Source organism: Sorghum bicolor, chromosome 2 (genome assembly GCF_000003195.3).
Source record: "Sorghum bicolor cultivar BTx623 chromosome 2, Sorghum_bicolor_NCBIv3, whole genome shotgun sequence".
Classification (NCBI taxonomy): Eukaryota; Viridiplantae; Streptophyta; class Magnoliopsida; order Poales; family Poaceae; genus Sorghum; species Sorghum bicolor.
In genome coordinates this window covers 59,890,227-60,032,665 of record NC_012871.2, presented here as the reverse complement: position 1 = coordinate 60,032,665, position 142,439 = coordinate 59,890,227, and the positions used below count along the sequence as shown (strand labels likewise).

Below are 142,439 nucleotides of genomic sequence, written 5' to 3'. Positions count from 1 at the left end.
TTTTTTTGCTTATTTTTTGTTTGGTGTGACCTTTCATTTTTTTATTTTCTATTTTCTCTTTCGTCTTTAGGTTTTCTTCATATCTTTTTTTTGTGATTTTATCTTAGTTAATTATGTTTTATATTAAATTTTTCTATTTTCTATGCTCATATAGTATAGATGTGATATTCTACTATGTTTTTTGTGATTTCCACATGATTATAATATTATGTTCTGTGATATTTTTTGTGATGTTCATGTAGTATACATGTGATGTTCTACGATATTTTATGTGATACTCATGTGTTACATCTTCTATTATATTTTGTTTATATTCATGTGGTATAGATGTGATGTTTTATGATGTTTTTTGTGATGAGTACACATGTGATGTTCACATAATATATAATAATGTTCTATATAATGTATTCTGTGATGTTCATGTAGTATTGATGCATTGTTCTATTGTGTTTCTTGTGATGTTCTATATTATATTGAGTGATGTTCACTTAGTTCGCATGTAATGTCCTATAATATATTTTAGAATGTTTGAAAAGTATCCGTATGGTATTCTTTTAAATATTCTCTACTACGTATTTTTATTATTTTCCTTATGCTTTGCTCTGGATTTCATTGATCTCTATTTGTATTATGTATTTATTTTTTATTTATTTTTACGTATATTATAATACTAATTTTATGAACCTAAACTGAGAACATTCTTCTTACAAAGACGGAACATTATTTTACAAAGACGGAACATTATTTTTTGAACCTAGAACATTGTCTACTGTTTGAAAAAATATTATTTTTCTAAACCGAGAATATTTTTCATACGAAGACGGAATGTTCCTTAAATCTAGAACATTGTCTCTACTCAATAAAAAATGTTCTATCTTCATAAGAGAAATGCTCGTTAATAATTTTTTGTCTAAATATATTCATGTGGGATCTTGTTTCGAAGGATTTATTTTAAGGAATCTGATGGTGAAATCGAAATTTAATTTGGATATTTAGTTTTGGAGTTATGACTTTTTTTAGTTTGTTGGAAGTATACGTGCATGCGTGAGCTAAGCTTTTGAGTGAGGTGGATTGTGCGTCAGGTGTCAGCAGTGAGCTAGGCTGTTGATTGAGGTGGATTGTGCGTCAGGTGTCAGCATCAACTCTCCACACGCGCGAAAAGTTGAAGAACAGTCCTGGCGGGCCCAGCTCAATTCAGAGTGGACGACAGCATGCGGCTCGGCGGGAAACAGTCTCCAAACTCGGCGGGAAAATTGCCGGACTGAGAATACGGTCTGAACGGCCGGACCCCAAGAGCCCCCGCCAATGGGTTGCCATGGGACTAATTGCTAACTAGCTAATTATTAATTAAAATAAAATTAGCTCTAGTGCATTCAACATGAGGATTAATAGGTAGGCTAATTTTTTTAGATAAGTCTTCAGCTACTGTTGTGAGCCTATCATAATTAATTTGAGTTAATTTTTAGCCCTAACTAATAACTAGTCATGCGTATTAAAACAACCCCTAAGAGTATATGTTTGGCTCTCTTCTCTACGTTACACCTGGCCATACAAGCTCCCGCTGACTAGGCATGCAACCATTGTCTGTTTGGTTCGCATGACCTACAACGCCTGGTTGCACACAGCCGACGTTTGGTTGGCAGGACCCGTGCTCCCATACTCGCCTGCATACGCTATCCCCGCCCGCGTGAGCTAGGCCGCGACAAAACGGATTCTAAACCGTTTTTTGGGAGGCAGGCTCCGGCGCCTTGGGCCTCGTTTAGTTCCGAAAAAATTTCGGATTTCGGCACGGTAGTATTTTCGTTTGTTTGTGATAAATATTATTTAATTATAGACTAATTAGGATCAAAAGATTTGTTTCGTGATTTACACCTAAACTGTGTAATTAGTTTTTGTTTTCGTCTATATTTAATGCTTCATGCAAGTGCTACAAGATTCGATGTGACGGAGAATCTTAAAAACTTTTTGGTTTTCAGAGTGAACTAAACAAGGCCTTAGCTGCATGCCCAGGGCCAGGCCCAACGACGAGTGCAGGGAACAAAACACCTCAAGGCCTTGTTTAGTTCACCCTAAAATTAAAAAACTTTTCAAGATTCCTTATCACATCGAATTTTATGGCACATGCATGAAGCACTAAATATAGACGAAAATAAAAACTAATTACACGGTTTATCTGTAAATCACGAGATAAATTTTTTAAGCCTAGTTAGTCCATGATTGGATAATGTTTGTCAAATAAAAACGAAAATACTACAGTACCGAAATCCGAAATATTTTCCCAACTAAACAAGACCCAAGTGTATATATTCGGTTCAGGCTTTTTTAGAGGTTATACCTTGACCTTGTTTAGTTCTAAAATTTTTTACAAAATGAGTTTCATTTGTATTTGATAAATATTATCCAATTATAGTCTAACTAGACTTAAGATTCATATCACAAATAACAGTTAAACTGTGCAATTAGTTATTACTAGTATAGTGCCCGTGCGTTGCTACGGTTTTATTTAAGGGATATACTTAAAACAATAAACAAGAACCATCCATCTCTTTATCTCTACCAAGAAAAGATACTTTTGTAATTAATTATTATTAAAAAATTGCAGTAAAAAAATGCTCCTTGTGACAAAAATAACCGTTTAGGTAATCAAGTTATTGAGCTCGTGACTAAATTCAAGATATATCAAATAATATGATCTTATCATTAAATAGACAATGACAAGACTTGGTACAACAAAATAAACTATGTAGCACAGTAATTCTTTCAGTTGTCACAGGTTTAGCTCCTTAAAGAGATAGGTTTAAACAAGATACAATAGTAAGATACAATAGTATAGTGTTTTAAAAAATATATACAACAGTATAGTTTAAAGAGATTAAACATGCAAAAACTTGCTTATATATAATATTTCTGTTTAGGACAAAACTTAATACCTAAAGATGTTTGCTAGTATAGAGGTAGCTCTGTACTTTACACTCATTATCAACTCAAGCCAATTGTTTGCGCACTCTAAAATAGAACCATCCAAGTTTTGGACGTTACATATGTCATCCTAGAGCTTTGTTCCTTATAGAAAATACAACACAGATTCATGTCACCAGTTTTTGCTAATTAGAAAAAAGAACATCATGGATGTGCAGGTGCAGCAGTGCCTAGAACCAAGTGGCAGGATAAATTCTGTGACAGCCATTTTATCCTGCCGCACATTGAAGCACCTGTAGTTCAGCATAAGATCACTGCAAAAATGTTGCTTGGAGTGGCCTAACCTATCATTAAGAGGATTCTGTCCTGGCATCCATGCAGCATATCTACAGCAAGCATCTACGTACACTGCTATTTTTATAAGTTTCTCTAGATTAAAATTCTATTCACTGGCTAATAGGTCAGTACTAAAATGAGAAGGCCAAAATTCAGCTCACATTGAAATAAGAGAAAAACATAAACTCACCAATGCAAAAAAAAATCTGCTCAAGATACTACTTGGTGATTTACAACATCCTCACATGCTCTTTTAACTGACAAAATGCTCTCACTATGCAGCGAGTTATTGTGTACTCGAGCTAACTGAAAGCCCAAATTTGGTTTTGGTAATTAATGACACCAAGTTGCTAATGCCTTGTGTTTAAGTGATTTGAGTTAGGCATAGCAACACATGTGATGAAGGTGCATTGTGGCATGAAAAGGTGGGCACATAATCACAAAGGGATGAAGCATAAAGTGAAGATCATGGTGATAGACGAGGAGCAAAGTTATCCAGGCAAAGGTATAAACATAGGGTTTTACTTTTACCGGTCTAAGATGAGTAGAGAAGTGATTGACCGGGTTTAGGATAGATAGCCGACTATCAAGAGGAGAAATCACGGTCATCTCTCGAATCAAGTGCTGACTAGGTCTACATCTTGAGCATATGCATTAGGATCTAGTAAAGTGCTAACTTAACTCCTTTGGTGAAATTGTTTGTGAAAAGCTAACACACATGCACTTTGATGGTGGACACTTGTTAGTGTTAGCACATTTACAAAGGAAGTGGAGTTCCTAGGGTTGAGAGAGGTTTGGGTTCCTCTCTCCCTCCCGCCTCGCAAGCTCGGCGGGATTCGGCGCTTTTGAGAAAGTTAAGTGTATATTTTCTATTGCGCCGATGGGAATTTTGGAGAAGTTGCGGGAGTGTTTTCTCTCTGAGAAACAATCACCGGACACTGAGTGTGGAGGCACCGGACGCTAGCCTCAGAGTCCGGTGTGCGTGACCCTGCTAGGGTTGAGCACCGGACGCGCTCTGAGTGCGTCCGGTGGTGTGCGTTCGGTGTGAGGAGGTTTTGCAACCCTCTCTGCGCTTTAGTCCGGTGAGCACCGGTGGTGCTTAGCATCCGGTGACCCTGCAGGTTTGCGGAACTCTCTGCGCATGAGTCCGGTGTGCACCGGACGCGTCCGGTGTGGACCTGTAGAGCGTCCGGTGTGTTGCAGGTAGCCGTTAGAAACTGACACGCGGGGTTCAAGAAGGACACGTGGCCAACCCTTGAGCACCGAACGCTGGGGGTCGATGAAAGCCCAAGTTTGGTTTTGGTAATTAATGACACCAAGTTGCTAATGCCTTGTGTTTGAGTGATGTGAGTTAGGCATAGCAACACATGTGATGAAGGTGCATGGTGGCATGGAAAGGTGGCCACATGATCACAAAGGGATGAAGCATAAAGTGAAGATCATGGTGATAAACGAGGAGCAAAGTTATCAAGGCAAAGGTATAAACATAGGGTTTTACTTTTGCCGGTCTAAGATGAGTAGAGAAGTGATTGACCGGGTTTAGGATAGATAGCCGACTATCAAGAGGGGAAATCACGGTCATCTCTCGAATCAAGTGCTACTAGGTCCACTTCTTGAGCATATGCATTAGGATCTAGTAAAGTGCTAACTTAACTCCTTTGGTGAAAATGTTTGTAAAAAGCTAACACACTTGCACTTTGGTGGTGGACACTTGTTGGTGTTAGCACTTTTGCAAAGGAGGTGGAGTTCCTAGGGTTGAGAGGGGTGTGGGTTCCTCTCTCCCTCCCGCCGAGCTTGCGAGGCGGGATTCGGCGCTTTTGAGAAAAATAAGTGTATATTTTCTATTGCGCCGGTGGGAAATTTTAAGAAGTCGCGGGAGTGTTTTCTCACTGAGAAACACTCACCGAACGCTGAGTGCGGAGGCACCGGACGCTGGCCTCAGCGTCCGGTGTGCTTGACCTTGCTAGGGTTGAGCACCGGACGCACTCTGAGAGCGTCCGGTGGTTAGTGTCCGGTGTGAGGAGTTTTTGCAACCCTCTCTGCGCACGAGTCCGGTGAGCACCGGACCGTCCGGTGCCCAGCGTCCGGTGAGGTCGCGAGTTTGACACCCTCTCTGCGCACGAGTCCGGTGAGCACCGGACCGTCCGGTGTGGACTTGCAGAGCGTCCGGTGTGTTGCAGGTAGCCGTTAGGATCTGACACGCGAGATTCAAAGAGGACACGTGGCCAACTCCAGTGCACCGGACGCAGGGAGTCGAGCGTCCGGTGCTCACTTAGTAGCGTCCGGTGCCCCCGTTTTCAGCCCAGTGAAAAACAGCCAACGGCTAGTTTCTTTGAGGGGCGTATAAATAGTTGGTGGCCGGCTTTGGGGGGTTCGCTCTTGCACTTTTGAATACTTGAGGCATACTTTGAGCTAGAGAACACGCCCTCCACTCATCTCCTTGCTTGATTGCTAATCCTAGTGAGATTGAGTGAGATTCAAGTGCATTGCTTTGAGAGTTGCATTTAGTGGCACTTGATTCTTGAGTTCGCTGCAGATTTCTTGTTACTCTTGGGTGTTTCCCGACGCCCTAGACGGCTTGGAGCAGCGGTGGTGTTGAGCTCGTGATTGGAGATTGTTTCGAGCCTCACCAAGTGACTTGTGAGGGGTTCTTGAGCCTTCCCCGCGGGAGATCGCAATTGGCTACTCTAGTGGATTGCTCGTGGCTTGGAGGATCCCCATCTTGTGAGTGGATGTGCGGCACCCGCTGAGGGTTTGGCTTTGGATTGCCAATTAGCTCGTGATCCATCAAGTGGGTGTATCGCCACAACGAGGACTAGCTTGCCGGGAAGCAAGTGAACCTCGGTAAAAAATCTTGTGTCATCTCTTACCGAGGACTCTCTTGTGATTGTGAGTGATTGGTTGGATATATCTCTACTCTACAACGTTGGTATAACAATCACTATCCACTCCTTTACTTACTTGTATATCTTGCTAGTTTTTTAGCTTGTTTAGTTTAGTCTTCTTGTTTAGGAGTGTAGCAAGTTTGTAGTTGTGCTTTCTTGTTGTAACTTGTGTTTAGCTTTCTTGCTAGACTTGTGTAGGTGGCTTGCATATCTTAGTTGTGCTAGTGCTAGAATAGCTTCGCCTTTTGTTTTAATAATCAACTTGTCTAGTTGAAGTTTGTAGAAATTTTAAATAGGCTATTCACCCCCCTCTAGCCATTTGGACCTTTCACTAACTCTTGATAAAAAAACACAGTAAGCTAAATAAGTGCTTTATGGAATGTCACAGTTGCAAGACACATGAACTGCAACACATAGATGAAATTATTTTAACCTGGAGAGCATAGAATGATCTACCTGGCTACAGAATAATTCAGATTTCAGAAACTTTGATGTTCCATCTATACTTTAAGAATCCATCTTTGAACACTGACATATAGCTAAAATCAAGTAGCCATTAGAACTGGAAATTGTTAATACAAGTGAGCAGTCCATCTGCACATGTTGTAGAGACAAAAAATGAGGGATTTGAGATTTGAGAACTTAATTGTGAGACCGCTTAAGAGAGCTAAATAACAAGAAGGTGAAAATCAAAATTTGGTTCATACTTCACTACTAAAACAGTAAAACATCTTTGTGGACTACTGGAAAACAGATGGTTGTTGTTTTTGTTTCCATTTCAAGATCAGCAGGTACCAGCAAGAACCTCCCCATGTGAACCCCACCAAACTTGATTTGGTATCTTCTTTTAGAAGACACCCTAATAAGCGTTTTGTGCAGCATGGGCTGTGAGTAGCCATCAGCGGTGGCGAGTGTTGTGAGCAGCCATCGTATATTTTCAAAAACAAATAGTAGTTAATTTCTTTCATCATAGAACTACCAGCACTACCAATCAGCCATCTCATATTTTCAAAGAGATACACATTCTTTCTAATCTCATATAAAAATTAGCTAAATCTTGAAAATAGACTGCTTGCACCTTAAATTCAAACAAACTGATGAGAGCATTGTCTTGTGATGAGAGCATTGCGATTTTGACTAAAGCAGTGCAAATTATAAAATAGGATTCTGGGCTCCCAATATATTTTGCATTCCGAACTCACAATATATTTTGCAGAAACTTGAGAGAGAACTCATACCTGAAAAAACTATTGTAGATCGAGATGAATCTCCAGCCATTCAGAAAAAGTTTCCTCAAGACTTAGAAGTGTCCACCCACAACAAGCACAACCCACAGCTTATAAATAATTCAAGCCCTCCAAGTCTCAGGCTCTATAGATAATATATACAGATATATAATGACTTTAGCCTACAAATACTTATCATCAAAGTCGTGCCAAGCCAAGGTGCTCAGTTGAAAAGTGCAGTGATGATAGACATGAAAAATGGTGCTCTATCTTTTTACGCTAAAAGGAGCTACAAAATTGTTCTACTATCATCTCACTCCAAGACATGTCAATGGATTTGTAAGAGCAGTGAAGCTAGTATTAATAGATTTGTAAGAGCAGTCAAGCAGTGCATTACCTCTACCAATAGTAGTTACCTTTGCTGGAGCAACAACAACTTTTTTCCTTTCTTAGGATATCAAGTGAACTGTACACGACATATCTGAACGTGCAGTTGGAGGCTCAGTGCAAATGCCCAATTGAGACCTGCAACAAAGACCAATTGTCACATAACTTGCACAACTTTGATTTGAGTAAGTTTGATGCTTCCAAGGAAAGGAAAACGTTTACCAAAAGCAAGAAATAAAATAGAAATAGACCTAGGGGAGCTGGATTGCCTACAGTCATCTAGAAATAAACTCAAGAAAGTTTAGAATCAGTACCAAGGTATCCATCACAGTCTCAACAAATGTTTACAGTTATACACAGGGAAACAAATTTAAGAGAAATAAGTAACAAGAAATAAGGTATTTAAGCACAAAAACAGAGAACATCACATAGGAGAGGTAGAAGGTAAACTAAAATACAATCATGTCTCTTTTGTTTCTATGTAGAGGCCTGGACTTAACTTTTTGGACTGTTAATGGTTGACAAACTTATCTAGCAGCAGAAAGTAGAGCTTGCTTACCCGCATATACTATTGACTGGTAATTAATTAATTGTTGGTACTTCAGCATGCCAGTTAGGAAACAAAATTATTGCAAAGTATTTTTTACATATTTGCAAGAACAATCAAACCAGTACAATGGTTGAACTTGAAGACAAATATTCAAGGCCTTGGTTACTGATAGCATTCGCAGACTCTCCATTGCAGGAGAATGAAATGATTTTTCAGCATAAAGAGAACAATAAACATAGTTCTATGTAAAATTTCAAAAACAAAACACTCTAGCATGAACTGGGAAGCCAAGTTAAGTGTTTCAGTTGTACCAGAAAAAGGAGAAAATGCTTGTACTTCCTTGGTACACACAATTCAGTACCCAAATTTTATGAGGAATAAACACAATTCAGTACATGTATAGTCAAAAGACAGAGAAACTGATCATGAATGATAGCAACGAGCATACCTCATCCGATGATGTTTGATATGTCGCCAAATGCAGCGCAAGTTGGTCTTTTATCCCCCATGACAGATCACTTAATACTCTATGTAAATAATTATTATTCATAATGGAACACCACTTGAGAAACTGTGATACAGACACAAGGTAAAATTCATGTTAGGGACTCATGCTTCTTTCAGATCAACGGGTTCTATAGCAACCTCTTTATTAAGTTCCTTGTCAAACCTAAAAAAATAACACATGATATAAGTACAGCTAATGGAAAAAAATTAAGTGAAGCAATCTGGCAAATAAAGAAATCAGGCATCTTCATTTTTTTTTTGCAAACTTGATGTAAGCAATAAAGAAATCTATAGTACCATCATCAGGCTGCGTGAAAGAAAAATTATTCTGTTATCTAGGAGTGCTGTTAAAACCAAAATTCCCCTTTGTAAATGCTACTCATCTATCCACTGATTCCATCAACACATGCAAGAATCTAATCTAAAAATAGTATAAAGTCCAGAGGAATCAGATTACTGCTTTCGATTTCTACCGTGAGAGAAACACATGCAAGAATCTGAAAATAGATAGCCTAAAAGTAGATAGAATCAGCGTGTCATAAAGTGGATTCTATCCTAGCATCAAGGCAACGCACATCCACAGCAAGAGCTTACAAAACTGAAAATCAGACATTAATCAATTCCATCTAAAGCACAAAGCAAGCAAGAATTCAGGGGCTAATATATAGTTCATCATTGGCTAATAGGTTATTAGTACTAAAATGAGAAGGCCAAGATTTAGCTCACACTGAAATGAGAGAAACATAAACTCATCAATGTAAAAAAAATTCTGCTCAAGATACTACTTCAAACATTTTTTGAGGGCAGAACCAGCGCGATGGCAGTCGGGCGTGGAGTCAGGCGGTCGGCATGGAGGCGGCCGTGAGCCCCGGCCGCGCGCCCTCCGTCCTGGCCAGCGTGGAGGCGGACGCGCGCCCTTGGCTGCGCGCCTCGCGAGCCCTGGCCGCGCGCCCTCCGTCCTGGCCAGCGTGGAGGCGGACGCATGCCCCTGGCTGCGCCCCGCGAGCCTTGGCCGCGCGCCCCGGCAGCGAGCCCTCCTAGCAGGGCGTGGATTTCTGGCGGCGCCTATGCATAGCTCCGGCCGCGCGCGCCACAAGCCCCACGGCTGGATGCGGCCGCCGCCACCCTGCGAAACCCTAGCCCCATGGCTGGGCGCCGCCGCTGCCGCAGCACGAGCCCCGCTGGGGGCACCCACCATGCCCGACCACATCAGGAGGGAGGGAGAGATGTGCGCGCCGTAGGGGGAGGCCGTGCCACCACATCGGGAGAGAGGGGAGGGAGGGAGAGACGCATGCGCGGCTAGGGAGAGGAGTTGTCCCGCGATCCCGATTGTGCTGGAGAGAGGGCGTCGGGGAGAGGGAGGGTCGCGCATGGGGTTTGTGCATGAGTGCGGGACGGGATGACAGATGAGTGATGAGCTTTGATCCGAGGAATCTGGTCCATCAGATTTGAGTGAGTAAGAGAAAGAAGATGTGAGAGTGGATCTCGTCCTTTCATTTCAAAGATCGGTAGGTTTTAAGTGTATCTTTTTGGGTGTACTTAAGAAAGTTAATGACTGTGGTGGACATACTTTGGTGTGGCTTTAGGAAAGTTTACATCTGGTGGATTATATAGTAGTGGAGATTTTTATCTATATTTAATGCTCTATGCATACACCGTAATATTCGATGTGACGAGAAATCTGAAAAAAATTATAAAACTTTTTAGGAACTAAACAAGGCCCTATTCTACGTCCAGTGTATGTGGCTATATTGTATTCTGTGCTGTATCCAATCAAAGGCCCTCTGCCGCATCTTATATATTTGAGGGTGTAGGGTTGTATATAAGATCAAAGGCCCTCTGCCGCATCTTATATATTTTTGGGAACTCTTAAATTTATAACTTCATGTCCTTTCTTGAGGTGTTAGTCACTTAATCTTCTGAATCCATCCTTGCATCCATGGAACTAAATATACCTTGTATACTAGCAAACGTCGTTGGTCCAAATAATTGTGTTGTCGTATATAGTCACCAAAATCATATATGACTCTAGCTAGATGCTATTTTTCTTACACAAGACATGATATATATTTAAGAGATCAGGCCTTTAGGGCATGGATGACACCCAAGACAGATTCAGAGACCTTGAGAATCTAGATGACACTTGCAGACCAGATAATGGATTGTTCATATTGTTTTGCTGTTTTTTAATAAGGCATCCATAACTTCCATTAACCAAGTGACAAAGCCAAATCGCTGGTCACCGTAAACAGAATACAATCGGGAGTTCGATTGTTCTTTTGGCAGATAAGCTATGGCAGTGTTGGCTGATTTATTGTAAAGAAAAACTGCTAAATAACTGGCAGATTCGGCTGATAAGCTCAAAGAAACAGGCTAGCTTGGTTAGTACGACCAAGCACAGCCATCTTGTTTGGTACGATTACACTCCCTTGCGATATAATTGACGGAGGCAGAAACGAATGCATCATGAAGCAACTCCTTCAGTTCGAAGACAAGTCGCCCCCATGACTGAAAGCCCATGTCTGAATTCAGCAACGCGTTTGTCACTAGCATAGTAGCATGCCAACTGTCTCAAAAATGATACGACCAATCCCTCTTGCTTCTGCTGCTCACTCCTTGCAGATATGCTAGGATTTCAGCAGAGCATGGTCCATATTTTGACTCAAAATATAAACCTGCATCTGCATGCTTATTTCATTTCCTTTACCTTCTCACCAATCTTTGTCTCGGAATTGCCTTACCGCAACAAGAGAGAGTAATTGAATTAAGAATGGACAGATGATGCTGCAGGCGCCGGACTTCTTCTCCCAAGGTGAAATTGCAATACGTACATACTACTAAATATTACCAAGTGCTAGTTGAGGAAGACATAATCCCGCTGAGCCAATCAACATACGCCATTAATTTAACTTTGCTCAGTCAAGTCAACTGTCACACTTACCAACATAAAGAGCTAGTGTTGAGTAGAAGCAACTGACTTTGAGAAGGCAAATCGACAGTGAGACCCAGCCCAAATGTCAACTACTGCATGTGATCAACTACCAATAATTAGTTAATTCGTAAAAGCATATAAACAAATACACAGTCCAGAAACAACTTGCAACCAAAAAATAAAAGTTAATAGGTTGTCAATTAGAGGACGACAAAGCTTTCAGTATTTAGGTCTTCATCATTGTTTGTTGTATTATTCAAGTGATTGCTAAGCTCGAAGCAACACTGTATTCCAACAAACTAAACAGGCTCATTGCAGAAACACTTTGGAAAAGGGGCTACCGAAACACTATATATAACTAACAGGCATGAGAGTGCAATTCAAGTAGATTCCACAAACCTGACAGCTCCTGAAATGGAAATAGCTAACAGAATCATTCTGCTCCTCTTGTTATTACCTGGAATTGCTGTTGCACAAAATGCTTCTGGAGGAAGAACACAGGAGGTCCATGTGGGGGTCATCCTTGATTTGGGGTCCTTGGTCGGCAAAATAGCAATCACCAGCATTTCATTGGCTCTAGAGGACTTCTATGCTGCCCACCAAAACTATAGCACAAAGCTTGTTCTCCACATCAGGGATTCCAAGAGTGATGATGTCCAGGCTGCATCTCAAGGTAGATGTCTGAAACCATGCTGTGTCTCCATTGCATTTACTTGCTATTTTTGTGCTGCTGAATGATAGGTTGCACACACTATTGCTCAATTATACACAGATGTCTGAAACATAACTTGAGCATATTCATTCAGCACGGCTAAGTAGCAACAGAAGAGCAAACATGCAAAGGACAATGAGGCACTAACAGTGTTTGCATAACAATCAAAACTTGATGTAAAAGGAACAATACACATAAAGAAAAACAAAACATGGTGAATCTTGGCCATTACATTTGGAGAGAAGCAATCTTCATTAGGGACAATGTGCACTTCTCAACAAATAGATCAGGAAGCAATTTGCATCATATAAGAACAGAAAATGGCCATGTCATACCTAGTTGTTCCTGATAAGATGTGACAGGACAAATTTCCTACAGGCTCTTTACCATTGGGATAATGAGATTGCATCAGGACAAATTTCCTACAAGCTCTTCACCTGGCCGAGGAGAAAGGTTCTGTAATCCAGACTTTGGATCAGTCAATATGGAGCAAGAATTTTTTTTTTTTTAAAAAAATGGCAGGAGCTCTGCCTTTCAATTAAGAGGGAAAAGCGAGTTGAAAAAGTACAGCCAAGAACCAGGGTATAAACACGCCTGGGGGCAGGAGAAGGAAAAGCACCCTCTAAACACTAAAACCTCTCTAGGCAAAAGCTCTCCTTCTTTGCTCAATGTCTTCTTTGATCCTTGCTGCCACTTGCATCACTGATTCAGAGTTGCTGTTGAAAATGCACCTGTTTCTCTCTTTCCATAGGTTCATAAACTACCCTATCTTTGAAACGGTAAAAACAGTGGCAACTGATGAGTAAACCTTAATTACTTATTTGTATCTTCTGAAGTTTGCTTGAAGTGACCTTTTTTTCTGCAAACATACTATTCCGACACTGCAAGTGCATCAGTAACTTTCAACATGTTACAGTTCAGGAACTTCTGTCTTATGATTTTGTTTCACTTGTGCCATCCTTGCAACAAGAATTATCTTCAACTGAAAGTATTTGAGGGGGTCTTTTGTGCAGATACTATATTTTCATTTATAAATATGATCTTCTACAAAGTACGTCTTTGTATGCTGTTCTGCAGCTCTTGACCTGTTGGAGAATTACAATGTAGAAACTATCATTGGTCCTGAGAAATCTTCACAAGCTATATTTATCTCGGAACTTGGAACTAAAAGTCATGTTCCAGTCATCTCCTTCACTGCAACAAGCCCAACTCTATCCACTAGCAGTCTTCCATATTTTGTCAGAGCAACACTAAATGACTCAGCACAAGTGAGCTGCATTGCCTCAATAATTAAGGCCTATGGATGGAGAAAGGTCATCTCAATCTATGAAGACTCTGAATACGGTAGAGGTATCATATCTTACCTTGTCGATGTCCTCCAAGAAGTTAATGTGCAGGTTCCCTACCGCAGTGTGATTCCTCCATCAGCAACTAGTGAACAAATTACCAAAGAATTATATAAGCTGATGACAATGCAAACAAGGGTCTACATTGTGCACATGTCCTCGATGTTGGCCTCCACCCTCTTCTTAAAAGCTAAAGAAATAGGAATGATGGAAAAAGGGCATGTATGGATCATAACTGGTGGAGTAACCAATCTCATAGATTCTTTGCATCCTTCTGTCGTGGAATCAATGAATGGTGCCTTGGGTGTCCACTTTTATGTTCCCAAATCAACAGAACTGGATAACTTCACTACAAGGTGGAATATGAGGTACCGAATTGACAACCCGACTGACCCACCCTCAAAATTAAGCATCTTTGGACTGTGGAGCTATGATACAATCTGGGCAGTAGCACAAGCTGCAGAAAAGGTTGGACTTGCCAATGCCACATTTCGGAAACCAATATCCAAACAAAAAACAACAGACTTGGAAACCTTGGAAACATCTAGTAATGGTCCAGAACTCTTGAAGGAAATCATGCAGAGTAAATTTATAGGTTTGAGTGGCAGGTTTGACCTTTCAGACAGGCAGCTGGTTGTTTCAGCATTTCAAATAATAAATATATTTGGAAGAGGGTGGAGAGAAATAGGATATTGGAGTGCACAAAATGGACTTTCAAGAAAATTAAATCAATCACAACCAACAACATATTCAACCTCAATGCCAGATCTGAACCCTGTGATCTGGCCAGGAGAAACCACAGACATACCTAAAGGCTTTGAGGTTCCTGCAAGTGGGAAGAAGCTTCAAGTTGGTGTACGCCCAAGTGGATATCAACAATTTATAAAGGTTGAGAAGGATCAAATCACAGGTGCAACTAAAGCAACTGGCCTTTCAGTTGATGTGTTTGAAGAGGCAGTAAAGATACTTCCATATGCAGTTCCTTTTGAGTATATATTATTTGGCTCTCCGGAGGATACAAGTAGCAGAAGCTATGATGATTTTGTCTACCAAGTTCATCTTAAGGTACAAATAAGTTTATGACCTGTATATTTCCTACTTTACTTTCTTTAGTAAGTAGTAATTGGAGCCTCAAAGCACCAGCCAAACTTGCATATGGTTTACGACAAACCAATGTAGGTAACTCTAAATTCCTAATATCCTTCAGCATAGTACAGTACGAACACTTATCATAACAGAGAATATTAACATGATATGTAGTTCTCCAGGCTTAAATTACATTAGTTGCATAACATCAGTTGCATGATAGTAAACTGTACAAGTGTAGAACCTAATGGAAAAGCCTGATTTCATAGAACATGTGCCGCAAATATCTACTGAGCGGTAATCACGATTATCCATTCATATTATTATTTTACAATTGTCAGTTAAAAGCCATTATACTAAGGTTAACATTTATTATTTTTTCATTCCATACAGATATACGATATAGTGATTGGAGATATAACAATAAGATATAACAGAACTTTCTACGCTGACTTTACTGTGCCATACACGGAATCAGGGATAGCAATGGTGGTTCCTGTCAGGGACAGCATAAACAAGAACACATGGATTTTCTTGAAGCCACTAACACCTGGCATGTGGCTTGGGAGCATTGCATTCTTTATCTACACTGGTGTAGTGGTGTTCTCATTGGAGTTTCTAGGCAACAATCAGAATGTTCGTCGGCCAATTCCCAGACAGCTCGGGATTCTAATCTTTTTCTCCCTATTCGAAGAGAGTTGAGTACACTCATCACATTGGTTTTACCGTCCAAAACGCATAAAATACAGCATTTAGTATAGAGCTCAGAAATCTACATGGGAATAAGAATTTATATATTGCAATCATATAAGAGAAAGGCTATATGAAAGCAGATCTCTTGTATGTTGTTAAACATGACACAATGCTAATCAGTCTCTTCTAACTCTATATGAAAGCAGATCTCTTGTATGTTGTTAAACATGACACGATGCTAATCAGTCTCTTCTAACTGCAATATTACTACTAAGTTTTTCACAATGATGCTAAAAAAGAATACTTTAGCTAAAATCATCAGTGCAATACCCACATGACTCGCAAACATTATTCTCTACTCACCTTGTTATACTGCAGTAGCAAGATCACCGCATATTTTCAGCTTATCTTGTTCCACCTTGCTATGTTTTAAATATGGATCTAACTGTAGTAAAATGAAATTTCACAACATAGAACTCTCTCTAAGCTATTAGTGAGACCTGGATCCAGGGGTAAGGAAGCATGTAGCTAGGTGACTTACTATGAAGTTAGAGACTCAGGGTACACATTATCCTTAGTAATTAACCTAGCCATATAAGTAATAATATAGCTATTATTTTTCTTAACCTTTAGTAAAGAAAATATATGTTCCAATTTCTAATTTGCTAAATGGCCCTGCAGTACATACTGTAAGTTTATAAGTCATCATGTCACAGCAAAGTATAATTAGAAACTAACAGCAGACAGCACTTTTTTTGCTACAATTACCAAATAATTGACATATATTATCTGATTTATCATAAAGGCAATAAATTCAACATTATTCATATTGATGAGCATACAAAATGGCTCCCACAAAAAGAAATAGGATGGCTAATAAATGCAGTAACTTTGTCCTTTCTGTAGTAAAATAAAATCCAGTAAGCCAAAATAAAAAAGGGTAGAGGATGCAAAATTGTTATCCTACACTGTACCAAGTAATATTTATGCAAGTGAACATTTCTGTAACTAAAAAAGTTAACAAAAAAATTTCTGTGATGTGTAAATTACAACTATCAAGTTGGATTTGAGATGTCTAAAACATTAACTCAGTTATCATAGTTTTTGCAGAAGAGATTGTGGAACGCTTTTTATCTCGGATAGTGCTGATTGTGTGGCTGTGTTTTCTTCTGGTAGTTACATCAAGTTACACTGCAAACTTGTCATCAATGTTGACTGTACAACAGCTTCATCCTACTGTGAATGATATCCAAGAACTCCTAAAAAGTGGAGAAAATGTAGGATACCATCGTGGTTCATATGTCAAGGGACTTTTGGAAGAACTTGGTTTTGAAAGATCCAAGATCAAGCCCTATGATACACCAGACGATTTTCACAATGCACTTTCAACAGGAAGCAGTAATGGTGGTATTGCAGCTCTCGTGCATGAAGTTCCTTACATTAAACTGTTCCTTGCAAACCACTGCAAAGGTTACACTATGGTCGGACCAATTTATAAGGCTGCAGGTTTTGGATATGTAAGTTGAATTGCATCTAATCTGGTTCTTCTGCACTACTTACATTCCTAGAGATAAAATGAATGAGTTCATCAGTTTGTTTGTTAGTATGAGAAAAAAGGAATCTCAGATAGCATTCACGTGAAAGACAGCATCCTATAGTTATTTTCGCCTTATATGGCCAATTCAATAGTCGTGCCTTGTAGAAATGTCGAGAGTCTGGGCGTCAGAAAATTTGAAGTATTTATTAACCACCATGACATATAAGAAAATTTGAAGTACTAATTAACCATCATTGCATATGAGACAAAAAAATGAATCACTATTGCCATTGTTACTTATGAATCATCAAATCGGCTATGCTGTTTGTCCAGGCACTTGCAAAGGGAAATCCCCTACTCAGCGACATCTCAAAGGCAATCCTAAATGTAACAGGGGGAGATACCATACTTCAAATCGAGAAAAAATGGATAGGGTATCAAAATGACTGCCAAAATGTGGGTCCCATCACAGGTTCAAGCAGCCTCACCTTTGACAACTTCAGGGAACTGTTCATCCTAACTGGAGCTGCTTCAACTTCTTCTCTTTTGATAGCATTGGTAATTTATGCCTACAAAAAGCAGCACAGATCAACAGAAGTCATAGAAGTTGATAGAACGCAGGTAGAAGAAAACAGAGCAAATGAAGATAAGAATGAGCCTCAAGAAGGAAACCAAGGAGTGGCACCTGAGGACCATGTCCAGTTTAGACGAGACAGGGAAGAAAACGACCAGCTGCATGAGCAAACTGGTTCAGAAAGGGTGGGTGACAGAAATCCTCACACAAGCACAGATGCGTGCAATGGTTCAGTTGCCTCTCACAGGGGCGAACCAATCACTGTTCTCCAAGCAGAATCCATCAGAAGTTGAGCTTTTTTGTTCCCCCTATTAGCTTATAGTGATCTCAGTCCCACAAGTCAATGAGCTCACCAAAGCCTACAAATCGAGAGGCTCTTGTTACCCTTAAACTTGCAAGTGAATAAACCTGCATTATGCAGGAGTATATTTTGACACTTGAACCACCTGATAGCAATTTGAAAAATGCCAATGCAGAAACTTAATTACGGAATCCTCCGTTGAGGCATTCCATCGAGCATCTGCGCTGCATCAACTACAGACGAGTGCATCATGCTCTAAGCGCACCAATCCATGGACACCATGGGTAGGGTAGTTGCCGCTTCAGTCGTACACGAAGTGCCGGATCGTGAGCACCCTGGACCAGGATACGGCTGCCAGCGCCACGGGCGTTTCAGGCTGATTAGCAGGGGGCGCATGCGCGTCCACCAGTAGTGCGAGGTCTACCTCCGCTTACTCTCCGCTCCGCATTCTGCTTGGTTATGACTTATGACTGCCCACTGCCTTTAGGTTCCGGCTGTTGCTGCGGCGCGCTGATTGTAGAGTCGGGTCCGGGGCGATTGAGAGGAAGACGATGGATGATGAGAATGAGACGAACAAGAACAGCACAAGCCAACGCATGTTCCTGGGCTCCTGTCCATTTGGCCCATCTCCACGTTACCACCAGGGCCTGAGGCCGTGTTTAGTTCCAAAAAATTTTACAAAATAGGAATAGTACCACTTTCGTTTGTATTTGACAAATATTATCCAATCATGTACTAACTAGACTCAAAAGATTCGTCTCATCAATTTCGACCAAACTGTGCAATTAGTTTTTATTTTCGTATATATTTAATACTTCATGCATGCGTCTAAAGATTTGATGTGACGGGGAATCTGAAAAATTTTGTAAAATTTTTTGGAACTAAACAAGGCCTAAAGCAAAAAATGTAACATGGGACATGCATGGCCTTGTTTAGTTCCAAAAAAAATTTAAATTTTTTTAAAAATTTCTCGTCACATCAAATTTTGTGGCATATCTATAAAGCATTAAATATAGATAAAAAATTTAACTAATTATACGGTTTAATTATAATTTGCGAGATTAATCTTTTGATCCTAATTAATCTATGATTAGATAATATTTATTAAATACAAACGAAAATACTACAATATTCGTTTTGTAAAAAAAAATAGAAGTAAACAAGACTCAGGGCAAAATAGACGCACTCCGCGCGCAGCATTCGTCCCTGCAACAGGCTCACAGCTACGGCACCGCGCCCATGGCTCAGGCTCCTGCAAGCATGATGGGCTGACGGACGATCGACGAGTAACTTCGGATCGGTAATGCATGTCAATTGTCACCTCGACATATATGTTAGAGTAGATTAATGTTGAATTCAATTTAACCTTTACTTAAGTTCACGTGAATTGAGATAAATATGAGTACATTCAAAGCTCTATGTCTAAAAAAAATTCTCAAAACTTAGTAGTAGAAGTTAACTATAGATACATTTTCATCCTGGGTCAGACACGTTACACCTCACTCCGTGATAGGATAGACATAGTAAATAGGTCTTATTTAGATCCACCTAACTAAAAATTATTAGCTAGCTGAAATTTCAAGGCTAAACTTTAAATAGCTAAAAGTTCTCTGGCTAAACTTTAGCTGGGGTGTTTGAATCCTCCAGCTAATTTTCTAAGTTTATCTGGGTTGAAACATAGATCCCTAACAAAAAAAATTTAGCCGGCTAAAGTTTAGTTAGTGGATCCAAACATGCCCACCATAATCAGCTAGAAAACATCGATGTATATGTTATGGACCTACGGTGCATCACTTAACAAATTTAGTGACCTAAAAATGCATTTTTAAGGTTCATAAATGTAAGGTCTTGTTTAGATGCGAAAAGATTTTGGATTTCGCTATTGTAGCACTTTCGTTTGTTTGTGGCAAATATTATCTAATTATGAACTAGAATCAAAAGATTCGTCTCGTGATTTACAGGTAAACTGTGCAATTAGTTTTTATTTTCGTCTATATTTAATATTTCATGCATCTGCCGAAAGATTCGATGTGACGAGAAATCTTGAAAACATTTTGGTTTTCGGAGTGAACTAAACAAGGCCTTAGGTTTGTCGCTGGTGCATTCGGCTCTAAATTAAACTTTACTTAGAGCATCTCCAACCATTATGCAAATGGACTTGGCATTTACCAAAATGCATAAAACTCCAAAAGAAACCCCTCCAATCGTTATGCATTTGGACTTTGCATTTTACATAGCTATGCATTTGGAGGGGGAAACTTGGCATATATGCCAAAGGAGTCCGGCTATGCAAATAGAGATCATGGGATTCTCGGTTCCACCTCGCGGGTTTTTTCTTCCCTTCGCGCGGTTTCCCTTCGCGCCGCCACCACTTCGCGCGATAGGAGAAGCATCGCGCGTCCTCCTTCGCCAGCTTCGCACGCGCGTTTGGACGAAGCAGCGCACAATAGGACGACGCAGCGCGCGATAGGACGACTCTACTGATGGCGGCGACCTGCCTTGACGACGAACTGATGGCGGCGACCGGAAACTGATGGGGAACAGGACCTGATGGAGATCGGTACTGGAGCCAAGGGGCGAACCTGTACGACGACGAACTGATGGCCAACATACGACGAACTGGTACGGTGAACGGGAACTAACGGAACGGGAGATCGGTACTGCGAACGGGAACGACGAACTACGCAGCTCACGATCGGTACTGCGCGGCTGTTTGGCGCGAGAATTGGTGAACGGGAGACGATGGCGGGCTGTTTGGCGCGGGATCGATTGTCCGCACGGGAAGGAGTGCCGCGAAACAAAATTTCCGAGAAAAAAAAGATGATAGACTTGGCATTTTGCATAACGGTTGGAGATCATCCGATTTTAGCCTTGCCATTTTCATTTGGAGGTTTACAATTTACCTAAAATGCATAACTTCAAATGCATAATGGTTGGAGATGCTCTTAAGCCAGCGACATTGCGGACGGCCACGCAGTCCCCGCACGCAGATGGCAAGCAACCATGGCACCCAACATATGGCGTGCCCGTTGTCGTGAAATGGAGGGCGGCACCCGGCGTTCTTCACCGGCTACTGCCGCCGGCCTGCTGAAGCCTGAAGCCCGCTCTCACGGCATCGGCTCCGCTCTCCTCACTTGCACAGCTCCGCTCCTCGTCGTCGGCCGTCCCGGTATTGGACAAGCGATCCTGCTTACTTTGCCAAGGCTTGGCCGCTTGGCACGGGTTCCCGGTCTTCCAGAGTGGCTGACAAAAGGCTCCTGCGCTCGAGTGGCACATCGGGGAAATCAGAGCAAGTTTGTTTACAACTCCTGTGCAAAACAGGGGGGGAAACATTCTACGTTCCAAATCCAATTCAGATACAACAAACTGAAAAATTCAGATACACCGCCACATTCAAACTCATCGGCATCACTACTGATGACATCCTACACCACACTGCACTCCTGCAAACGAAAACAAAACGCAGCGAGCTCGAGTGGCCATGGCCATGCTACAAAACGCTGCTGCCAAGTTTATCCCTCCACGCCAAATAACCATGCCGTTTCTGGACGACATCCGGAAGAAGGGCGGCGTCCTCGACGACAATGTTGGAGCCCTGATCGATTCTGTACGATACATCGATGCCTTCAAGATGTAGGTGGTAAACCACACCGCAGTGACCTGCGTCGCTATGGTCATCATCAGTGCCTTCGCCACAGTGGCCGTTGGCATCAGCTTCCATGCTCACTTGATGGGGACGGGTCCGCTGTGAGATCGATCTGATGTCCCAGGAAAGGACCTGCTTGATCAGATCCTGAAACTCGTCTGCTGAAGCATAGAGTGACTGCTTCTGCTGAAACAAATAAACAGATTTTGAAATGTACACCCAAATTCTTATTTACAGTTGGCCTAGTGTGATCCCTTCTCATATGAAAAAAAAACTAACTGCAGTTTAATCGCTATTCAGCATATACGATTTCTTTTTAACAGCAATGCCACTTACTACATGCATCCAGCAGGTGGGAAGCGCAGAAATGAAGTGTTCGGAAAAATGGACAGACTCCACAGCTAATGCACCATCAACCTGCTTCAACAAAATTCTCAAACATTACTAGGTGATGAACAATGAAGGTACTCGATTGTAGCATTGGCATAAAATACAGCAATATGAGATCTTGCATGCGAGCTGTGAATCAACAGTTCCTGAATGGAACATAAACATTTCTTTCAATATCCAAATCTTACTCTCAAGTATCATTCAAAACCCCCATATTACAGAAGAAAAGATTTACCAAAAGTCTGAACTATCTAAAAATTTAAACTAAAGCATGAGCTACACATCTTTTCAGTAAGACAAGGTCAGTGCACTTGTATGAAGATGTATAGAGGTAATAACTAATTAGCATGTACAGGGGAGGAGGCTCATGGAAGAGAAACTGAGCCCCCCCCCCCCCCTCCCCTCCTTCCTCTGTGACAGCATAAATTTAGGTAGTGTATAATCCTAGTTTTGGTAGCCTATAAAACATAGATAGCTTTTGCAGTTAGGTAATACAACATTAGTTCTTGCAACCAGCCCCTCCTTGCTTTTGATACACCCTCCGCCGCTGAGCATGTATATGCAGACACCATCAAGCATCAAATGCTGTCCAGCGTTCACTACTGTGCAGAATGATGATTGATCCAGAAAAATGAACACACTTATTTCGAACTGATGAGAGAGAAATGAATTCTCAAGTCTGGAGAAATGCATGAACTGAGATGCAATATTGTACATACCTCTAACCAATTGGGAACAGCTGCACCTTTAACACTGTCAGAATATGGCAGGTATGGTTTAATATCAAGCACAGGCTGTTTATAGGTGATCAATGTATTAGGAAGAGTTCACAGCTGACAAGCTTAATTATATCAATCCTTTGCATAATGCTGGACCATATAAACGCTTAAATTGGTACCGTGCCATCAACCAAATCTACTCCAGAAAGCAAAAGAGCGTGCCCATCCACTGCCTCCACCTGTAAAACATTGAAATGAAGGGGAGAAAACGTCAAACCGCTATAGCATGCTTAACAAGATAAATCAAAGCAGGCAACAGCTCAAAGTGAATAAGAAATGTTCACATCCTAGCATACACAGTAGCCCTAGCATGCTTAACAAGGTCAATCAAACTAGGCAATAGCCCAAAGCAAATAAGAAATGTTCACACCCTAGAATTAATCAGAATCAATATATTAGTTGGATTTCTTATAATTTAAGTGACACAGTAGGATGTTTTGGTCAAAAAAACTTTCTGAAGAGAATCCCTGTGGTGAAATCTGTGTGAAAAAACATCCTTCAGACTTAGAGAGCAAGCAGCATTATAGATAGCAATCATCACTATGATTATTGTCTACCTAGAAGTTTACAATTCCTCAATCCTAATATTGATTTCCTCAATGTGTTCCAGAAAACAATAATTGAAGACAAACACTGAACATTTCAGGTGACACTTCAACCATTGCACTGCAGAGATCACAGAGGACAATAAGAGGAAGGCTAGTTGAGTTGTACAATTAGTACCTTTGCTACGCTGAGTCCGATTGGATTAGGCCGATGTGGTGATCTAGTTGCCAAAACCCCCATCTTGCCCCCTTTCAATCTCGGTACCCTTACCTTCCATGAGATATCAGAAGATTCCATTAGTTCAACCTAATATCCACTACAACATTCAGAAGAATATTCATTCATATCAGAAAAAGGAGCCACCAAAGGGCTAAGAACAAAACGATACCTTAGCTTTTAGCTTAGACCTAGCAGGATCTTTCCACAGTTTATCAAGATCAGTGTTAAGGTGAAAAACATAAAGAATCCAGCAATGTGAGTAACTAGCTAGTCCCTCCAGGGCTGCTGCGGGGACTCGGGCTGGATCAAGCGCCACAGTTGCCCTGGCCAGCGTAACTACCAAAGGCTGCCTTGGTGTACCATTCCTGTGATTGTAGGGTCAATAAGGCAATATACGTTTAGGTCCATAGGCCATAGTTCGGATTAATGATAATTTGCCCCTCTTTAAGAGTGGACCTTAGCTCTGAATATCTCCAAGCATTCACTCCAGTAACTATTCAACACAAATTGACTGATGAATACTACAAAGCGTGAGAAATGGGAACAAAATCGATGGCAAGCAGCACCTGGTGGAGAAGCAGGACTGGACAGTGCCAATCGGTGCCAGCGGGTAAGATGCTGGGGCGGTGGCCTTGGCCGGCCTCGCCTCGTCGGAGCGAGGCTCCTGCTGACTCAGAGCCCTTCTCAGCGACTGCAAGCAAGGAAACGAAATAGAGATTCGGCAGCACGAGCCTGATGATATGGCCCAACTCGAAGAGAAGTGCACGTTGGAACACGAGAAAACTTGCAGCGCCGGACGGCGGCGACCTCACCTGCTGGGCCCGCACTCTGCCACGGCGCTCGGCAGCGACCTTCTCTGCAGCGGCTACCAGTGAGGCCTCCACCTCGCGGACCCGCGCGGCCAGACGAGCGCATTTGCGCCTGTAGAACAAGCCTGTGAGATGGCCACATCGGTGAGGCAGGAGAGGTTGATGTTGGGAACTTGGAGCTAGAAACGATGAGGTGAGGTAAGAGCAAGAGATTACATGAGAGGACGATGGCTGCGGCGGCGGCAGCTATGGCGGCGCCGGCGAGGCTTCGCGGCGGCGCCATGGTGGAGGGCGTCGAGTCGACGGCACCGAGGCCGTGGCTAAGACATGGGCTTCGGTGAAACTGGGCTGCGCTTCGGGTTGAAGAACATGGGCCGACTAACTAAGGGCCGTGGCTAAGACATAGGCTTTGGAACGATTGTAATATAAAATGTCAAAATTCTCAGGATTAAATTTAGTTTCATCCAAATCTCGCACAAAAAAGTTTAGTTCTATCTAAAATACCGAATTGATTATCTTTATTATAGTCTCTTGAGGGTTTTTTGGGTTTTTTTTGACCTTTTGAGGTCAAAATCCAAAATGGAGAATAATAACTATTTTGCTAAAAATTTTGTATGATGTTTAGTTTTATTATGAAAAATGATGGATCAAAACCAAGAACTTTTGGGATGAAAGGGGAAATAAACACTCCTAAGGGCATGCGTTAATTCCACATGGAATGGAAAATACAAAATGTCAACTACTTTGAAATGATAAAATGTAAAATACCAAAATTTTCACGGTTCTGTTTAGTTCTATCTAAAATGTAGAATTTGTTGTCCTCATTATGGCCTCTTGAGGCTCTTTTGGGATTTTTTTTGGCTCTTGATGCTAAAATCCAAAATGGAGAATTGTCATCTTTTTGCTAAAACTTTTATATGATGTTTAATTCCATTATGCAAAATAATAAATCAAAATCTAGAATTTTTTTGATGAAAGTAGAACTAAACACCCTTAAGAGAGATTTCATACTTTTTTTTCAAATTTTCTTTGGACATACTCCGTACTGGCCTACGGGGAACTCTGCTGATCTTGTTTGCCTCACCTGGCCATCTTCGTTCAGCAAAGCATAGATAACCTTGCTCATGCGGCGAGCTGATTTAGCTCTCTTGGCAAGGAAAATATTATGAATTTTCTAAGATTAAACCAGATTTTAGAATTATAATTGCATTATTTTTCATATATAAATATTTGATAGTTTTTTTAAAAAATTATGGTATTTTATGTATTTTTAAAATATATATTTTTAGTTTGATTTACCTCTCGTGGCTAATATGTAGCTAGATTGGCATGGCACCACATCAGCAAAAACTATCATCAAAACTGTCTAGGGTGCAAAAACAAGTGGTTTAAGGGAGTGGGGCAGGATAAAGAGACATTTTATAAATGAGGCAGGAAATCAAACGACCTCAAAAATTGAGGGGGTCAAAAAGACTTTTTCTTAATTATATGGGACTCTATTCACATGCCTTATTATATTTGGGACTTAATTCACGAGTCTAGAATTTAGTACCAAACTTGTGAATTCATTTGGTTGAGGGTTCCTATCTGTTTTCTCCTCTCTTTTTTCTTTACTAGCGATTTTGTATGTGTTTCAATATAATTTACATATTTGACTATCTGTTCTAATACATTTTAGAATCAACAGGATCATAGTTGGATATGCGCTATTCTAACTCATATAAACATGGGTAAGTTAAGGTCACGGATAGAACAATAAACTAATTAGAACTCTAATATTTAATTCATCATTTACTATTCTTAGTAAAAATGGAATTTTATGCTCTGGAGAATGGACGCGTATACGAACAGGCAAAGAGTGCGATGAGCAAAATTTAGAGGAAGAAATTTTTGTTGTTTATCCCTTGTTAAACTTTAGTTAGCTAAAAATATTTTATTTATTCTTAGATGACTAGTAGGACTAATCTATGTTAGCTCCTTTTTAGTTAATATGTTTGGAAGTTTAGCTACTAAAGTCACTAAAGTTTAGCTAGCTAAAATTTAGCAAGAACTAAACAGAATATAAATATAGATTTAACAACATCATTCTTTCAGTGGTAGGTGACATGTTTGTCGATAACAAGACACCTGTGATAACTTTGTCAATCTCAAGATTTGCCTGTCCAACTCAGTTCCTCAGAGGTGCTCATAAACATAGAGTGTGCGTAAGTACGTTCATAGGAGTGAGTGTGTGCTCGTATTATGAGTGTCTATATCTGTAACTAGGTCTCGCAAAAAAACATACGGCATCCAAATATGGCATTAGGATATGGCCATATGGGAGTAGAAAAATGAACTAGTTTTCCTTTAGTGGGAGTTTGTTTCAAACAAAGGCTTAACTGCTTAAAGCCAATTTTAATGGAGTTTCATAACGTTGTTTACAAGACTATCATGTCATAGCAAATAAAATAAAACTCGGATGAAACACACACTCTCAATAGAGAGTTTCATTTTATAGCTTCATAGGCATTTAATTTTATGACACATAGGGAGTTGGTCGTGCCATAAGGGTTATATCTCTCTTCTTAAATACAATGTCATGTTATCATAAATGCCTATGTGACAACCTATTTATGTAAATGAAACTTCCATTGAGACTGATTTAAGACAAAATAATATTGTGGTCATTCCCAGTCGTAGTATCCACCGACATCCATCAAAAGCTACAAGAGAAGTTCATTGCACTTGCACCAATAACAAATACACCCTCCGTCTCAAAATAACTGTCGTTTTACGTTTTCATATCACAAGTTTGACTAGATTTATAGAAAATACGTGTAATATTTATATCTCCAAATAAATTTGTTAAAAAACTAGGTTTAAAGATCTTTCTGATGATACTAATTATGTACTATAAGTATTAATATTTTTAATAGATATTTAGTCAAAGTTGTTTCTTGGTAAGTAAGAACGACGGTTATTTTGGGACGAAGGGAGTAAGTTGTAGGAAAATGCTTCAACTTAGAGGCATCCTATTTCAACGCGACGTGGCACACAGTTCAATGAGGCGAAAAGGAAATAAAATGACATCCGACTGTAACCTCCCAGGCAATGAGGCCTTCGAAAAGTAGCAGCAGTAACTAAGAAACCACCAGGAATCCTGAAAGAAAAGGGAAGGGCAGAAAACACCAACTGGGTGAGCAGACAGCCGCTGCTTTCGACGGGAACAGAGAGAGACAGGTTTTAATAGAAGTCGCGTAGTCAAAGAAAGACCTGACAAAGTGCAGTTCAAATTTACACGAGACATGGCAACATCATCTGGTCCCTCTTCCGTAGAAACCAGAGACATTAACAGGGTGTTTGGTTTGAGGAATCAGACCATTCTAGAATATTTGATTTGAAAAGCCTATTTCAAATAAGGTAATACATCATAATGACTCTTACGCAAATTTGGCAGAATGGCTCCGTTCCTCAAACTAGTACTAATTATAAGCTTGTGAGAAATAAGGTAATGATGTATCAACTCATTCCATTTCGCAAACCAAATAAGAAAGTGAGACATGAGAAGATAGACTAACCTATTCCTCAAACCAAACACTTTGTAAGGAAACTCATACATCTCCACAAATAATGCACCAGCTCAGAAAGGTTTTTCCTGCAAACCTCATATATAGCCACAGCAGTTAGGATCACAATGATCATGGTCTTGGCATTCAGCACTGCAGTGCAGAATGCTCATGAACCGTCACGGCCCAAGGTTGGCTGCTGTTCGGTAAGGGACTGAGGGATGCTCGTCATTGTGAGACAACCAAAAAGTATCCAGACCGTAGCTGAAAAATGAAATACAGCATCCCCTCGAAGCACACAGATACAGAAATTCAGCATATCCTTTATTTCGAAAGCTCCATCCACGTAAATATCTTTACTCATGCGGTCATCACATTAGTTCAATGATACTGACTTTCTCTGACAGTTACCACCTCTAAGAAAACATTCAAGTACAGCATTCCCTCGAAGCAAACAGACACAGAAATTCAGTGTATCCTTTATTTTGAAAGCTCTCTCCAGGTAGATCACATACTCATACGGTCATCACATTAGTCTAATGATACTTTCTCTGACAGCTACCACCTCCAAGGAGAAAATTCACTCTCCCAGTTCCAATCCTAGTACTATAATATCACCAACGAAATGTCAAATTCATGAGGACTTGCAGCCATGGAACATTGTGGTGAGACCATGCTTCAACTTGCTGGAACGTAGGTTCCGCAACAAGGGGAGGAAGATCGGTCATCAGCTTACTACTCCAACATACTAAAATGTCAGTGAGGGGGAACCAACAAATAAGGCACCATCAGACTGTACAACCTCATAGGCAGTGATAGTGAGCCTTTGAAAAGTAAGAAGAGAGCCAAGCCAGAATTGATGAGCATGGTGGAAAAAGATAGGGAAGAAAACCTCAGCTGGGAAAGCATCCGCAAAAGTTCTCGGACAGGACCCACAAAGAAGAGATAGATTTTGATCAAGTCGAAGTCAAGCAATCTTACGGAAACTTGAGAGCGAAATTCAGTTCAACTGACATTAAAAGCAGGGAGCTTCCTTATTTATTTGTATTAGTTTTAATTAGACCAGACAAATTCCATCTATAAATAGTGCACCAGATTTATTTACAAACAGCATGCCACAAGAGATGGCAGCAGCAGTTAGGATCACAATGCTCCTGTTCTTAGCATTCAGCTATGATGTTGTGCTGGGGGTTACAGAAAATAAAGTAGAAAAATTCCATGTGGGAGTGGTACTTGATTTGGGGACACCAGTGGGGAAGGTAGCACGCACAAGCATTTCAATTGCTGTGGAAGATTTCTATGCTGTCCATCCGAACTACACCACTCGGCTTGTCCTCCATGTCAGGGATTCCATGACTGATGATGTGCAGGCTGCAGCTGCAGGTAAATTACATGCTTGGCTATGGACTGACGTTCTATTGTTTTTGCATTTAGTATTTCAGAAGTTTGATCTTTTGGACACAAAGTAAATCTGGAATAGTCCATAAAGATGCCATGTTCCATTTGTGTTGTTGCACTAATTAAACAGATATCCTTATATGAAAATGAGAAGGCAGAAGGGTCTTTCAACCTATAACCAAATAATTAACCAATTTGATGACTACTTATGTTGTAATATGGGGATAAATACTAGACAATTATATATGAACTTTCAACAATACCACTGCTGAATTTTAGCATTTACCTAAGGGATCTACCTGTAGTGGTTTTGATGCAGAAAACAAGAAGCATCGATGCATTAGATGAGCATATGTTTTTTTTCTGAAATAGCACAGTTTTATGACACTGGCAACCATGTGTTGAAAAATCACTTATGCAATGGCACATAAATTTTGAAATACTGTATAGGCTGATTTCCCCACAGTTCCTTCATTGATGGTAATGCATGTTCAAATTGAAATGAATTTAATGGTAGCTTCATATGTTCATATGACACCAAAACATGTTTTGAGATATGAGATTTGGGAGATAATCGAGAAATAAAGGAAGAAGGGGGGCAGGGGGCGTAAGTGTTGAACTAAATGCTTGAAAAGATCTGACCAACAGAACCACCCAATTCATTGCTATTACATCTGAACAGTACAGTGAATGAATTCTAGTAAGCAATCCATCTCTCACAAAACCTACGTTGAAATAGTAGAGCTATTCCATGTTATCCCATTCTGCGTACAGAGTTTGTGAATAGAAGACATTTGCTTTGCACTAAAAAGCTACAGCCTATCTCTACATCCAATTTTACAGTCATTGACTTGCTGGAGAACTACAATGTCCAAGCTATCATTGGACCACAGAATTCTTCTCAAGCTGTGTTTGTATCAGCTCTTGGAAATAAGTGTCAAGTCCCAGTTATATCGTTCACAGCAAGAAGCACATATTTATCTTCACATTACCTTCCGTATTTTGTTCGAGCAACAGTGAATGACTCTGTACAAGTGAGTAGCATCACCTCCATAATCAAAACTTATGGATGGAGAGAGGTGGTGCCTATCTACATGGACAACGATGACGGTAAAGGTATTATTGCAGACCTTGTCGATGTCCTCGAAGGAAAAGATGTCCATGTTCCCTACCGGAGTGTGCTAGATGAATCAGCAACAGGTGAACAAATTGTCCAAGAACTCTACAAGTTGATGACAATGCAAACAAGGGTCTTTGTGGTGCACATGTCCCCATCTTTGGGCTCCCTATTCTTCACAAAAGCAAAGGAAATTGGGATGATGAGCGAGGGGTTTGTATGGATTATAACAGATCGACTAGCAAATCTCATTGATTTACTAAATCCTTCAGTCGTGGAAGCAATGAATGGTGCCTTGGGGGTCGAGTCCTATGTTCCTAAATCAAAAGAACTTGATAGCTTCACCATGAGATGGTATATGAGGTCACGAAATGATCATCCAAATGACCCAACATTGAAATTAAACATCTTTGGACTATGGAGCTATGATACGATCTGGGGGTTAGCTCAAGCAGCAGAAAAGGCCAAGGTTACTAAAGCAAAAATTCTGAGACAAGCAAAATTTCTGAGACCACCTGCACTGAAAAACTCTACAAGTTTGGGAGCCTTGAAAAAATCAAGAAATGGTCCAGCAATCCTAAAGGCAATCTTGCAAAATAAATTTGAAGGTTTAAGTGGTGACTTTGACCTTTCAGATGGGCAGCTGCAAGTTTCCAAGTTTCAAATAATAAATGTAGTTGGAAAAGCACAGAGAGTGATTGGGTTTTGGACTGCACAAAATGGACTGTCACAGCAATTAGACCAGAGGTCAAACATAAAATACCGGAACACCACACATGATCTGAAAATTGTGATTTGGCCAGGCGAATCTACTAAGATCCCAAGGGGCTGGGAGATTCCAACAAATGGGAAGAAGCTTCAAGTTGGTGTAGTCACAGGAAATAAATATCAAAAATACATAGATGTTGTTGAAAATTCCATCACAGGTGTGATTAAAGCAAGTGGCATTGCAATTGATGTTTTTGAGGAGGCAGTAAAGAGACTACCTTATGCACTCCCTTATGAATATGTAGTATTTAACATCACGAAGAATTCAAGTTCAAGCTACGATGATTTTGTCAATCAAGTTTATCTTAAGGTAAGAAATATATTGGTTTTATTTTCAAGTTGAAACTATAATTGCACACATTATGCTTTTCAAGATCTAGTATTTCCAATATCATGCTGTTATTTCAAATAAATTTACATTTAAGATAAGAAATATATTGGGTTTTTTTTTTCAAGTTGAAACTATAACTGCACACATTATGCTTTTCAACATCTGATATTTCCAATACCATGCTGTTATTTCAAATAAATATAAATTTCTGACAGTTATACCATAATAGAAGACAAGCTATAAGCCCTTTGTCATTCTTATTGTAGATGAAATGAAAACAACGGATGCCGACCTTCAAAAAAACAACGGATGCCATGTACTGGCATAACACACAATTCCATTTTTCCGTATTTTGTCATGTATTAATCATGACTGTCATAAATATGTTTCTATATTGCTGAGGTAAATTATTTTGTTTTACTATTAATCCATAAATGCTCAACCTTGCACATTAAACATCAGAATTTAGTTTTCACAAAATAGTCCTACCAATCTGATTACATAGAGGTCATAACTTTTCTTGTTTAATTTGTTCCTCTTTACAGCTCTTAGTTAAACTTTTTTTTGCACCCTGACAGAAATATGATATAGCAGTTGGAGACATAACAATTAGGTACAACAGAAGTTTGTATGTCGACTTCACTCAGCCATACACAATCAGGGATAGCAATGGTTGTTCCTGTCAGGGAAAGCATAAGCAAGAATACATGGATTTTCCTGAAGCCACTCACACCTGGCATGTGGATTGGGACCATAATACTCTTTATCTACACAGGCATTGTGATATGGTTTTTAGAGCTTCTAGGCAACAACAAGAACATTCATGGTCCAGTTCCCCGACAGCTAGCTACGATGATATATTTTTCCCTGTTTGAAGAGAGTGAGTGCCTTAGTGTAACTCTTTTTCTAGTAAATTTTTGGATAGATATAGCATAATGATCAAGTTGATACACCTTTTTCATACCTAGTTAATGCCATGCACAAGCTTTCACAACTCAGAAAAATAATGTGTAATGTTATATGGTTTCCACCAAATGCACAGAGTCCATAAGACATGTCTGATGTCTTACAGCACAGATGTGATCAAACAGGGACAAATATTGTGCAGTTGTGCTGAGAACTATCAAGCCAATACAAAATTTTACAGATGCAAGAAGGAATATATTGGCATTATATCACCGTATGCATGTAAAGATTAGCAAATCTGGACATTATGAACTATGTACTTTTTAACTTTGATTTATACTATCTGAAAAGTATGTTAACTCTCTGCAGAAGAGAAGGTGAAACGCCTTATCTCTCGGATCGTGTTGGTCATATGGCTGTTTTTCCTTCTGGTACTCAAGTCAAGCTACACTGCAAGCTTGACATCCATGCTAACTGTTCAACAGCTCTACCCAACTGTAACAAATGTCGAAGAACTTCTCAAAGCTGGAGAATGTGTTGGGTATCCTCATGGTTCCTACATCAAGGATCTTTTGGAAGAAATAGGCTTTGAGGTATCAAAGATCAAGCCCTATGAAAGCCCTGAAGAGTTTCATGATGAGCTTTCCAGAGGATGCAAGAATGGTGGTGTTGCTGCCCTTGTGGATGAAATCCCATACCTCAAATTATTCCTTGCGGAGCATTGCAAGGGATACACCATGGTTGGACCAATATATAAGAATGCAGGTTTTGGATATGTAAGTTTAGCTATGTTTATTAAAATTACTTTGGCATAACCAAGTTCAGATTCATCTTTATTCTAGTTTCCACAATGATGCATAATAGTCTTAGTTGGGTCATGTTTTTTACACGGGCACCTTCTTCCACAGGCACTTCAGAAGGGATCGCCAATAATAGGTGACATCTCACAAGCAATCCTCAACATAACAGGGGGAGACACTATAACTCGGATTGAGAAGAAATGGATAGGAGATCAAAACAACTGCCAAAATGTGGGCACCATCTCTGGTTCAGGTACACTCACCTTTGACAGTTTCGCAGGACCGACTATTGCCACTGGAGTTGCCTCAACCACCTCTCTTGTGGTCGCCTTAACAATTTATTTCTGCAAAAGCAAACAAGTAGAACATGAAAATGGTGATTCAGATAATATCTTGCCACAAGGAGAAATTAAAGATGGTGGTGATTCAGATGACATCTTGCCTCAAGGAGAAATTAAAGATGGTGGACATGCAGAAGGCCAGAGACAAGAAGCCGGAGCAATAGAGATGCATGAACAAACAAACAAGCTTATGTACAGTGGGTCACTTGTCATTTACAGATGTGAAAGGATCTCTAGCCCTCGAGCAGTGCGAGTATCAAGTTCGGCTCAATTTTAGCTCAGTTGAATTTGTAATTTAAGCTTGTTAATTAGAGCCGAATTGTTTTTCGCCAAGATCTAGCATGTTATCCATACAATTTTGCTAAAGTGATTCTTACTCGATTTTTAAGCGTGAAACATTTCAGGTGACACTCCAAGACCGATTGGATTAGGCAGATCAGCAGATGTGTGATCTAGTTGGCACGGCACAACACCCGTCTTACCTGCTTTCGGTCTTGGTACTCTCACCCTCCGTTACAATCCCCAAAATCAGCCGAGCCCCCAACAGTGGCTGGCGATCTCTGCCTGGACATCAGGCTGCAGGCAGCGCGAAGCACTAGCAGCGCGAGATACCTGGCCGACATCCAATATTTGCCATGACCATGGCCAGCCAGCACGGCAGCCACGACCATGGCGGCATGGCAGCAAGGCATCAGTTTATTAAAAAAAAATAAGCTGGACAAGGCAACACACAGGCCAGGAAGCTATGATGTTTTTTTTTCTGTAATGGAGACTACCATAACAGTTTAATGACTGAAGGATAAAAGGGTCATTTTAGGAACAAATACATGTATTTAGATAAAAAAAGAAATGAAAAAGACACAAAATGTCATTACAGCTTATTATCAACGTTTAGAGTCCTATTTCAGATAAACAAACGTTAAGAATCCTATTTCGAAGAAGCCGCACGATTAGAGTCCTATAATAGCTATTTTCTCCAAAGCCACAGCAACATTCAGAGGAACGTTTTTGTCTCCTGAGAGAAAAAAAATAAACCTTTGCCTGCGAGCACCTCAGGCGGAAAGGATCCCACGAAAGCAATAATGTCTACTCAGAATCAGGCAGATTGAAGAATAGAGTGACGAATGTTGGCAAAATAAAACAGAGTAAGGGGTCCCGTGGGTTGGCTAGTTACCTTATTGCTCGCTCAAAGCCAGAGCCAGAGCCAGTGCTAGCAGGATGCAAAATCCAGCATCCTGAAACGAGGGAACCGCAGGTAGGAAGCGCCTACCTGGTGGCAAGAAACTTGTTAGGCTGCGAAGCTCAGTAGGGCTACCCCGTCCCCGCGGACGCAGAGGTGGGACTGTGGGAGTGCAGCGGAACGCCGGGACCGGGACCGGCCGCCGGCGGCGGAGTTGCCGCGGAAGTTGTTGTGCCTCTCGTAGGCCCACGTTATGGATCCAAAGCTGCCAGTAGCTAAACTCCTTCTGGGCCACGAGTGGGCCAAAAATCGATGCGCTCCAAGGACAACTTCTTAGCGGGCTTTGCTTGGTTCAACAAATTTTGGTTTGGATATTATAGCACTTTTGTTTTTATTTGATAATTATTTGTTTAATTATAGACAATTGGAACTGGGCTTAAAATTTTTATCTCGTGATTTACAGTTAAACTATATAATTAGTTTTGGTTTTTGACTACATTTAATGCTCCATGCATGTGTCGCAAGATTCGATGTGGCAGGAAATCTTGAAAAGTTTTTGGTTTTTGGAATTAACTAAATAAGGCCTAAAGCAAAATCAAAAGAAATTTTTTTTATTTGATATATAAAATGTACGTATAGGTTTTGAAAGGTCAGCACCACATATTCAATAGGGTTCCGCTGGAGAGTGGAGACGTTTCCTTGGTGGTTCATGCATGGAGTGCATCGCTAGCGAGAATCAGTTCCACCGGGTTCATCATGTAGCGTTGGTTGTCTCGGGAATTCTAAAGTTTCGATGCGTCAACGTGTCCTTCCGGAACGCCAATTTGATCCTTCGTCAACACTCGCCCATTTACAAAACTTTTCAAGATTTTCTATCACATCAAATCTTTAGACGTATGCATGAAGCATTAAATCTATATCTATATCTATACCTAATACTAAAGAGGTAAAATTTCAGCCAAAATTTTGGTCTGGATTTTCGTCTGACTATTTATATTGGCTCAACTGTTAACGTATTCAATCGAGAATCTTAGATCGAGACAAAAAGAAGTACAATACCAAATCAAGACCATCCTGATTTAGATCAAGACCAAGTCCTTGTTTAGATAAAAAAAATTTGGATTTTAACACTGTAGCACTTTCGTTTTTATTTGACAAACATTATCCAGTCATGGAGTAACTAGGTTTAAAAGATTCGTCTCGCGATTTACAGACAAACTGTACAATTAATTTTTATTTTCATCTATATTTAGGCCTTGTTTAGATCCAAAAACTTTTTGAATTTTGACACTGTAGCACTTTCATTTTTATTTGATAAACATTGTCTAATCATAGAGTAACTAGACTTAAAAGATTCGTATCGTGATTTACAGGTAAACTGTGCAATTAGTTATCTTTTTTTATCTATATTTAATGTTTCATGCAAGTGTCGTAAAATTTGATGTGATGAGGAATCTTGTAAAGTTTTAGGTTTTTTTGCATCTAAACAAGCCCTAAACTCGTAAAAGCACGTGACATGGTAACACTTTTCGTGGGCACACCGTTGGTGCCTTGTGTGGCACACATCGCGCTTTCTGTGTTCTCTACCAAGCTCAAGGCCTCGTTTAGTTCACCCAAAAACCAAAATCTTTTCAACATTCCCCGTCACATCGAATCTTGCGGCACATGCATGGAGCATTAAATATAGACAAAAATAAAAACTAATTGCACAGTTTACCTGTAAATCACGAGATGAATCTTTTAAACCTAGTTACTCCATGATCAAATAATATTTGTCAAATAAAAACGAAAGTGCTACAGTTCCGAAAACTTTTCAGTTTTCGGAACTAAACAAGGCCCAAGTACGAGTATTGAACAAGCAAAGCAAGCAGGGTATGCATGCCTGGGCCTTGTTTAGTTAAAAAAAAAAATTCGGATTTCGTTACTGTAGCACTTTCATTTTTATTTTACAAATATTGTCTAATTATGAATTAACTAGGAATAAAAGATTCGTCTCGTGATTTACAGACAAACTATATAATTAGTTTTTATTTTCGTCTATATTTAATGCTTCATGTATGTGCCGCAAAATTCGATATGACGGAGAATATTGAAAACTTTTTGAATTTCGGAGTGAACTAAACAAGGCCCTAGTCATCCAATCGAGTAGAACGACCAGCCGCGAGTGGCCGGCGAGTGCTTTTTTGACTCACGGATGACGGGGTGTGGTGTGGCTGCCGAATGTGAGAGTGCTGAGGCCTTGTTTAGATGTGAAAAAATTTTAGATTTCGCTATTGCAGTACTTGTTTATTTGTGGTAAATATTGTCTAATTATAGACTAACTAGGGTTAAAAGATTTGTCTCGCGATTTTATAGTCAAACTGTGTGATTAGTTTTTGTTTTCGTCTACATTTAATGCTTCATGCATGTGCCACAAGATTCGATGTGACAGGGAATCTTGAAAACTTTTTGAATTTCGGGGTGAACTAAACAAGGCTGAAGAAGAGCAAAAGCAGCGCAGGCTGGCTATGCCTCGGATCACTCCAGCACATTCCATATAAGCAGGAGTACTTTTGTTTCTTTTTCTATGGCTTAAAAGCAGGGGCCCAAAAGTGGCTTTTAGGGGAAACCGGCATGGATGCCGGAATGCAGGGTTTGTGGAGAGCACGAGAGAGGAATCGGTCCTGGGAATCAATCGGACGCAAGGTGGTCGCCGGGCACGGGCAGGCCGGCAAACACGAGCCCCGGTCTAGCATAGGGACCCTCCTGTCCTGTCTACGACGGGCTTGGGCGATGGCGCAGGCAGAAACCATTCTTGAGATGTGCTGAAGGTTCACGCAGTCCCAACCCTGACCGGCCGGATATGATGGCCCAGCGGCCACAGTCCACACAGCATAAAAGAAGGTGGAGGAATAACGAATAATCTTTGTTTGTAAGCGCACCGTCGTCGGCGACCATGTGGCGCCGCCGTGGTGTGGTGCCTATGGCCATGGACCACCCCACTAGTGCTCTAAGTCAGTGCCGTCTTCAAATTAATCCGAGCAACGGCGCCACACAACGCAATAAGCTCCTCTGATGCCGCGAGGTTGAAGACCACCGCGGCAACCAAGTAATACTATTACGCACGCAATACAAGACGGCGAGAGCGACCTACTGCCATTGGCGGACCCAAGGGGGGGCCTGGGGGGCTGCAGCCTCCCTCTTGGACTCAAAAATTTTTTAACAAGTTTTTTTTAAAAAAATATTTTATATATTTGGTATTTTTCTATGTTTATTTTACGAATCTTTGCCTTTGAACACTTTGAATCAATATTGAATTATCAATCTTAGCTATATCTATTAGTGTACTGCATTGAGCAAGCAAAAAAAAATTTAACCTATGTTATTTAGCCCCCCTCTTGGTCCGTTTCTGGGTCCGCCACTGGACTACTGCCACATGCCTGTCCGTCACTAGCTCGCTCATGCCCAAGGGAAACGGAACGGAGCGTGTGTAGGCGGCCGCCGCATGCGTCGACTGACCCAAGTAAGAGCAAGTTTAATAATACAGCCCACTTGTTGGCTGTAAGGTTTTTTGTAGCCTTCTTCAGCCCACTCATACAATAGTTAGTTATTCACTATTAATACATGACCCACTTGTCTCTCTCACAAAGTTTCTTGGTTCCTGTGTCTAGGCTGGCTGTAAGCTTACAGCCCGCTTCTCCTCTCTCTCCTTCCTTCTCTCCTCCACCTCAGCATTTAGCCAGCTTACAGCCCACTATAATACTTACTCTAATGCCCGTGCCGCTAGGGAGTAGGGACGGAGGTGGAGGCAAGAGCAGGGCCTTGTTTAGATTCGAAATTTTTTTAAATTTCGATATTTTAGTATTTTTGTTTTTATTTGACAAACATTGTCTAATCATAGAATAACTAGATTTAAGAGATTCGTCTCGCGATTTAAAGGCAAACTGTGCAATTAGTTTTTGTTTTCATCTATATTTAATACTCTATACATATACCATAACATTCGATGTAATGAAAAATCTTAAAAAAAATTTGATTTTCAAGGAGAACTAACAAGGCACACGAAGAAGAAGAATGGTACCAGGGCCTTGTTTAGTTCACCCTGAAAACCAAAAAGTTTTCAAGATTCCCCGTCACATCGAATCTTGTGACACATGCATAACACATTAAATATAGACGAAAACAAAAACTAATTACACAGTTTAGCAGTAAATCACGAGACGAATCTTTTGATCCTAGTTAGTCCATGATTAGATAATATTTGTCACAAACAAACGAAAGTGCTACAGTACCGAAAAGTTTTCACTTTTCGGAACTAAACAAGGCCCAGGTCTGTTGGGACGTCCGCGTCAAGGTCAAGGAGGCTTCAGCCGTCAGGTCGGTCACTTGGGTTCGGGCCAGGAGACGCGCCAAGCCAAGCGTCGCCCACACATGCATACCACACGTATGTACACTGGACACTGGTCTGTACACGATGAACTCACCCACCCAGCTGCCACACGTACGCGCGCCGTGTTCTCAGTTCTCACGCGGCGCGGGTGCTCGGCGGTTGGGCTGTCCGCTTCACCCTGCACGCGAGGATGAAGCATGCCTAGAGCCTTGGACGTAGGTTAGACCGTCTCCAACAATACAACTCATATCTAAAATGCGTCATGTATTGTGTTTTTACCTACTAAAAACAGCTTCCAACAGATAATCTAATACATGACCCATTTTACCTACCTGCCAAAATAAAACCTAAGAATGTCTTCTCTCTCAAGGACAACGCAAATGGGAACCGTCGCTTCTGCCACCTCTGCCTCCACCCACCTTTTCCCCTTCTCCTCCACCTCCGATTAGAGCAGCACGACCGCAGCTGCTTGGAGTCGTGGAGGCCGAGGGCATAATAATAAGGCCCTGTTTAGTTTCTCATCTAAAAAATTTTCATCCATCCCATCGAATCTTTGAACATATGCATAGAACATTAAATGTAGATAAAAAAATAAACTAATTACACAGTTTAGTTGAAAATTGCGAGACGAATATTTTAAGCCTAGCTACTCTATGATTAGCCTTAAGTGCTACAGTAACCCACATGTGTTAATGACAGATTAATTATGCTTAATAGATTTGTCTTGCAGTTTCCTGACGAGCTATGTAATTTATTTTTTTATTAGTTTCTAAAAACTCCTCCCATCCTTCCGACACATCCGATATGACACCCAAAAAATTTTCATCTCCAATCTAAACATGGCCTAAGGTCAATCCAAAAAGTTTTTGGATTTGTAGCACTTTCGTTTTTATTTGACAAATATTGTCCAATCATAAAGTAACTGGCTTAAAAAATTCGTTACGTAATTTACAAGCAAATTGTGCAATTAGTTTTTATTTTTCATCTATATTTAATGCTCCATGTATGTGCCACATGATTCGATATGACGAGAAATCTTGAAAAAAAATTTGTTTTTGGGTGAACTAAATAAGGCCTAATAAAAAAAGAAGATTCGGCAAGAGAATTGCTAAGTTAATTTGTTACACACTAAATAAAGAGTAATACGAAAAAACACTGGAAACAAACGACAAAAGGGAGGGGGTGGGGGTGGGGGGGGGCATATTTCATGTTTGTATGTAGTTTTAAGTTTTACACTATGACGCCTTCTGTGTTTGATATGAACAGATAACTCTCTGAAAATGGGCTGGTGCTTGCAGTGTTGTTGTGATAAGGATTCAGGATCCGTCGTGTGATTATTTGTCTTAACATCATGCTTCACTATTGCTCTCTGCACAAGCCTACACACGTACAAATTAATCTATTAATAGAAATTAATCTCTGCACAAGCTTGTTCCATAATCTTGACCCATTTCGAGAGATGCTACAAACCTATCAATAGAAAAGTAAGCTCCATATCTTTCAAAGTTAATTTACATCTTCTTCATCGAGACATCTTTTCTTTTTAAAAAGCAAAAGATACTACTGGTAGAGGATAAATGTCGTTTCACTGCCTGCTTGCAAAGAACATTCCATTTGTTTAGACAGTTGAGCCAACAGCGGGGTCAATTAGATCCTTAAATAAGGGGGAGTTTCCAACTTCCTCCACAGGTCTGTACGCGTCTTCTAGAACTTCGATTAAAAAAAACAGAGATCCAGAATTTTTTTTTACCACCCACCTGCTCCGATCCACATCCACCAATGATCTTGGCAGCACCGTCGTTGTTATCTTGGGGCCTCACTCGCCTCGGAACATGTTTGGCTGATAAGCCATGACAAAAAATACTATTGGCTGATTTGTTGTGAGAAAAAAACACCGCTGAATTGCTGATAGTTTCGGCTGATAAACCTAAACGAACAAGGTGATTGTGTGCTACGGGAAAATGGTCCATCCTTGATCCTCCCTCCACAGTCAGGAACACACGGTTGTACTTGTACCACCAGGGCACCAGGTCCAGTTGTTTGGGTCGTCGGTCTAATCCTCAAGAGAACTTGCATCGCCATCATGCCTAAGGATGAAAACAGTCAGAAACGGTCGAAAAACTCCTAAATTGTTTTCTACCTTTACATTTGAAATACGAAAACGAAAACGGTAAAGTCGGACACGAAAATGAACACGAACTTACGAAATATCGAGAATTTTGAAAACGAACCAATTCGATCGGATTTATGTCGAACACGGTCGATATACGAAAACTCAATACGAAATACCGATATATAGTACCAAGTGTATGACTAAGTATATACAGGATCAAGTTCAAGTGCATATAATAATTAAAAAGTGCATGATCCTTGGTCTTAGGTATTTAATACAATAGCCCACACATAAATACAAGTCTAGAATAAGCAATTAATAGCTAACATGAACGCAACTAGCCTCTAGTAGAAAGAACGCAGATGCATGGTGAGTAGTCTGTAATTGGGCTGTGTGACCCTACAGTTGACTAAATTCGGTTTAAACCAAATTTTAGATTCGTAATATTTCAAATTAAAAGTAGAAAAGTAGAAAACTGACGAAAAATGTCAAAACCGTTTTCTACTTTTATATTTGAAATACGAAACATCTAAAATTCAGACAAAAAATACGAATTCGATCGGATCAAATATAGAAAGCGGTTCTTCGGTTTGGGATCCTTAATCATGCCAGCGCCCAGGCCATACGCCATGGCCGCTCTTCCTCTACGAACATGACATATGATGCCACCGGCACGCCAAAAGCGGCGATTTTCGTAGCCTTCCCGTGAGGCATGAGCACCATGACATATGCCGCCATCAGAGCGTGAGCGTCAGACTCGAACCAAACGGTATGGGGAGGGAAAACAACAGACAACGGACCAGCTGACCAACAAGCAAGCAAGCGCGCACAGCACTGCTCCTCCAGGAGACCACGACTGGCAACTCGGGTCCTTCGCCTCGCCGAAAGCTCCGAAACTCTTCCTCTGTCCGCTTCTCGCTCTCCTCTGCCCTCTCTGGTCCGCGCCGTTTCGTTTGCCACTTTGCCGTGACGAGGATACTCTCTGCCAAAAGCCACCAGGCAAGTTTCCCTGTAACCAGTCACCGCTAATCCTCTATATAGCTTTGTTTTTCAGAGAAGAAAAAACTCTACCCTTTCTTCTCGCCCGAGTTCCTTGTTCTTGTTTGTTTGCCGCTCTTCTGTTCTTGGGACCAGCAAAGTGCGCGGAAGTAGATAGATTAGCGTAAATAACCTCTGAGCTCCGGGAAAGGACGTGAGCGAGAGAGTGCGAGGGTGTGTCGTGTGCGTGGGAGAGAGAGAGAGAGAAAGAGAAGGGGAGGGGAGGACCGGACCGGAGGAGGAAGAGGAGAGATAAAAGAAGAGGACGTGTGTTGCCCCCCATTAAAAAGCACACACGCCGCTGAAGCTCTCTCCTATCACAACTGCTCCCTCCGCCGCCCTTCTCTCTTGGTCTTGGGCAGTGGAAGATTAGGAGTTGAGCTCACGGCGAGCGAGAATCCATCTGATTCCCACCCGCATTCCGCGTTCCCTGGCGGCGGGCGGGAGGCGGGTCTTGATGCCAGAGATGCTCGCTCCGCGTCGCTCTCGGCGGCAGCGGCGGCGGGTAGGCGGAGGCAGAGAGCGCCGTGGTGACTGGTGAGAAGAAAACAAAGCCCTGCTTGCTTCAGAGTGTCGGTGGTGTTGGTGTCCCCTTTCCTCCGCACAATTGTTGTTCTAGCCCTCCAGTTCTCGGCGGCGGCAATGGTGCCGGGTCTGGGCCTGGCCTACTCGTGGGGGAGGGATGCCCGGCGGGGCACGCCGGTGGTGGTGACCATGGAGAACCCCAACTACTCGGTGGTGGAGATTGACGGGCCCGAGGCGGAGGCGCTCCAGGCCGGCGTGCCTGTGCCTCCTCCCACGGACAAAGGCCGGGGCCGGAGCGCCAAGCAGTTCACCTGGGTGTTGCTCCTCCGCGCGCACCGTGCCGCTGGGTGCCTCGCGTCGCTCGCAGCCGTCACCTGGGCGCTGCCGTCTGCCGTCGCCAAGCGCTTCCGGCGGGCCGCCGCCGCCGAGGGCCTCGGCCACGGCCGGGGTTGGCTGCTCTACAGGTTCATCAAGGCCCTCTTGGCGCTCTCTATGCTCGCCCTCACCGTCGAGCTGGCGGCCTACTGGAACGGGTGGCACTTTCAGAGGCCGAATTTGACCGTGCCGGAATTGCATGTGCTGGAGGTGGAGGACATTCAGGGGTGGCTGCACACGGCCTACCTCGCGTGGATGTCATTCCGAGCAGACTACATCCGACGGCCGATCGAGTTCTTGTCCAAAGTCTGCATCTTGCTGTTTGTTGTCCAGTCGTTGGATCGCCTCGCCTTGTGCATCGGTTGCTTCTGGATTAAGCTCAGGAAAATCAAGCCGAGGATTGAAGGGGACCCATTCCGGGAGGGTTCAGGGTATCTGCACCCAATGGTGCTTGTTCAGATTCCTATGTGCAATGAGAAGGAGGTAAGGAGCTGAATTTCCTTATGCAGCTTGTGATGTGCTGGTTCATTGGGTTGTGGATGACAGGATCATTCTTGCAACAGGTATATGAGCAGTCGATTTCAGCCGTCTGCCAGCTAGATTGGCCTAGGGATAAATTTCTAATCCAGGTGCTTGATGATTCGAGCGACGAGAGCATTCAAATGTTGATCAAAGCAGAAGTTTCTAAGTGGAACCAGCTGGGTGTGAACATTATCTATCGGCATCGGGTGCTGAGGACTGGGTATAAAGCTGGGAACCTCAATTCTGCAATGAGCTATGACTATGTCAAGAATTTTGAATTCGTTGCCATTTTTGACGCGGACTTCCAACCAAGCCCTGATTTTCTCAAGAAAACAATTCCACATTTTGAGGTAAGAATTGTGTATTCAATTCTACCATATCAGCTACTGTGTGTCTACTTCATACTAAGACTAGTGCAAATCTTTGGGTGATTCAGGGGAACCCTGAGGTTGGACTAGTTCAAGCCCGATGGAGCTTTGTGAACAAGGATGAGAACCTCTTGACCCGCCTTCAGAATATCAACCTTTGCTTCCACTTTGAAGTGGAGCAGCAGGTCAATGGGGTCTTCTTGAACTTCTTTGGGTTCAATGGAACTGCTGGAGTTTGGAGGATCCAAGCTTTGGAAGAATCAGGAGGCTGGCTTGAGCGGACAACCGTGGAGGATATGGATATTGCTGTTCGCGCACACCTGAATGGATGGAAGTTCATCTTCCTGAATGATGTAAAGGTACATTTGCATAACCATATCATTTCACATAACAATCGGTGTCATGTCCTGATGTGCATGTGGAAACTAATTTTTCTTGGCATCATCATCATCAAGGTCTTGTGTGAAGTTCCAGAATCTTATGAAGCATATCGGAAACAGCAACACCGGTGGCATTCTGGCCCAATGCACCTTTTCCGGCTGTGCCTTCCGGACATAATTACTGCCAAGGTATGCAATCCCGATAGCTCGAAGGTTGAACTTGTGCTGGGGATCAAAGTTCCATTTCTGGGGGTATGGATCAATATTTTTATTTTGACGAAAATTTGCTACTTTGATTGCAGATCTCCTCATGGAAGAAGGCAAATTTAATACTATTGTTCTTTCTTTTGAGGAAGTTGATACTTCCTTTCTATTCTTTCACATTATTTTGTGTCATTCTTCCACTAACCATGTTCGTTCCCGAGGCCGAGTTGCCTGTGTGGGTCATCTGTTATGTGCCGGTTTTCATGTCCTTCTTGAATATTCTGCCATCCCCAAGATCATTTCCCTTCATTGTACCATACCTCCTCTTCGAGAACACCATGTCAGTGACCAAGTTCAACGCAATGGTGTCTGGGTTGTTCAAACTTGGGAGCTCTTACGAATGGGTTGTCACTAAGAAATCTGGTCGATCATCTGAATTGGATCTCTTGACATCGTCAGAAAAGAATAGGAAGTGCATCACACTTCCTCAGCTCCAGAAGCAATTGCCTGAAAAGAATGAATTGATCGAGATCAACGTGCCTAAGGAACAGCATGAGAAGGTGCCACATGATGCCAAAAAGGCTAACAAAATCTACAAGAAGGAGCTTGCTCTTTCTCTGCTCCTACTGACTGCTGCGACTCGGAGCCTCTTGTCTGCTCAAGGGATTCATTTCTACTTCCTTCTGTTCCAGGGGGTGTCATTCCTTGTCGTTGGCCTTGATCTAATTGGTGAACAGATAAGTTGATTTCTTGCATGCTATTGTTCAGACAGCATGGAAATCACACATATGTTCATACATACAGTGATATTCAAAGTTCTAAACTTCTCGTTCTTGGTTAGAATTTTGCTTCAGAATTGCAACCCTGCTCAGCAACAAAGGGGAGTGGAATTGGTTCAGCAGTTCAGTTTAGATTCAGGGTACAAACCCGGAAAGCCCAACAGTACGTAATAAACTGAATAGTAGATAGCTCTTGTTCATCTGTACACTGTCAGTAATTTTTTCCCCGATTCTGTCAGTAAGTGTAACATCAGTGTTCATATGTAGAGTTCCATTCTGCCGTTGTTCTTTGAATTCATAAACACTGAAAACGTGCACCGTGTTCATTTGTAAATCGTGATACGCGAAATTGGTTCCAGAGAAGATAAACTGTGAACATGCACAAATTCTGTTTGATATTTGTCGCCATCCTTTTTTGGTGAATGGCATTGCATCTACTCCTATCTTGTTATCTGTCGGTGGATCTGCTTTTAGAGTAGCCAACAGGCAGGCAGTTGGATCAACTATTGGTGCAGTGTTTTGACCTTTGTTCTCATGCACCATCATAGCTTCATAACTCATAAGGGCATCTAGCATTTTGATTGTGGCGTACCGGCGTCACAATTGTCCCCTCATTTTCGTTGAAGATGCTATTACAGGGTTCCAGCTACCTCTTGTCCTGATTACTAGCGATGACTGGTACGTGCCAGCAAGTTGCTACTTACAACTGCTAAGATCTCTGATCCAAGAAGTAAACACAGTTCAGATGTGCAAAACTGCGAGATTTCTAATTCTGTCTTGTAATTCTGAAGATGGGATTTTACTTCCTGTCATCTGAGAGTTTCTGAACCGTGCAAAAAATATGGTAAACTTACCTTGATTGCTTGACAGGTCAACACAAGCAGCCAAATTTCTGTTCAAGTTTCATTCAATACGTGAAACGCTGGCCATTTCTGTTGTGCCAACGTTTTATGAGTCCAAAATTTGTTGATTTACCATTTCAAATAAAAAAAATTCTGATTACCTCGCAGTGCCAACCAGTACTACTTTCTTTCCCTCTAAAGTGCCCCAGTGCAATACTACAAAGGAAACGATGGTGCTGAACTTTTTTTATGATTGAGATGCTACTGAGCTGCATTGAGATGGTAGAAGTACAACAGTCCTTAAAAGGCTCTTTTACTCATCTGACAAAGCCATTAAACTTCCTTTTAAGCCTTGTTTAGTTGTGAAAATTTTTTAGATTTTGATACTGTAGCACTTTCGTTTGTATTTGACAATTATTGTTTAACTATTGACTAACTAGGCTCAAAAGATTCGTCTCATAAATTACAGACAAACTATGCAATTAGTTTTTGTTTTCGTCTATATTTAGAGATCCATGCATATGCCACAAGATTTGATGTGACGAGGAATCTTGAAAAGTTTTTGAATTTCGGGGTGAACTAAACAAGGCTGTACTCCATTGCTGATCTATGCTTCCAGGCACCATGCTGCCATTAGTGCAGCTCATGCGATCTGATCTGATCTCGCCATGCCATCAAAGGAGAGAGTAAACGCAACTTTGCTTGCCGTTGCCGATCAGCAACCACTCGCTAGTAACGAATCACTGATCAGTAGAACAGCAGTAGTACAACTGTTGCCTGTGATTGCACATGAACATGAGCACACAGGTACCATGAGCACTTGTCGCAAAAACAAAAAAAGGTACAATACAACTCCAAGATGAAGCTGATGAACCATCGGTGTTTCTGATTGCACAACGTACGTCAGCACGAAACACATGTTTTTCGCAGATCGTTCCCATGATGTGTCGGTGGGGTGACAGGAGGACTGTTGGGAAATGGGAAGGATGAGAGCACGAGAACCTCTCTGCCACTGCAACCAATGGCACAGCGGCAGCGGAGCCCGCGGGCTGCTCTCCGCGGATCCGTATCGATCGCGGGCTCACGGCCGCCTTTCTTCAGTGGCACAGCCATGTGTGTAGGACCTCGACGGCCCCTACAGGCGGCCCCCCTGGCGCGATGGGAGTGAAGGGAATGGCACATTTTTGGCAAGACATAAGGCCCTGTTAGAGCAACTCCAGCCCAGCATGCAAATTGGGCCTCTATTTTTTTCATTTGCATGCTGGGCTGCATACAATAGGAGCCTAAAATTGAGTCCAACTCCAGCCGATGACCGCAAGCTACCAGACGCCCGACGCTGCCTGGGGCTTCCTCCGCCGCTGCTTCGGCGCCGCCGCTGCGTCCCCCTCGGCGCCCTCTCGGCCACGCAGGTGCTTGTCCGCCGCCAACATCAAGTCGTCCAACCTGCTGCTCCGGCCGGACCCCGACGCGGCCGTGCTGTCCGACTACTGCCTGCACCAGCTCTTCCCGCCGGCGCCCGCGCGCTCCGGCAGTGGGGCCGGCGTCGGTGGCGGGTACCGCGCGCTGGAGCTGGCGGACGCGCGCCGCCCGACGTTGGCGTCCGACGTGTACGCGCTCGGCGTGCTGCTCCTGGAGATCCTGACGGGCAGGTCCCCTGCGCACCACGCGTCGTCCGGGTCCGGCCTGCTAGACGGCGGCGGCAGCGGAGCGCTGGACCTCCCGCGGTGGGTGCAGTCGGTGGTGCGTGAGGAGTGGACGGCCGAGGTGCTCGACGCGGAGCTGGTGCGGGCGGGCAGCAGCACCGCGGAGGAGGAGATGGTGGCGCTGCTGCAGGTGGCCAAAACCCAAACAAACCCCCCCGCTCCGTCGCCCGGACCCCGCCGTCGCCGCGGCATTTAACCGAACACCCCGCGCGCGCGCGTCGCGCACCTCGCCGCCTTCCGACCGCGATGGCCGACGCCGAAGCGGACGCGGAGGCCGTCCGCGCCGCGGCCACGGAGGTGCTGCTCCTCGACCACCACGGCCACAACCACGAGGCGCTGGCCCGCGCCCGCGACCTCATGCTCGCGCACCAGGACGTGGCGGTCACGCACCGCCTCCTGGGCGAGCTCCACTACTCCGCCGCCGTCCGCGCGGCCCGCGCCGAGGGCACCGCGGAGGCCAGGAAGGCCGCGGCGGCGCCGCACCTCCGCGTCGCTCGCGACGCGCTCGCCGCGGCGCGCCGCCTCGCCCCGGACTGCGTCGACATCGCGGCCGCGCTGGGAGACGCCTTCGCGGCCTCCCGGATGTTCAAGGAGGCCGAGGAAGAGTACCGCCGCGCGAGCCGCATCCCGCGGCCTTCCGACCCGGCCCTCCACAACGCGTCCTACGGCATGTTCGAGGGCTACGAGCACGAGCGCGACCCGGACTTCGCGAGCGAGAGGGCGGGCGAGGCCAGAGACCGCGCCCGCGCCTCCTACGCCCGCATGACGGTCGAGGAGCTCGTCCCGAGGCGGGCGCACGACCACGGAGGAGAGCGACGGCACCAGGGGCACGTCGGAGGAGGAACGGTCCAGAGGCCCCACGCCATGACGACGATGACGCCGCCGCCGCCGCCCGAGCAACGCGACGCGCATACGTACATGGCAAGCGCGCCGGCGGTTCGTGGCTGCGTCGGGGCGCGATGGCAGCGGCTGCGTCGGGGCGCGGTGCCGCGTCGGGGGCGTCGGGGGAGAGGGAGAGGATAGGGGTCCTATTCTTGGGGGCCTGAAACTAGAATTTGAGAGGCCTGCTAAAATGAGAGCCCAGATAGGAGGCCCACTGGAGCTGTTTTTTTCACTCAAACTCTCAAAATTTAGGATGGGGGCCTGTTTAGGAGGCCCATTGGAGTTGCTCTTAGTTTCCTACCCAAAAATTTTTCATCCATCCCATCAAATCTTTAGACACATATGAAATATTAAATGTAGATAAAAAAATAAACTAATTACACAGTTTGGTTGAAAATCGTGAGACGAATCTTTAAAGCCTAGTTACTCCATGATTAGCCTTAAGTGCTACACTAACCCACATGTGCTAATGACATAGTAATTATACTTAATAGATTTGTCTTGCAGTTTTCTGACGAGCTATGTAATTTGTTTTTTATTAGTTTCTAAAAATCCCTCCCGACATCCTTCCGACACATCCGATGTGACACCCAAAAAATTTTCATCTCCAATCTAAACAGGGCCAGGCTCTGTTTAGTTTCCCACCCAAAAATTTTTCATCCATCCCATCGAATCTTTGGACACATGCATGGAACATTAAATATACATAAAAAAATAAACTAATTACACAGTTTGGTTGAAAATCGCGAGACGAATCTTTTAAGTCTAGTTACTCCATGATTAGCCTTAAGTGCTACAGTAACCCACATGTGCTAATGACAGATTAATTATACTTAATAGATTTGTCTTGCAGTTTTCTGACGAGCTATATAATTTATTTTTTTATTAGTTTTCTAAAAACCTCTCCCGACATCTTTCCAACATATCCGATGTGACATTCAAAAAATTTTCATCTCCAATCTGCAGCGTTGATTTGACAGGCGACAACCATGGACAAATGGAGGTCGGCCGATGCGGGCGACGCCGACACGACGGCGAGGGGCCGGCCTCGTGCTGTCGTGCATGCGAGTGGTTCGGGGCGCAGCTCCGCGGTGTCAGACAGTTCGCGGAAATTTTTGGGTTCACTCTTGTAGCATTTTTTGGCTTTATTTGATAATTATTATTTAATTATAGATTAACTAGACTTAAAAGATTTGTCTCGTAAATTTCAAGTAAACTGTGCAATTAGTTATCTTTTTTATCTATATTTAATGCTTTATGTATGTGACGCAAGATTCGATGTGACGCGGAATCTTGAAAAAATTTGGAAAACTAAAGGAGGCCTCAGTACCGTTTACCGTTTTAGTGAGGCCTTGTTTAGTTTCTAAATATTTTTTGGTTTGGAGCACTGTAACACTTTCGTTTGTTTGTAGTAAATATTTTTCAATTATGGAGTAGGCTCAAAATATTCATCTCGCGATTTACAGGCAAACTGTGTAATTAGACGAAAACCCAAAACCCAAAATTTTTCAAGGTTCTCTGTCACATCGAATCTTTAGACACATTCATGAAGCATTAAATATAGACGAAAACAAAAATTACTTACAAAGTTTACCTATAATTTATGAGATAAATCTTTTGAGCTTAGTTAGTCTATGATTGGATAATATTTATCACATACAAACAAAAGTGCTAGAGTGCTCATCTCCAAAAAAATTTAGACCGTTTGAGATTCATATGCTTTAATTTATTTTTCTATTTGTCTTTGATGTAAATTCATTGTTGATGGCACCAATATCAATCTCATCTAATAATTTCTTCTTAATGCATAATATGACCAATTGAGACATTGTAAATCTCAAATGGTTCTTTAACAATTTACATTTAGAAGGTTTCTTCAGCTGATGCTACAGTTACAGACATAAAAAATAAGATGCGATAAAAAATGGAAATATTATGATAACAATCCACTTCAGTGAGATGAAGAGAACCTACAAATGTGATTCAGTGGAGAGCCTTGGCATGGGCGGTAGTAGATACTCGTAAGCCTGTTCGCTTGGCTAATAAGCCATGCCTAAAAGTACTATTTGCTGAATTATTAGAGAAAAACTCTGCTGAATGATAGACAAATTCAGCAGATAATGTCAAGGAAACAAGCTTAGGGTGGCACAGCGTCAGCGGCGTCCGCCCTAACGGACTAATGAATGTCAACGACATGATGTGTTACAAGCAAATCGTCGAAAAGGACGTAGGACAGCCTCCTTTCAGCCTCCTAGGCTGGGCTCAGCCTAAAGCCTAGTCAATCTATCAGCGCATTAGTATAAATAGTTAGCCAGTTTACAGTCTATTTAATTGTCTCACATGATTTATTAGTTTTTGTGTATAAGCTGGCTATAACTATAAACTTATAATTTGCTTCTCTTCTCTCTCATCCATGTTAGCACTTACCTGACCTCACTTAGAGTCTCTTATTATACTTGCTCGTGTTTGTTTTATCTTCAGCAAGATCACAAATAATCTGAGTATACTGATACTCCCTATGTATAGGATTTAGAAGTTGTTTAAGACAGTGACACGGTCTCCTAAACACAACTTTGATTTCTAATTTTTATAAAAAAATTTTAGGAAAAATGATATATGTATACTTTTATGAAAATATTTTTTAAGACAAATCTATTCATATAATTTTCATATTTGTAAACTCAATAATTTAAAAGTTATTAATAATTTATAATCTCATTGACTCAAACCTTATCCAAAATAACTTTTAAATCATATATGGAGAGAGTACATATATTCTATACTACTACGTGCATATCCTAGGGGTTCCGGTGGCATTGGGGCTTGGAGAGGCCATCGGGCCATCTCGTTTGCAGTTCGAGCAACTCAAACAGCTATGTTATCTACGCTATTTTTATATTTTTAAAGTAAAAATTAAAGTCAAACAGGTGTGCTATCTGATTTGCTAAAATAACAAGTTTGCTATTTCTAAACTTTTGCTTGTCATATATAGTATGTCGTCCTCACTAGCTATCCTACACAAAGATGTTGTAGAACTTGCTTTGGTCGAGTTTTTTATTTTACACAATGGTTAAATTTTATAGTTTAAAATATAAGTTTACCTAGTCTCTTGTAGATACTCTTAGGCGACCACTGGACTCAGCTATTTAGGGAACGACTGCTTGGCTAGAATTTAGCGATCAATTCCATCAGCCTTGTGACTTTTCTTTTCTTAGAGAAAATATGCTTGTAATTTTTTTTCTGAAAAGTCACAAAATTAAAACACAAGTTTTACATATAATATAACTTTTTACGGAAAACTTATCACCATATTTTTAAGAAAGTTGCAAAGTTATGCACATATATTTTACGTGTAATATTCTGTGAAACATAACTTATCAGCATAATTTCATAGAAAGTTGCAAAAATATATGTATAACTTTTATATATAACATTGTGTGGATAATATTTGTCACCAAAATTTTTATAATTATTTTTTCATATAGTTTTTTATAAAATAAATTTCACAAATAACACAACTATACGCATAAGTTTTTATTATCAGATACTTTTTACTAACTTATTCTAGACAAACTTCTAAATCTAAAAAAAATAAGTTTATAGTATACAAAAAATTGATAGAGTACTATAAAAAATAAAAAAACAAATAATAAAAAATAGAAATGCAAAAAAACTATATAATATACACTGACACCATACTAAAATGATAAAATAAAGGGAAACTGAGCCCTACAAAACTTATACTATGTATTAGTAATTTTCCAACATAACTTTTGCAACACAGCTTTACATAATAAAATTAGACAAAATAACATAACTTATATATGCAAGTTATTATTGTCCGACATTTTTAAAAAAAAATCAGATACAACTTATTCAGCACAATTTTTTATGTACTTTGTTTAGAGTAAATTTCTCAGCATAGCATGTAGAGAAAAATAGATAGATTAAAAAAATAAAAAAAAAGGAAAAATGAAAGAAGAAGAATAAAAGTGAGAAATAAAAAGCGAGAGAGAAAAGAAAGCAACAACGACCATGATCGACAATACAGCTAGGAGAGAGACAAGAAATAGGGCACCAGCATTGCCCAAGTCTATGCGGCGAGCCGGCGACAGATCGTTCCTAAACTAAACTGGAATTGGGTGGGCCGTAGCCAGTCTCCTGGACTCCTGGTGATTTTGTGAGCCGCGCAGCGTCACCCCTTCGCGGTGTTTCCCCCTTCTTTAAGCCCAGTAGGCCGGTAGGCCCAACTAGCAATTTTCTTATACCCTCCGGTTTGTGTTACCAAAATTTTGCTTCCCACGATAATATTTGCCATATGGAAAGTCAAACGTGAAATGTTGGCAAACTTTGGTAGCAAATCAAATAGCTACTAAAAACTTGGCTTGTGCTGAATGCTGCCACATATAGAGAAAAACGTTAAGGATGTAGTTGCTTGTGGTTTGCATGTTGCACAGCATCTCCAACAGTTTGCTAAAATTGTTTGTCATATTTTGAGTTTTGGCAACTTACTAAAAGATTTGGCAAGTGAAAAAAAAGACCATCTCCAATAATTTGTCACTTGGACTTGCCAAATTAAAAAAAGCCCACACTTCAACTACCCATACATCAAACCAACTCCATGCATGAAGGCTTGGCGCCGTGCGTCATTTTATTTTGGAATTTATTTGTTGTCATTTTATTTTAGAACCATCTTCTGTGAAACATATTTTGTTTGATCATGAAGTATATTTGCTTGAATTTATTTGCTTCAATACTACTGTCATTTGTTGTCATTTTATTGAACAAACAAGCACTAAATCATTTGTTGTACCAAGCACGGCAGCACAGCAGCAGATGGGCAGCAGCTGTCTCTATTAGCAGCAGCACGGCAGCACAGCAGCAGCTCGGCAGCAGCTATCGCTATCAGCAGCAGCACGACAGCAGCTGTGTACCACGGCAGCATCAAGGCCGATGCGCGAAGGAGTACGCGCGTGTACAAATACGCGCGCGGCAGCCGACGATGGCAAGTGGAGATTTTTGGCAAACATGTTTAGCAAACTGTTGGAGAGGATTTTTTTTTATTGATTTGCCAAAAAGTATGGAATGGCAAGTGATTTAGTAAATTGTTGGAGATGCTTTTGAGCATATGTAGAATGCAGGAGTTTTATTTAAAAAATGTACAGAAATTTTATAAGAATCAGTTTATTGTTTCAAAAAAGTACAGGAAATAGAAAAATTTCCCACAATCTATAGAGGGTCTAAAACTGAAAAATATAGAGGCTGCCTCACCTTTGTTGTGACAGTGTGAGCGATAAGGAGCTTGCCTGGGCGAAGCCAAGTCTTGTCATCGCTTGCCATAAGTCTTGTCCTCGCTTGCCCTCGCTCGCCATCGCTCGGCAAAGCAATGGTGCCGACTGCCGCGCAAAGCAACGAATAGTACCGTAGTGAGAGCTTTCGTGCATTACAGTTGCAGGCTGCAGATAGTACTAGATGCTATTACACGTCGGAATTTAGGCTCGGTTTAGTTTGCGAAAAATTTTGGTTTTTGCTACGATAGTATTTTCATTTGTACTTTACAAATATTGTCCAACCATAGACTTAGACTTAATGGATTTATCTTGCAAATTATAGACAAAATGTGCAATTAATTATTTTTTATCTATAGTTAATACTTCATGTATGTGCCGTAAGATTCAATGTGATGAGAAATCTTAAAAAGTTTTTAGATCTTTGGGTGAACTAAACAAGGCCTTAGAGCAACTCCAACAGCTTGGCTATTCTTATTGTGGAGGCTATTTTAGAATTTGCATAATAAAAGGTAGACTCCAACAGATGTGTTATCTAGTTTTGTAAAATAGAAAGTTGGCTATTCCTTGATTTTCGCTGGACATATATAGCCAACCACTGACACAAGCTATATGATTTTGTAAAATAGTAAGACTGTTGTGGATCTCTTCTTTTTTAAGAAGTTTTCTACTTTACAAAATGACTAAATATTAGAATTTGACTACTAATTTTAGTCAGACTCTTGGAGTTGCTCTTAACCCCCTGAAAAGTCAACTCCACATCCCTACAAATTTGCAAATATCACCCGACATCACCCCATCAACATTTGCAGGAAAGAAAAAAAAAGAAACAACAAATTATTTCCTTGGTCCTAAAAAAAACTGGCTCTTAGTTTCTGGGCCCTTCTACCAATTCATCAATTTGTTTTGTGAAGACGCAGTACTAGTGCCCCTAGAAAGACCGACATACTCTTTCCCTATCGGTGCCTTACCCCTTCGAGTCGCACCGGTGAAACAGAGGAGGGTGCAACATCGTTCGAATCAAAAAAAGAGCGGCGTTGGGTGGGAACCCTAGCCGCCGCCGCGCCGCGCCGGCCATGTATGTAGAAGGCCGCTCTGGCCAAGGCCCGTCGACGGGATCCATCTCTCACGTGCCCTAGGCGTCCTGGGCTTTTGGCTGATCTCTGGGCTGGCCCATTCGCTGCAGTGCAACGGGGCTAGATGAGCAGGGCGCAACAGTGTTGGTCGAGCAGGGAGCCAAGGCGCAGGGCAAGGGGCACGGCGTGGCGGGCATGGCCGAGCAGGATGCCGCGAGGCGCAGGGAGTCCTCCACACGATGCTGTTGTTGGTTCTGTCAAGAAGTCTAGGGTGCGTTTGCGAGGGTGGCTGAGGGCAGCTCGGTCTGCCCCTAGGCCCAAGCCAGGGAAGCCCAGTCCCAGGTGTTGCAAGTGCTCATGTTTGTGGCAAGGCATCGATTGAGCCAGTTCCAACTGTGGTGGTGTTTGTGGGTGCGTTAGCAGCCTGGTTGGCAAGCCAACTAACTCCAACTACCAAACTCATACTATGTTTGTTTCTCCAAAGCTGAGCCAGGCTGAACATGAGATGAAGCAATACAAGCAGCATCAGCAATAAAAAAAAACTCCAACTACCAAACATCAATGGCCATTTGAAATAAACATGATCCACACATAATTGTGCCCAGTTACAACATCAAATTTGGGCCTCAGTTACAACATCATTGGCCATTGAAATTCATGAAGTTCAGCAAACAATACTTAATCTGAAAGCTAGAAAAATAGCATCAGCTTCCTTCCTGGTTTTGAAACCCTGATAAGTTATTCTCCCCTCCAGCAAGAGCCAGACACAGTTGTTTCTAGTTAGAGTAGACATCTAGGTGCCTACCTCGGTATACAACATACCAGGTCATCATGGAACAACTGCAAGACCTACTAATTTTCATGACAAGTGCAACAAGATTTAGGTACATACAATAGCATGGCCAGCAAAAGCACAAATACAAACAAAGCAATAGGAAGGAAGATGTTCATCCTTGCAACAGCTTGCTTGGGCTCAATGATGCCTTGTGGATTTAGAAACACTTTGCTTTCCATGGCATCTTCATCACAGCTCATGTACTCCAAGAAAGAGGCTAGTGCCTCTTCCTTTGATGGAAACCCCTAGTAGCTGTTCTTCTTAAAACCAGCAACCTGGGCATTGCAGTCAGTCCGGTTTTTATACACTCCAGGCTTGTAGCCTTTGTACACAACATACAAATTCATGTTCCTTCAAAAAAGTAAAGGACCAAACATTTAGTATCGATAGGCAAACCCAAACATCAATTTAGATTTCAATTATGCCTGTGTTTGATACGACAGTCACATAGCCTCAGTCATAAACAAAAAATTTGAAACAACTATGAATGCGGCATTGAAGAGCTCGAGTTTGGTTTTAACCAAATGGAAGGTCTTCCATGCCGCAACCATAGGTTGCTTCAGTAGTACTCCATCAGACATCATTGGCAACAAATTAACCACATAACAGGGGCCTTAGATCATAATATTTTTGCACAAATTTTACTAAAGACAATCATCTCTGGTGGCAACTTTCATGATCCCAAAGAAATGTTTCATGAGTATCATGGGGTCATGAGACACGCCATCCTCAGCCATCAGGTGGTAAGTCTAAGACCTGTTGCATTGGGGATGGACGTATCTCATTGCCTGATGATACCCACGAATGAATGATAGCCATACAAAACAACAACAAATAAACATGTAAAGCCACCTCAGATTGTTATGTATGTCATCATAGGCCTAATGTATGTCATAAAATACCAAACTTCTAAAGCAGACAACAAAAATAATGTACACAGATTTGGAAGATTGCATCTGATGGCCTCAGACTTTGGTTGTCATGGTTTGTGTATAGATAAGGTAGTAATCATTGGTAGCTCTAATTGAAAATCCAAAGAATTGTGGCATCCATGGCATCTGTAGGACCATAAACTTCTTGCCATCACCTTGAGTCATGGACCCAATTGTTGCTAAGTAAAGTTTATGGTTCCTTCATATGTGAGTCTTCAGTCTTGTACCTGTGAAAGGGTTTATTGTAAAGGATACGAAATCTATTCTTGAGTGCACCTATGGCCCTTTCGATAGTGACTCTAAGTGATGAATGCCTGAGGTTGAATAGCTCCCTACATTGGTAGGTTGGTTTGTGCCCCCAAACTCAGTCAAATGGTACCTGACCCCCTGTAGGGGGGTAGGAAGCGATGCGGTATGCATATCCAACATCCACCAAATAAAATTTACCTACAATGTGATACCTACTGTGAGCTAGTGTGATAATGGCATATGTCTTCAATTGAGTGATGTCCTAGTGCAAATACCTTGTGGCACAGTGAACCCATCCTCCCTTTCAATGGCATCAAAAAGAATGTGAGCATCATGTGCAGAACCCTCCCAACCAGCTAACACATATGTGAACTTGAGATCAAAGTCCACAACAACCATAACATTTTGTGTTGGATCCTTTTTTCTACCCCTGAAAGCTTGCTGCATGTGCCTAGGCACCCTTGCCAACACATGTGTGCCATCAATAGCACCAATACAATCTTAAAAACCATAAGTGAGTGATAGATAAGAGTGATTATGAACAATTCATGAAACGTAGATGAACAATTACCTTCAAGTATGGATTCCACCTATGACTTCCAAGAATCTTAGGGTGGGTGCCACTGCTAGGTGCCTTGTGATTTCATCCCTAAGCTCACCAACAACATACAACACTTGATGAAAGTGCTTGTGGATAGTTTGAATAGATCTCCTAAAAGGATGGTGTACAACTCTAAACCTTTGGTTGTGCCCAACCACATGGAGAAACATGGCAACTTGCTCCTCCACTGAGACACCCTCCCTGTCAGTCACCAGCTGCCTGTCTCTAAAAGTAGTGCACAATGCAAAAAAAGGTGCTCTACTCATCCTAAGCATAGAAATGCACTCTACATCAGTGGGATGGTAAATGAGGCTCAAAGTCCCCTAATAATAGGTGCTAGAGGGTCAGGCTGTGTTTCAGGTTCAGACATCTTTCTTTTGAGCCTGGTGGCTACAAATGGCACCATCACTACTGTCAAGGCATCAGCTTGCCTACGCATCATGTCACGGCTCATAGAGGGATCCATCTACATTTAGATGAAATAAAATAAAGAGTTCAGCTAAAAAAGCCCTGCCAGGCATAAACAAGCTTGCAGATTGAATCATTTATTAAAAAAAAGCACGGCTGCATCATCGAAATGTTGCCTCCAGATGTACAGATTGGAGTACATCATCGACCATCGTAACAAAAATACGAACTTAACCAGCACACAATCATAAACCGCAACAAGTAAACCAAGGATAACAAAGCATAACAACCTAGACAAAAAAACATGAATGATAAACAACAGTATACTCAGAATCAAAGCATGTATCCCACCAAACCCTAACTCAATCAGCACCCAAGAAACAACACCAACAGTTCGATTTCACCTTGGGCTCGGGGTCGGCGAAATAGAGAGGAAGCAGATCTGGAGGTAGGGGAAGCAAATCCGATGGGAGTCGACGAAGACGGGTCGGAGAGGAGGAAGAACAGACCACCACCTCGGAGTCCTAGCAAAAGCAGCACCGGGGCGGCGCCGAGGTACCAATGCCAGGGAACGGAGACAAAGCCAAAGCTTGGAGCTACAGATCTTGAGTAGTGGGGCCATCCATGGCCTGCAACTAATAAGTCATGTCGTTCTTCTATCTGTATCTTGGGAGACAACCATCCATGGTTGCGGTCAAGCCTAGCCATTCTTCTTGTATGGATCTGGGGTGGCGACCATCCATGGCTTGCGAGCAGGGTTCAAAATTTGGGCAAAATTTCGCTGAAATTTCGTGAATTTTGGTAATTTCGGTGTCGAACGAAAGAAAAATCTGAAATTTCATTATATACTAATACATGTGCTATATAACTTTAGACTCATATTTTCTATTGTTTATATTACATATTCTTCTATTCAATAGATGTGTAATTATAAATCATACTGGTACTTGTTTAGATCTATTTTTTTTAAAAAAGAGAAACATACTTCATGTGTTAGTCTCTACAAAAATTTCAATGAAATTTCAGTCGAATTTCGTAAAATTCAGTAATTTCGGTGGTGGCCAAAATTTTTGCGATATCAAAATTAAAAACCTTGCTTGCGAGCAATCAAGCTTTTCGATGACCTCCACACCTTCGTTTGCGGCCAAGTCTTGGCATGGTAATCCATCTTTTCGCCCCAAGCCCTCCATCACCTACACTTCTCTCCTCACGCACCACAACCGTAACAACAATTGGTAGCTAATAAGTGCGTGTGTTCTTCTTTTTTAAGAAAATATTGTGTCCGTTCTTTTTTTTGGAAAGGGTGTCCATTCTCATTCTCCCTATTTTATAATCCAAACAAAAAATTGGGTCGCCTCTATACTCTGAGACAAACAAGTTAATGGGCCTGTCTCAAAAAAAAAATTAGGATCAACCATTCCATTTTCTAGTTTCTCAAAATCATGCACATGCTAAGCGGGCTGCCTGTTGCATCAGGTCGACATAGGTGTATGGCCTATGTTTAATTTATTTTATCATCAAACACATGTAAAAAGAATGGACGGCTACACCAATTGATGAACTGAGTGGCGTGATCTTAACCGTCGGTGAACTCCATCTTTGCATAATGGATGATCAATCAATCAAGCATCACTAGATCGTCAGCACATGCGTTGTTGAGCGAACGCGGTTGCTCCACGTCGCCCTTGTAGCTCCTCTGAAACTCTGAAGAGCCGTCGGCTGGGTCCTGGCTCGAAAGGCTACATCGAATCTACCACCCATCCGCCCTCACTGACCTTAGCTTTTGCATGCATACATATCCATATCCTGCAAGATTTGATCGATCAGCACGCGAATTGTCATTCACACGCCGCAGCTGTCTGCCCTAAATCCTAATTCATTATTGCATACATGCATGTTCTGCCCATGCATGCAGCAGCTGCGCAGCGTGTGTGTAGTAGGTTAAATGCCGACGTAGATCTACCCGGCCGGCCGCGCGCATGCAGTGTGTAGTAAGTTAAAACCGAAAGTGATGCGGAGACAGGTTGTTGCTAATCGCGCTGTTTAATTACTTCTTTCATCATCTTCAAACTGCAGCTTGAGAAACAGAAAAAGGTGTCAAGAACGAGCTGTTCCATCTCGTGCCTGCTCAGATCGGGAGCCCTTCACTGTTCATTACACAGTGGCTATCTAGCTAGCATTGTACTTTGCAATCCCTGATTGCTTGGAAGAACAGTAGTGGTGTGCCTATGGGAACACTTATCAGTGAGGCTTTGTTTGGATGTAGTCGGATTCGCATCAATCCACATGTGTTGGAGTGAATTAGAATGAAATTTGAACTAAATTTCACGCCAATCCACTTCAACACATGTGGATTAAGGTAAATCCGACGACATCCAAACAAAGCCTGAAGCATCGCCTGCAATATGATGGAAAAACCGGTCCCGCATTGGGCCAAAAGTACCAGGATTTTGACTTCATCGTATATACATATAATATTAACTAGATATTGATGGCAAATTGTCTTTTATTTTATACTCCATCGAAAGTAAATAACGAACTGCTATAATACAATCGATCGTTATAGAATGCAAATTAAAATGGCTAACTGAAAAGATTATGTCCGAATTGAAAAGATTATCTCCGAACTGAAATTTGATTGGGAAAAAAAATTTTCAAATGATCGGCATCTCAGAGCTGGCACGTGCATGCGGTAGCTACACGTACGCTCCACGTAGTTTCTCGGTGTTTTTACAAAATGCAGAGTCATTTGCGCGCTTCTGTTGTCCCTGTGTTATGCAAGCAGTGCTTGTGTGCAACAAGCCCATGTTCCTATCTAGCAACAGAGCATATATCAGTGGTGAGTGGTGAGATGTAAGGGTCACATGTAGTGTCGCCGACGGCCAGATCAATCGATCAATCTTTCATTTCCATTTTATATATGGCCCCAAAGTCTCAAACCAAGAGGCCTGACAATGGCTTGTGAATTTTCTTCAGTAAAATCGACGCAAGGAGTTACGTTGATCAGTTGGATATGTCAACATGCCAAAATACGACAACAAAGTGACATATACAATTGGAGAGTGTTTGCTCACTTATAAGATACACTCATTCTCTATCGATGTGTCCAAGGCCCTGTCCTCCTGATTCCTAAAAAAAAATGTGTCCAAGGCCCAAGCTGGTCACACCGACGGATTATATATCATCCAGTTGCAGATTCTTTCAGTTTACATATGCGGCAAGTTGGCAAAGATCACATGGGAATTCCTCCAATCATTGCAAATAATGCTAACAGCTTGATGATGATTATGATTAGGAGAAGAAGATTTGTCTTAAGTTCGCCTACGTGCATTGCAGCCTTGCAGGTGAGGAAGAACAGAGGGTGCACTCTGTTATTCGTCAGAGTAAATTATGATAGCTCAGCAGCAGGAACACATGTTTTCGCAACTTTGGTGTCTAAGCTGAAGCGATTAAAAATTTAAACTGAATGGACAAAAGATGGATTGAAAATTGCTAATCGTTTGAAATCTGGAATACACTTTTTGATTAAAAAAACTGTAATGATTTGATAAAAGCATGGACGCACGTACACACCAGAAGTTTCACTGATCTATCCATGCATGTCAGACAAGCACAGTAACAAGCCATGCCTTGTGAGAGCTATGCTTGCAGGCTGACAGCTCATTCTACTGATTAGAATTAGAACCAAGGTCCAGGTCCTCCCATATGGACAAGTGAAATATCCTTCGCCTCTCTGGCCTATAAATGTCTCCTTGCCGAGTCATACATACACACCACACATCCTGAAGATCTAGCTACACATCTCGATCTTAATTCTTAACTAGTCTGTTCTCCGGGGGGGGGGGGGGGGATATGAGAAGGAAAGCCATGTTCACGGTGGGGAAGAAGAGGAACAAAGGCGTGGCGTCGCAGACTAGCAGGAGGCCTTTCCAGCATATGGCTCTGAGGAGGCTCAGGAAGCTGAAGAAGATCGTCCCTGACGCCCACGACGCCGATGTGGACGTGTTGCTCCGGCAGACGGCCGACTACATCTGCATCCTCGAGCTCAAGCTGACTGTCTTGCGGAGGGTCTCAGCCATCTACGGGGTGTGATTTGGTAGGATCACCTTCGTTGTTGCCGCGCTGGCACCTTCGTCGTACGTGCTCCACTGCGACGTCCACGCAGGATTTGAGGTTTTGAGCTCAAAATCTGTTGCGGTTGTACATTCACCAAGGGGAGGAGGGGAGAATATTTCTTGCCGGCTCATGTCTTGATGATTGTGCCCCTCATCAGTAGTATGTTTGTGGCTCCTATGTGAATGGTACATATGGGAGTTAGTTTGGATCCAATATGTGTGGTGCATATGGCAGTTAGTTTGCAGGTGAACCCAAGCCATTGTCATGGTCAGTGGTGTTTACCCTGTTGGCTTGAAAAACAAGGATCCCCACTGGATTTTGGTTTTAGTCAGTTTATGGAGTTGTTCCTGTTCAGCTTTCCTTTTAAAGATCCCATGAATGAACTAGTTATTGCTCAACTAATAGATTATTTGGCGCCGATTTCAACCTGCATGTAATATGTTATGAAAATGCATGAACTGTTTGTTTTTGTATGGGGTGAATGATCGACACTACGACAGGAATGCGAAAAAGATGCATACACCAATGACGCTAAAATGAGAAACAATCACAGATGTACGATTACAGATGCATCTATCCACCATGCATCTTGTCAAGTTTGCCCAGAGCCACATAACAACGATGCCCATCTCTAATGTTCAGATAACTGAGACTCATTGGTTCAATAACCATCTCTATATATTCAGAGACGTGCCTCGTTGAAGCGCGTCTCTGTGTGCTACAGACGGATACATTTTTAGAGACACTCAGACACATAAATTTAAAGATGCTTGCTTTGCCCGTCCCCCATATGCATCTTGAACGTTCACTAATGTTGTGTTCCGTAGTAGTGGGAGTTGTAACCTGAGAGAGAGAGAGGAGAGAGAGAGAGAGAGAGAGAGAGGAGAATATGCCTCCAAGCCTCTAACGGTAGGAGATGCCTATGAAGGACCTCACAAACCCAGCCTGTGTGGTGTTAGGCGACTTTAACCTCATCTATCAAGCTATGGATAAACCAACACAAACCTCAATCGTCACCTCACGGATCATTCAAAGTGACACTTGATGCTATTAAAAGAGATTAACCTAAATGACCATCGTTTCACTTGGAGCAATGTCAAGACAACCCAACCATAAATAGAATGACATAGTCTTCTATACGCGTGGCGGATTGGGAGCTTATCTTACCTGCTACCTACACTCCATGTCTTCTATCGTATCTGATCACACACCCTTACTTCTCCAAGGTTAGACAAGCCTAATACCAAACAATTTTCTTTCATTTTGAAATCTGGATGCACATGGAAGGATTTTAAAGAGGAGGTCCAAGCGGCATGGAACAAGTCGGTGAGATCATCATAAATCCCAAATGATTACACATAAAATTAACACGAACCACTAAAGTCATTGAGAAGTGAAGCAAAACAAAGATTGGTGTTACAAGACTACATTGTCCATGGTCAAGGCTGTAGTCGGGGCCCTCCTCTTTGTCCTCACTAGTGGAGCACCAGTGGCAAACCCTCTCATGCACCTCCACAAGCCCAGGCGGTCGAGCTCCTCCTCCACGCGTCATCAAGCTACTCCACACACCGAGCTCCTCCACCACTCTCTTCCCTAAGCTGCCGCTGAGATCCTCCTCCGCGCCACTGCCGGTCTCCTCCCCACGACTACTGCTGAGCCTGGTCCACCTCCACACACGTGATGATTCATGATCCTTCCACCGCTCGAGCACACTAGGATTTGGTGGCCGCTCTTCCCTCTGCACGAGCATGTCAAGATCCGGCATCCGCTCCTCCCTCCACACGTGGAAGTTGGACCCCCAAATGGTACACTTTTGGATTCTTGGATTCGAATCAAAGTTAGCTTAGGAAGACACCTTGGAATCAAAGCGTGGTCCAACAAAATGCTCCAAACAAAGCCTATAAGATTGGCAGGTGATGTGGCACTACCATGTGTGGCTCGTGATGTTGACTCCATGTGATGGATTATTCTAGTCCACGTGTCAGCATTGGATTTGTCCACATGTCAATGCTCGGTTTGTCCATTTGTTGGCGTTGGATTAGTCTAGTGTCACTATTTTTTCTAAATGGTAGCATTCTTTGATCTACGAGAGGACTTAGGTATTCAAAACATAATCTGTCCATTTAATTTCAATAACTAAATAGATCAATTACAACCCACAACACATATATTAACTCAACATTCTTCCGTTAGAGCTCATATTACTCAGCATTCTTCCATTACAGCTCATATATTAACACAACATTCTTACATTATAGCCCATACACATTATCAATCACAACCCTTAATCGACTATATATAACCACTGTCGACGAAAGCTAGTCGGCAGTCTACCTTGGGGTATACTCACGGTAGTAGTTTATCGGTAGACGGTGCGCAAACTACGAACTCGATGGTGACGCAAGACACGGACAAGCTTTTTATCCAGGTTCGGCCGCCGAGTTGGCGTAATACCTACGTCCTGCGTCTGGTTGTATTGATTTGTGTTGAGAGAATCGTATGTCCTAGGGGGGTCCCTTGCCCCTCCTTATATAGTCTGGAGGGCAGGGTTACAGATCTGGAAACTAATCCTAGTCGGTTACAATTGCCATGGATAATTCGATATCAATTCCTATTCTAACCGACTAGAATCCTGCTTGATCTCCCCATCTTGTTTCCTTGCGCGAAACTCCAGGTTGTCGGATCAAGCCTTGAACTCGTCTCGTAATGGGCCAAGCTTCCTGGCCGAAGTCTAGCCGTAAGGGTATAGGGGTTTATACCCCCACAGCTAGTCCCCGAGCACCATGTATTGTGATGTAACACGCCGTCTTGAGCTTCTTCGATCAGTGAGACGTGACGTCTTCAATAAGTGGGAAAGTCGCCCAAACAGTTGCAACGGTTCTTTGACCAACTCAAAAGACAGTTGATCAACATTGACATCGAAGAAGCGAGTTGTTCGAAGAATGCATGGTGCTCTAAATTTAAAAAGATTTCTTTCCTGGTGAAGTGTGCCCACTTTTCTTTTTTGAAAGGTATAAACATCAAAAAAGCAAGCATATTCACCGCAAGGTGAAGTGTGCCCACTTAGTCCCCGAGCCTGGTAGTAGGTGACGTAGGCACGTGGTGCCAGGGTCAAAATAAAAGTCCTCAAAGAAATTCTGTAACTGAGATGCATCGCCAGATGCATCGTACCGATGTAGTCCCCGAGCTTACTGGAAGGCGAAGTATGAGCCTTGTAGCAAGGTCTAAAAAATTGAATTTACCAGTCCGTCTGCAATTGAATAGACTAATCGACCAGTCCCCGGGTGTATAATAGTATGACGACCAGTCCCCAAGCACCAAGTGCGCTCCTTAGAATTCTGCGTTGCTATACTGTACGACCAGTCCCCGAGCATCGAGTTCTCGGTGGTCGGTGCAGTCTTTGAAGTTCCGAGCTGATAGACTGGGCGACCAGTCCCCGAGCGTCGAGTGCTCGGTGGTCGGTGCAGTCCTTGAAGTTCCTAGCTGATAGACTGGGCGACCAGTCCCCGAGCGTCGAGTGCTCGGTGGTCGGTGCAGTCCTTGAAGTTCCGAGCTGATAGACTGGGCGACCAGTCCCCGAGCGTCGAGTGCTCGGTGGTCGGTGCAGTCCCCGGACTGTTGACTCTCTGCATATTTGTCTTCTTTTTATTGAAACGATCTTTTCAGTTAAAGTTGACATGACGAGACCTCCTGATGGGTTGTCAGATGGACGCATGAAAAGTTGCGCCTGGCAACTGTACAGCCGCCCTTTGCGTGGTTTGAGAAAAAGGGAACCATCAATTGGTACGAAAACTCCGCCGCATTAATTGTCTATAATCATTATAAACCGAAACGCCGCATCCGCCGCATGGCCCGCCCACTTCCCGAGAATACGGGAAGTGGGAGAGGTGGAGTTGCGGGTTATAAAAGCCTGACAGTTCCGCCTGTGCTCCTTACCCTGCCATTGCCCTCAAGCCTTCCATTTTCGCCTCCTTCAATCACCTGCATCTTCGTAACCCAAATCCACTTCTCACCTCCAATGGCGAAGAGCAACGCCAAGAAGAGGGCTGAACTGATGGCCAAGGAGTGGAAGAAGTCCCGCTGCACCACCAAATCCCTCGGTGACCTCGTCGACATGGGACTCCTGCACAGCTCGGAGCTCGGCGGCTGGAGAGCACCGGAAGGAGAAAGCTTCCCCGACCCTCGTGCCGGTGAGATCGTCGTGTTTGAAGATTTCGTTAAGAGGGGCTTTGGGGTTCCGGTTCATCCTTTTCTCCAAGGTCTTCTTCTGTATTATGAGATCGGGATTTGCAATCTGCACCCGAACTCAATTCTCCTTATTTCCACGTTTATTCATCTGTGCGAGGCCTATGTTGGCATAGAGCCGCACTTCGATCTTTTTCGTTACCTTTTCTGCTTGAGGAAGAAGGGAGCAGTTGGAGGCTCCAAGGTTGCAGGTGGAGTGTACCTCAACCTTTGTGATGGAATGAAGAATCACTACCTGCACTGTCCATGGAACACTTCCTTGACCGAATGGTATAGGAAGTGGTTCTACGTCAGGGAGGAACCGGGCAGCTCCACGTTCTGCGACGTGGGGTACATTCCCGAGAAGAGGGTAAGCTGGACCGACCGCCCGGAGTTCGACGGTCAAGTGGCGGATCTGATGAAGCTGATCGACTGGTCGCGCCTGGATGGGCTTGGCGTGGTCGGCAACTTCATTTGTCGTCGGGTGATGCCCTGCCAGAAGAGGGTGCACTCGGCGTACGAGTATTCCGGAAGCGTGGACCCGACCAGGATGCGACCGGAGATCTTGGAGAAGGCGGAGGTACAACGGCTGTTGAACGAGCTGTTCAACTTTGCGGACGGAGGCTTCATCCGCGGCAGTGATCGGGTGCAAGCCTTCAAGTTAGGCCGACCAGCACCAAAGGTATGTTGCAGAGTATTTTGTTTTAGCATTCGTATATCGTCTGTAGCTGACTCATCTTTGTTGCTTTTGCAGATCGGCGATGTCGACCGGTGCACAGTGTATGTATCACTGGCACCGGGGATGGAGGATCCTGCGGGAGAAGACTTGCCAGAAGGCAATACTGCTAGGTGTACTCGTTACACCAGCAGTGAGGAGGAACAAGCCCGCCCCGTCCCGACCACCGAGGAGAGGGTAGCGGGGAAAAGGCCATTGCCGGCAGATCCCTTGCCGACACCGATGTTGCCGGCAGGTCTACCGGTGGAGAGCAGCCAAGCGCCGAAGCGTCGTCGGCTCGTGCGGATCGTTGATGACGACGACGACGACGAGGAGGCTGCGCCGTCGTTAGTCCGACGGCCTCGGAGCCGCCCAGATAATGCGCCGGCCGCTACTGATCGAGTGGCCAGCGACCCCCCTGCACCGCAAGTTGTCGAGATGGGGGCGCAGGTGCCGACCGGCCGGGCGAGGAGGAGGTTCACCGCGACCCACCGTCGATCAGACCTGTAAGTGTTCGACTTACGTATTTTGGACTCCTCTTTGCTTTTTTTTTAAATTACACTTTTGTTCCTGTAGTGTGGCGTCGGATGTCGACCCCGGCCAGGCTGCCAGCCAGGGGACGGGCGAGCCTGTCCGCGCTGCTGAAGATACGGCCCCCCAGACCACAGAGCAGCCTACAGCTGCAGCCGCGCCTGGGAGCACCGAGGGGCTCCCGACCGCGGCACCGACTACGACAGGCAGCCCGACCAGGGCTGAAGAGGCTCCCCCAGCTGGCTCCGCAGAAGAGGAGGGAAGATCCCCGACCCCTCCTCCTGCCGGGGGGAGTGAAGTCCCCACGCCGCCCCGAGCAGGAACCTCTTCGGCTGCAGGCTCCGCAGGTCTGGTCCGAAGGCCAGTAATGCCTGGGACCACCACCGGGGGTGACGCAGCGCAGGAGGAGGAAACCCGGGCGGCCTCCGATGACGAGGTGGAAGAGATTGAGGGTCGTCCCCGTGATGGCCGCCAACACGTGTATGTGTGGCGCCAACGCGGGGATCACTTTATCGGGCATGAGGAGCTCGCCGAGACCGAGGAGGCCGCCAGGGTGGAGCGCGCGGCCAAGCGCCTCGTCGACGAAGTCAAGGTAAGCGACTTTTTGTACTGCTGTACATTCTATGCCTTGTCTTGCATGGTCGTTATATGCTCGCTTTGTAGGGCGCGATGAAAACGGCAAAGTACCGGAAACGGTGCTTTGACCAGATAGAAGGCATCGTGGCCGAGAACAAGGCCCTTGCCGCGGAGGTAGACCGGCTGCGGTCGGAAGTCGGGGAGAAGGTGGCCGAGATGAGTGCCCAAGAGGAGCGTCGTCTCGACCTCACTCGTCGCTTGGCCGACCAGTACCGGCAGCGAGAAGGTTAGTCACACGCTCCGAGCAGCTTTGCGTACTTGTGTAGTTTGCTTTACTGACCAGTTTATGATTCACGCAGACTTAGAGGAGGAGGTGGCGCGCCTCCGACAAGAGAAGGAGCAGCTCAGCCAATAGCTCGCCGGTGCGCTGGAGTCCGGGCGGCGAGCGGGAGAGGAATTGGGTCGAAAGGACCGGGAATTATCTGGTAATGGGTGCCGCCTTGTTAGCTGCTGCTTGTCGCCCCTTTGTTTGTTTGGTATGCCGAAAATAACGCTTTGTTTCATTTCCAGTGCTCAAGGTGAACGCCAAGAAGCACCTGGATGATCTGATCAAGGACCGGGACTCCTGGAAGGTCAACTGTTGCAGGATCTGGAAAGGAGTGTCCCCAGTCCTAGACCTGATCAGTCCCGAGCTCCCGGAGAGCCAGCCCCGCGCGCCGCAGTTGACCCCGGTCGAGAAGGCGCAACGGGCGTGGAACTGGTTCCAGCAGTTCATGAAGGACGCCGGGGAGTTTGCCGGCGCGCACGTCCTCAGCATGGTGCGCGCCCACTACCCACTGGTCGACTTGAGCAGGCTGGAGAAAGGGTACCCGAAGGAGGTCGGCCCACAGGAAGCGGACGAGCTTCGGGGTAGTCTGCTGGACTTGTCGTCGACAGTGATCGGCGACATCAATCTGTGCGGAACGGCCACTCCCCCAGACCAGCCGAGTTCAGATAAGTCGGCCAGGGAGTTGTCGGGCGCGTCCGTTGCGGGAGATGGGCGGTCGACGCCTGCGGTCTCGACCAGCCAGGCGCCGGTGGCCCCGACCCCTTCGTCCGGGCAGCAGGGCCAGGCGGGTGATCAGGCCGAGCAGCTAGGCCAATAGAGTAGTCTGTAGGAATAGACTAGTGTCTGCCCGTCAGGGTATTTGTTGTAAACTTTGTATGTAAAGTTTGTAATAAAGTTTGCTTTTTGTCATGACTGTTGTTTTGAGCGCTGTAAGAATATCTGAGTGACGTGTCACCGTATTCGTCTTGGTAGTCGTTAAGAGCATCCATTGCAGGCGTTTTGCCGAGTGCTGTGTGCGACAAGGTATAGGCAAAAAATAGAGAATTTCATTATCAACAATTATAAGATACTTACAAAGGAAAGTTATTAAAACTTTATGGATAGAAACGTCGCAGTTTGTCTATGTGCCAAGAGTTAGGCACTCGTGTTCCGTCTGGGTATGCCAATCTGTAGGACGTAGGTCGTGTGACCTCGGTCACCATGAAGGGTCCTTCCCAGGGAGTGGATAGCTTGTGCATTCCCTCCTGGCTTGTTTTCCATCGAAGTACCAGATCGCCGACCACGAAGGAACGGTCCTTGACGTTCCTGTTGTAGTATCGCCTGATTGCCGCGAGATATTTTGCTGTTCGGAGACAAGAATCTAAACGCTTTTCCTCCATGCAATTGATTTCGAGTTCTGTGGCGTTGTCAGCGGTCGCCTGGTCGAAGTGTTCGATTCTAGGAGATCCGAAGTGTATGTCAGACGGCAGGACCGCCTCTGCACCGTACACCATGAAGTAGGGAGACACCCCTGTGTTTCGACTGGTCTGAGTTCGGAGGCCCCAGACCACTGCCGGCAATTCTTTCATCCATCGACCGGGTGCTCTGTCGTTTTCGGTGTACAACCTTTTCTTTAGGGCGTCAACGATCATTCCGTTAGCACGTTCAACTTGACCGTTGGCACGTGGGTGTGCCACTGACACGTATTTTATGACTATGCCTCTGTCATCGCAGAAGTCCCAAAAAGTGGTGCCAGTAAACTGAGTGCCCAGGTCGGTGATTATGCTGTTCGGGATGCCGAATCTGTGTATGATTTGATTGAGGAACTCCACAGCCTTCTCGGAGGTTGCCTTGACCAGAGGCATGTATTCAATCCACTTGGAGAACTTGTCGATTAACACGAAAACAAACTTGAAATTGCCCGGGGCTGGTTTAAATGGCCCGATCATGTCGAGCCCCCAGCAAGCAAAGGGCCAAGACGACGGGATGTTTTGAATTTCGTGGGCAGGTACGTGGGTCCTCTTAGCGAAAAACTGACATCCTTCGCAATGTCGAACCAGTTTTTCTGCGTCGCCGACCGCGGTTGGCCAATAAAAACCTGCTCGGAAAGCCTTTCCGACCAGCGTTCTGGATGCGGCGTGATTGCCGCAGGATCCAGCATGTATGTCCTCTAAGAGCTTGATACCATCATCTTGGGGTATGCTCTTGAGCAGTACTTCGGAGCTTGCGTTTTTCCGCATGAGTTTGCCGTCGACCAGGATGTAGTTCTTTGATCGTCGAATGAGGCGCTCGTTCTGTGTTTTGTCCTGAAGGCCTGTCCCGTCCGATATGTATTTGATGAACGGGGTACGCCAGTCACGCCCACCGGTTGTCGGAGTGGCGTCGTCTATGAGCATTGCCTCGGTGGGTTGCTTGTCGACCAGGGAGGAGCCTACGCTCGGCTCGTGGATGTCCTGGACGAAAATACCCCGTGGGATCTGGGCCCGAGATGAGCCTAACTTCGACAACGCATCTGCTACTTGGTTCTTATCCCGGACCACGTGGATGTACTCTATGCCGTAGAAGTTGGTTTCCCATTTGCGAATTTCTTTGCAGTAGAGATCCATCTTCTCGTGGGTTGCGTCCCACTCCTTGTTGAGCTGGTTGATGACCAAAGCGGAGTCGCCATAGACATAGAGTCGCTTGATTCCCAGCTCAACGGCTAGTCTTATGCCATGCAAGCATGCTTCGTATTCGGCGACGTTGTTTGACGCCGGAAAAAGGATCCGAAGGACGTAACGCAGTTTGTCCTTGTTGGGTGATACGAACAGTATCCCAGCGCCGGCACCGTTGATGTTCAAGGACCCGTCAAAGAACATTGTCCAGTGGTCTGAGACATCGGGAACGGGAGGCTCATTGAGATCCGTCCATTCAGCAATGAAATCGACCAGGGCCTGAGACTTGACCGTAGTTCGGCTCTGGAACTCCAGGGAAAATGGGCACAATTCCATCGCCCATTTCACGATTCTGCCATTGGCGTCTTTATTGCGCAGGATGTCCCCGAGAGGGAAACTGGTTGTCACCAGGACTCGATGGCCGTCGAAGTAGTGCTTCAGCTTTCTTGACGTTATCAGAATGGCGTATATAAGCTTCTGTATTTGTGGATACCTGGCCTTGGACTCGTTTAAGACTTCACTTATGAAGTAAACGGGTCTCTGGACCTTGTAGGCGTGACCTGGTTCATCTCGCTCGACCACTATTGCCGTGGAAACAACCCTGTCGGTTGCAGCAATGTAAAGAAGTAGGTCTTCATTGGGCTGAGGCGCTGTGAGGACAGGTGGTGAAGTGAGGAAGGTCTTAAGCTGAGTGAACGCAGCGTCGGCTTCCTCTGTCCAAGAAAATTTTTCTGACGCTTTCAATAGTTTGAAGAAAGGGAGGCCTTTTTCTCCCAGCCTTGAGATGAAACGACTAAGGGCGGCCATACATCCGGTTAGCTTCTGAATATCCTTGACGTTCTTCGGTGGTCGCATGTCGAGTACGACTTTGACTTTTGAAGGGTTTGGTCGTATGCCGTCGCGACTGACGACGTTGTCGAGCAGTAGATCGGAAGGAACGCCGAAAATGCACTTCTTGGGGTTGAGCTTCCACTTGTACCTATTGAGCGCCTTGAAAGTTCGGTCTAAGTTGTCGATTAGGGTGCTCGCGTCCCTTGTTTTTACGACCACGTCGTCTACATAGGCCTCGACGAGGTCATCGCGAATCTCGTCGTGGAGGCATTGCTGGATGGCCCGTTGATAAGTGGCTCCGGCGTTTTTGAGTCCGAAAGACATGGTCGTGTAGCAGTATGCGCCGTAAGGTGTAATAAAAGACGTTTTGATCTGATCTTCTTCCTTTAGCGAGATCTGGTGATAACCAGAGTAGCAGTCTAGAAAGGAGAGGAGTTCGCATCCGACCGTTGAGTCGACCACCTCGTCGATGCGAGGGAGACCAAAAGGATCTTTAGGACAGTGTTTATTGAGATCAGTGTAATCAACGCACATTCTCCATTCATTATTCTTTTTGCGTACAAGAACCGGATTGGCGAGCCAATCGGGGTGATACACTTCTTTTATGAATCCGGCTGCTAGAAGCTGTGTTATTTCTGTCCTAATAGCCTCCCTTTTGTCACGAGCGAACCGTCGCAGTTTTTGCTTGATTGGTCTTGCGGTCTTCGAGACATTTAAGGAGTGCTCGATCAGGTTTCGTGGGACACCGGGCATGTCTGCGGGTTTCCATGCGAAAACGCTCACGTTGTCCCTTAGAAACCTGACGAGCGCGTCTTCCTATTTTGGATCCAGGTTGGCCCCGATGAGGGCTGTCTTCTCGGGGCTGCCTTCGACCAGCTGCACTTCTTTGTACTCCTTGGATTTTGAGTTCTTCCTGGCTGTCGCCTGTTCGGGTAGTCGGAGCTGGTCGGGAGGCAGCTGTGCGGCTTGGTTTGCTGTTTCTGCCGTGCGGATTGAGAGGTCGATTGCCTCGGTGATCTTGAAGCTTTCTTCTTCGCAGGTGTACGCAGTGTAGACGTTGCCTCTGACGGTTAGGACACCCTTCTCCGTGGGCATCTTAAGGACTAGGTATGAGTAGTGCGGGACTGCCATGAACTTTGTCAGCGATGGTCGGCCCAGTATGGCGTGATAGGTCCCGTCGAAATCCGCGACTACGAAGTTGATGAACTCCGTCCGGAAGTGGTCGGGTGTGCCGAATTGGACAGGCAATGTTATCTGTCCGAGAGGCACTGAACTTTGACCTGGCAAAACCCCCCAGAATTGGGCGTCGTAAGGTTTTAGTTGTGCAGGAGATATCTTGAGGGCGGGCAGGCTGTTGCGAAAGAGGATGTCAATGGAGCTTCCCCCGTCCACGAGCACGCGCTCGAATCTGATTCTGTTGATGCAAAGGTCCAGAATCAGGGGAAAACGACCCGGCTCTGGGATAGCGGCCCACTGGTCCTTCCTGCTGAACGAGATCTCCCTGTGGGACCACGGGGGGAATTTTGGGTCTGTGATCAGCCCGTCTGTGCTGTCTATGTTGAGGCAAGCTCTCTTTAACAGCTTTCTTTCTCGCTTAGATTCAATGGAGACCTTGCCCCCGAAAATGGAGTGGACCACGTCAGTGGGGCTGACGTACTGGTGTCGGGGGTCCCTATCTTGGTCCTCGTCCTCATCTTCGTGGTCATGCCCGTCACGCTTGTTATTTTTCTTGGCGGAGTCGTCTTGGGCGGCCCGCCGTGTATAGATACTTTTGAGGACGCGGCACTCTTCCATGGTATGATTGGACTTTGGATGTAGTTGGCATGGTCCCTTCAACGTTTTGTTGTAGTCTTCTTGGTAGTCCCGTCGTCCATTGGGACGTTTGACCGTATTTACTTCGTGGTCGTAGTCGCGAGGGCGCTTTCCTCTGAAGTCGTCGCGGCTGTCGCGCCGCCGATCCCAACCCTCTCGGTGATCGCGGTTGTCGGAGCGGCGGTGGTTTCTACTGTCGTAGCGACCACGACCGTCATCTCGCCGGGGAGGCTGGTCGGGACCTCTCGCATCGTCTCGGATTAGTTTTTCTGCGTCATTGGCATCGGCGTAATTTTTGGCCGTGGCGAGGAGCTCTGCTACCGTTGTTGGACGTTTACGCAACAGCTTGTTCCTCAGCGCTTCGTGGAAACGCAGGCCCTTGATGAAGGCTGAGATGGCCTCGTCATGGGAAATCTTCGGGATTTTGAGGCGCATATCCGAGAATCGTCGGATGTAATCGCGCAGAGGTTCGTTCTTCCTGTCCCTTATCCTTTCAAGGTCATACTTGTTTCCAGGCTGCTCGCATGTGGCGATGAAGTTGTCGATGAAAGCCTGGCGTAGCTCTTCCCAAGAGTCGAAGGAGTCCTCGGGCAAGCCGAGAAGCCACTGATGACCAGCCTGGTCGAGGACTACGGGGAAGTAGTTAGCCATGACGTGCTCATCCCCTGCCGCTGATCGGACGGCGATTTCATAGAGGGTGATCCAGTTCTCTGGATTTTCCTTGCCGTCGTATTTTTTAAGTTTTTCGAGCTTGAAATTGCGGGGCCACACGACCTGGCGGAGGTGTGAGGAGAACTGTCTTAGGCCCGGAGGACCGTGCGTTGCATCGTACTCGATGCGGCGCAGGTTTTCGTGGACTGCTCTCTCTGCGGCGCGCCTGTTGATGCGGTCCCGGGCATCTTTGGGAGGGATGTTGTGGCGGAGATCCCTGTGCTGATTTACTTCTTGGCCACGTACGCGGTTCTGCTTGCGGTGACCGTCGGCGTCCCGACCACCATCGTCGCGCCGTGAGTCCCCTCGACGGTTGTCGGGGGAGCGGCTGCGGTGACGCCTGCTGGGTGAGGCCCGGCTTCGATTAGTCTGGTCGGAGGCGGCTTCCGTATAAGAGACGTCCTGGACTCTCTTGAGCAGAGTGGCTGTCTGTCCCATTGCAGCGATCAGGTGTGCTCGGATGCTGGTCCGGACTCCCTGGCATTCGGGGGTATCAGGAAGCCGATCTAGGTTAGCCATGGCGACAGCCACGTTGGCGCTTGGCGTTTTGTAGACTGGCTGGTCCCCGACCATGTCAAAGGCATCGTTGAGATTATTTGGTGGCATTTGTTGTTGCTCGTCTGCGCGTCGTCGGGCGCGATCGGCGTTACGCTGTTCGCGGAGTTGCCTCTGGTCATCTGTTTCTCCATCAACGACCGGTTCGTCGGCGCTGACATTGAACACAATATCCCCTCGCCGGGGGGGGGGGAATATCGGGAATCGGTTGAAACCCGGAGGGTGTGAAGGAAAATCCAAGTCGTAGTCCTCGTCTTCGGTGTTTATAACCTCGGTGGGGACGGAACCGGTGCTTGAGTTGGTGCTGGAAACCTGGCCGTCCCGTAGTTCTCGGATTGTCACCATGTTGACGTAGTGACGATTGTTCCTTGTCGGCGACCAACCCGCCTTGCTGAAAACGGATTGGGTGTGCTGTGAGTAAACAGAGGCCGAGTTGTTCAGGCCGCAAGGATAGTCTTCCTTCTTGAGCTCGACGGATCGTCCTGAGGGTGTTGAGGTTATCGTCAGAGACGTTCCCAGCCGTTCGTGTGTGGCGACACGAGTTGGCCGGCGGGATTTGAAAAAATCCGCTGGAGCAGCTTGGTCGGGCCGACGCAGAACTCCGTCTATTAGTTGGGAAACTTCGAGTAGCTTGGAGTCAGCGCGATCAAGCGCTTGGAGAAGGTCCGAGCAGTCGATCTTCTTTCCCTTGTAGAGTGGGAACGGTGGTCGGGCGCTTGGTGCCGTCACGCGTGTGGTCGGAGACGGCGTGATCTCAGATTGGATCTGGATCTCTTTCGAAACCGTGGTCGTGAGGCCGCCGCTGCACGTCGTCCACGTGATCTGGCCGACGGTGAACGTGAGGCCTTCGGGCACGGTCGCGGAAGCTGGGATCGTGACCATCTTGTTCGCCGGAAAAGTTGCACGCACACCCCCTACCTGGCGCGCCACTGTCGACGAAAGCTAGTCGGCAGTCTACCTTGGGGTATACTCACGGTAGTAGTTTATCGGTAGACGGTGCGCAAACTACGAACTCGATGGTGACGCAAGACACGGACAAGCTTTTTATCCAGGTTCGGCCGCCGAGTTGGCGTAATACCTACGTCCTGCGTCTGGTTGTATTGATTTGTGTTGAGAGAATCGTATGTCGTAGGGGGGGTCCCTTGCCCCTCCTTATATAGTCTGGAGGGCAGGGTTACAGATCTGGAAACTAATTCTAGTCGGTTACAATTGACATGGATAATTCGATATCAATTCCTATTCTAACCGACTAGAATCCTGCTTGATCTCCCCATCTTGTTTCCTTGTGCGAAACTCCAGGTTGTCGGATAAAGCCTTGAACTCGTCTCGTAATGGGCCAAGCTTTCTGGCCGAAGTCTAGCCGTAAGGGTATAGGGGTTTATACCCCCACAACCACTAAGCACCAAATTAAGTACATGGTTTCATTTCCAAGATAGCTGGATGAACATGAGCTCAACAGGGATAACATCAGTACTAACAATCTACAGTGGTAGCAACTGCAGCTCACGTCATTGTCAGAGAAGATGCACGCTCTGGCTCCCTGCCGTTGGGTTTTACGTGGTCTAGCTAGGTTCATGGCAAAGTTGGGTTGGCACCCTGCCCAAACTGATATAGCAGATAGGAAAGAAAAAACAACACCGAGCGTGCAAAGCAAAAGATAAAATTTTATCTTACTGTAACATTTTTGTTTGTATTTGGCAATTATTGTTCAATTATAAACTAATTAGGCTCAAAAAATTCGTTCTCACAAATTATTAGCAAATTGTGTAATTAGTTATTTTTATCTATATCAAATGTTTTATGTATATACTGCAAGATTCGATGTGACGGCTAAACAAGGCCTCAACAACGGTCTTCCAAAATTCCTGCTGCCACCTCTCTCTTCCTCTTTCACACACTATGACACTTGGGCCCACGGCCACATGGCGCTTAAGCACTGGCTTGGCTGCGCCACGCACTCCCGCCTCCAATCCAAAAATCCCGCGCGAGCCCTGTCCGTCCCCTGTGCTTTGCACTTGCACGTATTGCTTGGTTCGAGCACCCTGTGGTGCATGTTTTTTTTTCTTTGTACCATTTTTTGATATAAATATAATCCATAGCTCTTTCATATAAAATTAGATGAAGACAAACTTTACATCAAATTACTAGCCCTTCATGCAATATATAACTTTGTAAATTGAGATATGTTTTCTTAAAAACTACTTAGAGTTTCAAAATATTTTTTTAAGTTCACGGATTTAAAATCTAAAATTTAAAATTTTATAAACAACCTCAGATGTTGATATGGTATATATCAAACTTGTAATCATTGGTTTAATGACAAAGTGATATTCATTATAGTTTTAAAACAGAGCATCACATATATGAGTAGGGCGAGGGGGGCGCCAGTGTTTTGTGATGATATTTGTCTCTTGATGATATTTTGCTTCGCATATGAGCAGGGCGAGAGGGAGTAATAGTCAGCGCTCGAGGCCACTCACCAATGATCCATTTCAAAATATAAATTTTTGTCATAGTTGTGCACATTTCTTAGAGCAGGTACAATAATGAGTTTATAGCCAAGCTAATGCTGATGTGGAGGAGAAAAAAGAGGAGAGAGATGATAGCTTGACTCTTATGTAAGCACCAAGCTGGACACGGATGCATAGGTAGTAATGGGCCAAAATAGCAAGTGTTGTGAGAAGAAATAGGAAAGAGAATGTGTTTTAGAGACAAATATGAGACAACTTATTGTATAATTTGATTCTAATCACTTGGCTTATAGCCAAGTACTAGGCTCTATTATTGACCTTGCTCTTAGAGAGGGATGGATGCACAAGGAGCATAGAGAGGATCCAGTGGGATAGATGATTCGTGTGCTCTGTGGCCGGCCATTTGCCGGGCAACACATTACTGGAGAGAATATATATAGAAGGGTTAGTGGAGAGAATATAGATATCGATATTTCCGCGTGCTTTCAACATTTTATATATATATATATATATATATATATATATATATATATATATATATATATATATATATATATATATATATATATATATATATATGCCCTTGTATTTTCTCTCATTACATCCTTTAATTTATCTCTTGTATATGGTGTATATATATATTGTATAGTTCACAGTATACATATTGTGGATGGAAGAAGAGAGAAAGAAAAGAAAATTGAATATCCAGGAACCACCAATTCACACCCAACTAATGATGAACTTGGAAGGAAAACAAAGGGAAGGAAGGTGACAAAGCCAGGCCCGTGCGTTTCGATCGGCCTGGTTCGTACTACAACAGAGGGCGGTCGAGCCGGGCCCCCAGGAAACGGATCATGCGGGCCGGAGTCCGTGCTTGAGCGCGGCCTCCCAGACGACGTCGATGCGGTGGACGTCGATGGCGCCCACCTCGTGGTGCGTGTAGCCCTCGAGGAAGTGGACGACGCCGCCGGCGTGGCACGCGTGCACCACCCCGCGCTCGAGCGAGTACTCGCAGGCGCCCAGGCCCTGCACGTCCTTGGGGAGGCGCATGGCGGCGAGCTTGCCGTAGGTGCAGTCCCTGCGGAAGCCGATGATGGGCGGCACCACGAACTGGTGGAAGTGCGTGCCCGGCGGCGCCCACCGCTGCTCCCGCGGCGACAGCCACTTGCCCACGATCCACGTCCTGCAGTGCTGCGCCGCCCGGTACTTGGTCACCTGCACCAGGTACTGCTGGAACTCCGCCGGAGCCTCCTTCTGGATCTTCTGGAACCGCTCCGTCGACAGGGTCATCATCTGCAATTCATTCATTCATTAAAGTATATATATATATATATATATATATATATATATATATATATATATATATATATATATATATATATATATATATATATATATATATATATATATATATATATATATATATATATATATATATATATATATATATATATATATATATATATATATATATATATATATATATATATATATATATATATATATATATATATATATATATATATATATATATATATATATATATATATATATATATATATATATATATATATATATATATATAGTTGAGATGCGTGTACACCAGGGGCAGGGCAGGGCAGGTCTGGATGCGTAAATACCATGACGCGGACCCTCTTCTTGCACAGGTAGAGCGCGATGGCCCTGCCGAGCTTGGACGTGGCGCCCGTCAGGAACACCTCCGTCGTGCCCTTGGGGATCTCGTTCAGGATCACCGCCGCCGTCAGCGTGTTGCCGTGGACGACGCGCACGCGCAGGTCAGGGTGCTTGTTCACGAACAGCGTGCCGCCGCCGTTCAGCGCCTCGTTCTGCACAAGGCCATGCACGATCCCATGTCTTAATTAGATTGGCAAGCCCCGTTCAGCTAGCTGATTCTGATTCAGGCTCCGTTGATTTACCTTGTTTAGGGCTGCAAGGCTGAGGACCTTGACGCCCATCTTGTCCGCCCTGAGGATGGCGAGCTCGATCTGCTTGTTGATGCCGTCCTTGGCAAACGGCAAGAAGTACTGCAGGCAATAATATATGCAAATTAAGATAAAACACACACACACACACACCCCATCATGACATGACATGAGACACAAGACAATTAGACAACACGGACCTGGAAGCCGTATCTGGGGACGGCCCAAATCTGGTGCAGCCGTCCGCGGAGGTTGTAGCAGGAGATGACGAAGGTCTTGGACCAGACCCACATGGCGAGCATGACGAGGAAGGCGAAGGGCCACATGGGTAGCAGGAAGAGCTGCACGGAGAAGGGCGTGGAGGCGAAGGTCCGCAGGACGAAGGGCACGTGCAGCGACTGCATCACGTCCACCACGTGCGCCAGGAACACGAAGTCCGGCACCTCGTCCACACCTGCTCCATCGAGCGAGGAGTCGCATCAGAGCAGATCGACAAGCGTCGGCGTCGGGACGGATATCAGCAGCGGCCAGAGCAGAGCAGGGGAGCGCTAGCTAGCGTTGCCGATCGATTCTGTTGTGAGTGACATCCCACCTACTGGTGGCGGCGACGGGCGACCTCGCGATCGCCATGCCAGACCCGCAGCTAGCGCTAGGCCGGCGACACCTGGACGACGCCGCTGGCCCCGGCGGTTGTCTGTGCAGTTTGATCGATCTCGCTATCGGGCCACGTCGGCCGGCGATCGCCGGGCCCGGCCGTTCCCAACCGCCTACGCTCCTCCTACTCGGCCATACCAGGTTGAGGTTCAGAGACGGACGGGTGGCGACGGCGACGGCGAGGAACGAGGGCGACGTACGCGCCAATCACCAGGCTAGCGCCTTCATTGCGGCTGATGGCATCTCGCACTCCCATCCGCCGGATGCTGACCGGGGATTTCGACTGACAGTGAGCTCATCTCTTCGCCGGCCGCGGCCGGCCGTGAGGTGTCCGTCTCGGCGCTGCATCATGTCCTATTTCGATCTGGGCATGCATGCGCTGTCCTCCACAGAAATGAATTGGTCATATCGAGTGTTTTTTTTTTAATTTCTCCGGCGACGAATTGCTGAGGGGTTGTGTCGATCAATTATGAGGAGCTAGATGAGCTTATTGGGGCCTTGGGTTAATTCCATTTCTAGAAACCATATGTGTTCCCAGCTCGAATTAGAACCTTCTGCTAATAATTAATGTGAAACAAAAATAATCAGCAGTACGTCCTATTCGATCTATTAACTGCCTGTCTTGTTGTGGTATCTTTTCTGGATGACTACACAAGTGGACTGGATTTAGGGCAAGTAGGTAATTTACTGTTTGGTCAAACAACTTTCAAAGGAATTCTGAAACAATAATTTCCAAAGAAAAGGAATTAGTACATCATAGTGTTTGGAACAAAGGAACGGTGAGTTAATTTTTGTTGAAAGGAAACCATATTAGTGGAGACTAAAACCATCGTTTCAACCTAAGGGAAGGAATTTTTGTTTTCGCTCTTGCTATGTGCTCATGTTCCTGTATTTCTTTTCCTCCATTCCAAACCTCTCAGAGTATCAATTTCCATGTTTTAGAATTTTTATAGTTTTCACTTATTCAATACATCTTCGATTCTGTTCCTAGCTATAGCAGTAAGATAATGTACTACTAGGGTTGCGGCATTCATGTTTAATAATTGCATGCAATGCAAATAAATTAGTAGATAGGTACCACTAACCACTAGCTACTGATCAATCTTACAAACAGCTTAACGTGTCGTAGTTGTGTTCGGGCTTATTATTGTTGAGGGCATGCAGTTAGATACATGTACCGGTCCAGTGCATTTTATTGATTAAAGCTAGAAGCTAGCTAGCAGGCTAGTTGGGCTGTCTACTCATCTAGTTAGGACTACTTCCTTTTCTAAAAAAAAAAGTTAGGACTACTTAATTAGGAGTATCAGACTATATATATCACGGGAGGTCATCTCTTGAACCCATATACGTAGCTGGCATGTCGTGGACCACCATAATAAACGTAGATTTGACAACCAAAAGGATGTTATATAAGCAAAAACTAGCCAGACGTGTGTGTACCTGCGCTCATCTTCTTGTGCATGTCCCACGACTGCTGATCAATGGTGCCACCCAGCAGATCAAACAGCGGCATGAAGAGACAGAAATTGGCCTCCTTCTTGGTGTGGTGGATCGCGTGGTACCTGCAGCATCAAGAGAAAAAAGGGCCAGCATGCATCAGCACCTACTATACGTGCGTACGACACCTCTCTGATCTGGCCAGAAGCACCTGGGCACAGAATCACGTCGTTAAAAAGCATCCAGTCATCATTCAGCACGTGATTCTAGAGGGATACTGTACTGCTACGCCGTAGGATAGTAGTACGAAGCAAGCAACGACGGGTATTATAAGGGTAATAAGGTGGTTGTTAGAAGGAAAGCTGGTGCGCCACAACACACAAGCCATAAAAGCGAGATGCATACAACACTGCAACTGCTTGTCCGGTACACGTTCATGTTTCAAATAGGCGCCGTAGACAGCTCGAAATGTGATACAGCAATCAGACTAAGAACAATTTACTTAATTACTAGCACACCTAGCAAAAGGTCGAGAGTTTGGAGAAGACAAAGATGATAGGGCAAAAACTCCCTGCCTTGACTACCGCGTGCACAGTTCTGTTGGATGTACGAATCAGCTAGTGACACCATGCATCTTTTCGTAGGTCATGCATATATAGGCGTGGCGCATACACATTTCTAGTTCCATCGCTATCAAGATATTTTTGTTGTTTCCTCTCTTTATCATCTAAAGATCATCGATACACATATTTTTGTATGTACACACACACACACACACACACACACACACACACACACACACACACACACACACACACACACACACACACACACACACACACACACACACGGTTAGCAGTCATGATCATCAAATGAACCTACGTCCTACGAGGCGGGGGCAGTCAAATCGTCGTGAACTGAGGACGTATACGACTGTAATAATAAGGAAAAAAAATAAAAAATAAGCGATGGATCGAGCCGGGAGTGAGAGAGATGCATGAGAGGCAATTAACACACGTACGTCGGGGTGTAGATAAGGTATCTGAGGACCGGGACCGCCCGGAAGAGCGAGCTGGGGACGACCTCGACGTTGCAGTGTCCCATGGCGCGGAGGAAGTCGAAGCCGAGCACGTAGGCGAAGGCGAGCGCGACGGATCCCGAGCCGGCGGCGCACGCGGCCGCGAGGGGCAGCGCCATGAGCGCGCCCAGCGCCATGTGCTCCAGCGGCGTGGCGAGGCCCGCCGTGAAGGGCTGCGGCACCGGTGTGGAGTGGTGCAGCGCGTGGTAGCGGGCGTAGAGGCGGCCGCTGGCCCCGTGGTGGAACGCCCTGTGCGCCAAGTACGCCAGGGGCTCGGTGGCCGCGGCGTGCACGAGGACCGCCACGGCGAGGCCACGGGCGTCGTCCGGCCAGAGCGGGAGGTGGCGCAGCGACGGGAACGCGTACACCGCCGTGGCCGCCATCAGGACGTGCAGGATCAGGAAGTTGTCCCTGCATATGCATGCACGGCCGGCGTGCGTTGATTGATTATTACAGTATGGATCGATCATCAAGAGCTAGCTAGTTAGCCAAGATGGCAAGATAGATAGATGTTCCGATCGATGGCTACGACGACATACCAGTCCCACTCCTTGTCGATCTGGTGGAAGTCGACGCCGTGGCGGACGACGCGGCGGCGGCGCGTGGCGAAGAGCATGTTGCTGAAGGAGCTCCAGAGCTGGTAGGTGAGTGCACGGAGGCCGAAGAGGAGGAGGAGGACGAGGATCCAGCGGTCGGGGCTCGCCGCCTCCCACGCCCGTGACGCCACCGCCTTGCCCACCAGCGGGCCGTACAGGACGTACTGCATGCATGCATGCAAAGAGGTTTTATTAAGCAACAAAGCGAATCGATGTCGATCATCCCCCCCAAGAGCTAGCTTGCTAGGTGCATGCTTGGCGTCGTATATATCGTACGTACGTACGTACGTACCTTGTAGAAGCCGAGGTTGTCCCATGGCCAAGAAGCCAAGAGCGCGGCACCCATGTCGTCGTCGGCGATCGAGATGCTGGTGGAGATCTAGCTCCGGCGGCCGGCCGGCTAGCAACGACTCTGCCGTCGTACGTGTCGTTCCCTCAGCTCAGCTCACGGCTGCCCCTACTCCTGCCTATGTTGTGCTTTTTGTAGACTCGGTCGTCCGTGAGGCAGCCGATGAAATGAAGGCGTGTGTGGACGTACTGTGGACAGGACAGGACAGGACAGTTTGTGTCCCTTAAGCGGTCATGCACGCTGCATCGATCGGCGCGGCATGGCTTTATACATGCATACATGTACCTAGCTTTGGTCCGGCCGCGGCCAAGGGATGCAGTTGGGGCGCGCGTTAGGAATGACGCGGAGCAACAGCAGGGGTCGATCGTCGGTGGGTCGGTCAAGGATCGCTCCAGGCCAGCCGCACCACTGCACCGGCCCGGCCGATCCCCACCTGCAGCTCCACTGCTTAGAGTTATGACGCCTGAAACCCAACCGGATTGCGACGCGCGCGGCCGCGGCGTGCTGGTGACTGTTGTTGTTGTCGTCGTCGTCGTCTCGATCAATTTCTACTGGCTGTGGGGTGCCGTGTGGTGTGGCTGGTGCAGGACAGGCCGAGAGAGAGGCAACTCTCAAGATAGCTGGAGCTGCCGTGCCGGTATCTCAACTGAGCGTAGTAACAAATTAAGGCCATGCATGAAGCAGCAGCCTTTCAGTTTTGACGCGCGGCCGGCTTCCAGTTCCATGCGTGTCCACGCAGCCAGAGCCAAGTACGGATCGGATTGCTCCTCGGGTCTCGGATTGCTCGGTGCAGCTACGAGTAGCGGTCATCCGCGGCCGGTCGGGTCGGGTCAGTTGCACGCAGCATTCGCCGCCATTAATTTTGCAATCGGCACGCAGGTGAGTGAGCGAGAGAGGTCAGGTAGCCCTCCCTCCCGTGGGCGTGGGGAATGGGGAGGAGCCGGCCGGCCGGTAGCGGTAGGGTCCGCGTCGGCATTGATTGGCGGCGCTTTTCAGCGTTATTACTTCCTTCCTGCTGACTCGCGGCCGCCCCGTTGAAACCTGTGCCTCCTGTCCTTGCTGGTTTGCCGCGCCACGTACGTAGTAGTAGTTGTTGTTGTTAGGGTTATGGGCAATTGCCCATTGGCTATGATTTGATTCATGGTTATATTATACTGTACTCCTATTTATGCATGGAACGGAACTGGAATGTGGGGGCGGGCCGGGGATGCTGGATATTTTGCCAGGGATGACGTGATTATGTTGTTTCAATATGTTAATAAAGAGGATCGACAACATGATGCATATAAAAAGGCTTCATCCTCTTTTCTCAGGCTCCAGCTCATGCATGTTAGTTGAAAAGAAGCAGCACTAAAATACTAAATCCCAATTCCTAAATCATGCATATAAAAGGAGAAATCTTTTTACATCATAACTAGCTTGCATAAATAGATCGAGCTTTATCCATCAAAGTTTGACATGAGGGGCCATATGAAAATATTAAAATAAGAGAAAAGTTTTGATTTGTATGCTTGTTGAACAACCAATTTTTACTGCTCTTGCTATCTTTTTTTTTTCAAATTATGCAAGTACAAATAAGTACAGATGTAGACGCTTAATACACACTCATCTTTATGAAAATATATACGCAAACCCTACTCCTCATGAACACTTCAAAAATATTGTACCGGCACATCTCGAGATTAACAAAGTCACCATAGACGTCTCGTTGCCTAGCACTGAAAGCATAATGACGTTAAATTCTAGAATAAATCCAAAAAAATGCGAGCACTAATGATAAGTCGAGGACTTGAACTTTAGTAGGTAGGTTCCACTGCAATGAACCTTGCTATCTCGATAGAAGGAACTTTAACCATCTAAATTTGACAAAATAAAAAATGCTTAACAAAACCATTGATTAAGGTAATAATCACATTCTTTAATGCTGAACTATCTTATCTCAGCTAGCAACCATATATGATGCACACCTTAGCAATCTTGACACTCTGGTGCGTATGGAAACAAAGAAATGAACGCAGTTTTTTGAAGTCTATATGCTGGGCATTGCTTATCTACACCGTTGAATATGCATCGAGATGTGTGAAACAGTGTAGAGAAGTGTGAACACAGTTGAGAGAAGTGCAGCAGCACGAATCTCAGAGCACACTTGGATGGTCCAGATAAGCAATGCTGAGCATGTACATGCTGTATTGTATTATTGCAAAGAAATGCGATGACTCTTAGAAACTCCACAAGTACAACACGGACTGCACTAGGGAAAATCAAGGAGTGAGCTCTACATGGTCCCAGGTGGGGGGAAATTCTTAAGCCCTCAATGCCAACCATCCTTTTCTGTAACTCTTGCAGCTGTTCGCTGTCAAAGAGTAGCGCCTGCTTCCTGATTTTAATCGTGCTATGAGATCGATATCAATGTAATTTTTCCTGTCCCTATTATTCGTTGCAACATGATCAAAGGTCTAATCAACTTCTATTTTTGATCATTTGGAAGGATGACATTTGTATCCACGTTGCGGCTCCCGCACCGGCTTCTCCAATCCCATCAGCTCTGTGAACGGGCCGAGGAGTGCTTCTGACCAGCAAAACAAGAAACCGGAACTATTTTCGTGTATGGATATGGTGCCTTAAAATTGGTTTTGCGTGAAATGCTCCATCTCTGACCGGCCTTGAAAATGGTTTTAAGGGGTGGGCAATAAATTTAAATCTAGGGCCCAACTTTTTACGTGATTTATATATTTTATTCAAACTTACGTATACGACATTTTTATACAAACTCATGATTGTAGCAAACTCATGGTTCTACTAATTGATGAATTGAAGTGAGTTAGGTTGAAAGACCAACATTAATTAATTGAGTAGCTAGGTGGTGGATTTAACCCCTTATCAGTTTGCAGGTGCTATATATGGATGGGCACGCAAAGGGAAGTCTAACACACAAAAGGAAACTTTTGTTAGCTGGATCGAGCTGTAATACAGTATATTGATCCAAGAAGAATTCCACGGATCATACCAATTGGACAATGAAGTTTGTGGGCACACGTAAGTACTATACACCAAATTCATATCATCCCTCTTCCCCCCCTTGTCATGATAATCGATCGAATCAAAATCTTAGGTTCACGTTATACTAAGTGTGAAAGGGGAGGGACGCGGGGGTTTTGTGTCATGGATCGATCAACCTCCCTGAAAAGAACGCAGAACCACCTCCCATTACTAGTTCGTTTCCTAACAGGGTACGGTCGTCGCTCTACAATTTGTGGAGCTAGCGCTACGCCTTCATTGCATTGCCCGTGACCGTGAGCGCTACACGCCTACGTGCACGCTGCAGCGGCACACGCTTGGGTCTCCGCGGCGTCCAATAATTCATGACCGTGGGGCTACGTGACAGACGACGGCTCTCTCTTTCGATTCGACGAGGCCAAAGCTGCGTCGTTTTGTGACGGGATGGCAGATTAGTTTTTCTTTTTTACAGTTAATTAAAGGGATCGATATGGCCGATTTCCTGTGCTTTTGACACGCGGGTGTGTGTGAGAGAGAGAGTTACGCCATCCCGTCACTATCGACGCGAGAACTGTCGCCAAATAATCACAATTCACAGCCGACGACCATAACCAAAAAAGAAAATAGTTACTACAAACGGCGCGTAACTGTCGGCCATCGCATCACAAACGACGAGACGAGTTTGACTCCTTTCCCATCGGCCTATGCATTCTAGTCAATTTAACCAAGCCCGTGAAAGATAATTTGTGTCGAACAAGCAGGCCCACTAGTATCAAGAAACTGTGTATGTCGACTCGTGGAGGCCCACGTTTGTTTGCATGGGCGGGCGGGCCGGCCATTCAGGAGAAACAGGAGGCCCACCGGAGCCACACAATCCACACACAACCGGGCAAACCAAATCAACGGTGAGCTGAGCACCCCGCGCGCGGCCGTCGGGTTCGTGGCACGTGCCCGATGCGGACAGGACGGAAACGGCCAGCCCGCAATTATTGTCGTCCGGTTCGCGCGATCGATGGAGCCAGTGGTCGCCACGGAGGGTGGGGTGGGGTCGGCTCCTTGCTTGCCTAAAAATATCCAATGGGCCCTCGTCGTTTCGAGTCCACATATCTCTTCCTGGCTTCTTGCGCGAGGTATTGGATCGTACGATTACAATCACACACACGGCTTGCTGGAACAGTCACTCCATCAGGCTCTACTATGTACAGTACTCCTGTACACCTACCTTCCTGGAAAGGGAAATCGGTTCACGGTGTCAACAAATGCGGGGCCATCCCTGCTACTTTTTTCTAAGTATTTTCTAATTACATGAGAGATTCATTCTAGATCGATGTTGATATGGTACCAGCTGAAACATACTACATGATTTTGACCACTGATGTATGTCATCTTACATTCATGATTATTTCGTGATAGAATTGCTAAATAATAGTACTCGGTTGTTCCTTTTCTCTCTCAACACTCAATTTTCAGCGAGCTCTCCCCGGCACCTTCACCTCTTCTTTTCCAAGTCCATTCAGCATAGAAGAGGGCTCGAGAGAAAGTAGGTCGGCTATGCGGTTAGGAGCCCTGGCGGCGGTAGAGGCGGCAGACCAGGCTGGAGCAGGGCGCCATGGCCAAAGGTCGTTGCAGAAGCCAGAGATCGGGGGGAGAGGAAGATGGAGGCCACCGTGGCCATGATGGGTAAAGGGGCACGGCGGCGGAGAGAAAGATGAACAGTGGAGGATCCGAGAAAAATCGAGTGTCGAGCACTCGATTGTTGAGTAGATAGTTCCTTTTGTGAAATATTTTTATTGCCCATGACCTACTAGGGCATTATCAACACGGTTTAACTTGGCTTGTATAAGACGATGACTCAAAACAACAATATTTAGCTTTCACCCCAAACGTGTCTTCGGCCCCCAAAACAAAACAAAAAAAAAATTAATACCACTTCCAAAAAGAACGTTGGGGCTGTCAGACTTGTCTTTGACTTTGCTCTACAAAGGCAACATTAAAGTATCTTCAGAATCATATTTAAAATCGACTATTTAAATTATGATTTGGAGAGCCATTTGACTAAAAACCATTTTCTATATCTTTGTATTCTTCAATAATTTTTAGTCAAGAGAGTCATACTAGCTCTCCAACTTTGACTAGGAGAAATCGGATTAGATAATATATCTATATTTAGATATTGAAAAGGCTAATTGAGGGTCTTTTTCCACTAAAATCTTTATTCCTATAAATTTTTATAGAGAAGATATCTAATTGTATTCTTTCTGGAACTGCTACTATGTACTACTGTACCTCGCCGTCGCAGTCGCAGCTTCTCGAACCCCAAGGCCTTGTTTAGTTCGTGAAGAGAAAAATTTCGCGACACTGTAGCACTTTCGTTTGTTTGTGGTAATTATTGTCCAACATGGACTAACTAGGCTTAAAAGATTCGTCTCGTCAATTTCGACCAAACTGTGCAATTAGTTTTTATTTTCGTCTACATTTAATACTCCATGCATGCGTCTAAAGATTCGATGCGATCAGAAATCTTTAAAAATTTTAGATTTTTGGGTGGAAGTAAACAAGGCCTAAGGGAAATTCGTTCATGGTGTTAGCAAATGCGGCCATCCCTACTACTTTCTTAGTATATTTTCTAGTAACAGAAGAGATCCTTTAAATTTTGATATGGTACCTGAAACATGATCTTGACCACTGATAATGTCATATTACATCCATTTGGATATCCAATTGAAGAGGTTATTGAAGGGTATTATTTTCCACAAAAATCTATATTCTTGCAAATTAGGGAAGATATCCGGCCAATTGTATTCTTTCTAGAATAGTCATCAAGCTCCCCTCCACTTGTGCTGTTGTGCAGTGCTACAACGTACTAACTAGTATAGTGCCCGTGCTAACGCTACGGTAAAATACAAAACAAGATTTACTATTAAAATTCATGCCTTAAATATTATATAACCAAATATTTTTGTCTCATCCTATATATTCGATGCAGACCTCTGAAACATCATCCAAGAAACTCTACCAGACGCTGAAGGCATCAAACTCCAGAAGGTTTCTGTCACACCCGGATGTAAGAGAGCATTCGGGTGCCAAATCACATGTGCGCCAGGATCTTAAATTCACACACATGGACCGACATCATCAATGGTACAAAACACAGTGTTCAAACGAATTACATAAATGAGAGTAAAAGTACCATTATTACAAGCCAAATGTTTATCAAAGTGCGAAGGGGAAACATAAGCTAAAATGTTCCATAAATAAAAGGGAAACTAGACGCCGACGCAGCAGGTCCACCTTGCCACAGGAAGGTCGACGGCAGAACCACACGAGCCTAACAACCGGGAGACTCAGGGTAGTCCTCAGGGAAATCACAATTGTACTCCTGATCGTCCGAGCAACCTTTAATGATTATAGCAAGGGTGAGCTCATGTCGAACTCAGCAAGCACAGACGGAAAGTAATGACATGCAAGGCTTAAAACAAGGTAAAGCTGACTTGGTTTGACTGCGCTAGCATTTTAGTTGATCACTTTTAATTATGACTATTATTAGAACAACCTATTACTAATTATGAGTCGCATAAACCCAACCCTTAATTAGTGTAAGTAGTAATTAGCATCTTTTAAATGACTATCCTAATAATTATAGAAGTCCAGGGATTGACCCTAATTATTAACACAGGATAGCAATCCTGCCAACGCGGAATAGCCATTCCGCCAAAACACGAGGTAGCAACCTCGCCAAGCTCCATCTCCAAGTATCCAGTGAATCCAATTTGCTCATCAAGTGAGGGTCTGGGCCGCTCGTGACCGTGAGCACGGCTGATATATCAGTTTTACACTCTGCAGAGGTGTGCACGTTCACTCCAAGTCGTGATTACCATTTGCCCAGGGTCATGACTCCCCAAAACACTACCAAGGTGAGCAGGCAGGGTTTCACTACGAGACCTTTCACAGGGTCCAACTAATAGGATGCCACTCGTAAGTTTTTGCCAGGGCGCGCGGCAGCCGTGCCCATAGCAATGGGACCTCGAACTGACCGACCTCTTAATATGAATACCCAAGCTATATTCCTTACGCCTACCCGGAAAGTAACACCCTACCAGCGGAGGTCCTGATAATTAGTCAAGCCAGAGCCATATAGCTTGGAGCTGCACTGTAAGTCCCAGGGGGCCGCTCCCTGACTAAGTCCTTACGGAGAGCAGAGACGGGTACGCCCGGCAAACCGGACCACCAACGGTACCCGCTCCCCCTGTCACCACCATCATCACGATGCTCGTGAGCATCCATCATCACCATCGCCACAGTGACCAAAGGTTCAGCACAGTTTAAGCATCAAGTTGAGTAGAGATTAATACTTGTTTAGGCATGTGTTTAAGATGAGTAGAGCAGCTAAGCAAACCTAGTATGGCCTAGTCTACCCATATACATAACCTTAGGTGAACAAGGAATAGTAAGTAAAGCTAATCATGTCCTTAGGGTTTGCATTCATTGGACACATGCATATAAAGTAAATGACATTAATGAGTAGGTTCAAAATGATCAAACGGTGTCTGCACTTGCCTTGATCGATGTCGGGTTGCTCGAATTCAGCGGGATCCTGAACCTCTTCCTTCACGAACGTCTCGTTGGCTATACGCGACAATCATCATCAAAGGAACAATACATGCAAGCAAACAAGCTTAATCAGAAACAGTACACCAAAGCATGCGAAAACAGAAAGCAACTGCACCACTGTATTCTACTCGACGAAACGAAACTATAGCGACCAGAATCACCTAAATCGGAGTTACGATGCAAAAGTTATGGCTAAAACAAGTTGGATGGCAAATCTGTAGATAAACTGAACTATTTTTCGTAATTAAAACTAATTAAAAACTGAATTAAAAAGGGATTTGGGTTAAATATATAAAAACCAACGGGTGCAGGGGCTAAACTGTAAAAGCAGGTGCATATTTTAAATAAAACTTGAACTAAATGGAGCGCGGGTTGATTTCAAAGAAACCCAGGGGGTTTTTTTGCAAAAACGCAGGGGGGCGCTGGTCGGCCAGATTGACTGGCCACGTGGCGGCCGGCGGTTGGCGGGTCCACGGGTGCGCGGTGGACCGCGCGCACGGGGCAGGGGAGGCCGCTGGGCGGTGGACCGGCCACGCGGGCGCTGAGCCGCGAGTCCATCGTCGACCGCGCGCGGGCGAGGCGAGCGGCGGGGCCGCGGCGGCGCGGCGGGCAGGGACGGCGGCGCCATGGCCGCCGCTGACGAGGTCGCGGGCACGGCCCTACGGGGCGAGACGGAGCACGCCGAGGGCACCACCGGGGTCGGCACGACGCGGCAAGGACGGGGCGCGGCTCACCTTCGCGAAACCGGCAGCGCGGAGAGGAGTGCGACGGCGGCGGCGGCGAGGTTGACGGCGGCGGCGCGGGTTTCGGCGAAACGAACACGCGGCGGCTCGGGAGCGAGGCTAGGGTTTAGGGGGGGTGCGGGCGGCCGAGGGACGCCTTAAATAGGCTAGGGTGAACCTCGGGGTGCGCGTGCGGCTCGGAAACCGGGGTGGCGGCGCGGACTCCCCGTCCGTTTCGGACGGGAGGTTAGGGATGACGGTGGGTCCCACCTGCGGGGCCCACGCGTCAGCGGCTGCGGGCGGGGGCAGGGGGCGCTGCGGGCTGCGCGCTGCGGCTGGGCCGCTGCTGGGCCGTGCGGGAGTGGGGAGAGGGGAGGGGTGCGGGGCGCTGGGCCGAGAATCGGCCCAGGTGGGTGCTCTCCTTTTTCCTTTTTTTTAACAGAAACAGTTTCTTCTATTTTTCTTTCTTGCAACAAAATAATTCAAGCACAAGCAAGCAAGTCAAACAAAAATAAATGCAGCGGCATGAATGCACATGAACAAGTTTTCTACCTTATATTTAATTTTATTTAATTTTGTAAATTATTTAATAATTCTCAAAAATTCAAACTAAGCCCAAAATTAAATCAAATTCAAACTAAATTTCAAATTCAAAAATTTGGAGTGTTATAAACCTACCCCCTTAAAAGAATCTCGTCCTCGAGATTAGGATGAACCAGAGAATAACTGAGGGTATTTGGATTTCAGATCATCTTCTCTTTCCCAGGTTGCCTCTTCCTCAGAATGGTGTTTCCATTGTACTTTACACAACCTGATAGTTTTACTCCTGGTAATTCTCTCTGCTGTGTCCAGGACTTTGATAGGACTCTCTTCATAAGTTAGATCATCCTGTAAATCCAGTTCCTCAGGCACCCTCAAGCATTTCTTGAATTGGGAGACATGGAAAACATTGTGCACATTGGATAAACTAGCAGGCAGCTCAAGCTCATAAGCCACCTCTCCTTTCCTTTCCAAAATCTTGAAAGGACCAACATATCTTGGAGCTAGCTTTCCCTTGACATTGAACCTCTTTAGACCCCTCATCGGAGACACTTTCAGGTATACATAATCACCTGCCTGAAACACAAGTTCCCTTCGTCTCACATCTGCATAACTCTTCTGTCTAGACTGAGCTGCTTTCAGAGTCTGTCGGATGAACTGAACTCTTTCTTCGGCTATCCTCAAAGAATCAGGGCCGAACACTTGCCTTTCACCAGTTTGGTTCCAGAACAATGGAGTCCTACACTTCCTTCCATACAAGGCTTCAAAAGGAGTCATCTTAAGACTAGTCTGATAACTATTGTTATAGGAGAACTCAGCGTAGGGCAAACTAGTATCCCAACTATCTCCATACTGTAAAGCACAAGACCTGAGCATATCCTCTACTATCTGGTTGACTCTCTCTGTCTGACCATCGGACTGAGGGTGATAAGCAGTACTGAATCTGAGCTCGGTTCCCAAAGCATCATGTAACTTCTCCCAAAACTTTGATGTAAACTGTGTACCTCTATCAGACACAATCCTCTTAGGAACTCCATGCAGACACACAATCCGTTCCATATACTTTTCTGCTAACTGATCTCCACGGTAGTTAGTTTTGACCGGTATGAAATGAGCTACCTTGGTCAATCGATCTACTACAACCCATATTGAGTCATAACCTCGTTGAGTTTTCGGCAATCCCACTATGAAGTCCATGCTGATCTCATCCCACTTCCACTCAGGTATCTTCAACGGTTGCAACAACCCTGCTGGCCTCTGATGTTCCGCTTTCACTCTCTGACAGGTGTCACACAATCCACATATTCACCAATATCTTTCTTCATACCAGGCCACCAATAGTTTTGTTTCAAGTCCTAGTACATCTTAGTTCCTCCTGGATGAATAGAGTAAGCAGATTCATGGCACTCCTTCAGTATCACATCCTTGATTCTCTGAATATCAGGCACACACAATCGGTCCTTGTGCCAAACAATCCCTTCTTGATCAACTTTGAATCCAGGTGCTCTACCTTCTTCTATCAGCTTAAGTATCTTTTTGATCTCTTCATCCTCTTTCTGACCTTTTCTGATCTCTTGCTCAAGAGTTGGTTCTATGTCCATGGAAGTACCTTGGGTATTAGCAACAAATCCCAAATTTAGATACTCAAATTCTGCCAGTAGTTCCATCGGTAACTCTGTGGCTTCCAACATATTCACTTGACTCTTTCTACTCAGAGCATCAGCAACTACATTAGCCTTGCCAGGGTGGTAATGAATCTCCAGTTCATAATCCTTGATCAACTCTAACCATCTTCTCTGTCTCAGGTTCAAGTCATTCTGAGTGAAGATGTATTTCAGACTCTTGTGATCCGTAGAGATGTCACACTTATGACCCAGAATATAGTGTCTCCAGATCTTCAGTGAATGGACCACTGCTGCTAACTCAAGATCATGAGTTGGATAATTCACCTCATGTTTCTTCAACTGTCTGGATGCATAGGCAATCACCTTTCCCTCTTGCATCAACACACATCCCAAACCTTGCTTGGAAGCATCACAATAGATAGAAAACTTTTAGTCACATCAGGCAAAGTCAGAATTGGTGCAGTAGTCAACCTCTTCTTCAACTCCTCAAAGCTAGCCTAACACTATTCATTCCACTTGAATGGCTGACCCTTCTCTAGCAAAGCAGTCATGGGCTTAGCAATACTGGAAAACCCTTCAATGAATCTCCGATAGTAACCAGCCATTCCTAGAAAACTTCTGATCTCTCCCACAGTCTGAGGTGGACTCCACTTAAGGACATCTGCCACATTCTTCGGACTGACAGCAACTCCACCATTTGAAATGACATAACCAAGAAAAGATACCTCCTTCAACTAGAAGTCACACTTACTCAACTTGGCATAGAGCTGATGTTCCCTCAATTTCTGCAACACAAGTCTCAGGTTTTCCTCATGTTCTTCCTCAGTCTTGGAGCAGATCAAGATATCATCAATAAAGACTACCACAAACTTATCCAAATACTCCATAAAAACTTTATTTATCAGATACATAAAGTAAGCTGGAGCATTAGTTAACCCAAAAGACATAACTGTATACTCATAAAGTCCATATCTGGTGGTGAAAGCAGTCTTTGGAATATCACTAGATTTAATCCTCAACTGGTGATAACCTGATCTCAAATCTATCTTGGAAAACACACAAGCTCCTTTCCACTGGTCAAACAAGTCCTCTATTCTAGGCAAAGGGTATTTATTCTTAATTGTGACCTCATTCAAAGATCTATAGTCTACACACATCCTCTGTGTCCCATCCTTCTTCTCTACAAAGATAACTGGAGCTCCCCAAGGTGAGGAACTAGGACGGATATACCCCTTAGACTGTAACTCCCTTAGTTGTTTCTTAAGTTCTTCTAACTCATTAACAGCCATTCTATAAGGTCTCTTAGATATGGGTGCAGTACCAGGTAATAAATCAATAACAAATTCAATCTCACGTTCAGGTGGCATACCTGGCAAATCCTCTGGAAACACATCAGGGAATTCTTTCACAACTCGAATATCCTCTACTGACCCACTGCTCACATGGTAGACTGTTCCTTCACTGCTAGGTGACATAGAAACTCTGACCTCAATTCTGTTCCCACTAGGTGATGTTAGAGCAACTGACTTCTCAGCACACTGAATAGTACCCTTAAACTTGGACAACCATCTCATTCCCAATATCATATCTAAACCTTCTGAACCCAACACAATAGGATTGACAGGAAAATCTACCCCCCTTATTTTAATGCTCATTCCCGGACACAAAGTATTAGTATGCATCTTTCCCCCAGGTGATTTAACTATCATGGTGTTTTGCATGGTACAGGTGGCTATACTATGTTTCTCAACAAACTGTGCACTTATAAAAGTATGTGATGCTCCAGTATCAAACAAAATAGTAGCTGGGCAAGAGTTGACAAGGAACGTACCAAGTACCACATCTGGAGCCTCCTCAGCAGTTTCCAGCTTCACATGATTCACCCTTCCATTGTTGTTCTTCTGCTTCTGGGGGCAAGCATTCGCGTAGTGTCCAAGCTGACCACACTTGAAACAGGTATTTCCAGTGGGGGTGGGGTTGACATTGGGCTTCGCTGGGATAGTGTTGGAGTTCTGGCGAGAGCCTGATGGTGCTGGGGCATTCTGACGAGGCGCCTGGCTAGCGGGGCGCTGCACTTGGTTGTTGTTGTAGCGCTGGCTCGTCTACTGACTCTGATTGCTGTACCTGACATTCTGCTGCTGTCCTTGGTTGCCTGACTGATATGCAGGGCGAGACTGAGGGCCCTGCTGAGTGTTGTAGCGGGGACGGCTGAGAGGAATTATACTTTCTCTTCTTGTCTTCCATCTTGCGGCGCTTGCTCTCAAGCACCAATGCCCTGTCCACCATCTCCTGGAAACTGGCATACTTGACATTTGACATCATGTAGGACAGCCCATCATTCAAACCTTCCAGGAATTGGTCTTGCTTGTCTTCATCGTTCTCCACCTCATTGGGGCAATACCGCGACAACTGAGTGAACTTGTCACGGTACTCACAAACTGTCATGGAGCCCTGCTTCAGAGACAGAAACTCCTTCTTCTTCAGCTTCACCAATCGAGCAGGCACATGATGAGTCTTGAAGGCGACCTTGAACTCATCCCAAGTGATAGTATCCGGGTCCTGATGTGCAAAGCAGTACGAATCCCACCAGTCTTGTGCGGCTCCCTGAAGCTGCCCAGAGCCATACAGAACCTTCTCCCTGTCATTGCACTGAGCAATGACCAGCTGCTTCTCCACAGCTTTAAGCCAATCCTCAGCTTGCATAGGATCAGCTGAGTGAGAGAAGAACGGTGGACGTCCCTTCATGAACTCTCCACGCTTGTCCCTAGGTGGGGCAAACGCGTTGTTACCTCCTTGATGTTGGTTCTGATTCTGATTTTGGTTCTGCTGCATGTGGTTCATAATATGGGCCATCCCTTGCATCAGTTGAGTCTGCATAGTCATCAACTGCTCTATGGTCATGAGCTGATTCACAGGAGGAGGAGGGTTGGCATTAGTCCCGCTGTGATCATTATTGTTGTTGTTGGACTGCCCGTTGTTTCCTCCATTGCTGTTGCTCCTGGTGTTGACAGGCATCTGATGTATAGAAATAATATAATAAAATCAGATGTAGTTCATATGTGTAAACCTGAGCTGTAATGTAAACTGCAATGTATAATCTTTCCTCAAAGTATGAACCAGCTGATAGTCACTTTCCTTTCTTAGTTGATCAACACAGTACTCATAACAGATGTAATATATAGATAATGAACTGATCATGATAAAGTAAGACTGATAAGATAAAGCGATATGAAATATGATAAAGCACAAATAAAGGAGACCGATGATAACCCAAACTAACTATCTCATATAAACTTAATACTTAATATTGTTCTTGATGCGTTGTGGACACAACCCACAACTCATCGCACTCATTACAAAGAACCAAATCACACCATTAACACAATAATAAATCAAGTTCTCACACAGACCAAGCAAAGCACACTAAGCAAACGACTAAGCACTAGACTCGCATAACTAAGATCGTGCTAACGTTCTAAGCGTGGCACTATTTATTACTAAGCTGGGAATAGCTCCTATTCTATAGTAGTACGAGCGCTGGCATCTCCATAGGCTGGGTCTTCACGAGGCGGAGAGAAAGCAAGCCACTTAGGTGAAGGCAGTGGCACTCCAGTGATCTGAGCCTCCAGCTGCGCTATCCTCTTCCTAGCGTCGTCCAGCTCCTTCCTCACTTGCTTCAGCTCCACTAGTGAACTGTTGAGCTCGGTGTTAGTGACCGCCACCAGCTTGACAGTCCTATGCACGCGGGGGTCTTGCTCATCCGTGGTGGAAGCAATAGTCATCGCCAACTCTCCTCGGCGACGGCGAGGGTAGTAGCGGTGTTCATCCTGGCTGATCTCCTCGAAGAAGTGATCACGGTACGCGTAGAAAGCCTGACGAGCAGCATCATTAATGCCCGCCATCTGGGTAAACCTCTCTGCCACAGCTTCATGTATGGACATGATCCTCAGTGCCCTCAGCGTTGGGTTAGGCCTGCCGACGTGTGCCCAGACCTTCCAGTACGCCGGGTAGTCTGGGTGACTCCAGTGCTCACTGCGGTACTCCACTGAGAACATGCCATGTCCTAGTTGCTGGTCAAGGAGACGCTTCAGCTCGCTGTGGAAGAAACACTCTCAACCATCCCTTGTGCAGACTGTCACAATCCACCCATCATCAGCAGCAAAAAGTCCATCTTGACCTCCAGGTCCTCCAGGTCTACCGGGTCCTCCGGGTCCTCCAGGTCCTCCAGGTGCATCCTCATCATCATCATCCATGTCATCATCATCACCGAAGGGATCATCTCCTCCAGCTGCCCAGCAAGGCGCCCTTCCATGCACCACCAGAGCTTGAGGTGGTTGTTGTCCTTCATAGGGTTCCGCGTCTTGGAGGTTAGCACCGTCATCGAGATGCTGGTTAGGCTGGAACACGATGTTATCCACGCGACCAGTCAACGATAACTCCACAGCTTGAACAGGGCGGAAACGAATGACGCTCTTGCGGCAGGTCAAATGGTGAGTCATCTACTTATGCATAAGATCATAGACATGCAGGAAACGGTTAATAGATCATGACAATGATAGATAAATGAATAACATAAATGAAGGTAAAAGTGTATGTGTAATGAAGATGAACCAAGATTATACAATGGATGAACAATATGAACTTTGGTGGTATTTATGGCGAGATATGGAAAACAAGTAATGAAGGTATAAAGTAAAAACAAGGTAATGAAATTTATGGTCAAGGCAGAAATAAAACATAACTCAAGTAATAAATGAAAAACAAGGAACAAGAAGGTAATATGAGTAGAATGATAAACAAAAGACAAGGTAAACAAGAAAGGTTCAAATAATAAGTAATAAAAGTTGAAACAAGAACATAAATGCAATATGAGAAGCAGGAAGCAATAAATGATAACAAGGTAATAAATGCAGGAAGTAAGTGAATAAACTGAAGTGTTAGCAAAAGTAAGTAGATAAGGCTAATAGATAAAGTCTAATGAGACAGGTTAGTAAGGCAGTCAGTAGATCCAATGGTGTATTCCACCCAAAAGGGACATTCTAAACGGCTGTTTCTAACTAGGCTGCGTGATCCTACGGTCAACACGGCTTTGGTACCACTTCTGTCACACCCGGATGTAAGAGAGCATTCGGGTGCCAAATCACATGTGCGCCAGGATCTCAAATTCACACACATGGACCGACATCATCAATGGTACAAAACACAGTGTTCAAACGAATTACATAAATGAGAGTAAAAGTACCATTATTACAAGCCAAATGTTTATCAAAGTGCGAAGGGGAAACATAAGCTAAAATGTTCCATAAATAAAAGGGAAACTAGACGCCGACGCAGCAGGTCCACCTTGCCACAGGAAGGTCGACGGCAGAACCACACGAGCCTAACAACCGGGAGACTCAAGGTAGTCCTCAGGGAAATCACAATTGTACTCCTGATCGTCCGAGCAACCTTTAATGATTATAGCAAGGGTGAGCTCATGTCGAACTCAGCAAGCACAGACGGAAAGTAATGACATGCAAGGCTTAAAACAAGGTAAAGCTGACTTGGTTTGACTGCGCTAGCATTTTAGTTGATCACTTTTAATTATGACTATTATTAGAACAACCTATTACTAATTATGAGTCGCATAAACCCAACCCTTAATTAGTGTAAGTAGTAATTAGCATATTTTAAATGACTATCCTAATAATTATAGAAGTCCAGGGATTAACCCCAATTATTAACACAGGATAGCAATCCTGCCAACGTGGAATAGCCATTCCGCCAAAACACGAGGTAGCAACCTCGCCAAGCTCCATCTCCAAGTATCCAGTAAATCCAATTTGCTCATCAAGTGAGGGTCTGGGCCGCTCGTGACCGTGAGCACGGCTGATATATCAGTTTTACACTCTGCAGAGGTGTGCACGTTCACTCCAAGTCGTGATTCCCATTTGCCCGGGGTCATGACTCCCCAAAACACTACCAAGGTGAGCAGGCAGGGTTTCACTACGAGACCTTTCACAGGGTCCAACTAATAGGATGCCACTCGTAAGTTTTTGCCGGGGCGCGCGGCAGCCGTGCCCATAGCAATGGGACCTCGAACTGACCGACCTCTTAATATGAATACCCAAGCTACATTCCTTACGCCTACCCGGAAAGTAACACCCTACCAGCGGAGGTCCTGATAATTAGTCAAGCCAGAGCCATATAGCTTGGAGCTGCACTGTAAGTCCCAGGGGGCCGCTCCCTGACTAAGTCCTTACGGAGAGCAGAGACGGGTACGCCCGGCAAACCGGACCACCAACGGTACCCGCTCCCCCTGTCACCACCATCATCACGATGCTCGTGAGCATCCATCATCACCATCGCCACAGTGACCAAAGGTTCAGCACAGTTTAAGCATCAAGTTGAGTAGAGATTAATACTTGTTTAGGCATGTGTTTAAGATGAGTAGAGCAGCTAAGCAAACCTAGTATGGCCTAGTCTACCCATATACATAACCCCAGGTGAACAAGGAATAGTAAGTAAAGCTAATCATGTCCTTAGGGTTTGCATTCATTGGACACATGCATATAAAGTAAATGACATTAATGAGTAGGTTCAAAATGATCAAACGGTGTCTGCACTTGCCTTGATCGATGTCGGGTTGCTCGAATTCAGCGGGATCCTGAACCTCTTCCTTCACGAACGTCTCGTTGGCTATACGCGACAATCATCAATCAAAGGAACAATACATGCAAGCAAACAAGCTTAATCAGAAACAGTACACCAAAGTATGCGAAAACAGAAAGCAACTGCACCACTGTATTCTACTCGACGAAAGGAAACTATAGCGACCAGAATCACCTAAATCGGAGTTACGATGCAAAAGTTATGGCTAAAACAAGTTGGATGGCAAATCTGTACATAAACTGAACTATTTTTCATTATTAAAACTAATTAAAAACTGAATTAAAAAGGGATTTGGATTAAATATATAAAAACCAACGGGTGCAGGGGCTAAACTGTAAAAGCAGGGGCATATTTTAAATAAAACTAGAACTAAATGGAGCGCGGGTTGATTTCAAAGAAACCCAGGGGGTTTTTTTGCAAAAACACAGCGGGGGCGCTGGTCGGCCAGATTGGCTGGCCACGTGGCGGCCGGCGGTTGGCGGGTCCACGGGTGCGCGGTGGACCGCGCGCACGGGGCAGGGGAGGCCGCTGGGCGGTGGACCGGGTCCACCGGTCCATGGTGGACCGGCCACGCGGGCGAGGCGAGCAGCGGGGCCGCGGCGGCGCGGCGGGCAGGGACGGCGACGCCATGGCCGCCGCCGACGAGGTCGCGGGCACGGCCCTACGGGGCGAGACGGAGCACGCCGAGGGCACCACCGGGGTCGGCACGACGCGGCGAGGACGGGGCGCGGCTCACCTTCGCGAAACCGGCAACGCGGAGAGGAGTGCGACGGCGGCGGCGGCGCGGGTTTCGGCGAAACGAACACGCGGCGGCTCGGGAGCGAGGCTAGGGTTTAGGGGGGTGCGGGCGGCCGAGGGACGCCTTAAATAGGCTAGGGTGAACCTCGGGGTGCGCGTGCGGCTCGGAAACCGGGGTGGCGGCGCGGACTCCCCGTCCGTTTCGGACGGGAGGTTAGGGACGAGGTGGGTCCCACCTGCGGGGCCCACGCGTCAGCGGCTGCGGGCGGGGGCAGGGGGCGCTGCGGGCTGTGCGCTGCGGCTCTGCGGCTGGACCGCTGCTGGGCCGTGCGGGAGAGGGGAGAGGGGAGGGGTGCGGGGCGCTGGGCCGAGAATCGGCCCAGGTGGGGGCTCTCCTTTTTCCTTTATTTAACAGAAACAGTTTCTTCTATTTTTCTTTCTTGCAACAAAATAATTCAAGCACAAGCAAGCAAGTCAAACAAAAATAAATGCAGCGGCATGAATGCACACGAACAAATTTTCTACCTTATATTTAATTTTATTTAATTTTGTAAATTATTTAATAATCCTCAAAAATTCAAACTAAGCCCAAAATTAAATCAAATTCAAACTAAATTTCAAATTCAAAAATTTGGAGTGTTATAGTTTCTTTGTAGCATGTTCACCATGGAAAATAACATAGAAAATCTATAATAATTCTGCATCATTAGCAACTATACCAGCATCTAAAAATAACCAGAAACATGGCATGGTAAGTCAAACTTTTAAAACTTTAACCGAAATTCTAGAAAAAACGCTAAGATTTATATTACCAAATTAATATAATTAGATTTATCATAGAATATATTTTCATAAGATACTAATTTTGTATCATACATATTGATGCTATTTTCTATAAAGTTGATCAAACTCCAAAAAAATTTGACCGACATGGATTCTAAGAGTTGAATAGAGTGAGTATTAATGTTAATGTGAAGTCCAAGTGGCATTCTCAACTTCATGAGGGTCTTGTAATTATATGGTCCTGCTAGGAAAAAGGAAGGATATTTATCCTATGGAATCACCGGCTTTGCCCCATGAGTTTCCATCTTAAATATACAATTCCTTCAGCTTCCTAAGAGCATCTCCAAGAGCTTGGCTAAAATAAGTAGCTAAATTCTAATGTTTAGCCATTTTGTAAAATAGATAACTTTTTTAAAAAAGAAGAGGGGTTTACAACAGCCTTGCTATCAGATAGCTAGTGTCAGTGGTTGGCTATATATGGCCAACGAAAATCAAGGGATAGCAAACTTTCTATTTTACAAAACCAAATAGCACATATGTTGGAGCCTATTTTTCTACTATAAAAGTTCTAAAAGGCCTCCATAATAAGAATAGCAAAGCTGTTGGAGTTGCTCTAACCCATTACAAAATAGGAGTTTGTCAAATAAAAATGCAACAAATAGGTTCATCCTTCATGCTTATTAAAACTAAACAGTTCACACTTCAGGAAAAAAAAAGAGATCTTGATATGCTGCATAGTTTACAACTTAATCCTAATTTAAGTTCCTGAGTTATTCCAAAGGTGTGGTTCCCAACAAACAATTATATTATAGAATCACAAGAATAAATAAAAAAACTTATCCATGTAATGAGAAGGATCAACAAACACCATAGAAAAAACCAGCATTAAAGAATGAATCCTTAACATATCGATGACTCACAAAATTGCTTCTTAGAAGAATCAAGTCCCAAACATTCAGTGAAATAGGCTTGGTTAGTACCCTGAACGTGCTGACAAATTGAAAAGCAATAGGATGAATCTGCAAAAGGCAATTAGAATTAGAAAAAAGGTACATAATGCATCTGGTAGTAAAATATTATATTAGCATGCTACCGTCTATTATCTCTCAAAGCAGTGTGGACAATGTATCCAATACATGATGACGGGTTTCAGGTAATTATCAAAGTACCAAACAATTTAGGCATTCTACTTGTACTCTTCACGAAGGTTGCAATGGACAGCAAGCAAGCTGACATACATGTGTTGGTTTCCTTGATTTAGTGAGTTGTACGCGCCAATGACGCTACGCCTTGATAGTCTTGACAAGCACCTTATGTAATGATTGTCTCCCAGTCACTGTTTTTGTTGTTGCCTTTCGCTGAACTTAAGTTGTCAGGTTGGCCAAAATGGCAAGTCGATGCACGTAGTAGGGAAACAAAACTGGTTAGAGCAAAAACAGGAAAAAGATCGAAATCATAGGAAATTTTTTTCCCCAGATTTCAGAAAAAGTGACAGGTCAATGGATCAATCGGCTTGTAAGATTTCACTGCACATTTTAAGATCAATGCTGAAACCACTAAAATTTGTAGCTTTACTTCTACTGAACATTTCTAGATCTTAGACAGATAGAATTGCTCACCTTCAATTACAGAAATCCTAGAACGGGGAAGATGACAAGGCACAAATTACCTTGGAGCCATGCCACCGCAGTTAGGCGGAGCCGCGTCGCCGCCTCTTTGGTCCGCTTCTTATTGATGAACCGGGGCTGCCGGTGGTCGATCCACTCACAGCAGAGGCAATTTCAGACGGGGCGGGGCGGCAACCATGGATGTGGCAGGGGTGGCGGCGGCGATGGAGGAGCGCGTGGCGCTGAAGCTCAAGGGCTACTTCAAATGCACTGGCCATCCTGGATGCGCAGCCACCATGCCCTTCGCCAAAGCCTAGGCGGACCTCGTGTGCCACGCTTAGCTGCAACCCCGCGGCGGCCGGTTGTCTCTCCGCGACTGGAGGCCCCATGATGGCTGATTCCCATGGCGGCGGTGCCTCCTAGAGTATGCATGGTATCCCTGTGCGCCTCCCCAAATCTCATTTCACTCCCCTTCCAATACACAAGTGTCTCTCTCTCTTCCTCTTTCCCCACCTCTGCCCCTGCTCTGCTTCGTCTCCACTCCTCCTACCGCCGCCCCGGCCCCCCGCCGCGCGATTGGGCTCTAGACCCTCATCGGATCCGCCGCCGCCGCGCGCGTCGCCATTCCCCGCGTCGGCTTCCCGTCTCACTCCGCTCGCCGGTTCCCGTTGCTGCGCCTGCGGCAGGCGGTTTCCTTCCCGCGCCTGCCTTCCCCACCTTTCCGTTTCATCCTGGTCCTGGTTCGCGGGTTCCCGATTTCGCGCGCTCGTGCGGCGGCCGATGCCCGCGTCCTCCTCCGTGGCGGCGGCGAGATCCGGCCCGCGCGTGGCAGGGAACCGACCCCACGTCCTCACCTGAGCCGGCGGAGGTTTCGTGTCCCGTTCTCTCTTCTGTTCCGACCAGAGAGAGAGAGAGAGGATCGCCAGTCGCGAGGCTGAGGAGCAAGGGAGATGGCGTCTTCGTACGCCGCCTCGCCGTACGTGCTGTCGCTGCTGCTTCTGGTGCTCTCCGTCCTGGCCGTCTTCCTCCTCGCGCCGCGCCTCATCCCGCCGCGCACGCTCCCGGCCATCCCGGACGCCGACGAGACGGAGGACCTCGCGCTGTTCCGCCGCGGACGATGTTTCTTTTTTTTCTCGGAGAAAATAGCGGACTGTTGGTTCGAAACCTCGCCGCGGCGCGCACACGTGAGGGTTTGCCGGCAGAGTTGGCGCGGGCGGGCGCGGGACTCAGGTTAGTTGAAAGCGGCTTCTAACATCTTAATCTCAGACGTTGGATTCCTAGTTTGTGTTTAGTGAGCCGTTGATTTTGAAGGAGGGATGTGACTTTAAGAAGATTTCAATTATAGTAGAGATGCACCTCGCTGTCACAACTTCTCGGACCTAGAAAAGGGAAATTCGTTTATGGTGTTAGCAAATCCGGCCATCATCCCTGCTACTTTCTTAGTATTTTTCTAATTACAGAAGAGCTCCATTTCAAATGTTGATATGGTACCTGCTGAAACATGATTTTGACCAATGATATATGTTGCATTACATCCATGATTATTTTGTAAAATAATTTTACTCTCCACGACTTAACTATAGGGCCTATCAACAAGTTTTAACTTGGCTTCTATACGACGAGATCTCGAAAACCATTACCTTAAAAAAGTTGAAGTTCAAAAAAAAATTGTACGACTTTACTTCCAAAAACACCTGGGGCTATCAGACTTACCTTCGGCTTCGGCCTCAAAAAACAGCATTAGGCACTTCACTCTAGAAGCCTCTCAGTGGTGACCATACAAATTAAACAAATATGACCCTCCTTTGTTGCCAGTTGTCTCCTAGTTGCAGAAATTATTGATGTGTCACTATCTACCCCTATGAACAACCCTAGGCATGATTCTCCTGCTTTATGTGACACACTAACACTCCCAGTAGAAGTCGGCACCACTCATCCATGATTCCATGCCACCACCATCCGTGAGCCATCACAGTCGTCCCAATCTATCAAGATATCATCCCATGTCGTCTGAGGCGCTTGTTGATCCATTGTACCATTGCCAGATTAATTTACCACGGACAACCCTGTCCATTATTGGGCACTGCTTGGTTGAGAAATAACAGAGCAAAAATAATAAAGAGGGACAGATAGTATTTTGTGTATAGAGCACAAAAAAAAAAGTATCAATGTATACGCATTAATTGTTGAAGCCGTCTTGAGTTATTTGCACTTTTTTTTGTATCCACTTGAACTTCCTAATTGAAATGGCCAGCACATGCAACTTAATGTAGTTCCAGAACTAGATGACTTGAGCTTGAATCATATTTTTCATGTTTAAAGCTTTACGAGAAGCTTGCATGCGAGAGGGAGTGTAAGTATCAGTGAATTGTACACATCTACTATAAAAATTCATATATGAGGAAAGTTTTCTACAATAAAAATTCATATATGAGGAAAGTTAGAGAAGGTTTAATACACATTTAACTAAAGTTTCAAATTCCAGAGAACTTATAAAAGCTCTAAATCTTTTATTGGTTTTCGTAACAAGGTCAGCTTTTATTTTTAAGGCGAGTGTTGCCTACTTGAGTGTCTGTATAACTCCTCCACTTAAATCAATTTAGATATCCAAATATTTGATAAAACTTTCTAGAAATATATTTTGGTGAAAACCATGTAGGTGGCTGTGTTGACATGGAAAAAGTCCCACAAATTTTCAGCCCCACAAAAGTATTTTATGTGGTCAGATTTTTTATAGTTTCACTTTTACATGAGCCGATACTAATTATTAGTATACTACTCCCTCCGTTTTAAGTTATATTTATAAAATTGTTTTGTCCTAAATTAAATATTTTTTTATTTTTTTTTACTATCAATTATAAAAATTTGTATAGTAGTATAACAATTTAAGATTTATTTATATATATATATATATATATGTTCACGTGGTCTGAAACTATATGAATTTCTTGAAATTTATGGTCAAAGACAAAAAAAAATATTTAACATAGAACAAAACTAAGGCCAGTCTCTATGGGAGTTTCATCTGAGTTTCATTCACATTAAATAGGCTGCCACATAAGTATTTTGGATGACATGACACTGTATTTAAGAAGAGAGAGAAGAAATGAGTTTCATCTAGATGAAACTCTCTTGGCACGATTACCAACTCTCTATGAGTCTTGAAATAAAATGCCTATAAAACCGTGGAATAATACTCTCCATTAGAGTTGGTGTTTCATTCAAGTTTTATTTCATTTCACATGACATGGCAACCTTGGAAACAACGTTATGAAAGGTTTTTGAAAAAAGAATTAGGTTGTTCAAAATATACTTGCCGGGGCAGAGCTTAGCTTTGAGGCCAAGTTGAGCCATGGCCTCTCTTGCCTAACTTAACTCCATTGAGCAAACAGTAATTTCGGTATTGTTTATGAATGTTTAAAGCTCAATTACACGGACCAGTCCCCTATTTGTTCAGCTCAAACGAACAAGGCGAATGTTCTGGGAGAGGTTCCTAATTGCGTCTTGTTTAGTTTCAAAAAATTTTGGGAAATCGACACTGTAGTACTTTTGTTTGTATTTGAGAAATATTGTCTAATCATGGACTAACTAGACTCAAAAGATTCGTCTCGTCAATTCTGACTAAACTGTACAATTAGTTTTTATTTTTGTCTATATTTGATACTCTATGTATACGTCTAAAGATTTGATGTGACGAGAAATCTGAAAAATTTTGTAAATTTTTTTAGAAGTAAACAAGGGTACGGAGTACTTACTGTGACTGCGAACACCACATTCCAGTTTCTTCCATCACTCTACTAGCTAGCTAGCTACCATGTGAGCACATGTAGAAATAAACTTTCGTGATATACATCCATGTAGCCACCGATCCTTATGATAGGAGACACGTTCAACAGTGTCGTGCGAGCACATGCATGCAGGTATCTCTGAGCTGCTGCTGCTACTATTCTGCTCTTTTTATTTTTTTACTTTTAGACGTTGATCGTTCGTCTTATTTAAATTATTTATATAAATATTATCTATTTTATTATATCTTACTTTACCGTTAGAGGAATAATGATTTATTTATTTATTTATAATTTGAAAAAAATGACTAAAAAGAATAGTCAAACGCGATATTAATTAAAAAGTGAAAATCGTCACTTATTTTGGAATGAAGTAAGGTAACAACCACCAGTGTCTTCCTGTGTGCCGTGTGCCAGCCTGCTACTCCTTCATCGCCTAGCTATATATGAGCTGCCCACCTCAGCAGCGTGCACGTCGAGCCTAAAAGCCAAAACAACCGGCCGTAATAACGAAGGCCAAGCACCGGCAGGCTCTGCGCGCAGCAGCTGTAGCCGCCGCCACCGCCACCGCCATGGGCATGGAGGAGTACAAACCGTGTGCGGCCATGGTGGTGACGCAGTGCATCTACGCGGCTCTAGCGCTCTGGTCCAAGGCGGCGTTCACCGGCGGAATGAGCCCCCTGGTCTTCGTCGTCTACAGGCAGGCCGTCGCCACCATTGTGCTCGTCCCCGTCGCCGTCGCGGCCAACAGGTGCATGCATGTCTTCATATTTTTGCTGGAATTTTAGTTTGACAACTTCGATTGTATAGAGAAACCTGATTCTTGTCGTCCGCCATGGCTCGTGGGTCTGCATGCAGGAGGAAGATGAAGGAGATGATGGGCCGCCTTGGAATGACAGGCTTCTCCTTGGTCTTCGTCGCCTCTCTTGTCGGGTATGCAAGTATATATGTAGCAATACTAATCGATCGGTCACAGAAGCCTGTACCTACAGCGTAGAGGGAAATAAACCTCTTCAGTTTCTTATTTGTTCTGACATCAAGTTTTGCTCTATGCATGCGACAGGGCGACAGTGAATCAGTGTTTGTACTACCAAGGGGTGAATCTGGGCTCGTCGTCGATGGCAACGGCCATGACCAACTTGATTCCGGCCATCACCTTCGTCATGGCAGCATCAGTCGGGTGAGTACCTGACACTGACAGGGAAGAGGGATCCCGTTTCATCAGCAAATTAGCTAGTGGAGCACTGTTTCTCTGCTCGATCCACTGTCTCGTCTAATATGGCATAGTACTGCGTTAGTTTGGCTCCATGGCTTGCATTATTAGTCGGGTGCTCTGGACCAAAGCTCCACATGACCACATCACTCACCTGCGGTCCAGTATAAGACGTTTCGTGTAGGTCAAAAAACTAAACTTGTAATCTTTGATCAATAACTTTGCTACAACTTCTAACTAGTATATAGTGATACTATTGAATTTGTAATTAAATGTACTGTCCAATAACCATAAGTTTATTTTTGAATAAATAACCATAAGTTTATAATGGAGTTCGGGCATACTCTTTGGATTTATATAATTTTTCTTTTCCAAACATTCAAGATTCAGGTCATGCATACTTATTCTGACAGTCTGACTCTTTGTCAGCATTCAGAATATTTGGCCTTGTTTAGTTCGCAAAATTTTGCTTTTTTGGCTATTGTAGCACTTTCGTTTTTATTTGACAAATATTGTCCAATCACGGAGTAACTAGGCTCAAAAGATTCATCTTACAAATTTCAGTTAAACTGTGTAATTAATTTTTATTTTTATCTTTATTTAATGGTTCATGCATGCGACCAAAGATTCGATGCGATGGAGAATCTTGAAAATTTTTGCGAACTAAACAAGGCCATGTTCATGAAGAACACATGCATAGTAGTACCTTTTCATGTACCACCTTGCTAAGACTGTCTCCAATAGGAGACCTATTTGGGAACCCAAACCCAAAATAGGTCTCCAACACAATACCTATAGCCTCCAACAGACCCATTTTGGGTATCAGGAGATGCATAACCCAAATTTGGGTATCCTCTCTCCTTGAGACCTATTTGCAGAGAGTGTTGTCTTTTAGGTCTTGTTGTTGGAGAAGACTAAAAATAGGTATGAAACTTTTTACCTGTAGCGCTACCCAAAGGATAAATGGGTATTGTATTTTGGGTAATAATTGTTGGAGATAGTCTAAGTACTCCAGTATGTAGTTTTAAGTAAAGACAAAATGATTAGTAGGTTAATGCACACTTTTTCGTGCTATGCTAGATTATTTTGGGACGTCCACTAGCTAGCTACCAGAATATTCCAGTAGTCGTTCCATTATTGATCGTCTTCCATTAGATCTGTTTCTAGCTAGCTTCGTGAATTGGCAAGAGCAGTACAGTACTACGTAGTCCGTACTTCAATAACACACAGATCGACACAGACAGTACAAAAATATCACCCGTCTAGAATTACCTGAGAAATATATATGTTTCTGAGCTCAAATTCGTCCAGAAAAAAAGAAAATGTGAAATCTGCTGCTACTGTCGCCTGATGTCTCCATCCATCTCTGATTCCCTGAATCAACGACAGGCTAGAGAGGGTGGAGGTGAGGAGGCCTCGGAGCCTCGCCAAGATCTTCGGCACGGCCGTCTGCGTGAGCGGCGCCATGGCCATGGCCTTCTTCAAGGGCCCGAAGCTGCTGCTGGGCGACCTGCACGACGCTCTCCTCCTCCCCCTCCACTCGCCGGCGGCGGGCGGCGGCAGCAGCAGGTGGGTGGCGGGCGCGCTCTTCCTGGTGGGCAGCAGCTCCTGCTGGTCGCTCTGGCTCATCCTGCAGGTGCCCATCTGCAAGTCGTACGTGGACCCGCTGGCGCTGTCGGCGTGGATGTGCCTCCTCTCCACGCTCCAGTCCGCGCTGCTCGTCGCCTTCCTCCTGCCGGACCCTGCCGCCTGGCGGATCCACTCGCTCTTCGACCTCTCCTGCTGCCTCTTCTCGGTAACTGTCGTCAACCATGCATGCTTCCTCTTCCTCTCTCTGCCCGTCGCCGCCCCGTCGGAGAGGAGGAACGACCTTGGAGGTGATCGATGCCATGGCGATGTAATGTGCAGGGGGTGTTGGGGTCAGGCGTCACGTTCTACCTGCAGTCGTGGAGCATCTCGGTGAGAGGCCCGCTCTACTCCGCCATGTTCAACCCGCTCTGCACCGTGATCACCACCGTCTTCGCCGCCGCCGTCCTCCGTGAAGAGCTGCACGTCGGCAGGTTCGTAATATGCATGTGAATGACCGAGCGATGACATCGATCTTTTATTTGTGGCTGACCGAGCGATGGATCTCCAGCTTGCTGGGCGCGATCGCCGTCATCGCGGGGCTGTACGTGGTGCTGTGGGGCAAAGCGGGCGACGCCAAGAGGCGGGGGCTGCAGGACCAGGAGCCAGAGCAGCACTCGGACGACGACTTGGAGAAGACGTCGGCGCGGTCGGATTCGATGGTCGACGTCGGCAATGGCATCGCCGAGCCCCTCCTGGCCGGCGGCGATCCAACGGCGAAGTAGAGGGGATTTTTTGCTCCTCAGTGTTCTGTGCGTGCGCCGTGTTTCAGGGTCGTCGTTATGCTACTGGCGCAGTGCGCGCAGTCCCATTTTTTTTGGTCATGTACAGTACTCTAGCAGTTTCAAAATGGCCGGTTGGTGGAGTTTGACTTGATCTACGTGCTGCCGATGTGTATTATCCGCAAGATTTTGCTAATCAACGCGGCAAACCCCCGCCGCCCCTGTCGTCTCCAACTCCAGTCCGGTCCGCTCGCCGTCGTCTCCAACTCTCTCTAGCTTGTGGGCTGACTGGGTCTGGGCCTGCTGAGACTACATGGCGCACATGCCGCCGCTTCACAGTCCTAAAAATAGGCCTCATCGGGCCAGGTCCAAGACGCAAGCATTGTCCCAGTAGAATCAGATGGACATAACAAGGCCCATTTAGACCAACTCGGAACATGTTAGTTTCTATAAAAGCTAAAACCATATGTAAGTTAGGACGGCTGTACTAGCAAAAATACTCGTGCGTTGCAACAGAAAAAAAAATAACTATCAAATTTATATTTATATCTTTATTATCCAATTGTATATATATGTATACCTACCTAATAATGAAGAGGCAAAAATTTAGGCTTTTTTTTTCGTCCATCCATTTTTTGTCTGTCTTCCTCTAACTACCGAACGATGGAGAGTTTCTTTTATCTGGACACATATAACTCGTGCTCATACGAGTTAGAATAACTTGCGTTTAAACCAATATGGAGTGGAAGTCCTAATATAGGTGAGATGAGACCCACACCCACTTCTCGCAGGCGTCGTACGACGTCATTGTGCCAACAGCGAGCTCGGTAGCTACCGCCGGTGGCACAGGCAAGCACTTCGACGAGTCGGACATCTAGGGCGCGTTCGAGCCTCCTGAGACGGCCAGGGCAGGCCAGTTTCTAGCCGCACGGAAGGCGTCGCCAGCGAAACTGGCGCCGGACGGTGCACGGGTCGCTGCTAGTGAAGATCTTGGACTGGTCCAAGATCCTAGACAACGACTACCAACCTAGCTACCACTATGGCGCAGGAGGCGCCGGGGACTGGTCGGAGCTCGACGACGAGACGAAGACAGTTAAAAAAGGCTGACGTGGGTGGCGGACAGAAAAGCAGGTGAACTGGTATTTTTATAATTAAATATTAAATGATAGAAGGATAGATATATAATATATGCAAAAAAAACCATGCCTCAGCCCGTCCGTCGCCTACCCCACGTGTGGCCCTCCATCTCCCCCGACGTTGTCTCTCTATGCCCGACGCTCCTCTCCTCTCTCCCAAGAACAAAACCCAAGGCGGACCGGCCTGGCGGTGCGGCGGCGGCGCGGCGGACGTGGCTAGGGTTTCATAGCCGCTGTTGCGCTGATTCCACCCTCGGTGAGCACGCTGGGCCTCCGCAACGGGCGAGCTCCTTGGCGGCAGGTGAGTTGGGCCTCCTACTCGCTTCCCTCCATGTTCTCCTCCGCTGCCTCCTGTCGCCATGCCAGCGGCAGCCTGCAGTTCGGCACCCAGGCCAGCAGATCAGGGCCTCTGCACAACGGATTAAATTGTTTGTCATCAGGTTCTCCGCTCAGAGACGGAGACGGTAAAAAAAATGGCATGGGTGGCAGACAGAAATTCGAAGGGCAGACTGAAATTTTTACAATTAAATATTAGGGATAGATAACATCATTATTGTCTCAATTTTTTGGATCCCACCATGCGTGGCCGTGTGCCAACTGATCAAGCGTTTCACGTGTTTGGATTTGAAGTCATATGGCCTTTTAAGTTTAGTTCTAAATTACACATATATTTTTTTTAAAAAAAACACATTAATATCACTTGATACTTACTAATTACACTAATAAAAACATTTGCTGAGTAAGTACCTGCATCTAGTGAGCCTGGCTATCCAAAAACGCCTAAATGTAGGATGAGAGGCCTCTTTTGCATCCTGCCAGCTAGGCTTAGAAGATAGTACAACCAAACAAACAAACAAAACTTGCATTACACCAACCTAGCCAAGCATATGCGGCCAACCAATCACCCTCCAAATGAATTATGATATGTGTGCAGTGAGGTGCGAAGCCACACTTCGAGTGTTGTTGTCATCAAGTAACTTTGTAAACACTGTTTGTGGAAGAGATGATCCATAGATTTTAGCACGATTGTACTCCCTCTGTTCCAATTTATCGGTTGTTTTGGGTTTTTTTATATTAACAACTTTTATTATGTATCTAGACAATGCCGTATATTCAAAAGCTAGTTTCTAGAAAAGCTAAAATCATATGTAAGTTAGGACAGAGGGTGATATTTATACTATATAACATCAATGTCTCGATTTTTTGGATCCCGCCAAGCGTTGATTTGAAGTCCTAGGGCCTTTTAAGTTTAGTTGTAAATTACAGATATAATTTTGATCGAAGTAATATATTCCCTTTGTTTCTGAAAGTTTCAACTTCTAGAATCCGTGCCGGTCAAACTCTTTTAACTTTGATTAACTTTATAGAAAAAGAGCATCAATATCTATGATATAAAATGAGTACCTTATGAAAATGGCTACTGCTCCAATACTCCTTTTTCTAAAAATTTCACTGATCTCAAAGCAATCAAGCTAATTAATTAAATAATTTATTGATTATTTTCTCCTGGGTCCCACTTGGGCCTGGCCAGTCCAAACCCAAGCCCGTGCACCAAACTATTCATCTGTCCCCTTGATCCCTTCCTTCTATGCCCGATCAGAACATTTCCGTGCGTCTACGCCGCCGCCTCCGTCCTGACCTTCCTCCTTTTCGTGTGCCGGCAAGGAGCGGACCTGTGACTGCGAGTGTGGACCTCCGCAACGCGGCTGATCAATCGGAGGATTATTTTCCTCTTGCACTGGCAGAAGACAAGAGCACAGGGCAGCACAATCTACCCCCCTCGTCAACAGGGTGCCGCCCGATTCCTACGGAGGAGATCCCAACAAAAGAGAGCGACCACACTAATTGTCCAAGTTTTAAAAGTTTGACTTAGAATAACTCTATAAGTTGAGGGAGTAATAGATATGCACTAATATTTATATACAGCATTAAATTCTTAATGAAATAAATCGATATCTCCTGGTTGTCGCCAAATCGGCAAAGAAGACGTCTTGGGTGGCGGTGGGCGGTGCATGGCTATCTGCCAACCGTACGATGTAGTCACTCTGATGCGATGATTCCCCTGTTCCCCCCCACTCCACCCCCAGGCCAGGCGTTTACAAAGCCTGGCTGGGGCTGGCTCTGATGGGTGATGGCCACCACAGATGAAGACAGTTCCATAGCACGGTCTTGCAACTCTTCCTCCTCCAACTCCTCCTCCCCTTTCTCTGTCCCTCGTTCTCAGCTCCGGCGCGCGCGCAGATCGACACACTCCAGTGCCTGGCCCAACATGGCCGGCGGAGGCACCCGTGCGGGTGCGGAGGGCTACAACTACAAGCCGTGCGTGGCCATGGTGACGACGCAGTGCATCTTCGCGGCCATGACGCTGTGGGTCAAGGCAGCGTTCGGGCGGGGCATGAGCCCCATGGTCTTCGTCGTCTACAGGCAGGCCGTCGCCACCCTTGTCCTTGCCCCGATAGCCATCATCGCCAATCGGTACGATACGAGTTGATCCACCAGTGTTGCTGCTCTTCTTTCTCTTCCCCAACCGCTTGTGTGATCTTAGTAGCTGTGATTATTTAATGTCTGAACTCATCAGGGCGAGGCTGAAGGAGATGAGAGTGGGAATGAGAATGAAAGCTTTCCTTTTGGTGTTTCTGGCGGCTTTGTTTGGGTGCGAGTACCTATAAATTCTTGTTAGCTTCTCAACAAAATCTTGCTCGCTCGAACATCATGCTTCCTCTGTTCTTGGCAGTTGGCAACTCTGACAGTTTCTTTGTGCAACAGAGCTACAGCGAATCAGAACCTGTGCTACCAAGGGTTACACCTGGGGACGTCGTCGCTGGCCACGACCATGACGAACCTCATACCGGCGATCACCTTCGTCATGGCAGTAGCCGTTGGGTGAGTAACTAGAAAAGTGTTCCATTAAGAAGATATTAGAGTTTGAACTATTTGTCAGTAGTTCTAGGTGTATTTTTGCACAACAGTTGCTCGATAGGTTATTTTGAGGGATCGTAGTTACAATGACTAGCCAATGATCTGAGGCCACTAACGAACACAAGGCTTGCTTGTTATATTAGTCTCTATGATGACATGGGATGGCGTGTCACCTAGCAACTCACATGCATTGCATACTATCTTTGTCTTTTGCGATCAGGCGATCACTGTGTGCAGTGCCGTTTGGTCTCGATCTCTACTTTCGACCAACCATTACAGACAACTCAATTATAATAATAGAAAACTACATTTTGTTTCTTAATCTGCTAAATTCACTAATGCTTATCACCTATTGCAGATTTGCCACAGATTCCTAAATAAAAGAGCTAAATATATCATCAACACTGAACTTTGGATGGGGTATATCCCCACGAGCTCTAAAAATACATTTTTGGTTCATTAAACTTGTACAGCAATGCATCATGGGTTCATGTTACTCCTCTCCGCTCATTAGGACGGCTGTTTTTTTTAAGAATTATACAGTATAATGCAGACACTAATAATGCACGCATATTCACTTTAATGAACACATGTACATAAATCCTACTTTTATGGGCACATCTGAATAATTGACTAGATTCAGGAGTGTTTTTTCTATCTATTTCTTCTTTTTATTCAGCACAAGATAATAATTACAGACCATTGATTAGATAGAAGTTGTTCCTTTTATTAAAAAAAAGTATCATCATAAAGATTAAATAATTAGCAATTTTTAGACTAAAACCAGAATATAAATCATGAAGATCTCAGAAAACTGGTATAAGCATAGCTCGTATACTATCATAATTTAACAACATGAATACAAGAACTAGTGTAATCATAGATCATCTACTAGTTAGATTAAACAACATCAACCGATACATTAGTTCACAAGGTGTGTACCTTAGAGAGAGACATCATCGCAGGTGATGAAGGTGCTGGTGGGGACGCCGTTGGATGGTAGACGACCCGCCATAGAAGTCGAGAGCAGTCGCGTGAAGAGCGTTTTCCAAAAATCTTATTCGTCCTATCCTGAACCTGTTCTCCCGAACACCGGTACATGCAGACGGTCAGGATAGAGAGACTACGGCCGCCGACAGCACAATAGCAAGAAGACGAAAATACTACCTTAGGATTTTTGCAATTGCAATTTCCAATATATATGCCTCCACATCAGTTAGCAATATAGTACTAATAGATATTATACCTCACACCTCTACTTATGGGTTTAAACATTAAAGCCCATTAATGAACACATGTATTGGGTTTTTGAAATTTATTAGGATTTCTTCGTATGAATTTAGGGGAGCTATTCATATAAATTCTAACATTAAATAACCATTCCATCTAGCGTGTTTGGAATTGACATTTGCTTCTTTTGAGAGACGTTTTTCCCTGACTGTAATTTTCTAGGCCAGAGAAAAGCATTGCTAATGTTAGTGCTAATGTCAATCTTTGCATGAAATTCATCAAAAGGCAGGAAAGAGTGAACATCAGAGAAGTAAGTAGTACGGCTAAGATCTTAGGCACGGCTGTCTGCGTGGGAGGAGCCATCACCATCGCGTTCTTCAAAGGTCCAAAGCTGCCGATGCAATTTCTCAGTGACCCGTCCATGATTCTGCATAAGTTTAGCAGCGACAACTGGGTGATGGGTGCGCTCTTCCTCGTCGGCAGCAGCTCCTGCTGGTCCTTGTGGCTCATATTGCAGGTGAATCCCCTATGCGACCATTATATGCCTAGACTAAACAACCGTCAGAATTTTACTACTTGTACAAGAAAAGGCTTGGTAATTTTGTTTCCAGGGTCCTATCTGCCAACGGTACATGGATCCTCTGTGCCTGTCGGCCTGGACCTGCTTCCTGTCCACCCTGCAATCCGCCGTGGTCGCTTTCTTCCTGCTGCCGGACCGTAGCGCGTGGAGGATCCACTCGCTCTTCGAGCTCTCCTGCTACGCCTTCGCGGTCAGTGCCACTCCGTTTCAGGAACTACTATGCAATCGGAAGATGAGACCGAACTTGTTGGCTAACAAACAGACTCGTCGTGAGTGCAGGGCGTGTTTGGGTCTGGTGCGGTGTTCTACCTGCAGTCGTGGTGCATCTCGGTGAGGGGCCCTCTCTACTCCGCCATGTTCACCCCGCTCTGCACCGTGCTCACCACCGCGCTCTCCGCCGCCATTCTCCACGAACAGCTGCACGTCGGAAGGCACGCTCTCTCCTCCTCCTCCTCCTCTGAAAAAGACAGACCTGAATATACCATACCTGATTGTTCCTTCAGTTCTTTGGCGTTGTTATCAAGCAACAAACCGTTCTTGGATCAGGGAGTGATGGCGCCAAGAACTGATTGGTTTTGTGTTTCTTTGCTGTCCGTCCAGCTTGGTAGGGGCTGCGGCCGTCATCGCTGGCCTTTACATCGTCTTGTGGGGCAAAGCAGAGGACGCCAGGACGGGGAGGATACCACCGGCTCTGAGAAGGAAAGATTGCGCCAAGGCCGCGGCGGCGGACGTGGAGGTGGAGCCGCACCTTCACTCTCACTCTCAGCTTGATCTTGAGAACACTCTCGCTGCACCTCTCGTGGCAGGGCAGGGAGCGTGCACAAGCACGCAACTGATCCATGGAACAGAGTAATTCTTTTTGGTTGCTGTATATCCGGAGGCAATTGTAGCTGTGAAAATGAAAGTGTTGCGTGCCATTCTTAAGCTACATAGTAAGAAGTAAAAGAAATCTATAAGCTGATGAGGTGTTGAATGCGACAAGGACTGTGGATATACAATTGTACAGTAGCTATAGAGTAGTGTGTGGTGGTGCTTGGCTGCTGGCAGAACATGTGGTGGAGATGCTACCTGTAACTCTGTAAGACGGCGATGTCATCCGGGCAACGAAGAAGAAGAGAAATCGACCAAGTTTGCTGGTAATCAATCGATTATATATTCAGATCACTTCTCAAAAAAAAAATTATATATTCAGATCGATTCATAATTTCATATGCAACACCGGCATGAACTAGTTCATGACGAGATCCAGCAGAATATTTCATGCATGATTAACTTGCATATATCCGTCAATTCTCTATCTCAACGATTTGGTTTGACCACGGAACTCCACAGGAGAAAACAAACAAACAAACAAACAATCGGCCGTAAACAAATGCAAGAGTGACGGCGCAGCTGACTCCTCAGCGCGCGGGCAGCCGGCTATCTAGCTGCTTGTTTGTCCGCGAGCGCGCAGGGGGACGCGCGCACATGGATGCTCCTACTTACCTAGCGAAGCGGCGGATCGAGAATTCGAGATAGGAGGCGCCTCCTGATCTCTGCGCCCCCCAACATTTCCGTGCTCTCGCATCTCGCTCGCTGTCGCGCGCCATGGCCGGCGCCCCGTGGGTGGAGCGGTGCGGGCCGAGCGTGGGGATGGTGCTGGTGCAGCTCTTCTACGCGCTGGTGGACGTGGCACTCAAGACGGCGTACGGGCTGGGCATGCGCCCCATCGTCTTCGTCGCCTACCGCCAGGGGATCGCCGCCGCCACGCTCCTCCTCGCGTCGCTCGCCACCAGGGGGTGCACGCTGCGGCCCATGGCCGTCGGCGCCCGGGGCTTCGCGCTCCTCTTCGCGGCCTCCCTAGCAACGTGAGGAGTCATCAGTTACTTGTGATCCTCCCGTCAATGCATGCCTTCCTCTGATTTCTGATTCAGTCGCCGGGAATGGGACAGCGCGACGGGTCAATACTTCTACTTTCAGGGCCTCCACCTGGCTTCGCCGTCCATGGCCAGGGCCACCACCAACCTCGCCCCCGGCATCACCTTCGCCATCGCCGCCGTCATCGGGTACGTGACTGTGTACAGTGTTCTCTTTCTTCTTCCTTTTCTTTCCCCTTTCTCTCTGTTTTGTTTTGTTTTCGAGGAAAGTTGGGCCTACCATTTCGCGTTTTTTAGACTACTGGGCCAGAACAGACTCTGGCCTTATTTAGATGTCAAAACTTTTTGAATTTCGCTACCGTAACATTTTTGTTTGTTTGTGCAAATATTGTCTAATCATAGACTAACTAGAGTTAAAAGATTCGTCTCGCGATTTACAGACAAACTGTGTAATTAGTTTTTGTTTTCGTCCATATTTAATGTTTCATGTATATGCCGCAAGATTCGATGTGACGAAGAATCTTGAAAACTTTTTAGTTTTGGGGTGAACTAAACCAGGCCTCTTACAGATGGGTTTATTTGCTTTGTGGGCACAGTTAGCCGGCCCTGCGACGAGAAAGGAACATTCCAAGGCCTCGCCGTCGCCGTGTGTAGCAGCCCAAATTCTTACTCCCGCCTTCTTCCGTCCGGCTCGCAGGCTAGAGAAAGTGGATATCAGAAGCTTGAGGAGCGTGGCCAAGATCGCCGGCACCGCCATCTGCCTCGCCGGAGCAGCATTCATGGCGTTCTTCAAGGGCCCAGGGCTCCTCGGCGCGGCTCTTCTCTCGGCGACCAGCGACAGCGACAAAGACTGGGTCAAAGGAGGCATCTACCTCGTGGGAAATGCTATCTGCGTCTCCATCTGGTACATCTTGCAGGTACAACAACTGCATGATTGCAATGACAGGACCATTCTTGGCAAGATTCATTCGATACATCATCACTGTGGTTGAGAGTTGACGAATGGTTTCAGGTGCCGGTCTGCAAATCATACCTTGATCCTCTGTCTCTAGCCACCTGGATGTGCTTCTTAGCGACCTTGCAATGCGCGGCCATGGCGCTCTTCCTGGAGCCCAATTACCTGGAGATTTGGAAGCTTACCTCGTTCTGGGAGTTCCCCTGCATCTTGTATGGAGTAAGTTCACCTGGATCGCTGGTCCGTCGTCTACACATTGCCACATTGGTTTGAATTGCATCGCATACAGTGATGAAAAAACTGAACAAATTTTGTAGGGTGTGTTTGCGTCTGGCGCCAACTTTTTCCTCCAATCATGGTGCATAGCCGTGAAAGGACCCCTCTACAGCGCCATCTTTACGCCGCTGAGTGCCGTGATCACAGCAATATTATCCACGCTCTTCATGCATGAACAACTCCATGTTGGAAGGTATGCTTGCTTCCACTATACTCAGTTACTCACTAGACAAGTATCAACCGTTAATAAGAATTGGTTGTGTGCAAAACTCTTGCAGAGATAGGAATAAAATTCCTCTTTTTTTTCAAAAAAGATCGGCAGTGATATCAGTGTTTTTTTTCTCTCTTGTGCAGCGTCTTAGGTGCAGTTACCATCATCGTTGGGCTGTACGTCGTGCTGTGGGGTAAAGCGGATGACACGAAGGGCGGAGATCTCCAACCCAGTGATTCCAAGCAGACGGTAGATGCGGATTGCATCCAGACTCGAATCGATCTTTCAGAACCATTGCTACCGACGACGACGAATGCTAATCTCTATTTGAGAACATGATAACTGCATGTTCAAACTTGTTAATGGTTCAAACTTCCAACGTTTCAAATGTGGGGATGCTATAGTAGGGGAGGTAGCCCACTTGGAGCGGGGGGTCGGGTAAAGTGCAGACAGAGTAAATACCCCAGCTGCAACGAAATTATCTATCGAGTAAAATATTATACCCGCATTTTTACCCCGCGGGGCATAATACACAAGAGCATGCACACCCACAAGTTATATTATAACAAGTTCAAAAAAAAAAGAATATTTGGAATTCTTTGTATTTTTAGCACCAACGGTTAAAACGACATACCAATATCCAAGTTCGCGAGTTGAATCTTATATCCATACTTGGAGCGTGGTCTTGAAAGCACTCCTATAGGCTATTGAGGGGAGACATATCAAAGAGCCCACTCCTAGATGCGCACCGTATCCTTAGATATTTTGGTACAATACCCTATGCAAAGTGTATGATTACAATTGGCGAAGAGGGAGCCACATGTTAGTTGTGTTTATCGCATACCCATGGTCAATGAGGTCATCCACATGATTCCTTGAATCACTCAGTTATGCATTATTGGTGCACCCATGGCAATTTGAAGACTTATACTCTCTCTATCCAAGAAAGAATGCAATTCTCTCTTTTTGAGAAGTCAAATAGTTTGAACTTTGACTAAATTTATATAAACAATTATTATCATTCATGATATAAAACAAGTACCATTAAATTAGTTATAGAATATATTTTGATAATAAATGTAACTTGAAGACATAAATACTAATATTATTTACTATAAACTAGATCAAACTTGAGTTTTTTTTATTGGCATGGATTTAATAAGTATATTCTTTCTTAGACGGAGGGAGTATCTAGCATCACCGCAACAAAGCTTCTTGAGCTCTGTAGCCTGGTTCAAGCGTGGGGTGAGCTTGAGAAGGTTGAAAGTTGCCACCTTCACCATTCTCTACTCGGTGTGCACCCCAATGTTCATAAACCTCCTAGGATCAGTGGCGGAGCGTGGCTCAATAGCAAGAGGGGAGCCAAATTGTCCATTTCAGTATCAAGTCATGGTGACATATTTTAGATATATACAGTTCAGCTGCTATAGGTCTATAGGTCATTAAACTCTTGTCAATCAAGGTGGGACGGAGTCCCAGTTTTGCCTCCACTACCCTCCACCCCAGCCTAGGACCCTAGGCCGTTCATCCTCTTCATTCTGATGACAAAGGCGTCGACAAAATAGGCTCTAGATTGATCCCGTCCGTAGTGGGCCTAGTTTGGCTCATGGCTGTCGTGCTAGGCTCCGAGCGATTACATGGTAGTGGCGTAGTAGGTTGAGCGCGAGTTGGAGAAGCATGGTGCATGGTTATGATGGTAGTAGAGCTGTCAATTGTTGTGCTGACTCGGCTACGTTCATCCTTAAAACTCTATTAAGGGCGAAGTTTATATTTCAAGATTCAACTATCACAAAAGTTCTGTTTTTGACCTTCAACTTCAAATGGATAGTGGACTGAGCATTAGCTGGTTGAGTTTCTTGTCATAGAACTTGTCCACTTAGACTCAAGACCTCAACTTAACATGGTTGTTTGCATTTTACTATATTTAGTGTAGGATTTTACGGTGTTGTTTTATAAGTGGTAGCCGATCATTCACGCGACGTCCTCAAAGGAGTAGATTACATGTGTGTGCATTCACAGAAGTGCATATATATAGATGAGTGATTGTGTTTGTAATCATGTTTCATAAAAAAGAACTTCAAACCAGTACCTGATGTATGAAAACCACACCACATAAATACCATATGGAATAAAAATTAGGGCAAAATTATATTGTTGTGTGTGTGGGGGTGGGGGGGGTGGTTTCTTCTCTCTCTTTTGGTCTGGTTGAGTAGTCGTTAGATGTTTGTATAATGTGTGGTTTTAGAGTTGAAGATAGACTTCTCTGATATTTGGATGTTGGAAAATCAGATTTTATTAACCGTTAGCAATGTGTGGTTTTAGAGTAGTATGTTGCATTAAAGAGAAGGCTTATTTTTTGTAGCCAAGGTTGCCTCCGAACTGAGGTCATGGAGTATCAAATTTGCTCACTTGAACTTACTTGAACTTATGTATTGAATCTATTAACTATTTAACAGTGTTTTTCTTCATAATAAATTAGTGAATAGTACTTTTAGCCATGGTTTTTCAGATAAGCGAACAAGCTCGATCATCTAGTGACATGTCCCATCGAACAATATAGTGCCGGCTCTCTCACTTCATTTTCTGCAAAATCAAATCATCAGTCTCAACCCCTCCAGATATTTCCAAGCGCACCAGCAATTGGCCAATAGTCATCGCCACTTCTGGAATCAGTAACAACCACCACATTTACACATTTGCAGCTGTATGACGCATCAGCCCATGTGTTCTCACAATCTATTAAAGTTACTCTCTTGCCAGCCCATATAAGTTTTAGCATCCTTTGGGAAAGGGTTTGGTTTGATGAATATTGCATTCTAGATGAGATAGTGTATCATAAATTTATTCTATAAATTTAATTAAAAAAAACTACTTTACAAGTACTAATTAGAAGTAAGATGATGATAGCTAGATCGATTCATTCCATTTGCAAACGGAGAAAATGTGAAGTACTTTATCCTTTGGACCAATTAAACTCCCTATTAGCACCTAATATTCAATCGATCACTGTCTCTAGTATTTGACACTACTAGATATTTCTCAACTGGCAAGGAACGTAGTGGAAGATGATTCTTGCCATGGACCTAGTCCAGTTTTAAGCATGCATGCCCACTAGCCAGGATAGAATTAATCGCTCATCGAAGACGACAAGCAAGACACAGTGGAAGTGGAAAGAGGTGGATATTTCCGGAGGAACACGTTAGGCTGGACTTGCCTCTCATGGTCATGGCATGGGACACCACAGGACCACAGCTTTCATGTCGCTCGTCATGGTTGAAGACTTTAAAGCCTTCGTCTTCCTTTCTTTGATATATCACTTCACTTCATCGTGGAAAATGGTATTACAAGTCAGGAATCGTCATTCGTCAGTAGCAACCTCGCGAAAACCGTGTGCTAATGTGTGGGAAGGACAGAGATAAGTGCAATGGTGGTTTCAGAACCGGAAATGGTAGTTAGCTCAACAACTTGAGGTACTGTAGTAGGTAATATCATGGAGAGCAAACAGAGTTGAAAATTGACTCAGAGCTCTTGAAAAGAGCACTAATTAGCTTGGTATAATCCTCTTCCGTTTTCGGATATATATATGCATCTTGTGATATGTGTTTTAGGATATATGTACCTTGTGAGATGTGCTGGTTTTAGAAGCAATAGCTGCATTCAGTTTGGTCCGATGCATCCTCGGAAGATGATGCCTGAATCCAGAGTTTCGAAAAGAAAGTGGAATAATTGCTCAAAAAAAAAAAAGAAAGTGGAACACTGAACAATCAAAGGTGCAGGCCACTCGGGACAAAGCCAGGCCTAAACGAAAGTAACTGGTAAAATAAAGGCATCCATATATATATATATGAAAAATAGCAGTCTGACGAATCAATGAACAGCGTATACAAAACCTACAGCTGATCTGATCATAATAGGATAATAATGTAACTAAGAAGACGATAAGAGTCGGCGGTAACAATAATCTCCATCACCTGTACAGAGCTACATCGACGAGCCTACTAAACATGTACTACGGCAGTGACCACGACGAGACAGGGAGCAGAGCACTGAGCGAGCGTGCATGGTGACAGGGCGGCGCGGCCGATCGAGCCCCAGCTCTGCTCCAACCCCAAACGATGGTGGATTGGATCAGGCGTATCCGCCCTTCCAGCCGCCGCGGTAGGCGTTGTCCCTGCGGTTGTTCCTGAAGGCGCAGCAGCCGACGGAGTAGACGATGATGATGAAGACGAGGAAGACGATGCAGACGATGGCGACGCGCTTCCAGTCCCGCTTCACCGTGGCCACCACGCCGGCCTTGCACGACTGGCAGTTGTAGCAGAGCGCCGAGTTGCTCCAGGTCTGGCAGTCCGGGTCCGCCGTCGCGTTGGCGGGCGTCGTCCAGTTGGTGCCGCTGACGTAGGTGTAGCCGCAGATGGTGGGGGGCTTGCAGCAGCCAGACTGCAGAGGGAGAAGACGTACAGTACAGGATGAGTCTTTGAATTTGAAACAAACACATGAGTCTTTGCATTTGAAAGAAAGAGATTAGTATTTAAATTTGAAACAGAGCTACGTATACTACTCATGTCTCATGGGTATGACGACTGGAAACTTGCAAAACCAGTCACATGAAGAATATATACAAGTAAAATTAATTTAATTTTGTTGATCATCGGTTCCAAATGGAGCAGTATCGTGAAATGATTGGATGCTTCAACCTAAAAGTCCGGTGAAAGTGCACCAGAGCGTTGAAATGTAGGCATGTGCTAGGAACGAAAATTCCTGCTCCAATAATGCAAAGGTCAGAGCATTGGGAGCAGGTACTAATAGTTGATTGGGACTGAAGAAACCACTACAATAGCAAGTAATCCTTTGACAAAATCAACGCTAAGTCTGATGCACTGTTTTCAGATAGTTCAAACTATGCACGTCTGATGAAGATGCACAACCGTACAGGTAACCATCATCAGCTAGTAATAAGGTTTCGCGTTTCAGAAGTTAACATAACATTTTCGTCTTAGTGTTTGACATTAGCAGATTAGCTTCCAAAATGACACATCACAATCCTCAACCACTATTAAAAGTTACAAAAAAACGACACATGAAAAGATCATCTTCTTTAATCTGTCTGTTTATGGATGCAGATGGATAAGGATAATAGAGTTTCTCTCGGTGATTATTAAGCAAAAATATATACGTATTACTAAAAGAAGGAAGAAATCGATCTAAGTTTTGACGTGAATGAATAATAAACAAATAAATAATTACCTCGATGGGGGAGAGGTCGGAAGATATGAACTGCGTGAAGGTCTCGTTCTTGTCCTGCAGTTTCTTGCAGACCTTAGAATCCTCAAGGCAGCTCCTGATCTTGTCCCAGTTCTTGGTGTTCTCGACCCTTTTCTGCAGCCAGTTGGAGTAATCCCCAAGCCTGTACTCCTTGTACCCTCTCCCGGAGACGGCCTCCCCGGCGCCCTTATTGGTGACGACGAAGGCGAAGACGGTGAAGCAGAAGAGGACGAGGATGAGGACGAACATGGCGAGGAGGTAGACCCAGAGCAGCCAGGTGACGCGGCAGCAGGCGCCGACGAGCCCCGCGAGCGAGACCACGAGGAGGAACACCCCGACCGCGATGACCGGAGCGGAGAGGTACCGCTCGCACTCGGTGCCGTCCGCGCGCTGGCCCAGCCAGATCCCCGCGCCCAGGATCGGGATCGAGAGCAGGAAGGTGATGAAGTTTAGGATCCCGATCAGGTTGTTGCTCAGCCGGAACGCCATCGCTGGACGGAGTGGCGGCGGGTGGACGGGTGGGGGTCGCCGCCGGTTCGTCGCTGCCTGAAAGCACCGTGGGTTTTGAGGGGGCTGCTGGACACGGTGCGGTTTGATGGTTTTGGGGGCGTGGTGGGCGGGCGTATTTGTAGTTGTAGCCCTTCCTTGGTTGGGTTGGGGGATTTGGAGGGGCGGCGCCGAAGGAAACGGAACTCGGAAGGAACCGTGGAAAGTTCGTGGGCTTTTTGGGTGGAGAGGCCGGGTTGGAGTGGAAAATGGAGGGAGTGCACGCGCAAGCGTATTGACCAGGTACTCAGACTTGGCTTGGTTTGGTTTGGTTTTAGTTTCGTTTTCGTGTTTCAAACGTGTTTTTTCGATGGTAGCCTCTCAAGTAGCAGTGTCTTTTCGTGGGCTTGGAGTTTGCAAGATTTTCATCATTTGACGCGTTGGAGCTCTGAGTCGCTGTCAATGAACGTTGGCGGTCTTCAAGTTGGTAACGACCTCTGCACTGCAGGCAGATATATGGTCATATGGATATACAACAACACACACACGCACCGCGTCACCGGCCCGGCCGCTGGCGGTGAGAAGAAACGAACGAAAATGACAGTAGTGTAGGTATCGCCGACCCTCGACGCGCTGAAGGTATACCTTCCCTTTTCCTGCTCTACGACGCTGCGTCGTCACTACTCGTCCAGACTTGAGAGTATACCTAGTGCAATGCAACCGTACTGGAGGTGAGACCTGGCAAAGTAGCAAATCAGGGTAACCGTGACAGCAAAATCCTGGTGACGAGCGCTTTGCAGTTGCAGACCCGATCGATCGGCCTGTCACGGAACCTTCCCCAAATCAGCATGAGGACCAGGTGCAAGAAGGCCGGATTTTGTGTAATCGTGTACGTGCTCTTCTCTTCTTTTCTGGGGTTTTGCGTGCACTGCCCTGCCACGGCGAGTGACTCACAAGTTTGCATGGTGGGGGTTTTTTTTTTCCATGGCCTGCCGCTTTCGATGATCGTGTCAGGGCCCAAGCTACCGCGATCGTCAACGCCGGGCGATAGAGTAGGATGAGTGCTTGCGGGTCGGTCTGACTCTTTACGCGGAGTCTCGTGATCCCGGTCCGGGCCGGCGCTGTCCTACTCGTACGGGGGGGCTAGCGCGACACGGGTGCACACACACGAGCCATACGTGTTGGTGACATTTCGCGTGTTGCCTCGCCCTAGGCCTACTGTACAGTGTAAACAGAGTGTGATTCGATTTCGACCTGCATAACGCGGAACCTGTCTATTCGGGCCTCGGAGATTAACTGCTACGGCTGAATTTGATCTGTTGGGCACCTACTACTCTTTCTTTTATTTTCTTTCTCTCCCTGTGACACTTCCTCTTTCATCCGAACGAGAAACTGCACGGTATCCCTCTGGTGAGAAAAAGTGAAATTTAGCCCATGGAAAGATTATGTGCTGTGGCCCATCTTGACAATTTCACTATTTTTTTTTGGAAAAAATCCACTTTAGGTCCCTTAACTTTCACCGCAGTCTAATTTTTATCCCTGAACTCTAAAACCAGATCATATACATCCCTCAACTTTTAAAACCGTGAACATTACATCCTTGACCTGGTTTTGAAAGCGGTTTTGTCTTTTTATTTTTATTTAATTTGGCTGATTTTTTTTTGAAAAATCATAGTAAATCACATAAAAATCATAAAATAGAGACTCAATTTTGTTGAACTTCAGATGAGTAGATCTACACATTAAATATATAATATAGTATATTTTAGTATAAATTTTTTTGATGCAGCTTTAGATCTATACTTTTCTGTAATTAATTAGACTAATTATAGCTACAGCTTATATGGTCCAATTGTGATGAAATTTATATGGTGGGCTAATTATTCTATGATTGAGTTGTAGTAAAAAAATTTCATACTCATTGGATCATGAATTACTTAGTTATAGATTTATTTAGGTTTATGCTTGTTAAATCTTAATAAATCTATAACTAAGTTATACATGATCTAATGAGTTATATATTTTTACCATAATTTAAACATATAATAATTAGCCCAACATAAAAAATTCATCATAATTGGACCATATAAGCTATAGCTATGAACTATTCTAATTAATTATAGAAAAACACAGATCTAAAGCTACAACAAAAACTTTCTACTAAAGCATACCATATTATATGTTCATTGTGTAGATCTACTTATTTTGAGTCCAACAAAATCAGATTTACTATTTTATGAATTTTATGTGATTTACTATAATTTTACAAATATTTAGCCGAAATAAATAAAAATGAAAAAGACAAAACATCCTTCAAAACCACTCGTAACCGTGTTATGCATGGTTTTGAAAGTTTAGGATGTATTTTACCCGGTTTTAAAGTTTAAAGATGAAAAACAGACTTTCACGAAAGTTGAGGTTTTAAAGTTTAAGGATGCTTTTTTTTTTTACTAGGGGGGAAGTTCATTCGACCCAGCCCCGAATCAGAAAACGGCGGAAGTACATACCACCAGTTGAGGCCTTGTTTACTTCCAAAAAATTTTGCAAAATAGGAATAGTAGCACTTTCGTTTGTATTTGACAAATATTATCCAATTATGGACTAACTAGGCTCAAAAGATTCGTCTCGTCAATTTCGACCAAACTGTGCAATTACTTTTTATTTTCATCTATATTTAATACTTTATGTATACATCTAAAGATGTGATGTGACGGGGAATCTGAAAAATTTTGAAAATTTTTTAGGGAACTAAACAAGGCCTGAACTGGTGGAATATTTCTTACCGCCAAATCAATTGGATGATTTTTTTTCTGTTAGCTCATTTAAAATATCATAAGTTTTATGAGAAATTCTACAAAGCAAAATTTCATAATAAAGTAGTAGAGACAAATGAGATCTACAGTTTTGTAGCTTATGACTTCTTTATTTGAGATTGTTAAGATACATAGAAAAATTATTATAATGTCCAAATCTGTCGAGGGTATCGGTAAGGGGTACCCTCAGCGATGCGCATTATGAGATTGCCCGTACGCAGGTCGAGACCCTCAATTCGACGCTCTAATCTTACGTATGCGCCGCCATCGACGGTCGCAGCCTCGAAGACGGAAATAGCGTCGAGCGAATCGGTCAGGGCTCGAGCGACAACTGCCGTCGAAAACGGAAGCGGGCTCGAGCGAACCGAGAGGCGTCGAGCGCAAGGACACTGTCCGCCGCCTGACGCGCGCACGCGGGCCGGAGCATTAAACGCACCTGACGCTTCCCCACCTAACACACGGATCACGGAAGGCGTGATAGGGAACAAGCTTCTGTCCCATCGTTCTTTTTGCAGCCTTCCCACCGAACGACCCAGGGCGTGTCGGGACGCAGGAAACAAGGATGGAACGTCTAATCGGGACCCCCTCGAGACATCCAAGGTCAGCGCTCCAGATATCAGCATACTACACGGCGTCCGACCCTCGACCGAACAGGGTCCCTCCCTAGGGACAAGTTGGGCGTCGACTGACAACACCACAGCTACCCCGCCGGATCCGCCGCCATACCGTACAAGCGTGCGACCTCAGAACCAGCGCAAGGCGGCGGGCAGGGCAAAACGCAGGAGCACGCGTAATCATCACCGGGCTATCAAGATGGGACGGCTCGAGGCCATGCCGTACGGAAGCCTCGAGTAGGTCGGCGCTCCATGCGGCTATCGACCCCTACTCTAACATCTACGCATGTACCCTGTGTCTCCCCTTGGAGCTATAAAAGGAGAGACTCAGGAATAGAAGAGGGACACGAGAACACAAGGCCACACTCATACGTAGTAGAGCTCCACACTTCATACCAAGCTTGTATTCGCCCCTGTACAAGCACTTAGGTGCAAGATAATACAAACTCTCTCCCCCCGCTGGACGTAGGGCCTTCTCTTGCCCGAACCAGGATAAATCTCTGTGTCTTCTTGCATCACCATCCGGGAAAGGGAGCACGCATACAAATTTACTCGTTGGTGTGACCCCCAGGGGCGAAAACACCGACAGTTGGCGCGCCAGGTAGGGGTCCTGCGTGTTTTTCATCGATTTCCCACTACTTTCCGGATGGCTACTCTTGCCTCGCCGTTTCCGCGCTCCACGGTGATTTGGTTTGGGAGTCTCGAGTTCATGTCTACGGGCTCCGGCTACGACATGATCTTGCTCTCAGTCAAAGGACCAGGAGGAGTCCGCACTACGCCAGCACGGTTGAAGGCCCCGAGACGCCCTCACCACCACGCCTCCCCGCCTAAGAAGAGGCACGGACAGCACCACCGCGGCCCCTCTGCTTCGGCACGACCAACAACTCGTGCGAGGCAGGACGTGGGCCACAAGTCGGCAGCACCGTGTGACGGAGCAACAAGCACGACGACTCAGCACCGCGCGACGACGGGAGGGGACGCGTCTCGCGCGCTCTCCCCCACCGCAGCTAGGCTACTTCCACACGGGTTGTTCTCTCCAAGGGCGGCACTGCCGTTCGGGTTGGACAACGCCGCGGCGTCGCTCGCCAGGGCGATATGCCCAAACGCCCAGACGTACGTAGAAAGACCAATGGTCCTCCCACGTAGCTCTGAAGCGCGGCAGCCGGCGTCCGAGCTGCCGGACCTTTCCCGAGTACGGGGCCTCCGTCGTCTAGGCCCCGGACGATACTCGATCATCTCCCTCAGGCAACGATTGCTAGAGGAAGGACGTGGGTGTTTCTACGCCGCCGAACCGGACTCCGACTCCGAGACAGACAGCTATGACCCTACGAGGGAATGCTATCACATCGACGGGGCGGTAGAAACTACTGACGAGACACGGGATGCTGCTGCGGGGGGTCGAGCCCCCGCGGCGCGAGAAGACCCCAGGACGCCTGGGAACGACGGACAAGTCGACCCCCCCCCCCTCAGGAAGACAGAACCGCGCAGCTCGCGCAGCTGCGGGAGCTCAAAATGAAGCTCGACGAAGACCGCGAGCGCCTCGTCCTGCTCGAGCAAATCCTCGAGCAAGACCTGCCCTACCCCCCGGGCGGAAGTGTCCGCAGACGCGCTCGAGAGGTACATCGACAGATCGTCGGCGACGCAGAGCCAGAGCAACCTGTCAGCCGTTTCCCTCGAGCAGGCCAGAATGTAGTGGCAGCGACGATGCTGCTACGCAACATGCCAGAGCCGTCGAATTCCCAGGCCTGACGCATTCGAGATGAAGTACAGACATTGCTCCAGGTGGCAGCGGTTCAACAAGCCGAAAGTTCGGCGTCTCGACGACGAGGAGCTGCCACAGAGAAGCGCGACGAACAGCCTCTAAACGAAGAGGAGGTGTCAGTCCATCAACAACCTCCCCCTCGAGGTAGAAAGACCGCTCTCATCCTCCCTGCCGACAATCAACGTCGACACGACGCGCGGCACGACATCAAAGAAAATAGACGCCGCCGGCACGGAGACGCGGAAGAGCGTGGTTATAGCACGCATCGCGGTGGGAGATACGACAGCGACGAGGACCGGGTGGCCCCTGAGCCACCGGGCCCACGGGTGTTCAGCAGGGCGATTCGCAGCACGCCCCTGCCCAATCCATTTCGACCCCCAACCAGCATCGCAAAGTACAATGGAGAGACCAAGCCAGAGCTATGGCTGGCCGATTTCAGGCTGGCCTGTCAGCTAGGTGGCGCTCGAGGTGATGATCGAGCCATCATCAGACAGCTACCCCTTTTCCTCTCTGACACCGCCCGTCGATGGCTCGAGGAACTCCCTGCCAATCAGATCCACAACTGGGTTGATCTGGTCAGAGTCTTCGAGGGTAACTTCAAAGGGACCTACATACGGCCAGGGAACTCGTGGGACCTCAGCAGATGCAAGCAGAAGTCAGGAGAAACTCTTCGGGAGTATGCTCGACGCTTCTCGAAGCAGCGCACTGAGCTGCCGCACATCCCTGACCACGACGTCATCTTGGCGTTTGTCTCGGGCACCACCAGTCGAGACTTGGTGCGGGAATTAGGTCGCAATCGACCTCAGACCGTCGACGAGCTGATGGACGTAGTAGCTAATTACGCGGCAGGGGAAGAGGCAGTCGGCGCCTTCTTCAGCTCAGAAGGAAGAAAAGGCAAGCAGCCCGTCGATGAAGATGGGACCCCCAGTCGAGGCCTCAAGAAAAACAAAAAGAAACAGAAAGTGCGGCAGTTCCACCGAGAAGATTCCGATGACAACCTTGTCGCCGCCATGGATCGAAAGAAGCCTCGAGGCCCTCCGGATGGAGGCATCTTTGACAAGATGTTGGAGGAGCCGTGCCCTTACCATAAGGGAGGCGCCAACCACAAACTCAAGGACTGTCGTATGCTGAGAAAGCATTTCGACAGTCAGGAGTTCAAAAAAGATACGCGTGATGACTCCAAGAAAGAGAAGGCTGGCAGCAAGGAGGACAACAAAGAGGACGACGGCTTCCCCGCCGTCCACGACTGCTACATGATCTATGGCGGGCCCTCGACTCAGTTGACCACGAGGCAGCGCAAAAGGGAGCGTCGTGAAGTCTTTGCAGCAAGAATGGCGGTGCCCCAATACCTTAGCTGGTCAAGCATTCCTATCACTTTCGACCGAGAAGACCACCCTGACAAGGTAGTCGCCCCAGGCGTCTACCCGCTCGTCGTCGACCCCATCATCGTCAACACCCGACTCTCGAAAGTGCTGATGGATGGTGGCCGCAGCCTCAACATCATCTACCTCGAGACCCTCGACCTCCTCGGCATCGATAGAGGACGCCTCCAGCCAAGCGCCGGCGGTTTCCATGGCGTCGTGCCAGGGAAAAAGGCACTGCCAGTAGGTCGAATTGACCTATCGGTCTGCTTCGGCACAGCGGCCAACTTCAGGAAGGAGACCCTCACTTTTGAGGTGGTGGGGTTCCGAGGCACGTACCACGCCATCATCGGGCGCCCGGGCTACGCCAAGTTCGTGGCCATACCCAACTACACCTACTTGAAGCTGAAGATGCCCGGTCCCAAAGGCGTCATCACTGTCAGTTCCTCCTTCGAGCACGCGTACGAGTGCGACGTCGAATGCGTCGAGTACGGGGAGGCGGTCGAGAGCTCCACCGAGCTCGTCGCGAAGCTCGAGGCCCTGGCCGCTGAGGCTCCTGAGCCTAAGCGCCACGCGGGCAGCTTCGAAGCGGCGGAAGGAACCAAGAAGATCCCGCTCGACCCCAACAACTCCGACGGCAAAGTGCTGACGATCAGCACCGACCTCGACCCCAAATAGGAAGCTGTGCTCGTCGACTTTCTCCGTGCAAATGCCGACATGTTTGCATGGAGTCCCTCGGACATGCCAGGCATACCGAGGGAAGTCGCCGAGCACTCCTTGGAGATTCGAGCCGGTTCCAAGCCAGTGAAGCAGCGGTTGCGCCGATTTGACAAGGAGAAGCGCAAGATCATTGGCGAGGAAGTCCACAAGCTTTTGACGGCCGGATTCATCAAGGAGGTTCATCATCCTGACTGGTTAGCAAACCCTGTATTAGTTAAGAAAAAGAATGGGAAAATGAGGATGTGTGTCGATTATACTAGTCTGAATAAAGCATGTCCAAAAGTTCCCTTTCCATTGCCACGCATTGATCAGATTGTCGATTCTACCGCGGGATGTGAAACCCTTTCTTTCCTTGATGCATATTCTGGTTACCACCAAATAAAAATGAAGGAGTCCGACCAGCTCGTGACCTCTTTCATCACGCCTTTTGGGATGTATTGCTACGTGACCATGCCATTCGGGCTTCAAAACGCGGGAGCCACGTATCAACGTTGCATGCTCCACGTGTTTGGCGAACATATAGGGTCCACGGTCGAGGCCTACGTCGACGACATTGTCGTCAAGTCAAAGCGACGAGGAGACCTGATCCAGGACCTCGAGATTGCCTTTAGCTGCCTACGCACCAGCCGAATCAAGCTCAATCCCGAGAAGTGCGTTTTCGGTGTGCCTCGAGGCATGCTCCTAGGTTACATCGTTTCGCAGCGCGGCATCGAGGCCAACCCCGAGAAAGTCTCGGCTATCACGAAAATGGGGCCGATCCGAGACGTCAAGGGTGTACAGAGAGTCACGGGGTGCCTGGCGGCTTTGAGCCGTTTCATCTCGAGACTAGGAGAAAAGGCATTACCATTATATCGACTCCTAAAGAAGGTCGAGCGCTTTTCTTGGACCCCTGAGGCCGAGGAAGCACTCGAAAGGCTGAAGAAGACGCTGACCTCCGCACCAGTCCTGGTTCCACCCCAACCTGCAGAGCCGCTGCTCCTCTACGTCGCGTCGACGACCCAGGTCGTCAGCGCGGCGGTGGTGGTCGAGAGGCAGGAGGAGGGACATGCGTTACCGGTTCAGAGGCCAGTATATTTCGTCAGCGAGGTGCTTTCGGAGACCAAAGCGCGTTATCCCCAAATCCAGAAGCTGATTTATGCCGTAATCCTCGCCCGTCGCAAGCTGCAGCATTACTTCCTTGGCCACCCCATCACGGTGGTCTCGTCTTTCCCTTTAGGCGAAATAATCCAGAGCAAAGAAGCCACGGGAAGAATAGCAAAATGGTCGGTCGAGCTCATGAGTGAGACTCTCACTTATGCGCCTCGCAAGGCCATCAAATCGCAGGCCCTGGTAGACTTCATCGCAGAATGGACGGACACCCAGCTCCCCCCGACCCAGGTCCAGGCGGAGCTATGGACGATGTATTTCGATGGGTCACTCATGAAAACTGGAACCGGAGCCGGCCTGCTGTTCATCTCACCCTTGGGCGTCCACATGAGGTACATAATCAGGATTCATTTTGCCGCATCTAACAATGTCGCAGAATATGAGGCCCTCGTCAACGGTCTCAAGATCGCTATCGAGTTAGGAGTCTGGCGCCTCGACGTCCGAGGTGACTCCCAACTCGTCATCGACCAAGTAATGAAAACCTCGAGCTGCCACGACCCAAAAATGGAAGCGTACTGCAAGGAGGTCCGTCGACTCGAGGACAGGTTCCACGGTCTCGAGCTTGTCCATGTCGCTCGACGCTACAACGAAGCAGCCGACGAACTCGCCAAGATCGCATCGACCAGAGGCACGGTGCCGCCTGATGCATTCTCAAAAGATCTTCATGAGCCATCCGTCGACCTAGGCACGGGGGCTGGCGTCGACGCCACCACCGCCCAACCAGCCAGTGCTGTCGATACGCTCTTGATGATGGAAGAAATGATGGAGATAGAACGACGGCCAGGTGGACCATTCGATTGGCGCACACCGTACCTCGACTGCCTTATCCGCGGCGAGTTGCCAGAAGACCGGTCAGAAGCTCGTCGTATCGCTCGACGGGCCAAATCATATGTAATCTATGGCGAAGACAATGAGCTATATCGACGGAGCCCGACGGGGGTCTTACAACGTTGCATCACCGTAGAAGAAGGCCGAAAACTCCTCGATGACCTGCACTCGGGGGCTTGTGGCCACCACGCCGCTCCACGGACCCTCGTAGGGAACGCTTTTCGGCAAGGCTTCTACTGGCCAACGACCGTGGCGGATGCCATCGAGCTCGTACGCTCGTGTCATGGGTGCCAGTTCTACGCCAAGCAGACGCATCTGCCCGCCCACGCTCTTCAGATGATCCCCATCACCTGGCCGTTTGCGGTATGGGGGCTCGATTTAATAGGACCTCTACAAAAGGCGAAGGGAGGATACACCCATTTGCTGGTGGCCATTGACAAGTTCTCAAAATGGATCGAGGCTCGACCCATCACCAACATCCGCTCCGAGCAGGCCGTCCTCTTCTTCACCGACATCATCCATCGGTTTGGGATCCCCAATGTCATCATCACCGACAACGGCACCCAGTTCACCGGCAGAAAGTTCTTGGATTTCTGCGATCAGCATCATATCCGTGTGAACTGGTCTGCAGTAGCCCACCCTCGAACTAACGGCCAGGTCGAGCGGGCCAACGGCATGATTTTGCAAGGACTCAAGCCAAGGATCTACAATCGATTGAAGAAATTCGGCAAGAAATGGGTCGAGGAGCTTTCCTCAGTCCTATGGAGCCTTAGGACAACGCCAAGCAGGGCCACCAAATACACCCCGTTCTTCATGGTCTACGGCTCTGAGGCTATCCTCCCCACAGACCTCGAGTATGGGTCACCTCGACTCAAGGCTTACAACGAGCAATCGAACAAAGAAACTCGAGAAAACGCGGTCGACCAACTCGAGGAGGCTCGAGACATGGCCCTCTTCAACTCTGCCAGATATCAGCAGAGACTCCGACGCTACCACGACAAGCACGTGCGCAAGAGGGACCTCAACGTAGGCGACCTTGTCCTACGACGCCGGCAAAGCAACCAAGGACGCCACAAGCTGACTCCACCTTGGGAAGGCCCGTATGTGGTGGCCGAGGTCCTTAAGCCAGGAACGTACAAATTGGAGGACGAAAAGGGGGCAATCTTCACCAACGCATGGAACATCGAACAGCTACGTCGATTCTACCCCTAGAAGTCCTAAACTTACGTTCCTACATTTTGTACGAAGACTTTGTAAACGAACGCGTGAATAAATAAAGTCTTTCTCTCGAGCGATTTCTTTTTGTGCCAAAAATAGTTACGAGTCATAGTCTCGACGTTAAAAGGGGATGCCGACCATGACCCATCATAGTCAGCACCCCCTCGGGGGCTACCAGGGGGACGACCCCCCCCCAAGCGTCGAAAAAACCAAGAAGTTTTCTTTTCTTACTTAGTAAACCTTGCACGGTTCGAGTAGCTAAGGCGCCTCGAGCCCCCCAAAGGCCGAGGGATAACGAGCCGGAGAACTCCCACGCCCCCGGGCTACGGAAACTCTACTCACTTCCTTACCCTTGAGGTAATCGAGGTTGTTTTTTGACGAAAGATCTAGCAAGGGATACAAACGTAGGAACAAAGAGAAATAAAAGGACCTCGAGCGGAAAGACAAATAAGCATTTAACAATTACGAAAAGACACCGTATCGCTTAGCAACAAAATCAACAAAATATCATACAAGGGGCCCCAGGGGCCTCAGTCCGCGGCACGATCCTCACCGCCCTCGCCTCCGCCCGAGCTAGCCTCAGGAGGGAGCACCTCAGGCTCGAAGAGCTTGGCCAACCTTTCCCCAGGAGCCTCCGCGTCGTCGATCAAGGCATGGACCCTCTCCTCGTTCTCCGCGTCGGTCTTGGAGATGTCGGTGACGAAGCCATGGGACACCACCTCCATGTCGTAGGAGAAGCCCGAGCAGACAACCGCCATCGCCCGCTTCACCCTGATGTGGAGGGCGTCCCGCACCCGATCTCGCAGCGTCGCGCCTATGTAGCACAACTGGTCGACCAGGGCGTCGCCTCGAGCGTCCTCCCTCGACTCATCCATAGGCTCGACCTCCCAAGAGGTCGAGAGATCACTTATCGCCGTCCGCACTCGACGGTTCAAAGCAACCTCCGCCTCGAGCTGAGCCTTGGCGTTGCGAGCCTCGGCCTGGGCGGCCAGGAGTTCGTCCTTGAGCCCTGCAAAAGCCAATATAAAGAAGCTTTAGGAAAAACTCAAGCACACCTCGAAAAAGTAATTCGACAAAAGAAACATACCTTTGATGCTCTCCTCTAGGGCCGTGTTCTCGCCGACCAATCTGGTGTTGGCACGCTCGATCTCTCTGTTGGAGCGCGCCAGCTCAGTATTGGCGACGCGGAGATCTTCGATCACCCTGCCAGCCTGAGCAACGGCTCCACTCTTCTCCAGCAAGTCTCCCTTCAGGCGCTCGACGTCGTCAGAGAGACTGCGGGATCGAGCCCGCTCCGCCTCGAGGTCTTCGAGGGCCTTCTTCTTTACGTCCTCGGCGGCACCCCTTGCGACCTCACTGTCCACGTACGCCACTTTCATCTTCTGGAAGGAATCGCGGAGGGAGTCCAGGTCGGTCTTGAGAAGGCCCTTCTCCTTGTCCAGGTCCGCAACGACGCTCTTGTAGGACAGGGCCTCCTCCCGGGCTCTGGACGCGGCCTCCTCGACCGTAAGAGCCCGCTCCTGTAGCTGCATCGCCTCCTCCTCCGTCTTCTTTGAGGCCTCTCGGGCCTCGGCCAAAGCAGCCTCCCTCGCCTTCTTCTCCTCCTCGAGTGCTATGAGATCTTTGTAAGCTTTAAGGAGCTTTTCCTGCGACTCGAGGAGTTGATCCTTGAGGAGGGGGAGCTGCTCCCAACCGCCCCTCGTGGCGTGTATGAAGCTGGACTTGATGCGAGAGGTCTCTTTCATATCCTGCGAATCAAGGGTCGGATGGATTAGAATACAGAAACCAGAAAGCACCATGGGGATTGGAGTTCAAGAAACACTTACAAAATAAGCAGGCCCGAGCCCGTTGTTGATGACGTCCGATAGGAGCCCCACCACGTGCTTCATCCAAAGGCGGAGCTCCTCGACATGCTCCCACTTCTCGACCTCCTTCTTGTCGTCGAGGAAGATATTGGGCTCGGACGGGTCGGTGGAAGCTCGGATACGAATCCGATCGGGACACCAGTTCTCCATCTCCCGATCAGCCCGCGCCTTGACGCCGCGGATAAAGTTCTCGACGGTCTCGAGGGAACCCCCGTGGCGCAAGAACAGGTCGGCGAGGCAAGGGAACCGCCCGTCGTCATCCACCGTCTTCCAGGTACCGTCCTTGTTCCCTGACGACCCAATCTCATCCTCTTCAGAGGGAAAGCGGTCCTCCCATGCTCGACGCTCCCGGAGGAACCCTGGGGCGATCCCGTCCATGCCGTAGATCGTCCTCTTGATCTCGGACTCGGGGTCGGTGGGGGTGCGCATCATACAGGCGAGCGCCACCACTCCGTCCGCTCGCCCCGGCTCTGCCCGGATCGCGGCAGGCGCCCCCGGGAGGAGCCACGCTGGGGTGGGAGGGCCGTACACCGCCTCCTGATCGCCGGGCTCTTGCGGCGCCAGTGGCGCCGGTTCGGCCAAACCTTGAGGCGGGGGCTCGAATGGCTCATCCTCTTGGCCCCCCTGCTGCTGCTGCTGTTGCTGCCCCTGCTGCTGCTGCTGCTCCTCCCGCTGATGTTGCAGCTGCTCCTCCGGCTGGGGTTGCTGCTGCTGCTGCTGCTCCAGTGACGGCCGCGTCGCCTCGCGCTCCCGCTCCTCCTCCTCCTCCATCTTCCTTTGCTCCTCGAGAGCTCGAAGGCCAGCAGGCCAGGGAATCCGTCCCGCGACGTTGGGGGTCGACGCTTCCTCCTCCATAGGGCGAGCACCCCCAGACGCTTCGATGCCATCAGACGTATCGCTGATGGTGATGGGTTCCCCCTCGACCCCCAATCGAGGGGGCTCGGGGGCTCCCTCTGACGCTTGCGACTGGGGCGCCTCATCACGAGTCGGTGGCGACGGAGTAGCCGCGGGACGAGACGGAGCCCTCTCGATGCCGGCTGGAGGTTGGGAGCTGGAGGAGCCTACGAAACAAAGGGTAAGGGTCAGACGTTATGATAACCGACACTAGAACATCGCAACGCCCAGAAATAAACTACAAACCTGGTTCCTTGGAGGCGGCACCCGTTCTGAGCCTCTTTGCCATGGACGGTTGGGCCTGCTCAAGGGTCCGCTTCAGCCTGAGAAAAGGTTGGCGTATGAGGAAAGGTGGAAGAATGGGAAGACAAAAAACCGCAACATCAAAAAGGCTTACCCCACAGGGAGAACGGCTCGCCTTCCGCCACCCCGACCAGTGGGCCTCGAGCCACCCCGCGTCGGGGCTCCAGGCCCCTCGAGGGCAGGCACTGGCTTAGGCGCGTCGGTCCCCGCCTGGCGGGCGCCGGGACTGGCGCTCCTACAGCCGGCATCTCCTTTCTCAGAGGCCGCAGCGCGGCCACGAGTTAGCGGCCCCGACGCCTGGGGCCTAGCCAGACCGCTCTCCCGGGGCACTGGGGGAGGGCGCGGTACATCTTGGCCCGCCTTGGGCGCGGGAGGGGTGTTGGCCCGGGGGCGACGAGATCCGCTCGGACCCTCCTCTGGCGCCTCCGTCCGGCGGGCGTCGACGTCCCCTCGAGGTGGGCCCTCGAGAATCCGATCGAGGCGCGACGCCATCCCCTCGGAGTCGTCGCTGTCCTCGTCATCATCGTCATCATCATCAGGGGATTCTTCCTCAGGCTCCCGCCTCTGCCTGGATTTGGCTCGACGCGCCTCTAATGCTTGGCGGTCGAGGTTCTTCTTCTTCTCCCCCTTCTTTGCAGAGTCCTTCGCAGACTTTAGCTTTTCGGCAGATTGGCGCCGTTTGTCACGATCGACCTCGTCCTCCTTTACCGGAGGCCTCGAGGACCGGACATCAACCCGACCCTGCCAAAACTAAGGTGGACTTAGAAAAAAGAGAGGGGAGAAAGGAAACCCAGAGTCGAGGCTGCGCGCAAGAAGAAAGCGTACCAGATCGATCGAGCCTGCGTCAGGTCTCATGGGGAAGCCGTTAACATGCTCCGGCTGAAAATCACCGGCGATTGCAGCCCTGACTCAGGCCGCGACTTCGTCGTCCGCCGGAGCCTCGTTGGACATCCGACACGCCTCGAGGTCCCGAGAGGAGACGCCAGGGCCCATCTCGTCCATCCTCAACGGTCGTGACATCAAAGGGAGAACTCTCCGGTGATGGACGGCCGAGAGGACGAGAGCGGCGGTCAAACCCTCCTGGCGAAGCTTCTTCAGGGCGTCGAGGAGGGGGTCGAGCCGAGATTGATGAGCTTGGACGACGCCGTATGTCCAGTCCGCTGGACGCTCCAAGATCAGACGGCCCGAGTAGGAAGGCAGGAGGTTGTCGTCGTTCCGCAGGTAAAACCACTGGGAGTCCCAGCCGGCGTGGTTGGTCGACAACCCTACCGGGATGTACTCCCGCGGCCTGTCCGTCTTCCCCGTCTTCTGCACCAAATTGAGGCATCCCGCCCGCACGGGCTTCCTTACGCCCGTGCTTCCGGTGGGGGCGTGGAAAAGCTCGCCCCTGTAGAGGTGGAGCCACAGATCCCAGTGCGGCATCATCCCCAGGAAGCCCTCACACACGGCGGCGAAAACCGCCGCTACGGTGATGGCGTTCGGAGAGAAGTGCTGGAGCTCGACCCCATAATGGAAGCAGAGGGCCCGCATGAAGCGGCTCGGGGGCGCGCCCAGACCGTGGCGGTGGAACTTGGCGAACGACACCACGTAGCCCTCAGGAGGCTGAGGCCCCCTGTGACTCGCCGGCGGCGCGATCCACTCCGGCGACGATAGCGAGGTGCGGCGGCGCAGCAGTCCCTCTTTCTCAAGCTCTAACAGCCGGCGCTCCGTCATCGACGACGGGCGCCAGTCGTCGGCGGCGACGAGTCTTACAGGCATCTCGGCTGGAGGGGCGGTGGATTCACTACAGCTCGAGGAGGCGTGTGCGCGCGAGACGGCGAGAGAGCAAAGGCAACAAGAGAATAAGAGCGAGAAGGCGGAAGGGAGAGGAACGGCGGCGACGCGACGATGTATTTATAGGCAGCAGTCCGCCAACGGACAGATCCGAGAAATAAGGTAACTCCCCCCATAAATGCGCCGTCTGACAGTCCTTTCTCTCCTCACAGGCCGGACTCTCCGAATTCCCCGCCGATACAGTGTCGCAACGTCACCCGCCTAAAAAGGCGCGCCCAACGGGCAGAAAGGCGAACCGCCACGGCCACTTCCTTACTTCGTAAGCCAAGGTATACGTCCGCAATAGTCTCGAGAGGTCGATGGCTGGCCCGTCGAAAGGGTTCGACAGCCGATCTCGAGCACCAAGAGTTAGGGATCCCCAGCGAGTGGTCGAAAATCGAGGCCCGCCTCGAGGGCTCGCTGGTGATGTCTAAGGCAGGGTCGAGACAGTCGAGAGGAATCCCCCCGAAGGGAGGCATCGAGCCGCTGGGCTCTATCGAATGAGACCGGTATCCCCGACCACGTCGACCCTGCTTTATGAGGACGCCTCCGGGCTACAGCTGACCCCCTCGAAAGGGGCACAGGTTCTCACTTGGACTACCCGCTAGGAACTCAATTTGGGGTGGAATACGCTCGCTCTATCGAGAGTACGTCGAAACCCCCGGGCAAAAACGAGCCAGTCAGAACCTTCCACCACTGGTGTCGAAAGCGTTTCTGCGAATTAGACAGCATAACCCTCGAAAGAGTCAAAAACTCC

General features: G+C 46.0%; 9 protein-coding genes, 1 long non-coding RNA gene and 1 pseudogene across 17 annotated transcripts; 7 read left to right on the top strand and 4 right to left on the bottom strand.

The window, feature by feature from the left end:
• LOC110433053 lies at nt 2,880-9,400 on the bottom strand. Of its 5 annotated transcripts, none has more exons than XR_002450437.1 (5): nt 8,752-9,400; nt 7,764-7,891; nt 7,379-7,548; nt 6,597-6,734; nt 2,880-3,193 (listed from the first exon to the last, which is right to left on the bottom strand). It is a non-coding gene; the product is annotated as an uncharacterized LOC110433053 (long non-coding RNA). The 5 variants fall into 5 exon arrangements; XR_002450433.1 differs by having other exon boundaries at nt 2,880-3,212; nt 8,752-9,399; XR_002450435.1 differs by having other exon boundaries at nt 2,880-3,212; nt 7,783-7,891; nt 8,752-9,399.
• LOC8056004 (glutamate receptor 2.8) lies at nt 12,157-18,419 on the top strand. Its single transcript, XM_021453542.1, has 5 exons — nt 12,157-12,415; nt 13,496-14,865; nt 15,280-15,583; nt 16,690-17,096; nt 17,450-18,419. Exons 1-5 carry the CDS (start codon nt 12,157-12,159, stop codon nt 17,981-17,983), a joined length of 2,874 nt encoding a protein of 957 aa, XP_021309217.1. The 3' UTR covers nt 17,984-18,419.
• On the bottom strand, nt 21,255-24,746 carry LOC8060284 (tRNA (adenine(37)-N6)-methyltransferase). Of its 4 annotated transcripts, none has more exons than XM_021452348.1 (9): nt 24,597-24,746; nt 24,384-24,505; nt 24,138-24,262; nt 23,741-23,936; nt 23,530-23,658; nt 22,926-22,985; nt 22,747-22,821; nt 21,974-22,054; nt 21,255-21,823 (listed from the first exon to the last, which is right to left on the bottom strand). In XM_021452348.1, the coding sequence occupies exons 1-9, from the start codon at nt 24,661-24,663 to the stop codon at nt 21,482-21,484; spliced, it is 1,197 nt and encodes a 398-aa protein (XP_021308023.1). In that variant the 5' UTR covers nt 24,664-24,746; the 3' UTR covers nt 21,255-21,481. The 4 variants fall into 4 exon arrangements, with proteins under 4 accessions (XP_021308023.1, XP_021308024.1, XP_002460244.1 ...); XM_021452349.1 differs by having other exon boundaries at nt 21,255-21,820; XM_002460199.2 differs by having other exon boundaries at nt 23,530-23,622.
• Nucleotides 29,050-34,037, top strand: LOC8060283 (annotated as a pseudogene).
• On the top strand, nt 42,005-45,837 carry LOC8060282 (probable xyloglucan glycosyltransferase 2). The gene is made up of 5 exons (XM_021454662.1): nt 42,005-43,669; nt 43,750-44,058; nt 44,145-44,435; nt 44,532-44,645; nt 44,759-45,837. The coding sequence occupies exons 1-5, from the start codon at nt 42,929-42,931 to the stop codon at nt 45,404-45,406; spliced, it is 2,103 nt and encodes a 700-aa protein (XP_021310337.1). The 5' UTR covers nt 42,005-42,928; the 3' UTR covers nt 45,407-45,837.
• LOC8060281 (probable inactive receptor kinase At2g26730) lies at nt 47,590-48,180 on the top strand. The gene has a single exon (XM_002462368.2). The coding sequence runs from the start codon at nt 47,590-47,592 to the stop codon at nt 48,178-48,180; it is 591 nt and encodes a 196-aa protein (XP_002462413.2).
• Nucleotides 62,102-62,786, top strand: LOC8056003. Its single transcript, XM_021454394.1, has one exon. The coding sequence runs from the start codon at nt 62,108-62,110 to the stop codon at nt 62,345-62,347; it is 240 nt and encodes a 79-aa protein (XP_021310069.1). The 5' UTR covers nt 62,102-62,107; the 3' UTR covers nt 62,348-62,786.
• Nucleotides 78,362-84,081, bottom strand: LOC8060280 (protein ECERIFERUM 3). Its single transcript, XM_021454806.1, has 8 exons — nt 83,759-84,081; nt 83,410-83,630; nt 82,814-83,281; nt 81,796-81,917; nt 79,902-80,155; nt 79,696-79,803; nt 79,399-79,605; nt 78,362-79,051 (listed from the first exon to the last, which is right to left on the bottom strand). The coding sequence occupies exons 1-8, from the start codon at nt 83,810-83,812 to the stop codon at nt 78,611-78,613; spliced, it is 1,875 nt and encodes a 624-aa protein (XP_021310481.1). The 5' UTR covers nt 83,813-84,081; the 3' UTR covers nt 78,362-78,610.
• LOC8060278 (WAT1-related protein At4g30420) lies at nt 108,311-111,593 on the top strand. The gene is made up of 6 exons (XM_002462365.2): nt 108,311-108,625; nt 108,733-108,807; nt 108,938-109,054; nt 110,477-110,882; nt 110,996-111,147; nt 111,225-111,593. Exons 1-6 carry the CDS (start codon nt 108,447-108,449, stop codon nt 111,436-111,438), a joined length of 1,143 nt encoding a protein of 380 aa, XP_002462410.1. The 5' UTR covers nt 108,311-108,446; the 3' UTR covers nt 111,439-111,593.
• Nucleotides 114,541-121,149, top strand: LOC8056002. Its single transcript, XM_021453541.1, has 13 exons — nt 114,541-115,046; nt 115,150-115,224; nt 115,338-115,454; nt 117,006-117,237; nt 117,332-117,490; nt 117,580-117,731; nt 117,901-118,150; nt 118,833-119,147; nt 119,232-119,345; nt 119,753-120,073; nt 120,169-120,330; nt 120,429-120,580; nt 120,742-121,149. The coding sequence occupies exons 1-13, from the start codon at nt 114,703-114,705 to the stop codon at nt 120,935-120,937; spliced, it is 2,589 nt and encodes an 862-aa protein (XP_021309216.1). The 5' UTR covers nt 114,541-114,702; the 3' UTR covers nt 120,938-121,149.
• On the bottom strand, nt 124,412-126,495 carry LOC8056001 (tetraspanin-8). The gene is made up of 2 exons (XM_002460197.2): nt 125,843-126,495; nt 124,412-125,035 (listed from the first exon to the last, which is right to left on the bottom strand). The coding sequence occupies exons 1-2, from the start codon at nt 126,347-126,349 to the stop codon at nt 124,727-124,729; spliced, it is 816 nt and encodes a 271-aa protein (XP_002460242.1). The 5' UTR covers nt 126,350-126,495; the 3' UTR covers nt 124,412-124,726.

Coding starts and splice junctions, on each gene's coding strand:
- LOC8056004 (XM_021453542.1), top strand. CDS start 12,157: ATGGAAATAGCTAACAGAATCATTCTGCTCCTCTTGTTATTACCTGGA. Junction 15,584..16,689: donor TTTCTCCCTATTCGAAGAGA/GTTGAGTACACT, acceptor TAGTTTTTGCAG/AAGAGATTGTGGAACGCTTT. Junction 17,097..17,449: donor AGGCTGCAGGTTTTGGATAT/GTAAGTTGAATT, acceptor CTGTTTGTCCAG/GCACTTGCAAAGGGAAATCC.
- LOC8060284 (XM_021452348.1), bottom strand. CDS start 24,663: ATGGCGCCGCCGCGAAGCCTCGCCGGCGCCGCCATAGCTGCCGCCGCC. Junction 23,659..23,740: donor GGTCTAAGCTAAAAGCTAAG/GTATCGTTTTGT, acceptor AGTGGATATTAG/GTTGAACTAATGGAATCTTC. Junction 22,055..22,746: donor CTGTTCCCAATTGGTTAGAG/GTATGTACAATA, acceptor TTGTTGAAGCAG/GTTGATGGTGCATTAGCTGT.
- LOC8060282 (XM_021454662.1), top strand. CDS start 42,929: ATGGTGCCGGGTCTGGGCCTGGCCTACTCGTGGGGGAGGGATGCCCGG. Junction 43,670..43,749: donor CTATGTGCAATGAGAAGGAG/GTAAGGAGCTGA, acceptor TTCTTGCAACAG/GTATATGAGCAGTCGATTTC. Junction 44,436..44,531: donor TCTTCCTGAATGATGTAAAG/GTACATTTGCAT, acceptor ATCATCATCAAG/GTCTTGTGTGAAGTTCCAGA.
- LOC8060281 (XM_002462368.2), top strand. CDS start 47,590: ATGACCGCAAGCTACCAGACGCCCGACGCTGCCTGGGGCTTCCTCCGC.
- LOC8056003 (XM_021454394.1), top strand. CDS start 62,108: ATGAGAAGGAAAGCCATGTTCACGGTGGGGAAGAAGAGGAACAAAGGC.
- LOC8060280 (XM_021454806.1), bottom strand. CDS start 83,812: ATGGGTGCCGCGCTCTTGGCTTCTTGGCCATGGGACAACCTCGGCTTC. Junction 79,804..79,901: donor TCCCCAGATACGGCTTCCAG/GTCCGTGTTGTC, acceptor TATTGCCTGCAG/TACTTCTTGCCGTTTGCCAA. Junction 79,606..79,695: donor GCCTTGCAGCCCTAAACAAG/GTAAATCAACGG, acceptor GGCCTTGTGCAG/AACGAGGCGCTGAACGGCGG.
- LOC8060278 (XM_002462365.2), top strand. CDS start 108,447: ATGGGCATGGAGGAGTACAAACCGTGTGCGGCCATGGTGGTGACGCAG. Junction 108,808..108,937: donor TTCGTCGCCTCTCTTGTCGG/GTATGCAAGTAT, acceptor TGCATGCGACAG/GGCGACAGTGAATCAGTGTT. Junction 111,148..111,224: donor GAAGAGCTGCACGTCGGCAG/GTTCGTAATATG, acceptor ATGGATCTCCAG/CTTGCTGGGCGCGATCGCCG.
- LOC8056002 (XM_021453541.1), top strand. CDS start 114,703: ATGGCCACCACAGATGAAGACAGTTCCATAGCACGGTCTTGCAACTCT. Junction 119,148..119,231: donor TTCGCGGCCTCCCTAGCAAC/GTGAGGAGTCAT, acceptor GGAATGGGACAG/CGCGACGGGTCAATACTTCT. Junction 120,331..120,428: donor TCCCCTGCATCTTGTATGGA/GTAAGTTCACCT, acceptor CAAATTTTGTAG/GGTGTGTTTGCGTCTGGCGC.
- LOC8056001 (XM_002460197.2), bottom strand. CDS start 126,349: ATGGCGTTCCGGCTGAGCAACAACCTGATCGGGATCCTAAACTTCATC. Junction 125,036..125,842: donor CCGACCTCTCCCCCATCGAG/GTAATTATTTAT, acceptor CTCCCTCTGCAG/TCTGGCTGCTGCAAGCCCCC.